We start from the raw sequence: 128,278 nt of genomic DNA on the forward strand, positions 1-128,278 counted from the left end.
GGACCTGGCAAAGAGGCAGGAGCTGGCTGGGATGAATTGACTGCAGCAGGTTGAGCTGAGTCAGTAGAACCAGGCTGGGCACGGTAAGCCACAGCAGGCCGATGTGAGGCCAGAGACTGTGGCCTCCGAGGAGCGGGTCGAGCTTGAGGCTTGTCCCAGGCAGAAAAAGGCAGAGGTATCAACTTGACCTTCCCAGGAGGAGGCCGCTCACACTGGGATGGAGATGGACACTCTGTTTCAGCACTGCTGTCTGGTTTCTGGGCTTGGACTTGCGTTTTCTCAGGCCTCTTACCCTCACGTGGGGTATGCCGCCGTGGCTGGATCGCTGGGGGTGGCTGGGGGTCTTTGGGGTTGCTTGAATTTCCCAAGAGCCGACAGGAAGAGAGCCCAGTTTTCGTCTCATTCTTCTTCCCCAGCGCATGAAGAACCTTCACAGACTCCAGCATGCGCACGCCAAGGGAGGTTCGAGGCTTTTGAAAGCTCTCTTGGCGAAGCTCAGTTTGGTGTTCCTTTCGCTTCGTGTTGGGGATTGCTGGCTTGTCTTCTGCCTTGACTTTGTTCCCTGACTGCTTGTTCTCTTCAGCCTTGTTTCTTCCTCTGGTCCTTTTGGTCTTTTCCTGCCCATGGCTCTCAGTTTTGCTGATCTTTCCGGATGCAGCTTTCTGAGGTTTGCCTTGAGAGTGCTTGGCCGTGTTCGCAGGAGCCCTGTCACTGACTGCAGCAGTGCATATAACCGCTTCTCCCCCTAACAGGCACTCTGGATCCTTTGGCTGGATTTTGGCCTTGGGAGCACCACCGATAGGCTCAGAGGCTTTCTGTTTGTTCTTCCTGGGTTGATCAGAGGGAACCTTTACGACACTTGGCTTTTCCTGCACCTGATTCACCTTAATGGCTCTGGTGTCTTCAGCTTTGATCACGTTGGGACCTTGGGATCGATCAAGATCTTTCCAAGAATTAAAGAGCTGGGGAAGGTGAATATCCTCCGCCAGTGTAGTAATGTCTGCAAGACCACTGCTAGGTTCAGTCCCATTTTCAAGTGTCCCTAGGTCCTGACGACTCAGGCTGTTCTCTCCCAGATCAGCATTTTCAGAACCAGGCTGCTCCTCTTGGCTGAGGGGATCGGTGCAGGCCAGCGGCTGGGGAATATCAGGGATTCCTAAAGGGAGTAGTGGAGGATCTTGGTTTTCTATTGGGATCTGGTAGGCCTCCAGAGGCTTTGACAGCTTGGTTTTGATATCCTCCACGTTCTTACTCTCTGTTTGTCCCTGGCTTGGAGCTGGAGGCAGGGCCAGGAGACGCCTGGCACTCTGGACTGGAGCTGTCACTGAAATGTCCCCAAGTTCAGATGGTGGGTTACTCTCAAGTATGTGACTGTTTCTGCTACTGCAGGACTTGGGGAGTTCTTGAGTTTGTGTCACACAAAACGTCTGGCTTGGAGGTTGCAATCCCAGGGAATTTTTCATCACCAGGGAAGTCTCCATCACTACAAAGGGATCAAGGGAGAAGTCAGTCCCTGGTAAATGAGATGCTCCCCCTAAACACCAACACAGCAGTCATGTACCTTTCAAGGGGTTCAGGGGCAAGATGGGCAAGGCATTTCTACTAACTCTTCTTAAGGATCATGGACAGTGCCCTATGCTACGAGGTAAGCGGTGACTGTTGTAATGCTTAACTGGTGATCATTTCATGTCACTGATCCTTGGCTCTCTTTGTATCTCATAGGACTGTTGTAAGTCCAATACAAAATGAGTCTTCTTTTTAAACAACTGAAATGTTTTACAAAGCCTAGCATTCTCATATAGAGTCCTTTCAATTCTCCCCACTTTCCCGAGAGGCTAAGAACACTTCACACCATGAACTAGGAGAGGGGGTAGAGCCCTTTCTGATGAAATACAGAAACAAAGACAGAGTCTTAGCCTGCTTGCTCTCTGGACAGGATCTCGGACCACAAGGTCTTAAATCCTGGTATAAATGACGGAAGTGAGGACACTTCAACTGGCACTCTCATAACAAGAGTTCTGAGACACCTTCCAAAGAGACTGTAGCAGTAGACGAGGGAAGGGAGTGCTACAGTGTGGTAGTACAGGGGGAATGCTCGGCTACAGCAGTGAAAAATGTGGTACCTATTGGTGTGCTCTCGGGGTTCTTGTACATGTAGCATAGATGACCTTTACAGTGTCCCTGCCACCTTCCCACCTGCATTAGGTGTTCTTTTTGTTTTTTTGTTTTTTTTAATTTACGTTTATTTATTGATTGATTGTTTGAACTTATTTATTCTACGTATTTATTTTTTTGGCTGCACAGGGTCTTCATTGCTGTGCACGGGCTTTCTCTAGTTGCGGCTAGCGGGGTCTACTCTTGGTTGCGCTGTGCGGGCTTCTCTTGTTGCGGAGCATGCGCTCTAGGCGCGTGGGCTTCGGTAGTTGCGGCTCACGGGCTCTAGAATGCAGGCTCAGTCGTTGTGGCACATGGGCTTAGTTGCTCCACGGCATGTGGGATCTTCCCAGACCAGGGCTCGAACCCGTGTCCCCCGCATTGCATTGGCAGGCGGATTCTTAACCACGGCGCCACCAGGGAAGCCCTAGGTGTTCTTATATAGAGTCTAAAAACAGAGGGCACTGAGCGAAGGTAGTGGTTACTGAAGGCTCAGGATCTAAATTCTACCTGTCTCTACACCCCTTCCCAGCTGTCGATTTGACCCCATTTGTGAATGCCGACCTCATTCTTCAACTTTCTCTGCCGTTTGTATACTCACCTTGAAAACTTGTTTCTGTGATGCGTTGAGCAGACACAGGGTGGCAGATTGCAGAGGTGGAAGCTGGTGGTCGGATATTTGTGGGCTGAATCTCCTTCAGTCCCATTCCCATTTCTGGTTGCGCAGAGGCCCTACTTCCTGTGTATGACGCGGAGCCATAGGATTGCGGGCAGGAGCCAAGTTCTCCATACAGTGAAGACCCCAGTGTGCCTTGGTTATAGTAATATACCTGGCTTCCTTCCTGGTAGGGAAGTGACAGGCGGCTATGCCCCTGATTTGGAATCTGAGATGGTGCTCCCTGAGCAAGCCTGGCAGAAAGTGATGGATATAGAGGGACCATGTTATTGGCGTCTGAAGTTTTATCATACTGGGCTGCCATAAACATGGAGGAAGCAGCTGGGTGCCGGTCAGTGAGTGCCAGAGTAAAGTCTCCGAGTGAAGAGGAATTCTTTTCAGTGCTTCCTGTGATGTCCCACTCAAGAACACCTGGATAGGAAGGAGCTGAAGTGGAGATCTGGCTGTGGTCAGTAACTCCAGATAACATAGTCGTGCTGGAATGTTGGTAAAGGTAGGCACTACCCATGAGTGTCTGGAAAGAGGTACCGGTAGCCGATGCCGAACTGACGGCAGGGGCAGAGACTCTGGAGAAGTTGCAGACACTTCGTGTTAGGGAAGTTGCATTGCTCACCACAGGAAGAGAATGCTGCAGAGAATTTAGAGTTCCAAGTAGAGATGGATTTTGGAAATTTTCTGTAAGAACAAGAGGGTCATGAAAAACTCAGGGAGGTTGAGAAATTCTCACTACGTTTGAGGAACAGCATTATCTTAAGGTTCTTGCTCTCAGGACACCTCTACTATCGACCCTTCCTGAGAAACCCAAAATCAGACAGTTAATGATGGCTGTAAGGACTGAGCAGTTTTCCACTCTTCTGTATTAACTGCCTGTGCTCCCATCTTGGGCACAGATGGGCAGAAGAGCCAAGTGGTATGGTTCAGACATTGTTCTCTAGGCTGGAAGCAACCTTCTCCCTGCCCTGTCTTTCCCTTCAGCCTGCACTCGTATTGACTTCTATGCTATTTCCTAGACTGGAAGCATTTTAGAACTAGGAGGCCCTTAGAGAACTTTCTCTTTTTTCAGTCTCATTTCACGAGTAAGGAAACTGAGGCTCAGAGAGGTCGGGTTGACTTGTTCAAGTTCTCTCATTATGTTAGTGTCATTACCAGGTTTCAGAACCTAAGTATCCTGACTTCCTTGCCAGGACTCCACTCTGAGCATGATAGTGCCAGAAAGCAGGAGAAATAGAACTTATAATATAAGCATTTTTTTTGTCCATTAGAAAACAGTACGGCCATTACCATTGTCATCTTCAGTGTCTCCCTTTGCTTGTGCAGTTCCCACGCTATTACCTAGAGTTGACGTATAGCTCAGTCCAACTGGTGAACTGAAAGAGTCATTTTTGCCCTCTTCAAGCCTGGTTTCTCATCCTACCTCAAAATGATTACCCGAAAGTGGATTTCTTAAGTGCTTTTGGAAAGAGAAAAGTTATCTGATTACTTCAGATTACTCATCTATAAAGTGGTTATAACACCACCACCAATAATAATAGCAGTAATAATTAATAGATGAATAAGCTGATCTATTGCGTATGATTTATATGGAGGAAGATACAATAAGTTCTAGAAAGACAAAGAAAAATCATGAAAAACATGTTACGTAACGAAAAAGAAATCCATAGATATTAATGAAAACTGGGGTATGTGGGCAAGTATCAAAGCCTAATGAATTTACTAACAAATGACATTCTGTACCATACATGCAATATTATGAAAGTGAATTTTGCCCACTCTATTTTAGTGAATACTATTAACCAAAAAACACGATGGAGGTGATAGAGGTGAATGAATTCCTAGCCAATGCATACAGACAGAGACGATAAATCAGTAAAAAATGCACAACAAGCAACAGAATGCAACAAATGTGAATGTATAGGTAGCCACAACATATATAGACAAGTATTTCAATGAAAACCGGTACAAAGCAGACAGCAAAATAGTAAGTGTAAAAGAGTTTCATTATTGTGCTCATTCATATTTTTACCCAGCAAGTAACAGGTATTAAGCCTAGGAGAAATATATCTTTCCATGAATATAACTCATATAATAAGCAGAAAGGAAGCTTAAAAAGTATCAAGAAGGTTTTTGTATTTATCCTAGAACTTAGAATCATCTTCCACATCCAAGAAGATGACATCCCAAGACCTCAAAAAACCATCATCCCTAGAATCCAATTAAAAAAGATTTTCAAATGTAAGAAAATCCAAAGGACTCCACAACATTGTTTTAGATAAATGTGGATGTTTGTGTTTTCTTTTTTTCTTTTGCCGCGCCGCGTGGCCCTGGCCGTGAAAGCACCGAGTCCTAAGCGCTGGACCGCCAGGGAATTCCCTAAATGGGGAATTAGAGATGTGGGGCTTGACTTTTTCTTTTTCTTCTCCGGTAGCTAAGATCTACAAGCGAACGATGGCTGTTGATCAATGTGCTGTCTGTGTTAGGAAGGAAATAACTGTAAAAATTGAAAAGCAACCTTGCCTTAGAAGCTACATATCACACAAAGGAAATAGTCCTTCTGATTCAATGTAGAAGATATCATTTAAAATGTTTAATTGGTCAAATGTCTACCTAGTTTAAAAATTAGAAAGAATAGAACACTGAAAAGCAGCCCCCTAGATAACCACTTTGGTTTCTGGTTTCTAGGAAGCATCATTTCTAAAACATACTTCTAAAATGTTTCTATTCCAAACTGTCAAGTGCCAGCTGTATTCAGAGAGGCAATAAAAGAAAGAAAACGGAGTATGACTTTTCTGATAGGCTGCCCTTCCTGGTGATCCCCTGTTCTGGCCTTACTTTCCTTCTTAGTCTGTTAATGTAAGGATTTGCTACCATCAGCTTTGTTTTGCCCTGCTCTGAGCAGATTTCCCTCTGTGCTGTTTCTGCTTTAATTTAAAATCTTTGGCTCCCATCAACATTCCATGGCAAACTGCCTCTTTCTTGAGAGCTCCTCTATGCTTTCCCTCTTCATTCTTATATTTTTTTCCCATCTCTTGGTTCCTGTTGGCCTGTGCTAATGAAAACAATCCTAAACTTGCTTACGTTTGACTCTGTGCCTCCCTATATAGCCCAGTACTCTCCATCCTCTCTCCCTATTCTCTCTTTTCAACTAGTCGAAATACTAGTGGAGGGAGACCATTGGAGATGAAACATCTTGGTATATATCGCTAGTTTTCTGTGTCACCTGGCTTTTCTATGTTTCTGTTGAAACACTCTTTTGAGAAGTCTCTGATTTCATTTTCTACATGGGTACCCTTTAAGGCTCAATATTGGAAAAGAAGGGGATCAGAGTGATCAACCCAATGTGGTATCCTAACGTAACAGATAAGGAAAGCAGCAGGCTTTGTGAGGCAGTCAGTGATTTGTCCAAAGTCACACAGACAGTAAACGTCAAAGTCAAAACTGAAATTAGGTCTCCAGACTTGTAGTTCAATACTTTCCCTCATTATTCCACGCTATTTTGAATCTCCTCCTCAATTTAGGGGCAAAAGAAATCGAACGCAAAACTTTCCAAAGTTTCTTTTCTTACCTGACATGGTCAGAGAAGAGGAGACATCAACTGCAGGTACAAGGGATGAGGAGACAACACTAGAGGATGTCTGAGTGGCTGCAGCTGAACGGCGCACGTGTCCAGTACAAAGGTCACTGGTTACTGGTCCAAACGGCTCCACGGAAACCCCAAGACCTCTACCAAGTGGTAGTAGGTTTGGTAGGAGAGTGATGTCACAAAGCAGGCAGTTGAAAGGTATGAGCTAGCCAATAGGGAGGTCCGATCCCCAACAGGAGGGCGGGCTTGGGTGAAGAGAGCGTAGGAGAGCTAAAACAACCCCTCAATTTCTGAGCTCTGGGGAGGAAATCCTAGAAGACAGATTTACCTCCCCCAGGCTCTTCCATTAGGGAAATCATTGCAACATTTCTTACAGACGTTCATTAATATAATTAACTAACAGTTACTTATATTCTACAGAGTATTCTATTTTATGTATCATATACTTAGAGCTATATAGATCTTATTTAACTAGTATCCTTAGGAAGGAAAGAGCCATGTAGTTTGAACTATTACAGTTGTAACTTGGTTAAAGAGCAGGGTGAAGTTTGTTGAGTGTACCCTGTGGAGAATGTTGTGGTCCAAGGCTCTTCTCTTTTAGTTTCTTCTCCTTGACTCCTACCTTCCTTGGGCTGGGCTAGGCTGGGGGCCAGGTTGGACTTGCGACTTAACATTTCTCTTCCGCTTTCTTTTTTTTTTTTTTTTTTCTTCCATTATGGGCATTGCTTCTAGGACAAGCCTTGATCTTGCATTGGATGTTCCTTCCTGTCAACTTCCAGCAGCAGGAGTCTTCTTTTCAGTGCTTGATGCTTCACGAAATAGACTCTGCCCATTGGCAGCAAATACCAGAGAGCTAGGAGACAGAGCTGGTTGCAGACCTTTCCTCTTCCAGCCTTTGGTTGCAATTGTTTTGCCCATGATTTGCTAGCTCTAGTTCCTTGGGCCACACAGGTATCCTGCCATCCAGCTCTTTTTATATGTGAGAGACATTCTGAACACTGTCCCTCTTTCTTTGCACAGAAGTATATACAGTGTGGCAGTTACCGTAATCTCCTCCCCCTTGCAAACAGCCCCTCTAGAATCTCGGACCTCTAGGACTCTCTGTCTTGCATGCTTGGGTGCAAGGCCAAGCACAATGAAGAGGAGAATAATTAGAGAAAGAGGAGGACATTGGTGGAGAACTGGGAGCAGGTAAGGTGAAAGGGCACAGGAGAAAAGAGATGCATGTAGGTTTTTTGGTTTCTGTGGGAAACAAGTTGACACACTTGGGCCTCATTTTGTATTAACAGAACAGAGAGTTGTAGATATAAGTAGCTAGATCGTGCAGCAACTGCCATGAAGTCTGTACACTGAAGAGAACAGTCTCACATCTAGTTTTCATTTTGTTTTATGTCATATTACCTTATTTATAGCATTCACTGGTATGTTTGTAGAACGCAGATGTTTTCAAATGCTCTGGTTTTGTCTACATGGTTATTTCCTTGTCCTATTTGTAAGGAATCCAACATTGTAAGACATATTGCATGTTTTTCTCTTGACGATTGTTTACCTTGAAGCGTCATGAGCTAACTTGAGCTGTTGGATTTTGTGGAGAAACTTTAAAAAGGGTCTGTGAAAAAGGCATTGTGGTGAGTCGCATTATGCACCCGAGCGTAAGGAGCAGATATCTGCCACCAGCCCAGCTTGGCCTGGATTGCCTCTGTGTTAGTTCCCCTGGTTAGTGCTTTTCTCCCTAACCACTCTTGTGACTGTGATAATGTGAGTTAAGGGCTGAGTTGCTAGTGATTTATGTGTGAGGTAGGCTGGTTTGAGGGAGGAAATCTATGGACCTAGTCATTTTCCTTGGTGGTAAGCTTTCAGGGGTGCAAAGATCGATCTTCCTGGGGACTTTTCTGGTACCAGGAAGATATCGCATAGATGGGACCTCCAAAGACACACATTTAATTTTTAGGCCTGTTGTTCCTATTATGGGATGTGAGTTTCTTCACTGATGGGGATGCTGCTTATCTGAGAAGAAACTGTGAAAGGTGGTGTAGTATAGAGGTGTGGCTTAAGCTTTTAAGTTTTCTTCAAGGTTTTTCCCCTAAGCTTCATACTTCAGACGGCCTACTTACATGAGACTAGTATGTGATGTCAGGCTAACAACTTCCTAAATACCTGCAAGCCAGATCAGTGTCTCTTTTCTCTATATTCCCATGGAAATCAAGGGTCCCGCCGAATTTTCCATCGAAACAGTTGATTTGTGCTGTCTCTAGGAATTCTACAGGGCGTACCGTTGCTTCCTAACCGGTGTCATTTGGGAGATCCACCTCTGTACGTTCAAATGATTAATTTTGAGACTCTGCTCATGTGTGCAGTAAACCCTTTAATTCCCTAAGACCTTCCTTTCCTCCATCTCATACCCCATGAAGCCCGCTTCAGTTTATCTCCTGAATTTCTTTGGAATCTGTCAGCTCTCCCTCAACATCCTAATACTGAACTTGCCTGTCTGTTGCGATTAGGTCCTAACTAGTGTCCATATATCTTGTTTCCCTCCAATCCATTCTTCACACAAGAAAGCTTCAAAGCAAGTTGGAACATTGCTCATAAACATCGCTCACAAACATTGTTTTGAGAATAGAAAACACACTGGTGGCCTTTAAGACTCTGCGTGCTCTAGAATCCTCTCTGCTTCTCTAGCCCCATCTTGTGCCACGTTTGCCCTCACTTTCTATGCTTCAGATACACTGAATTAACCTTAGTTCTCACTCATCTGACAGAAGTCAGTTGAGAAATTATTTTTCACTGTGATTCCTAGCATTAAGGAATTTGATGATCAGGTTTTGTATGAGGACTAAAACTAAACTGGGAAGTGGAAGAATTGCGTTTCAACTGTTTCAGTCAACACGCATGTATTAATGATACCTAAGTATTGAACACCGGGCTAGGTTTCATGAGGGATACAGAAGTTCTGGCCATCTCTGGTTTTGGGTATCCCTTATTTGTTGAGACCTTTGCGTTGTTTGGTTGCCTTTTGTCTGTTTTCCAGATGGGAAAACAGGAACAAGGGAAGTATAGGTTATTACTAGGTGGGGCTGAACAAGTGGAGCAGCAAACTGCAAAGCAGAAAGAAGAGGGACGTACTATAGAGGGATGTGATTTCCATTTTCAAGGCGCCTGCGTCCTGTGCAGGGAGACAGCCTAACATAAAATGTGCCTAACAAAAGATCTATTGACTTCTTACTAAAAATCTCCAGTTCATATAACCCAGGGGTTTATACCTTCTCCTTTAAAAGTTCTATTCCTGGGACTTCCCTGGTGGTCCAGTGGTGAAGACTCTGCGCTTCCAATGCAGCAGGCGTGGGTTCAATCCCTGGTTGGGGAGCTAAGATCCCACATGCTGCGCAGCCAAAGAAATTTTTTTCAAAAGTTATACTCCTGTGTTGTTGAATTTAGTGGTTTAGATTTTGTTTGAATGTTAAGAAGATTTCAGTTTATTTACCAGGAACAAACAAAACATAATGTAAAAATAGTTTCCCAGAAACGATTTCCATCGTTCTCTTCTTCCCTTTCTCCCGCAGACTGACTGGTGTTTCATCTTGACAAGTTCTCTGAAGTTCTCTGTCATTCCATAGGAAAGCGGTCTGGCTTGGAGGTTGCAATCCCAGGGAATTTTTCATCAGCGGGGAAGTCTCCATCACTACAGAGGAATCAAGGTTGAAGTCAGTCCCGGGTAAGTGAGATGCTCCCCCTAAACACCAACACAGCAGTCGTGTACCTTTCAAGGGGTTCAGGGGCAAGATGGGCAAGGCATTTCTACTAACTCTTCTTAAGGATCATGGACAGTGTGCCCTATGCTACGAGGTAAGCGGTGACTGTTGTAATTCTTACTGGTGATCATTTCATGTCACTGATCCTTGGCTCTCTTTGTATCTCATAGGACTGTTGTTAAGTCCAATACAAAATGAGTCTTCTTTTTAAAAAACTGAAATGTTTTACAAAGCCTAGCATTCTCATAGAGAGTCCTTTGAATTCTCCCCACTTTCCCGAGAGGCTAAGAACACTTCACACCATGAACTAGGAGAGGGGGTAGAGCCCTTTCTGATGAAATATAGAAACAAAGACAGAGTCTTAGCCTGCTTGCTCTCTGGACAGGATCTCGGACCACAAGGTCTTAAATCCTGGTATAAATGACGGAAGTGAGGACACTTCAACTGGCACTCTCATAACAAGAGTGCTGAAACACCTTCCAAAGAGACTGTAGCAGTAGACGAGGGAAGGGAGTGCTACAGTGTGGTAGTACAGGGGGAATGCTCGGCTACAGCAGTGAAAAATGTGGTACCTATTGGTGTGCTCTCGGGGTTCTTGTACATGTAGCATAGATGACCTTTACAGTGTCCCTCCCACCTTCCCACCTGCATTAGGTGTTCTGTTTTTTTGTTTGTTTGTTTGTTTTTAATTTACGTTTATTGATTGATTGATTGATTGAACTTATTTATTCTACGTATTTATTTTTTTGGCTGCACTGGGTCCTCATTGCTGTGCACGGGCTTTCTCTAGTTGCGGCTAGCGGGGTCTACTCTTGGTTGCGGTGTGCGGGCTTCTCATCGCGGTGGCCTCTCTTGTTGCGGAGCATGGGCTGTAGGCGCGTGGGCTTCGGTAGTTGCGGCTCACGGGCTCTGGAATGCAGGCTCAGTCGTTGTGGCACATGCGCTTAGTTGCAGCACGGCATGTGGGATCTTCGCAGACCGGGGCTCGAAGCCGTGTCCCCTGCATTGGCAGGCGCCACCAGGGAAGCCCTAGCTGTTCTTACATAGAGTCTAAAAACAGAGAGCACTGAGAGAAGGTAGTGGTTATTAAAGGCTCAGGATCTAAATTCTACCTGTCTCTACACCCCTTCCCAGCTGTCGATTTGACCCCGTTTGTGAATGCCGACCTCATTCTTCAACTTGCTCTGCCGTTTGTATACTCACCTTGAAAACTTGTTTCTGTGATGCGTTGAGCAGACACAGGGTGGCAGATTGCAGAGGTGGAAGCTGGTGGTCGGATATTTGCGGGCTGAATCTCCTTCAGTCCCATTCCCATTTCTGGTTGCGCAGAGGCCCTACTTCCTGTGTATGACGCGGAGCCATAGGATTGCGGGCAGGAGCCAAGTTCTCCATACAGTGAAGACCCCAGTGTGCCTTGGTTATAGTAATATACCTGGCTTCCTTCCTGGTAGGGAAGTGACAGGCGGCTATGCCCCTGATTTGTTCGTGGGCCTCCTGATGCAGCAGTTCCCTTGGCTCTGCCCCTGTCGTCAGCTGCCCCTAGGAGGACTCTGAGCCCTAGCCACTTCTCTGGTAGATTTGCCTATTCCCCCACTATAATCACACCTGAATAAGGCAACTCAAACCTTTCAGAGATGTGTCGTGAACCTCTTGTTTTCTGAAATACCTATCTGGTGGTTGTGAGACTTAAGGCCAACCTCCCCGAGAGACTTTGTTTCTATTTCTCCTAGTAAACCTAGACTCATCTCCTGTCACCTTCAACTCTACTCCAATTGTGTTCTTTCAACCCAGACCCCTGACCCTGCTTTTTACTTCTGCCATTTCATCCTCACTCCTGCTTCCTTTCCTAAATCCATACGTCTCTTTTGGCCTTCCTAGCCCTGGGCCAAGTTCCTTCCTCTTTCCTCAGTTTTTACCCCTTTCCTTCATTCTCCCATCCAACTTTCAGGCCTTCCTTTCTCACGCCCCAGTTAGCAGCATCTCAAAATTCGAAAGGTTTATTACTCATCTATTAATTCTATTCCATTTACTTATTCGGTTCTATACCTATCTTACCTATGTATGGAAGAACCGCTGGTAGCCAAGGTGGCAGCAAGAATCCTAGCAGCTGTCACCTGACGTATCCGTAGTAGTCAGCAATTTCCATTTCTTTGTCCCTCTGGGTGAAAAATTGCAGCTTCCCCGAAGAGGTGTATCTGGCAGCATTCTCCCGTTGTTGTTGAGCCCGCCTCTTCATGGCCTCTCGCTCTGGCCTCTGCTCTTGTTCGATGGGCTTTGACATGACTGGCTCAGGCACGTTGGGTTCCCTCCATGGAACTCGTTGCTTGCTGAAGTCTTGGAGTAGAAGTTGGGTTTGGAGCTTGGGTGGGGACTGGCGCTTAGTCACAGCAGGGGGAACAGGCTCGCGCTGGAGAGAAGCGCCAGATGAAGTTTTGTAGGGTGCAGGCCTAGGAGCAGCAGGCTGAGGGACACGAGGCTGGGTATGGTTGGTCCAAGCCGGTTGGGTTGGGTTGGCCACAGTTGGCTGAGCTGGTTTGGCGGGACCTGGCAAAGAGGCAGGAGCTGGCTGGGATGAATTGACTGCAGCAGGTTGAGCTGAGTCAGTAGAACCAGGCTGGGCACGGTAAGCCACAGCAGGCCGATGTGAGGCCAGAGACTGTGGCCTCCGAGGAGCGGGTCGAGCTTGAGGCTTGTCCCAGGCAGAAAAAGGCAGAGGTATCAACTTGACCTTCCCAGGAGGAGGCCGCTCACACTGGGATGGAGATGGACACTCTGTTTCAGCACTGCTGTCTGGTTTCTGGGCTTGGACTTGCGTTTTCTCAGGCCTCTTACCCTCACGTGGGGTATGCCGCCGTGGCTGGATCGCTGGGGGTGGCTGGGGGTCTTTGGGGTTGCTTGAATTTCCCAAGAGCCGACAGGAAGAGAGCCCAGTTTTCGTCTCATTCTTCTTCCCCAGCGCATGAAGAACCTTCACAGACTCCAGCATGCGCACGCCAAGGGAGGTTCGAGGCTTTTGAAAGCTCTCTTGGCGAAGCTCAGTTTGGTGTTCCTTTCGCTTCGTGTTGGGGATTGCTGGCTTGTCTTCTGCCTTGACTTTGTTCCCTGACTGCTTGTTCTCTTCAGCCTTGTTTCTTCCTCTGGTCCTTTTGGTCTTTTCCTGCCCATGGCTCTCAGTTTTGCTGATCTTTCCGGATGCAGCTTTCTGAGGTTTGCCTTGAGAGTGCTTGGCCGTGTTCGCAGGAGCCCTGTCACTGACTGCAGCAGTGCATATAACCGCTTCTCCCCCTAACAGGCACTCTGGATCCTTTGGCTGGATTTTGGCCTTGGGAGCACCACCGATAGGCTCAGAGGCTTTCTGTTTGTTCTTCCTGGGTTGATCAGAGGGAACCTTTACGACACTTGGCTTTTCCTGCACCTGATTCACCTTAATGGCTCTGGTGTCTTCAGCTTTGATCACGTTGGGACCTTGGGATCGATCAAGATCTTTCCAAGAATTAAAGAGCTGGGGAAGGTGAATATCCTCCGCCAGTGTAGTAATGTCTGCAAGACCACTGCTAGGTTCAGTCCCATTTTCAAGTGTCCCTAGGTCCTGACGACTCAGGCTGTTCTCTCCCAGATCAGCATTTTCAGAACCAGGCTGCTCCTCTTGGCTGAGGGGATCGGTGCAGGCCAGCGGCTGGGGAATATCAGGGATTCCTAAAGGGAGTAGTGGAGGATCTTGGTTTTCTATTGGGATCTGGTAGGCCTCCAGAGGCTTTGACAGCTTGGTTTTGATATCCTCCACGTTCTTACTCTCTGTTTGTCCCTGGCTTGGAGCTGGAGGCAGGGCCAGGAGACGCCTGGCACTCTGGACTGGAGCTGTCACTGAAATGTCCCCAAGTTCAGATGGTGGGTTACTCTCAAGTATGTGACTGTTTCTGCTACTGCAGGACTTGGGGAGTTCTTGAGTTTGTGTCACACAAAACGTCTGGCTTGGAGGTTGCAATCCCAGGGAATTTTTCATCACCAGGGAAGTCTCCATCACTACAAAGGGATCAAGGGAGAAGTCAGTCCCTGGTAAATGAGATGCTCCCCCTAAACACCAACACAGCAGTCATGTACCTTTCAAGGGGTTCAGGGGCAAGATGGGCAAGGCATTTCTACTAACTCTTCTTAAGGATCATGGACAGTGCCCTATGCTACGAGGTAAGCGGTGACTGTTGTAATGCTTAACTGGTGATCATTTCATGTCACTGATCCTTGGCTCTCTTTGTATCTCATAGGACTGTTGTAAGTCCAATACAAAATGAGTCTTCTTTTTAAACAACTGAAATGTTTTACAAAGCCTAGCATTCTCATATAGAGTCCTTTCAATTCTCCCCACTTTCCCGAGAGGCTAAGAACACTTCACACCATGAACTAGGAGAGGGGGTAGAGCCCTTTCTGATGAAATACAGAAACAAAGACAGAGTCTTAGCCTGCTTGCTCTCTGGACAGGATCTCGGACCACAAGGTCTTAAATCCTGGTATAAATGACGGAAGTGAGGACACTTCAACTGGCACTCTCATAACAAGAGTTCTGAGACACCTTCCAAAGAGACTGTAGCAGTAGACGAGGGAAGGGAGTGCTACAGTGTGGTAGTACAGGGGGAATGCTCGGCTACAGCAGTGAAAAATGTGGTACCTATTGGTGTGCTCTCGGGGTTCTTGTACATGTAGCATAGATGACCTTTACAGTGTCCCTGCCACCTTCCCACCTGCATTAGGTGTTCTTTTTGTTTTTTTGTTTTTTTTAATTTACGTTTATTTATTGATTGATTGTTTGAACTTATTTATTCTACGTATTTATTTTTTTGGCTGCACAGGGTCTTCATTGCTGTGCACGGGCTTTCTCTAGTTGCGGCTAGCGGGGTCTACTCTTGGTTGCGCTGTGCGGGCTTCTCTTGTTGCGGAGCATGCGCTCTAGGCGCGTGGGCTTCGGTAGTTGCGGCTCACGGGCTCTAGAATGCAGGCTCAGTCGTTGTGGCACATGGGCTTAGTTGCTCCACGGCATGTGGGATCTTCCCAGACCAGGGCTCGAACCCGTGTCCCCCGCATTGCATTGGCAGGCGGATTCTTAACCACGGCGCCACCAGGGAAGCCCTAGGTGTTCTTATATAGAGTCTAAAAACAGAGGGCACTGAGCGAAGGTAGTGGTTACTGAAGGCTCAGGATCTAAATTCTACCTGTCTCTACACCCCTTCCCAGCTGTCGATTTGACCCCATTTGTGAATGCCGACCTCATTCTTCAACTTTCTCTGCCGTTTGTATACTCACCTTGAAAACTTGTTTCTGTGATGCGTTGAGCAGACACAGGGTGGCAGATTGCAGAGGTGGAAGCTGGTGGTCGGATATTTGTGGGCTGAATCTCCTTCAGTCCCATTCCCATTTCTGGTTGCGCAGAGGCCCTACTTCCTGTGTATGACGCGGAGCCATAGGATTGCGGGCAGGAGCCAAGTTCTCCATACAGTGAAGACCCCAGTGTGCCTTGGTTATAGTAATATACCTGGCTTCCTTCCTGGTAGGGAAGTGACAGGCGGCTATGCCCCTGATTTGGAATCTGAGATGGTGCTCCCTGAGCAAGCCTGGCAGAAAGTGATGGATATAGAGGGACCATGTTATTGGCGTCTGAAGTTTTATCATACTGGGCTGCCATAAACATGGAGGAAGCAGCTGGGTGCCGGTCAGTGAGTGCCAGAGTAAAGTCTCCGAGTGAAGAGGAATTCTTTTCAGTGCTTCCTGTGATGTCCCACTCAAGAACACCTGGATAGGAAGGAGCTGAAGTGGAGATCTGGCTGTGGTCAGTAACTCCAGATAACATAGTCGTGCTGGAATGTTGGTAAAGGTAGGCACTACCCATGAGTGTCTGGAAAGAGGTACCGGTAGCCGATGCCGAACTGACGGCAGGGGCAGAGACTCTGGAGAAGTTGCAGACACTTCGTGTTAGGGAAGTTGCATTGCTCACCACAGGAAGACAATGCTGCAGAGAATTTAGAGTTCCAAGTAGAGATGGATTTTGGAAATTTTCTGTAAGAACAAGAGGGTCATGAAAAACTCAGGGAGGTTGAGAAATTCTCACTACGTTTGAGGAACAGCATTATCTTAAGGTTCTTGCTCTCAGGACACCTCTACTATCGACCCTTCCTGAGAAACCCAAAATCAGACAGTTAATGATGGCTGTAAGGACTGAGCAGTTTTCCACTCTTCTGTATTAACTGCCTGTGCTCCCATCTTGGGCACAGATGGGCAGAAGAGCCAAGTGGTATGGTTCAGACATTGTTCTCTAGGCTGGAAGCAACCTTCTCCCTGCCCTGTCTTTCCCTTCAGCCTGCACTCGTATTGACTTCTATGCTGTTTCCTAGACTGGAAGCATTTTAGAACTAGGAGGCCCTTAGAGAACTTTCTCTTTTTTCAGTCTCATTTCACGAGTAAGGAAACTGAGGCTCAGAGAGGTCGGGTTGACTTGTTCAGGTTCTCTCATTATGTTAGTGTCATTACCAGGTTTCAGAACCTAAGTATCCTGACTTCCTTGCCAGGACTCCACTCTGAGCATGATAGTGCCAGAAAGCAGGAGAAATAGAACTTATAATATAAGCATTTTTTTTGTCCATTAGAAAACAGTACGGCCATTACCATTGTCATCTTCAGTGTCTCCCTTTGCTTGTGCAGTTCCCACGCTATTACCTAGAGTTGACGTATAGCTCAGTCCAACTGGTGAACTGAAAGAGTCATGTTTGCCCTCTTCAAGCCTGGTTTCTCATCCTACCTCAAAATGATTACCCGAAAGTGGATTTCTTAAGTGCTTTTGGAAAGAGAAAAGTTATCTGATTACTTCAGATTACTCATCTATAAAGTGGTTATAACACCACCACCAATAATAATAGCAGTAATAATTAATAGATGAATAAGCTGATCTATTGCGTATGATTTATATGGAGGAAGATACAATAAGTTCTAGAAAGACAAAGAAAAATCATGAAAAACATGTTACGTAACGAAAAAGAAATCCATAGATATTAATGAAAACTGGGGTATGTGGGCAAGTATCAAAGCCTAATGAATTTACTAACAAATGACATTCTGTACCATACATGCAATATTATGAAAGTGAATTTTGCCCACTCTATTTTAGTGAATACTATTAACCAAAAAACACGATGGAGGTGATAGAGGTGAATGAATTCCTAGCCAATGCATACAGACTGAGACGATAAATCAGTAAAAAATGCATAACAAGCAACAGAATGCAACAAATGTGAATGTATAGGTAGCCACAACATATATAGACAAGTATTTCAATGAAAACCGGTACAAAGCAGACAGCAAAATAGTAAGTGTAAAAGAGTTTCATTATTGTGCTCATTCATATTTTTACCCAGCAAGTAACAGGTATTAAGCCTAGGAGAAATATATCTGTCCATGAATATAACTCATATAATAAGCAGAAAGGAAGCTTAAAAAGTATCAAGAAGGTTTTTGTATTTATCCTAGAACTTAGAATCATCTTCCACATCCAAGAAGATGACATCCCAAGACCTCAAAAAACCATCATCCCTAGAATCCAATTAAAAAAGATTTTCAAATGTAAGAAAATCCAAAGGACTCCACAACATTGTTTTAGATAAACGTGGATGTTTGTGTTTTCTTTTTTTCTTTTGCCGCGCCGCGTGGCCCTGGCCGTGAAAGCACCGAGTCCTAAGCGCTGGACCGCCAGGGAATTCCCTAAATGGGGAATTAGAGATGTGGGGCTTGACTTTTTCTTTTTCTTCTCCGGTAGCTAAGATCTACAAGCGAACGATGGCTGTTGATCAATGTGCTCTCTGTGTTAGGAAGGAAATAACTGTAAAAATTGAAAAGCAACCTTGCCTTAGAAGCTACATATCACACAAAGGAAATAGTCCTTCTGATTCAATGTAGAAGATATCATTTAAAATGTTTAATTGGTCAAATGTCTACCTAGTTTAAAAATTAGAAAGAATAGAACACTGAAAAGCAGCCCCCTAGATAACCACTTTGGTTTCTGGTTTCTAGGAAGCATCATTTCTAAAACATACTTCTAAAATGTTTCTATTCCAAACTGTCAAGTGCCAGCTGTATTCAGAGAGGCAATAAAAGAAAGAAAACGGAGTATGACTTTTCTGATAGGCTGCCCTTCCTGGTGATCCCCTGTTCTGGCCTTACTTTCCTTCTTAGTCTGTTAATGTAAGGATTTGCTACCATCAGCTTTGTTTTGCCCTGCTCTGAGCAGATTTCCCTCTGTGCTGTTTCTGCTTTAATTTAAAATCTTTGGCTCCCATCAACATTCCATGGCAAACTGCCTCTTTCTTGAGAGCTCCTCTATGCTTTCCCTCTTCATTCTTATATTTTTTTCCCATCTCTTGGTTCCTGTTGGCCTGTGCTAATGAAAACAATCCTAAACTTGCTTACGTTTGACTCTGTGCCTCCCTATATAGCCCAGTACTCTCCATCCTCTCTCCCTATTCTCTCTTTTCAACTAGTCGAAATACTAGTGGAGGGAGACCATTGGAGATGAAACATCTTGGTATATATCGCTAGTTTTCTGTGTCACCTGGCTTTTCTATGTTTCTGTTGAAACACTCTTTTGAGAAGTCTCTGATTTCATTTTCTACATGGGTACCCTTTAAGGCTCAATATTGGAAAAGAAGGGGATCAGAGTGATCAACCCAATGTGGTATCCTAACGTAACAGATAAGGAAAGCAGCAGGCTTTGTGAGGCAGTCAGTGATTTGTCCAAAGTCACACAGACAGTAAACGTCAAAGTCAAAACTGAAATTAGGTCTCCAGACTTGTAGTTCAATACTTTCCCTCATTATTCCACGCTATTTTGAATCTCCTCCTCAATTTAGGGGCAAAAGAAATCGAACGCAAAACTTTCCAAAGTTTCTTTTCTTACCTGACATGGTCAGAGAAGAGGAGACATCAACTGCAGGTACAAGGGATGAGGAGACAACACTAGAGGATGTCTGAGTGGCTGCAGCTGAACGGCGCACGTGTCCAGTACAAAGGTCACTGGTTACTGGTCCAAACGGCTCCACGGAAACCCCAAGACCTCTACCAAGTGGTAGTAGGTTTGGTAGGAGAGTGATGTCACAAAGCAGGCAGTTGAAAGGTATGAGCTAGCCAATAGGGAGGTCCGATCCCCAACAGGAGGGCGGGCTTGGGTGAAGAGAGCGTAGGAGAGCTAAAACAACCCCTCAATTTCTGAGCTCTGGGGAGGAAATCCTAGAAGACAGATTTACCTCCCCCAGGCTCTTCCATTAGGGAAATCATTGCAACATTTCTTACAGACGTTCATTAATATAATTAACTAACAGTTACTTATATTCTACAGAGTATTCTATTTTATGTATCATATACTTAGAGCTATATAGATCTTATTTAACTAGTATCCTTAGGAAGGAAAGAGCCATGTAGTTTGAACTATTACAGTTGTAACTTGGTTAAAGAGCAGGGTGAAGTTTGTTGAGTGTACCCTGTGGAGAATGTTGTGGTCCAAGGCTCTTCTCTTTTAGTTTCTTCTCCTTGACTCCTACCTTCCTTGGGCTGGGCTAGGCTGGGGGCCAGGTTGGACTTGCGACTTAACATTTCTCTTCCGCTTTCTTTTTTTTTTTTTTTTTTCTTCCATTATGGGCATTGCTTCTAGGACAAGCCTTGATCTTGCATTGGATGTTCCTTCCTGTCAACTTCCAGCAGCAGGAGTCTTCTTTTCAGTGCTTGATGCTTCACGAAATAGACTCTGCCCATTGGCAGCAAATACCAGAGAGCCAGGAGACAGAGCTGGTTGCAGACCTTTCCTCTTCCAGCCTTTGGTTGCAATTGTTTTGCCCATGATTTGCTAGCTCTAGTTCCTTGGGCCACACAGGTATCCTGCCATCCAGCTCTTTTTATATGTGAGAGACATTCTGAACACTGTCCCTCTTTCTTTGCACAGAAGTATATACAGTGTGGCAGTTACCGTAATCTCCTCCCCCTTGCAAACAGCCCCTCTAGAATCTCGGACCTCTAGGACTCTCTGTCTTGCATGCTTGGGTGCAAGGCCAAGCACAATGAAGAGGAGAATAATTAGAGAAAGAGGAGGACATTGGTGGAGAACTGGGAGCAGGTAAGGTGAAAGGGCACCGGAGAAAAGAGATGCATGTAGGTTTTTTGGTTTCTGTGGGAAACAAGTTGACACACTTGGGCCTCATTTTGTATTAACAGAACAGAGAGTTGTAGATATAAGTAGCTAGATCGTGCAGCAACTGCCATGAAGTCTGTACACTGAAGAGAACAGTCTCACATCTAGTTTTCATTTTGTTTTATGTCATATTACCTTATTTATAGCATTCACTGGTATGTTTGTAGAACACAGATGTTTTCAAATGCTCTGGTTTTGTCTACATGGTTATTTCCTTGTCCTATTTGTAAGGAATCCAACATTGTAAGACATATTGCATGTTTTTCTCTTGACGATTGTTTACCTTGAAGCGTCATGAGCTAACTTGAGCTGTTGGATTTTGTGGAGAAACTTTAAAAAGGGTCTGTGAAAAAGGCATTGTGGTGAGTCGCATTATGCACCCGAGCGTAAGGAGCAGATATCTGCCACCAGCCCAGCTTGGCCTGGATTGCCTCTGTGTTAGTTCCCCTGGTTAGTGCTTTTCTCCCTAACCACTCTTGTGACTGTGATAATGTGAGTTAAGGGCTGAGTTGCTAGTGATTTATGTGTGAGGTAGGCTGGTTTGAGGGAGGAAATCTATGGACCTAGTCATTTTCCTTGGTGGTAAGCTTTCAGGGGTGCAAAGATCGATCTTCCTGGGGACTTTTCTGGTACCAGGAAGATATCGCATAGATGGGACCTCCAAAGACACACATTTAATTTTTAGGCCTGTTGTTCCTATTATGGGATGTGAGTTTCTTCACTGATGGGGATGCTGCTTATCTGAGAAGAAACTGTGAAAGGTGGTGTAGTATAGAGGTGTGGCTTAAGCTTTTAAGTTTTCTTCAAGGTTTTTCCCCTAAGCTTCATACTTCAGACGGCCTACTTACATGAGACTAGTATGTGATGTCAGGCTAACAACTTCCTAAATACCTGCAAGCCAGATCAGTGTCTCTTTTCTCTATATTCCCATGGAAATCAAGGGTCCCGCCGAATTTTCCATCGAAACAGTTGATTTGTGCTGTCTCTAGGAATTCTACAGGGCGTACCGTTGCTTCCTAACCGGTGTCATTTGGGAGATCCACCTCTGTACGTTCAAATGATTAATTTTGAGACTCTGCTCATGTGTGCAGTAAACCCTTTAATTCCCTAAGACCTTCCTTTCCTCCATCTCATACCCCATGAAGCCCGCTTCAGTTTATCTCCTGAATTTCTTTGGAATCTGTCAGCTCTCCCTCAACATCCTAATACTGAACTTGCCTGTCTGTTGCGATTAGGTCCTAACTAGTGTCCATATATCTTGTTTCCCTCCAATCCATTCTTCACACAAGAAAGCTTCAAAGCAAGTTGGAACATTGCTCATAAACATCGCTCACAAACATTGTTTTGAGAATAGAAAACACACTGGTGGCCTTTAAGACTCTGCGTGCTCTAGAATCCTCTCTGCTTCTCTAGCCCCATCTTGTGCCACGTTTGCCCTCACTTTCTATGCTTCAGATACACTGAATTAACCTTAGTTCTCACTCATCTGACAGAAGTCAGTTGAGAAATTATTTTTCACTGTGATTCCTAGCATTAAGGAATTTGATGATCAGGTTTTGTATGAGGACTAAAACTAAACTGGGAAGTGGAAGAATTGCGTTTCAACTGTTTCAGTCAACACGCATGTATTAATGATACCTAAGTATTGAACACCGGGCTAGGTTTCATGAGGGATACAGAAGTTCTGGCCATCTCTGGTTTTGGGTATCCCTTATTTGTTGAGACCTTTGCGTTGTTTGGTTGCCTTTTGTCTGTTTTCCAGATGGGAAAACAGGAACAAGGGAAGTATAGGTTATTACTAGGTGGGGCTGAACAAGTGGAGCAGCAAACTGCAAAGCAGAAAGAAGAGGGACGTACTATAGAGGGATGTGATTTCCATTTTCAAGGCGCCTGCGTCCTGTGCAGGGAGACAGCCTAACATAAAATGTGCCTAACAAAAGATCTATTGACTTCTTACTAAAAATCTCCAGTTCATATAACCCAGGGGTTTATACCTTCTCCTTTAAAAGTTCTATTCCTGGGACTTCCCTGGTGGTCCAGTGGTGAAGACTCTGCGCTTCCAATGCAGCAGGCGTGGGTTCAATCCCTGGTTGGGGAGCTAAGATCCCACATGCTGCGCAGCCAAAGAAATTTTTTTCAAAAGTTATACTCCTGTGTTGTTGAATTTAGTGGTTTAGATTTTGTTTGAATGTTAAGAAGATTTCAGTTTATTTACCAGGAACAAACAAAACATAATGTAAAAATAGTTTCCCAGAAACGATTTCCATCGTTCTCTTCTTCCCTTTCTCCCGCAGACTGACTGGTGTTTCATCTTGACAAGTTCTCTGAAGTTCTCTGTCATTCCATAGGAAAGCGGTCTGGCTTGGAGGTTGCAATCCCAGGGAATTTTTCATCAGCGGGGAAGTCTCCATCACTACAGAGGAATCAAGGTTGAAGTCAGTCCCGGGTAAGTGAGATGCTCCCCCTAAACACCAACACAGCAGTCGTGTACCTTTCAAGGGGTTCAGGGGCAAGATGGGCAAGGCATTTCTACTAACTCTTCTTAAGGATCATGGACAGTGTGCCCTATGCTACGAGGTAAGCGGTGACTGTTGTAATTCTTACTGGTGATCATTTCATGTCACTGATCCTTGGCTCTCTTTGTATCTCATAGGACTGTTGTTAAGTCCAATACAAAATGAGTCTTCTTTTTAAAAAACTGAAATGTTTTACAAAGCCTAGCATTCTCATAGAGAGTCCTTTGAATTCTCCCCACTTTCCCGAGAGGCTAAGAACACTTCACACCATGAACTAGGAGAGGGGGTAGAGCCCTTTCTGATGAAATATAGAAACAAAGACAGAGTCTTAGCCTGCTTGCTCTCTGGACAGGATCTCGGACCACAAGGTCTTAAATCCTGGTATAAATGACGGAAGTGAGGACACTTCAACTGGCACTCTCATAACAAGAGTGCTGAAACACCTTCCAAAGAGACTGTAGCGGTAGACGAGGGAAGGGAGTGCTACAGTGTGGTAGTACAGGGGGAATGCTCGGCTACAGCAGTGAAAAATGTGGTACCTATTGGTGTGCTCTCGGGGTTCTTGTACATGTAGCATAGATGACCTTTACAGTGTCCCTCCCACCTTCCCACCTGCATTAGGTGTTCTGTTTTTTTGTTTGTTTGTTTGTTTTTAATTTACGTTTATTGATTGATTGATTGATTGAACTTATTTATTCTACGTATTTATTTTTTTGGCTGCACTGGGTCCTCATTGCTGTGCACGGGCTTTCTCTAGTTGCGGCTAGCGGGGTCTACTCTTGGTTGCGGTGTGCGGGCTTCTCATCGCGGTGGCCTCTCTTGTTGCGGAGCATGGGCTGTAGGCGCGTGGGCTTCGGTAGTTGCGGCTCACGGGCTCTGGAATGCAGGCTCAGTCGTTGTGGCACATGCGCTTAGTTGCAGCACGGCATGTGGGATCTTCGCAGACCGGGGCTCGAAGCCGTGTCCCCTGCATTGGCAGGCGCCACCAGGGAAGCCCTAGCTGTTCTTACATAGAGTCTAAAAACAGAGAGCACTGAGAGAAGGTAGTGGTTATTAAAGGCTCAGGATCTAAATTCTACCTGTCTCTACACCCCTTCCCAGCTGTCGATTTGACCCCGTTTGTGAATGCCGACCTCATTCTTCAACTTGCTCTGCCGTTTGTATACTCACCTTGAAAACTTGTTTCTGTGATGCGTTGAGCAGACACAGGGTGGCAGATTGCAGAGGTGGAAGCTGGTGGTCGGATATTTGCGGGCTGAATCTCCTTCAGTCCCATTCCCATTTCTGGTTGCGCAGAGGCCCTACTTCCTGTGTATGACGCGGAGCCATAGGATTGCGGGCAGGAGCCAAGTTCTCCATACAGTGAAGACCCCAGTGTGCCTTGGTTATAGTAATATACCTGGCTTCCTTCCTGGTAGGGAAGTGACAGGCGGCTATGCCCCTGATTTGTTCGTGGGCCTCCTGATGCAGCAGTTCCCTTGGCTCTGGCCCTGTCGTCAGCTGCCCCTAGGAGGACTCTGAGCCCTAGCCACTTCTCTGGTAGATTTGCCTATTCCCCCACTATAATCACACCTGAATAAGGCAACTCAAACCTTTCAGAGATGTGTCGTGAACCTCTTGTTTTCTGAAATACCTATCTGGTGGTTGTGAGACTTAAGGCCAACCTCCCCGAGAGACTTTGTTTCTATTTCTCCTAGTAAACCTAGACTCATCTCCTGTCACCTTCAACTCTACTCCAATTGTGTTCTTTCAACCCAGACCCCTGACCCTGCTTTTTACTTCTGCCATTTCATCCTCACTCCTGCTTCCTTTCCTAAATCCATACGTCTCTTTTGGCCTTCCTAGCCCTGGGCCAAGTTCCTTCCTCTTTCCTCAGTTTTTACCCCTTTCCTTCATTCTCCCATCCAACTTTCAGGCCTTCCTTTCTCACGCCCCAGTTAGCAGCATCTCAAAATTCGAAAGGTTTATTACTCATCTATTAATTCTATTCCATTTACTTATTCGGTTCTATACCTATCTTACCTATGTATGGAAGAACCGCTGGTAGCCAAGGTGGCAGCAAGAATCCTAGCAGCTGTCACCTGACGTATCCGTAGTAGTCAGCAATTTCCATTTCTTTGTCCCTCTGGGTGAAAAATTGCAGCTTCCCCGAAGAGGTGTATCTGGCAGCATTCTCCCGTTGTTGTTGAGCCCGCCTCTTCATGGCCTCTCGCTCTGGCCTCTGCTCTTGTTCGATGGGCTTTGACATGACTGGCTCAGGCACGTTGGGTTCCCTCCATGGAACTCGTTGCTTGCTGAAGTCTTGGAGTAGAAGTTGGGTTTGGAGCTTGGGTGGGGACTGGCGCTTAGTCACAGCAGGGGGAACAGGCTCGCGCTGGAGAGAAGCGCCAGATGAAGTTTTGTAGGGTGCAGGCCTAGGAGCAGCAGGCTGAGGGACACGAGGCTGGGTATGGTTGGTCCAAGCCGGTTGGGTTGGGTTGGCCACAGTTGGCTGAGCTGGTTTGGCGGGACCTGGCAAAGAGGCAGGAGCTGGCTGGGATGAATTGACTGCAGCAGGTTGAGCTGAGTCAGTAGAACCAGGCTGGGCACGGTAAGCCACAGCAGGCCGATGTGAGGCCAGAGACTGTGGCCTCCGAGGAGCGGGTCGAGCTTGAGGCTTGTCCCAGGCAGAAAAAGGCAGAGGTATCAACTTGACCTTCCCAGGAGGAGGCCGCTCACACTGGGATGGAGATGGACACTCTGTTTCAGCACTGCTGTCTGGTTTCTGGGCTTGGACTTGCGTTTTCTCAGGCCTCTTACCCTCACGTGGGGTATGCCGCCGTGGCTGGATCGCTGGGGGTGGCTGGGGGTCTTTGGGGTTGCTTGAATTTCCCAAGAGCCGACAGGAAGAGAGCCCAGTTTTCGTCTCATTCTTCTTCCCCAGCGCATGAAGAACCTTCACAGACTCCAGCATGCGCACGCCAAGGGAGGTTCGAGGCTTTTGAAAGCTCTCTTGGCGAAGCTCAGTTTGGTGTTCCTTTCGCTTCGTGTTGGGGATTGCTGGCTTGTCTTCTGCCTTGACTTTGTTCCCTGACTGCTTGTTCTCTTCAGCCTTGTTTCTTCCTCTGGTCCTTTTGGTCTTTTCCTGCCCATGGCTCTCAGTTTTGCTGATCTTTCCGGATGCAGCTTTCTGAGGTTTGCCTTGAGAGTGCTTGGCCGTGTTCGCAGGAGCCCTGTCACTGACTGCAGCAGTGCATATAACCGCTTCTCCCCCTAACAGGCACTCTGGATCCTTTGGCTGGATTTTGGCCTTGGGAGCACCACCGATAGGCTCAGAGGCTTTCTGTTTGTTCTTCCTGGGTTGATCAGAGGGAACCTTTACGACACTTGGCTTTTCCTGCACCTGATTCACCTTAATGGCTCTGGTGTCTTCAGCTTTGATCACGTTGGGACCTTGGGATCGATCAAGATCTTTCCAAGAATTAAAGAGCTGGGGAAGGTGAATATCCTCCGCCAGTGTAGTAATGTCTGCAAGACCACTGCTAGGTTCAGTCCCATTTTCAAGTGTCCCTAGGTCCTGACGACTCAGGCTGTTCTCTCCCAGATCAGCATTTTCAGAACCAGGCTGCTCCTCTTGGCTGAGGGGATCGGTGCAGGCCAGCGGCTGGGGAATATCAGGGATTCCTAAAGGGAGTAGTGGAGGATCTTGGTTTTCTATTGGGATCTGGTAGGCCTCCAGAGGCTTTGACAGCTTGGTTTTGATATCCTCCACGTTCTTACTCTCTGTTTGTCCCTGGCTTGGAGCTGGAGGCAGGGCCAGGAGACGCCTGGCACTCTGGACTGGAGCTGTCACTGAAATGTCCCCAAGTTCAGATGGTGGGTTACTCTCAAGTATGTGACTGTTTCTGCTACTGCAGGACTTGGGGAGTTCTTGAGTTTGTGTCACACAAAACGTCTGGCTTGGAGGTTGCAATCCCAGGGAATTTTTCATCACCAGGGAAGTCTCCATCACTACAAAGGGATCAAGGGAGAAGTCAGTCCCTGGTAAATGAGATGCTCCCCCTAAACACCAACACAGCAGTCATGTACCTTTCAAGGGGTTCAGGGGCAAGATGGGCAAGGCATTTCTACTAACTCTTCTTAAGGATCATGGACAGTGCCCTATGCTACGAGGTAAGCGGTGACTGTTGTAATGCTTAACTGGTGATCATTTCATGTCACTGATCCTTGGCTCTCTTTGTATCTCATAGGACTGTTGTAAGTCCAATACAAAATGAGTCTTCTTTTTAAACAACTGAAATGTTTTACAAAGCCTAGCATTCTCATATAGAGTCCTTTCAATTCTCCCCACTTTCCCGAGAGGCTAAGAACACTTCACACCATGAACTAGGAGAGGGGGTAGAGCCCTTTCTGATGAAATACAGAAACAAAGACAGAGTCTTAGCCTGCTTGCTCTCTGGACAGGATCTCGGACCACAAGGTCTTAAATCCTGGTATAAATGACGGAAGTGAGGACACTTCAACTGGCACTCTCATAACAAGAGTTCTGAGACACCTTCCAAAGAGACTGTAGCAGTAGACGAGGGAAGGGAGTGCTACAGTGTGGTAGTACAGGGGGAATGCTCGGCTACAGCAGTGAAAAATGTGGTACCTATTGGTGTGCTCTCGGGGTTCTTGTACATGTAGCATAGATGACCTTTACAGTGTCCCTGCCACCTTCCCACCTGCATTAGGTGTTCTTTTTGTTTTTTTGTTTTTTTTAATTTACGTTTATTTATTGATTGATTGTTTGAACTTATTTATTCTACGTATTTATTTTTTTGGCTGCACAGGGTCTTCATTGCTGTGCACGGGCTTTCTCTAGTTGCGGCTAGCGGGGTCTACTCTTGGTTGCGCTGTGCGGGCTTCTCTTGTTGCGGAGCATGCGCTCTAGGCGCGTGGGCTTCGGTAGTTGCGGCTCACGGGCTCTAGAATGCAGGCTCAGTCGTTGTGGCACATGGGCTTAGTTGCTCCACGGCATGTGGGATCTTCCCAGACCAGGGCTCGAACCCGTGTCCCCCGCATTGCATTGGCAGGCGGATTCTTAACCACGGCGCCACCAGGGAAGCCCTAGGTGTTCTTATATAGAGTCTAAAAACAGAGGGCACTGAGCGAAGGTAGTGGTTACTGAAGGCTCAGGATCTAAATTCTACCTGTCTCTACACCCCTTCCCAGCTGTCGATTTGACCCCATTTGTGAATGCCGACCTCATTCTTCAACTTTCTCTGCCGTTTGTATACTCACCTTGAAAACTTGTTTCTGTGATGCGTTGAGCAGACACAGGGTGGCAGATTGCAGAGGTGGAAGCTGGTGGTCGGATATTTGTGGGCTGAATCTCCTTCAGTCCCATTCCCATTTCTGGTTGCGCAGAGGCCCTACTTCCTGTGTATGACGCGGAGCCATAGGATTGCGGGCAGGAGCCAAGTTCTCCATACAGTGAAGACCCCAGTGTGCCTTGGTTATAGTAATATACCTGGCTTCCTTCCTGGTAGGGAAGTGACAGGCGGCTATGCCCCTGATTTGGAATCTGAGATGGTGCTCCCTGAGCAAGCCTGGCAGAAAGTGATGGATATAGAGGGACCATGTTATTGGCGTCTGAAGTTTTATCATACTGGGCTGCCATAAACATGGAGGAAGCAGCTGGGTGCCGGTCAGTGAGTGCCAGAGTAAAGTCTCCGAGTGAAGAGGAATTCTTTTCAGTGCTTCCTGTGATGTCCCACTCAAGAACACCTGGATAGGAAGGAGCTGAAGTGGAGATCTGGCTGTGGTCAGTAACTCCAGATAACATAGTCGTGCTGGAATGTTGGTAAAGGTAGGCACTACCCATGAGTGTCTGGAAAGAGGTACCGGTAGCCGATGCCGAACTGACGGCAGGGGCAGAGACTCTGGAGAAGTTGCAGACACTTCGTGTTAGGGAAGTTGCATTGCTCACCACAGGAAGAGAATGCTGCAGAGAATTTAGAGTTCCAAGTAGAGATGGATTTTGGAAATTTTCTGTAAGAACAAGAGGGTCATGAAAAACTCAGGGAGGTTGAGAAATTCTCACTACGTTTGAGGAACAGCATTATCTTAAGGTTCTTGCTCTCAGGACACCTCTACTATCGACCCTTCCTGAGAAACCCAAAATCAGACAGTTAATGATGGCTGTAAGGACTGAGCAGTTTTCCACTCTTCTGTATTAACTGCCTGTGCTCCCATCTTGGGCACAGATGGGCAGAAGAGCCAAGTGGTATGGTTCAGACATTGTTCTCTAGGCTGGAAGCAACCTTCTCCCTGCCCTGTCTTTCCCTTCAGCCTGCACTCGTATTGACTTCTATGCTATTTCCTAGACTGGAAGCATTTTAGAACTAGGAGGCCCTTAGAGAACTTTCTCTTTTTTCAGTCTCATTTCACGAGTAAGGAAACTGAGGCTCAGAGAGGTCGGGTTGACTTGTTCAAGTTCTCTCATTATGTTAGTGTCATTACCAGGTTTCAGAACCTAAGTATCCTGACTTCCTTGCCAGGACTCCACTCTGAGCATGATAGTGCCAGAAAGCAGGAGAAATAGAACTTATAATATAAGCATTTTTTTTGTCCATTAGAAAACAGTACGGCCATTACCATTGTCATCTTCAGTGTCTCCCTTTGCTTGTGCAGTTCCCACGCTATTACCTAGAGTTGACGTATAGCTCAGTCCAACTGGTGAACTGAAAGAGTCATTTTTGCCCTCTTCAAGCCTGGTTTCTCATCCTACCTCAAAATGATTACCCGAAAGTGGATTTCTTAAGTGCTTTTGGAAAGAGAAAAGTTATCTGATTACTTCAGATTACTCATCTATAAAGTGGTTATAACACCACCACCAATAATAATAGCAGTAATAATTAATAGATGAATAAGCTGATCTATTGCGTATGATTTATATGGAGGAAGATACAATAAGTTCTAGAAAGACAAAGAAAAATCATGAAAAACATGTTACGTAACGAAAAAGAAATCCATAGATATTAATGAAAACTGGGGTATGTGGGCAAGTATCAAAGCCTAATGAATTTACTAACAAATGACATTCTGTACCATACATGCAATATTATGAAAGTGAATTTTGCCCACTCTATTTTAGTGAATACTATTAACCAAAAAACACGATGGAGGTGATAGAGGTGAATGAATTCCTAGCCAATGCATACAGACAGAGACGATAAATCAGTAAAAAATGCACAACAAGCAACAGAATGCAACAAATGTGAATGTATAGGTAGCCACAACATATATAGACAAGTATTTCAATGAAAACCGGTACAAAGCAGACAGCAAAATAGTAAGTGTAAAAGAGTTTCATTATTGTGCTCATTCATATTTTTACCCAGCAAGTAACAGGTATTAAGCCTAGGAGAAATATATCTTTCCATGAATATAACTCATATAATAAGCAGAAAGGAAGCTTAAAAAGTATCAAGAAGGTTTTTGTATTTATCCTAGAACTTAGAATCATCTTCCACATCCAAGAAGATGACATCCCAAGACCTCAAAAAACCATCATCCCTAGAATCCAATTAAAAAAGATTTTCAAATGTAAGAAAATCCAAAGGACTCCACAACATTGTTTTAGATAAATGTGGATGTTTGTGTTTTCTTTTTTTCTTTTGCCGCGCCGCGTGGCCCTGGCCGTGAAAGCACCGAGTCCTAAGCGCTGGACCGCCAGGGAATTCCCTAAATGGGGAATTAGAGATGTGGGGCTTGACTTTTTCTTTTTCTTCTCCGGTAGCTAAGATCTACAAGCGAACGATGGCTGTTGATCAATGTGCTGTCTGTGTTAGGAAGGAAATAACTGTAAAAATTGAAAAGCAACCTTGCCTTAGAAGCTACATATCACACAAAGGAAATAGTCCTTCTGATTCAATGTAGAAGATATCATTTAAAATGTTTAATTGGTCAAATGTCTACCTAGTTTAAAAATTAGAAAGAATAGAACACTGAAAAGCAGCCCCCTAGATAACCACTTTGGTTTCTGGTTTCTAGGAAGCATCATTTCTAAAACATACTTCTAAAATGTTTCTATTCCAAACTGTCAAGTGCCAGCTGTATTCAGAGAGGCAATAAAAGAAAGAAAACGGAGTATGACTTTTCTGATAGGCTGCCCTTCCTGGTGATCCCCTGTTCTGGCCTTACTTTCCTTCTTAGTCTGTTAATGTAAGGATTTGCTACCATCAGCTTTGTTTTGCCCTGCTCTGAGCAGATTTCCCTCTGTGCTGTTTCTGCTTTAATTTAAAATCTTTGGCTCCCATCAACATTCCATGGCAAACTGCCTCTTTCTTGAGAGCTCCTCTATGCTTTCCCTCTTCATTCTTATATTTTTTTCCCATCTCTTGGTTCCTGTTGGCCTGTGCTAATGAAAACAATCCTAAACTTGCTTACGTTTGACTCTGTGCCTCCCTATATAGCCCAGTACTCTCCATCCTCTCTCCCTATTCTCTCTTTTCAACTAGTCGAAATACTAGTGGAGGGAGACCATTGGAGATGAAACATCTTGGTATATATCGCTAGTTTTCTGTGTCACCTGGCTTTTCTATGTTTCTGTTGAAACACTCTTTTGAGAAGTCTCTGATTTCATTTTCTACATGGGTACCCTTTAAGGCTCAATATTGGAAAAGAAGGGGATCAGAGTGATCAACCCAATGTGGTATCCTAACGTAACAGATAAGGAAAGCAGCAGGCTTTGTGAGGCAGTCAGTGATTTGTCCAAAGTCACACAGACAGTAAACGTCAAAGTCAAAACTGAAATTAGGTCTCCAGACTTGTAGTTCAATACTTTCCCTCATTATTCCACGCTATTTTGAATCTCCTCCTCAATTTAGGGGCAAAAGAAATCGAACGCAAAACTTTCCAAAGTTTCTTTTCTTACCTGACATGGTCAGAGAAGAGGAGACATCAACTGCAGGTACAAGGGATGAGGAGACAACACTAGAGGATGTCTGAGTGGCTGCAGCTGAACGGCGCACGTGTCCAGTACAAAGGTCACTGGTTACTGGTCCAAACGGCTCCACGGAAACCCCAAGACCTCTACCAAGTGGTAGTAGGTTTGGTAGGAGAGTGATGTCACAAAGCAGGCAGTTGAAAGGTATGAGCTAGCCAATAGGGAGGTCCGATCCCCAACAGGAGGGCGGGCTTGGGTGAAGAGAGCGTAGGAGAGCTAAAACAACCCCTCAATTTCTGAGCTCTGGGGAGGAAATCCTAGAAGACAGATTTACCTCCCCCAGGCTCTTCCATTAGGGAAATCATTGCAACATTTCTTACAGACGTTCATTAATATAATTAACTAACAGTTACTTATATTCTACAGAGTATTCTATTTTATGTATCATATACTTAGAGCTATATAGATCTTATTTAACTAGTATCCTTAGGAAGGAAAGAGCCATGTAGTTTGAACTATTACAGTTGTAACTTGGTTAAAGAGCAGGGTGAAGTTTGTTGAGTGTACCCTGTGGAGAATGTTGTGGTCCAAGGCTCTTCTCTTTTAGTTTCTTCTCCTTGACTCCTACCTTCCTTGGGCTGGGCTAGGCTGGGGGCCAGGTTGGACTTGCGACTTAACATTTCTCTTCCGCTTTCTTTTTTTTTTTTTTTTTTCTTCCATTATGGGCATTGCTTCTAGGACAAGCCTTGATCTTGCATTGGATGTTCCTTCCTGTCAACTTCCAGCAGCAGGAGTCTTCTTTTCAGTGCTTGATGCTTCACGAAATAGACTCTGCCCATTGGCAGCAAATACCAGAGAGCTAGGAGACAGAGCTGGTTGCAGACCTTTCCTCTTCCAGCCTTTGGTTGCAATTGTTTTGCCCATGATTTGCTAGCTCTAGTTCCTTGGGCCACACAGGTATCCTGCCATCCAGCTCTTTTTATATGTGAGAGACATTCTGAACACTGTCCCTCTTTCTTTGCACAGAAGTATATACAGTGTGGCAGTTACCGTAATCTCCTCCCCCTTGCAAACAGCCCCTCTAGAATCTCGGACCTCTAGGACTCTCTGTCTTGCATGCTTGGGTGCAAGGCCAAGCACAATGAAGAGGAGAATAATTAGAGAAAGAGGAGGACATTGGTGGAGAACTGGGAGCAGGTAAGGTGAAAGGGCACAGGAGAAAAGAGATGCATGTAGGTTTTTTGGTTTCTGTGGGAAACAAGTTGACACACTTGGGCCTCATTTTGTATTAACAGAACAGAGAGTTGTAGATATAAGTAGCTAGATCGTGCAGCAACTGCCATGAAGTCTGTACACTGAAGAGAACAGTCTCACATCTAGTTTTCATTTTGTTTTATGTCATATTACCTTATTTATAGCATTCACTGGTATGTTTGTAGAACGCAGATGTTTTCAAATGCTCTGGTTTTGTCTACATGGTTATTTCCTTGTCCTATTTGTAAGGAATCCAACATTGTAAGACATATTGCATGTTTTTCTCTTGACGATTGTTTACCTTGAAGCGTCATGAGCTAACTTGAGCTGTTGGATTTTGTGGAGAAACTTTAAAAAGGGTCTGTGAAAAAGGCATTGTGGTGAGTCGCATTATGCACCCGAGCGTAAGGAGCAGATATCTGCCACCAGCCCAGCTTGGCCTGGATTGCCTCTGTGTTAGTTCCCCTGGTTAGTGCTTTTCTCCCTAACCACTCTTGTGACTGTGATAATGTGAGTTAAGGGCTGAGTTGCTAGTGATTTATGTGTGAGGTAGGCTGGTTTGAGGGAGGAAATCTATGGACCTAGTCATTTTCCTTGGTGGTAAGCTTTCAGGGGTGCAAAGATCGATCTTCCTGGGGACTTTTCTGGTACCAGGAAGATATCGCATAGATGGGACCTCCAAAGACACACATTTAATTTTTAGGCCTGTTGTTCCTATTATGGGATGTGAGTTTCTTCACTGATGGGGATGCTGCTTATCTGAGAAGAAACTGTGAAAGGTGGTGTAGTATAGAGGTGTGGCTTAAGCTTTTAAGTTTTCTTCAAGGTTTTTCCCCTAAGCTTCATACTTCAGACGGCCTACTTACATGAGACTAGTATGTGATGTCAGGCTAACAACTTCCTAAATACCTGCAAGCCAGATCAGTGTCTCTTTTCTCTATATTCCCATGGAAATCAAGGGTCCCGCCGAATTTTCCATCGAAACAGTTGATTTGTGCTGTCTCTAGGAATTCTACAGGGCGTACCGTTGCTTCCTAACCGGTGTCATTTGGGAGATCCACCTCTGTACGTTCAAATGATTAATTTTGAGACTCTGCTCATGTGTGCAGTAAACCCTTTAATTCCCTAAGACCTTCCTTTCCTCCATCTCATACCCCATGAAGCCCGCTTCAGTTTATCTCCTGAATTTCTTTGGAATCTGTCAGCTCTCCCTCAACATCCTAATACTGAACTTGCCTGTCTGTTGCGATTAGGTCCTAACTAGTGTCCATATATCTTGTTTCCCTCCAATCCATTCTTCACACAAGAAAGCTTCAAAGCAAGTTGGAACATTGCTCATAAACATCGCTCACAAACATTGTTTTGAGAATAGAAAACACACTGGTGGCCTTTAAGACTCTGCGTGCTCTAGAATCCTCTCTGCTTCTCTAGCCCCATCTTGTGCCACGTTTGCCCTCACTTTCTATGCTTCAGATACACTGAATTAACCTTAGTTCTCACTCATCTGACAGAAGTCAGTTGAGAAATTATTTTTCACTGTGATTCCTAGCATTAAGGAATTTGATGATCAGGTTTTGTATGAGGACTAAAACTAAACTGGGAAGTGGAAGAATTGCGTTTCAACTGTTTCAGTCAACACGCATGTATTAATGATACCTAAGTATTGAACACCGGGCTAGGTTTCATGAGGGATACAGAAGTTCTGGCCATCTCTGGTTTTGGGTATCCCTTATTTGTTGAGACCTTTGCGTTGTTTGGTTGCCTTTTGTCTGTTTTCCAGATGGGAAAACAGGAACAAGGGAAGTATAGGTTATTACTAGGTGGGGCTGAACAAGTGGAGCAGCAAACTGCAAAGCAGAAAGAAGAGGGACGTACTATAGAGGGATGTGATTTCCATTTTCAAGGCGCCTGCGTCCTGTGCAGGGAGACAGCCTAACATAAAATGTGCCTAACAAAAGATCTATTGACTTCTTACTAAAAATCTCCAGTTCATATAACCCAGGGGTTTATACCTTCTCCTTTAAAAGTTCTATTCCTGGGACTTCCCTGGTGGTCCAGTGGTGAAGACTCTGCGCTTCCAATGCAGCAGGCGTGGGTTCAATCCCTGGTTGGGGAGCTAAGATCCCACATGCTGCGCAGCCAAAGAAATTTTTTTCAAAAGTTATACTCCTGTGTTGTTGAATTTAGTGGTTTAGATTTTGTTTGAATGTTAAGAAGATTTCAGTTTATTTACCAGGAACAAACAAAACATAATGTAAAAATAGTTTCCCAGAAACGATTTCCATCGTTCTCTTCTTCCCTTTCTCCCGCAGACTGACTGGTGTTTCATCTTGACAAGTTCTCTGAAGTTCTCTGTCATTCCATAGGAAAGCGGTCTGGCTTGGAGGTTGCAATCCCAGGGAATTTTTCATCAGCGGGGAAGTCTCCATCACTACAGAGGAATCAAGGTTGAAGTCAGTCCCGGGTAAGTGAGATGCTCCCCCTAAACACCAACACAGCAGTCGTGTACCTTTCAAGGGGTTCAGGGGCAAGATGGGCAAGGCATTTCTACTAACTCTTCTTAAGGATCATGGACAGTGTGCCCTATGCTACGAGGTAAGCGGTGACTGTTGTAATTCTTACTGGTGATCATTTCATGTCACTGATCCTTGGCTCTCTTTGTATCTCATAGGACTGTTGTTAAGTCCAATACAAAATGAGTCTTCTTTTTAAAAAACTGAAATGTTTTACAAAGCCTAGCATTCTCATAGAGAGTCCTTTGAATTCTCCCCACTTTCCCGAGAGGCTAAGAACACTTCACACCATGAACTAGGAGAGGGGGTAGAGCCCTTTCTGATGAAATATAGAAACAAAGACAGAGTCTTAGCCTGCTTGCTCTCTGGACAGGATCTCGGACCACAAGGTCTTAAATCCTGGTATAAATGACGGAAGTGAGGACACTTCAACTGGCACTCTCATAACAAGAGTGCTGAAACACCTTCCAAAGAGACTGTAGCAGTAGACGAGGGAAGGGAGTGCTACAGTGTGGTAGTACAGGGGGAATGCTCGGCTACAGCAGTGAAAAATGTGGTACCTATTGGTGTGCTCTCGGGGTTCTTGTACATGTAGCATAGATGACCTTTACAGTGTCCCTCCCACCTTCCCACCTGCATTAGGTGTTCTGTTTTTTTGTTTGTTTGTTTGTTTTTAATTTACGTTTATTGATTGATTGATTGATTGAACTTATTTATTCTACGTATTTATTTTTTTGGCTGCACTGGGTCCTCATTGCTGTGCACGGGCTTTCTCTAGTTGCGGCTAGCGGGGTCTACTCTTGGTTGCGGTGTGCGGGCTTCTCATCGCGGTGGCCTCTCTTGTTGCGGAGCATGGGCTGTAGGCGCGTGGGCTTCGGTAGTTGCGGCTCACGGGCTCTGGAATGCAGGCTCAGTCGTTGTGGCACATGCGCTTAGTTGCAGCACGGCATGTGGGATCTTCGCAGACCGGGGCTCGAAGCCGTGTCCCCTGCATTGGCAGGCGCCACCAGGGAAGCCCTAGCTGTTCTTACATAGAGTCTAAAAACAGAGAGCACTGAGAGAAGGTAGTGGTTATTAAAGGCTCAGGATCTAAATTCTACCTGTCTCTACACCCCTTCCCAGCTGTCGATTTGACCCCGTTTGTGAATGCCGACCTCATTCTTCAACTTGCTCTGCCGTTTGTATACTCACCTTGAAAACTTGTTTCTGTGATGCGTTGAGCAGACACAGGGTGGCAGATTGCAGAGGTGGAAGCTGGTGGTCGGATATTTGCGGGCTGAATCTCCTTCAGTCCCATTCCCATTTCTGGTTGCGCAGAGGCCCTACTTCCTGTGTATGACGCGGAGCCATAGGATTGCGGGCAGGAGCCAAGTTCTCCATACAGTGAAGACCCCAGTGTGCCTTGGTTATAGTAATATACCTGGCTTCCTTCCTGGTAGGGAAGTGACAGGCGGCTATGCCCCTGATTTGTTCGTGGGCCTCCTGATGCAGCAGTTCCCTTGGCTCTGCCCCTGTCGTCAGCTGCCCCTAGGAGGACTCTGAGCCCTAGCCACTTCTCTGGTAGATTTGCCTATTCCCCCACTATAATCACACCTGAATAAGGCAACTCAAACCTTTCAGAGATGTGTCGTGAACCTCTTGTTTTCTGAAATACCTATCTGGTGGTTGTGAGACTTAAGGCCAACCTCCCCGAGAGACTTTGTTTCTATTTCTCCTAGTAAACCTAGACTCATCTCCTGTCACCTTCAACTCTACTCCAATTGTGTTCTTTCAACCCAGACCCCTGACCCTGCTTTTTACTTCTGCCATTTCATCCTCACTCCTGCTTCCTTTCCTAAATCCATACGTCTCTTTTGGCCTTCCTAGCCCTGGGCCAAGTTCCTTCCTCTTTCCTCAGTTTTTACCCCTTTCCTTCATTCTCCCATCCAACTTTCAGGCCTTCCTTTCTCACGCCCCAGTTAGCAGCATCTCAAAATTCGAAAGGTTTATTACTCATCTATTAATTCTATTCCATTTACTTATTCGGTTCTATACCTATCTTACCTATGTATGGAAGAACCGCTGGTAGCCAAGGTGGCAGCAAGAATCCTAGCAGCTGTCACCTGACGTATCCGTAGTAGTCAGCAATTTCCATTTCTTTGTCCCTCTGGGTGAAAAATTGCAGCTTCCCCGAAGAGGTGTATCTGGCAGCATTCTCCCGTTGTTGTTGAGCCCGCCTCTTCATGGCCTCTCGCTCTGGCCTCTGCTCTTGTTCGATGGGCTTTGACATGACTGGCTCAGGCACGTTGGGTTCCCTCCATGGAACTCGTTGCTTGCTGAAGTCTTGGAGTAGAAGTTGGGTTTGGAGCTTGGGTGGGGACTGGCGCTTAGTCACAGCAGGGGGAACAGGCTCGCGCTGGAGAGAAGCGCCAGATGAAGTTTTGTAGGGTGCAGGCCTAGGAGCAGCAGGCTGAGGGACACGAGGCTGGGTATGGTTGGTCCAAGCCGGTTGGGTTGGGTTGGCCACAGTTGGCTGAGCTGGTTTGGCGGGACCTGGCAAAGAGGCAGGAGCTGGCTGGGATGAATTGACTGCAGCAGGTTGAGCTGAGTCAGTAGAACCAGGCTGGGCACGGTAAGCCACAGCAGGCCGATGTGAGGCCAGAGACTGTGGCCTCCGAGGAGCGGGTCGAGCTTGAGGCTTGTCCCAGGCAGAAAAAGGCAGAGGTATCAACTTGACCTTCCCAGGAGGAGGCCGCTCACACTGGGATGGAGATGGACACTCTGTTTCAGCACTGCTGTCTGGTTTCTGGGCTTGGACTTGCGTTTTCTCAGGCCTCTTACCCTCACGTGGGGTATGCCGCCGTGGCTGGATCGCTGGGGGTGGCTGGGGGTCTTTGGGGTTGCTTGAATTTCCCAAGAGCCGACAGGAAGAGAGCCCAGTTTTCGTCTCATTCTTCTTCCCCAGCGCATGAAGAACCTTCACAGACTCCAGCATGCGCACGCCAAGGGAGGTTCGAGGCTTTTGAAAGCTCTCTTGGCGAAGCTCAGTTTGGTGTTCCTTTCGCTTCGTGTTGGGGATTGCTGGCTTGTCTTCTGCCTTGACTTTGTTCCCTGACTGCTTGTTCTCTTCAGCCTTGTTTCTTCCTCTGGTCCTTTTGGTCTTTTCCTGCCCATGGCTCTCAGTTTTGCTGATCTTTCCGGATGCAGCTTTCTGAGGTTTGCCTTGAGAGTGCTTGGCCGTGTTCGCAGGAGCCCTGTCACTGACTGCAGCAGTGCATATAACCGCTTCTCCCCCTAACAGGCACTCTGGATCCTTTGGCTGGATTTTGGCCTTGGGAGCACCACCGATAGGCTCAGAGGCTTTCTGTTTGTTCTTCCTGGGTTGATCAGAGGGAACCTTTACGACACTTGGCTTTTCCTGCACCTGATTCACCTTAATGGCTCTGGTGTCTTCAGCTTTGATCACGTTGGGACCTTGGGATCGATCAAGATCTTTCCAAGAATTAAAGAGCTGGGGAAGGTGAATATCCTCCGCCAGTGTAGTAATGTCTGCAAGACCACTGCTAGGTTCAGTCCCATTTTCAAGTGTCCCTAGGTCCTGACGACTCAGGCTGTTCTCTCCCAGATCAGCATTTTCAGAACCAGGCTGCTCCTCTTGGCTGAGGGGATCGGTGCAGGCCAGCGGCTGGGGAATATCAGGGATTCCTAAAGGGAGTAGTGGAGGATCTTGGTTTTCTATTGGGATCTGGTAGGCCTCCAGAGGCTTTGACAGCTTGGTTTTGATATCCTCCACGTTCTTACTCTCTGTTTGTCCCTGGCTTGGAGCTGGAGGCAGGGCCAGGAGACGCCTGGCACTCTGGACTGGAGCTGTCACTGAAATGTCCCCAAGTTCAGATGGTGGGTTACTCTCAAGTATGTGACTGTTTCTGCTACTGCAGGACTTGGGGAGTTCTTGAGTTTGTGTCACACAAAACGTCTGGCTTGGAGGTTGCAATCCCAGGGAATTTTTCATCACCAGGGAAGTCTCCATCACTACAAAGGGATCAAGGGAGAAGTCAGTCCCTGGTAAATGAGATGCTCCCCCTAAACACCAACACAGCAGTCATGTACCTTTCAAGGGGTTCAGGGGCAAGATGGGCAAGGCATTTCTACTAACTCTTCTTAAGGATCATGGACAGTGCCCTATGCTACGAGGTAAGCGGTGACTGTTGTAATGCTTAACTGGTGATCATTTCATGTCACTGATCCTTGGCTCTCTTTGTATCTCATAGGACTGTTGTAAGTCCAATACAAAATGAGTCTTCTTTTTAAACAACTGAAATGTTTTACAAAGCCTAGCATTCTCATATAGAGTCCTTTCAATTCTCCCCACTTTCCCGAGAGGCTAAGAACACTTCACACCATGAACTAGGAGAGGGGGTAGAGCCCTTTCTGATGAAATACAGAAACAAAGACAGAGTCTTAGCCTGCTTGCTCTCTGGACAGGATCTCGGACCACAAGGTCTTAAATCCTGGTATAAATGACGGAAGTGAGGACACTTCAACTGGCACTCTCATAACAAGAGTTCTGAGACACCTTCCAAAGAGACTGTAGCAGTAGACGAGGGAAGGGAGTGCTACAGTGTGGTAGTACAGGGGGAATGCTCGGCTACAGCAGTGAAAAATGTGGTACCTATTGGTGTGCTCTCGGGGTTCTTGTACATGTAGCATAGATGACCTTTACAGTGTCCCTGCCACCTTCCCACCTGCATTAGGTGTTCTTTTTGTTTTTTTGTTTTTTTTAATTTACGTTTATTTATTGATTGATTGTTTGAACTTATTTATTCTACGTATTTATTTTTTTGGCTGCACAGGGTCTTCATTGCTGTGCACGGGCTTTCTCTAGTTGCGGCTAGCGGGGTCTACTCTTGGTTGCGCTGTGCGGGCTTCTCTTGTTGCGGAGCATGCGCTCTAGGCGCGTGGGCTTCGGTAGTTGCGGCTCACGGGCTCTAGAATGCAGGCTCAGTCGTTGTGGCACATGGGCTTAGTTGCTCCACGGCATGTGGGATCTTCCCAGACCAGGGCTCGAACCCGTGTCCCCCGCATTGCATTGGCAGGCGGATTCTTAACCACGGCGCCACCAGGGAAGCCCTAGGTGTTCTTATATAGAGTCTAAAAACAGAGGGCACTGAGCGAAGGTAGTGGTTACTGAAGGCTCAGGATCTAAATTCTACCTGTCTCTACACCCCTTCCCAGCTGTCGATTTGACCCCATTTGTGAATGCCGACCTCATTCTTCAACTTTCTCTGCCGTTTGTATACTCACCTTGAAAACTTGTTTCTGTGATGCGTTGAGCAGACACAGGGTGGCAGATTGCAGAGGTGGAAGCTGGTGGTCGGATATTTGTGGGCTGAATCTCCTTCAGTCCCATTCCCATTTCTGGTTGCGCAGAGGCCCTACTTCCTGTGTATGACGCGGAGCCATAGGATTGCGGGCAGGAGCCAAGTTCTCCATACAGTGAAGACCCCAGTGTGCCTTGGTTATAGTAATATACCTGGCTTCCTTCCTGGTAGGGAAGTGACAGGCGGCTATGCCCCTGATTTGGAATCTGAGATGGTGCTCCCTGAGCAAGCCTGGCAGAAAGTGATGGATATAGAGGGACCATGTTATTGGCGTCTGAAGTTTTATCATACTGGGCTGCCATAAACATGGAGGAAGCAGCTGGGTGCCGGTCAGTGAGTGCCAGAGTAAAGTCTCCGAGTGAAGAGGAATTCTTTTCAGTGCTTCCTGTGATGTCCCACTCAAGAACACCTGGATAGGAAGGAGCTGAAGTGGAGATCTGGCTGTGGTCAGTAACTCCAGATAACATAGTCGTGCTGGAATGTTGGTAAAGGTAGGCACTACCCATGAGTGTCTGGAAAGAGGTACCGGTAGCCGATGCCGAACTGACGGCAGGGGCAGAGACTCTGGAGAAGTTGCAGACACTTCGTGTTAGGGAAGTTGCATTGCTCACCACAGGAAGACAATGCTGCAGAGAATTTAGAGTTCCAAGTAGAGATGGATTTTGGAAATTTTCTGTAAGAACAAGAGGGTCATGAAAAACTCAGGGAGGTTGAGAAATTCTCACTACGTTTGAGGAACAGCATTATCTTAAGGTTCTTGCTCTCAGGACACCTCTACTATCGACCCTTCCTGAGAAACCCAAAATCAGACAGTTAATGATGGCTGTAAGGACTGAGCAGTTTTCCACTCTTCTGTATTAACTGCCTGTGCTCCCATCTTGGGCACAGATGGGCAGAAGAGCCAAGTGGTATGGTTCAGACATTGTTCTCTAGGCTGGAAGCAACCTTCTCCCTGCCCTGTCTTTCCCTTCAGCCTGCACTCGTATTGACTTCTATGCTGTTTCCTAGACTGGAAGCATTTTAGAACTAGGAGGCCCTTAGAGAACTTTCTCTTTTTTCAGTCTCATTTCACGAGTAAGGAAACTGAGGCTCAGAGAGGTCGGGTTGACTTGTTCAGGTTCTCTCATTATGTTAGTGTCATTACCAGGTTTCAGAACCTAAGTATCCTGACTTCCTTGCCAGGACTCCACTCTGAGCATGATAGTGCCAGAAAGCAGGAGAAATAGAACTTATAATATAAGCATTTTTTTTGTCCATTAGAAAACAGTACGGCCATTACCATTGTCATCTTCAGTGTCTCCCTTTGCTTGTGCAGTTCCCACGCTATTACCTAGAGTTGACGTATAGCTCAGTCCAACTGGTGAACTGAAAGAGTCATGTTTGCCCTCTTCAAGCCTGGTTTCTCATCCTACCTCAAAATGATTACCCGAAAGTGGATTTCTTAAGTGCTTTTGGAAAGAGAAAAGTTATCTGATTACTTCAGATTACTCATCTATAAAGTGGTTATAACACCACCACCAATAATAATAGCAGTAATAATTAATAGATGAATAAGCTGATCTATTGCGTATGATTTATATGGAGGAAGATACAATAAGTTCTAGAAAGACAAAGAAAAATCATGAAAAACATGTTACGTAACGAAAAAGAAATCCATAGATATTAATGAAAACTGGGGTATGTGGGCAAGTATCAAAGCCTAATGAATTTACTAACAAATGACATTCTGTACCATACATGCAATATTATGAAAGTGAATTTTGCCCACTCTATTTTAGTGAATACTATTAACCAAAAAACACGATGGAGGTGATAGAGGTGAATGAATTCCTAGCCAATGCATACAGACTGAGACGATAAATCAGTAAAAAATGCATAACAAGCAACAGAATGCAACAAATGTGAATGTATAGGTAGCCACAACATATATAGACAAGTATTTCAATGAAAACCGGTACAAAGCAGACAGCAAAATAGTAAGTGTAAAAGAGTTTCATTATTGTGCTCATTCATATTTTTACCCAGCAAGTAACAGGTATTAAGCCTAGGAGAAATATATCTGTCCATGAATATAACTCATATAATAAGCAGAAAGGAAGCTTAAAAAGTATCAAGAAGGTTTTTGTATTTATCCTAGAACTTAGAATCATCTTCCACATCCAAGAAGATGACATCCCAAGACCTCAAAAAACCATCATCCCTAGAATCCAATTAAAAAAGATTTTCAAATGTAAGAAAATCCAAAGGACTCCACAACATTGTTTTAGATAAACGTGGATGTTTGTGTTTTCTTTTTTTCTTTTGCCGCGCCGCGTGGCCCTGGCCGTGAAAGCACCGAGTCCTAAGCGCTGGACCGCCAGGGAATTCCCTAAATGGGGAATTAGAGATGTGGGGCTTGACTTTTTCTTTTTCTTCTCCGGTAGCTAAGATCTACAAGCGAACGATGGCTGTTGATCAATGTGCTCTCTGTGTTAGGAAGGAAATAACTGTAAAAATTGAAAAGCAACCTTGCCTTAGAAGCTACATATCACACAAAGGAAATAGTCCTTCTGATTCAATGTAGAAGATATCATTTAAAATGTTTAATTGGTCAAATGTCTACCTAGTTTAAAAATTAGAAAGAATAGAACACTGAAAAGCAGCCCCCTAGATAACCACTTTGGTTTCTGGTTTCTAGGAAGCATCATTTCTAAAACATACTTCTAAAATGTTTCTATTCCAAACTGTCAAGTGCCAGCTGTATTCAGAGAGGCAATAAAAGAAAGAAAACGGAGTATGACTTTTCTGATAGGCTGCCCTTCCTGGTGATCCCCTGTTCTGGCCTTACTTTCCTTCTTAGTCTGTTAATGTAAGGATTTGCTACCATCAGCTTTGTTTTGCCCTGCTCTGAGCAGATTTCCCTCTGTGCTGTTTCTGCTTTAATTTAAAATCTTTGGCTCCCATCAACATTCCATGGCAAACTGCCTCTTTCTTGAGAGCTCCTCTATGCTTTCCCTCTTCATTCTTATATTTTTTTCCCATCTCTTGGTTCCTGTTGGCCTGTGCTAATGAAAACAATCCTAAACTTGCTTACGTTTGACTCTGTGCCTCCCTATATAGCCCAGTACTCTCCATCCTCTCTCCCTATTCTCTCTTTTCAACTAGTCGAAATACTAGTGGAGGGAGACCATTGGAGATGAAACATCTTGGTATATATCGCTAGTTTTCTGTGTCACCTGGCTTTTCTATGTTTCTGTTGAAACACTCTTTTGAGAAGTCTCTGATTTCATTTTCTACATGGGTACCCTTTAAGGCTCAATATTGGAAAAGAAGGGGATCAGAGTGATCAACCCAATGTGGTATCCTAACGTAACAGATAAGGAAAGCAGCAGGCTTTGTGAGGCAGTCAGTGATTTGTCCAAAGTCACACAGACAGTAAACGTCAAAGTCAAAACTGAAATTAGGTCTCCAGACTTGTAGTTCAATACTTTCCCTCATTATTCCACGCTATTTTGAATCTCCTCCTCAATTTAGGGGCAAAAGAAATCGAACGCAAAACTTTCCAAAGTTTCTTTTCTTACCTGACATGGTCAGAGAAGAGGAGACATCAACTGCAGGTACAAGGGATGAGGAGACAACACTAGAGGATGTCTGAGTGGCTGCAGCTGAACGGCGCACGTGTCCAGTACAAAGGTCACTGGTTACTGGTCCAAACGGCTCCACGGAAACCCCAAGACCTCTACCAAGTGGTAGTAGGTTTGGTAGGAGAGTGATGTCACAAAGCAGGCAGTTGAAAGGTATGAGCTAGCCAATAGGGAGGTCCGATCCCCAACAGGAGGGCGGGCTTGGGTGAAGAGAGCGTAGGAGAGCTAAAACAACCCCTCAATTTCTGAGCTCTGGGGAGGAAATCCTAGAAGACAGATTTACCTCCCCCAGGCTCTTCCATTAGGGAAATCATTGCAACATTTCTTACAGACGTTCATTAATATAATTAACTAACAGTTACTTATATTCTACAGAGTATTCTATTTTATGTATCATATACTTAGAGCTATATAGATCTTATTTAACTAGTATCCTTAGGAAGGAAAGAGCCATGTAGTTTGAACTATTACAGTTGTAACTTGGTTAAAGAGCAGGGTGAAGTTTGTTGAGTGTACCCTGTGGAGAATGTTGTGGTCCAAGGCTCTTCTCTTTTAGTTTCTTCTCCTTGACTCCTACCTTCCTTGGGCTGGGCTAGGCTGGGGGCCAGGTTGGACTTGCGACTTAACATTTCTCTTCCGCTTTCTTTTTTTTTTTTTTTTTTCTTCCATTATGGGCATTGCTTCTAGGACAAGCCTTGATCTTGCATTGGATGTTCCTTCCTGTCAACTTCCAGCAGCAGGAGTCTTCTTTTCAGTGCTTGATGCTTCACGAAATAGACTCTGCCCATTGGCAGCAAATACCAGAGAGCCAGGAGACAGAGCTGGTTGCAGACCTTTCCTCTTCCAGCCTTTGGTTGCAATTGTTTTGCCCATGATTTGCTAGCTCTAGTTCCTTGGGCCACACAGGTATCCTGCCATCCAGCTCTTTTTATATGTGAGAGACATTCTGAACACTGTCCCTCTTTCTTTGCACAGAAGTATATACAGTGTGGCAGTTACCGTAATCTCCTCCCCCTTGCAAACAGCCCCTCTAGAATCTCGGACCTCTAGGACTCTCTGTCTTGCATGCTTGGGTGCAAGGCCAAGCACAATGAAGAGGAGAATAATTAGAGAAAGAGGAGGACATTGGTGGAGAACTGGGAGCAGGTAAGGTGAAAGGGCACCGGAGAAAAGAGATGCATGTAGGTTTTTTGGTTTCTGTGGGAAACAAGTTGACACACTTGGGCCTCATTTTGTATTAACAGAACAGAGAGTTGTAGATATAAGTAGCTAGATCGTGCAGCAACTGCCATGAAGTCTGTACACTGAAGAGAACAGTCTCACATCTAGTTTTCATTTTGTTTTATGTCATATTACCTTATTTATAGCATTCACTGGTATGTTTGTAGAACACAGATGTTTTCAAATGCTCTGGTTTTGTCTACATGGTTATTTCCTTGTCCTATTTGTAAGGAATCCAACATTGTAAGACATATTGCATGTTTTTCTCTTGACGATTGTTTACCTTGAAGCGTCATGAGCTAACTTGAGCTGTTGGATTTTGTGGAGAAACTTTAAAAAGGGTCTGTGAAAAAGGCATTGTGGTGAGTCGCATTATGCACCCGAGCGTAAGGAGCAGATATCTGCCACCAGCCCAGCTTGGCCTGGATTGCCTCTGTGTTAGTTCCCCTGGTTAGTGCTTTTCTCCCTAACCACTCTTGTGACTGTGATAATGTGAGTTAAGGGCTGAGTTGCTAGTGATTTATGTGTGAGGTAGGCTGGTTTGAGGGAGGAAATCTATGGACCTAGTCATTTTCCTTGGTGGTAAGCTTTCAGGGGTGCAAAGATCGATCTTCCTGGGGACTTTTCTGGTACCAGGAAGATATCGCATAGATGGGACCTCCAAAGACACACATTTAATTTTTAGGCCTGTTGTTCCTATTATGGGATGTGAGTTTCTTCACTGATGGGGATGCTGCTTATCTGAGAAGAAACTGTGAAAGGTGGTGTAGTATAGAGGTGTGGCTTAAGCTTTTAAGTTTTCTTCAAGGTTTTTCCCCTAAGCTTCATACTTCAGACGGCCTACTTACATGAGACTAGTATGTGATGTCAGGCTAACAACTTCCTAAATACCTGCAAGCCAGATCAGTGTCTCTTTTCTCTATATTCCCATGGAAATCAAGGGTCCCGCCGAATTTTCCATCGAAACAGTTGATTTGTGCTGTCTCTAGGAATTCTACAGGGCGTACCGTTGCTTCCTAACCGGTGTCATTTGGGAGATCCACCTCTGTACGTTCAAATGATTAATTTTGAGACTCTGCTCATGTGTGCAGTAAACCCTTTAATTCCCTAAGACCTTCCTTTCCTCCATCTCATACCCCATGAAGCCCGCTTCAGTTTATCTCCTGAATTTCTTTGGAATCTGTCAGCTCTCCCTCAACATCCTAATACTGAACTTGCCTGTCTGTTGCGATTAGGTCCTAACTAGTGTCCATATATCTTGTTTCCCTCCAATCCATTCTTCACACAAGAAAGCTTCAAAGCAAGTTGGAACATTGCTCATAAACATCGCTCACAAACATTGTTTTGAGAATAGAAAACACACTGGTGGCCTTTAAGACTCTGCGTGCTCTAGAATCCTCTCTGCTTCTCTAGCCCCATCTTGTGCCACGTTTGCCCTCACTTTCTATGCTTCAGATACACTGAATTAACCTTAGTTCTCACTCATCTGACAGAAGTCAGTTGAGAAATTATTTTTCACTGTGATTCCTAGCATTAAGGAATTTGATGATCAGGTTTTGTATGAGGACTAAAACTAAACTGGGAAGTGGAAGAATTGCGTTTCAACTGTTTCAGTCAACACGCATGTATTAATGATACCTAAGTATTGAACACCGGGCTAGGTTTCATGAGGGATACAGAAGTTCTGGCCATCTCTGGTTTTGGGTATCCCTTATTTGTTGAGACCTTTGCGTTGTTTGGTTGCCTTTTGTCTGTTTTCCAGATGGGAAAACAGGAACAAGGGAAGTATAGGTTATTACTAGGTGGGGTTGAACAAGTGGAGCAGCAAACTGCAAAGCAGAAAGAAGAGGGACGTACTATAGAGGGATGTGATTTCCATTTTCAAGGCGCCTGCGTCCTGTGCAGGGAGACAGCCTAACATAAAATGTGCCTAACAAAAGATCTATTGACTTCTTACTAAAAATCTCCAGTTCATATAACCCAGGGGTTTATACCTTCTCCTTTAAAAGTTCTATTCCTGGGACTTCCCTGGTGGTCCAGTGGTGAAGACTCTGCGCTTCCAATGCAGCAGGCGTGGGTTCAATCCCTGGTTGGGGAGCTAAGATCCCACATGCTGCGCAGCCAAAGAAATTTTTTTCAAAAGTTATACTCCTGTGTTGTTGAATTTAGTGGTTTAGATTTTGTTTGAATGTTAAGAAGATTTCAGTTTATTTACCAGGAACAAACAAAACATAATGTAAAAATAGTTTCCCAGAAACGATTTCCATCGTTCTCTTCTTCCCTTTCTCCCGCAGACTGACTGGTGTTTCATCTTGACAAGTTCTCTGAAGTTCTCTGTCATTCCATAGGAAAGCGGTCTGGCTTGGAGGTTGCAATCCCAGGGAATTTTTCATCAGCGGGGAAGTCTCCATCACTACAGAGGAATCAAGGTTGAAGTCAGTCCCGGGTAAGTGAGATGCTCCCCCTAAACACCAACACAGCAGTCGTGTACCTTTCAAGGGGTTCAGGGGCAAGATGGGCAAGGCATTTCTACTAACTCTTCTTAAGGATCATGGACAGTGTGCCCTATGCTACGAGGTAAGCGGTGACTGTTGTAATTCTTACTGGTGATCATTTCATGTCACTGATCCTTGGCTCTCTTTGTATCTCATAGGACTGTTGTTAAGTCCAATACAAAATGAGTCTTCTTTTTAAAAAACTGAAATGTTTTACAAAGCCTAGCATTCTCATAGAGAGTCCTTTGAATTCTCCCCACTTTCCCGAGAGGCTAAGAACACTTCACACCATGAACTAGGAGAGGGGGTAGAGCCCTTTCTGATGAAATATAGAAACAAAGACAGAGTCTTAGCCTGCTTGCTCTCTGGACAGGATCTCGGACCACAAGGTCTTAAATCCTGGTATAAATGACGGAAGTGAGGACAGTTCAACTGGCACTCTCATAACAAGAGTTCTGAAACACCTTCCAAAGAGACTGTAGCGGTAGACGAGGGAAGGGAGTGCTACAGTGTGGTAGTACAGGGGGAATGCTCGGCTACAGCAGTGAAAAATGTGGTACCTATTGGTGTGCTCTCGGGGTTCTTGTACATGTAGCATAGATGACCTTTACAGTGTCCCTCCCACCTTCCCACCTGCATTAGGTGTTCTGTTTTTTTGTTTGTTTGTTTGTTTTTAATTTACGTTTATTGATTGATTGATTGATTGAACTTATTTATTCTACGTATTTATTTTTTTGGCTGCACTGGGTCCTCATTGCTGTGCACGGGCTTTCTCTAGTTGCGGCTAGCGGGGTCTACTCTTGGTTGCGGTGTGCGGGCTTCTCATCGCGGTGGCCTCTCTTGTTGCGGAGCATGGGCTGTAGGCGCGTGGGCTTCGGTAGTTGCGGCTCACGGGCTCTGGAATGCAGGCTCAGTCGTTGTGGCACATGCGCTTAGTTGCAGCACGGCATGTGGGATCTTCGCAGACCGGGGCTCGAAGCCGTGTCCCCTGCATTGGCAGGCGCCACCAGGGAAGCCCTAGCTGTTCTTACATAGAGTCTAAAAACAGAGAGCACTGAGAGAAGGTAGTGGTTATTAAAGGCTCAGGATCTAAATTCTACCTGTCTCTACACCCCTTCCCAGCTGTCGATTTGACCCCGTTTGTGAATGCCGACCTCATTCTTCAACTTGCTCTGCCGTTTGTATACTCACCTTGAAAACTTGTTTCTGTGATGCGTTGAGCAGACACAGGGTGGCAGATTGCAGAGGTGGAAGCTGGTGGTCGGATATTTGCGGGCTGAATCTCCTTCACTCCCATTCCCATTTCTGGTTGCGCAGAGGCCCTACTTCCTGTGTATGACGCGGAGCCATAGGATTGCGGGCAGGAGCCAAGTTCTCCATACAGTGAAGACCCCAGTGTGCCTTGGTTATAGTAATATACCTGGCTTCCTTCCTGGTAGGGAAGTGACAGGCGGCTATGCCCCTGATTTGTTCGTGGGCCTCCTGATGCAGCAGTTCCCTTGGCTCTGGCCCTGTCGTCAGCTGCCCCTAGGAGGACTCTGAGCCCTAGCTACTTCTCTGGTAGATTTGCCTATTCCCCCACTATAATCACACCTGAATAAGGCAACTCAAACCTTTCAGAGATGTGTCGTGAACCTCTTGTTTTCTGAAATACCTATCTGGTGGTTGTGAGACTTAAGGCCAACCTCCCCGAGAGACTTTGTTTCTATTTCTCCTAGTAAACCTAGACTCATCTCCTGTCACCTTCAACTCTACTCCAATTGTGTTCTTTCAACCCAGACCCCTGACCCTGCTTTTTGCTTCTGCCATTTCATCCTCACTCCTGCTTCCTTTCCTAAATCCATACGTCTCTTTTGGCCTTCCTAGCCCTGGGCCAAGTTCCTTCCTCTTTCCTCAGTTTTTACCCCTTTCCTTCATTCTCCCATCCAACTTTCAGGCCTTCCTTTCTCACGCCCCAGTTAGCAGCATCTCAAAATTCGAAAGGTTTATTACTCATCTATTAATTCTATTCCATTTACTTATTCGGTTCTATACCTATCTTACCTATGTATGGAAGAACCGCTGGTAGCCAAGGTGGCAGCAAGAATCCTAGCAGCTGTCACCTGACGTATCCGTAGTAGTCAGCAATTTCCATTTCTTTGTCCCTCTGGGTGAAAAATTGCAGCTTCCCCGAAGAGGTGTATCTGGCAGCATTCTCCCGTTGTTGTTGAGCCCGCCTCTTCATGGCCTCTCGCTCTGGCCTCTGCTCTTGTTCGATGGGCTTTGACATGACTGGCTCAGGCACGTTGGGTTCCCTCCATGGAACTCGTTGCTTGCTGAAGTCTTGGAGTAGAAGTTGGGTTTGGAGCTTGGGTGGGGACTGGCGCTTAGTCACAGCAGGGGGAACAGGCTCGCGCTGGAGAGAAGCGCCAGATGAAGTTTTGTAGGGTGCAGGCCTAGGAGCAGCAGGCTGAGGGACACGAGGCTGGGTATGGTTGGTCCAAGCCGGTTGGGTTGGGTTGGCCACAGTTGGCTGAGCTGGTTTGGCGGGACCTGGCAAAGAGGCAGGAGCTGGCTGGGATGAATTGACTGCAGCAGGTTGAGCTGAGTCAGTAGAACCAGGCTGGGCACGGTAAGCCACAGCAGGCCGATGTGAGGCCAGAGACTGTGGCCTCCGAGGAGCGGGTCGAGCTTGAGGCTTGTCCCAGGCAGAAAAAGGCAGAGGTATCAACTTGACCTTCCCAGGAGGAGGCCGCTCACACTGGGATGGAGATGGACACTCTGTTTCAGCACTGCTGTCTGGTTTCTGGGCTTGGACTTGCGTTTTCTCAGGCCTCTTACCCTCACGTGGGGTATGCCGCCGTGGCTGGATCGCTGGGGGTGGCTGGGGGTCTTTGGGGTTGCTTGAATTTCCCAAGAGCCGACAGGAAGAGAGCCCAGTTTTCGTCTCATTCTTCTTCCCCAGCGCATGAAGAACCTTCACAGACTCCAGCATGCGCACGCCAAGGGAGGTTCGAGGCTTTTGAAAGCTCTCTTGGCGAAGCTCAGTTTGGTGTTCCTTTCGCTTCGTGTTGGGGATTGCTGGCTTGTCTTCTGCCTTGACTTTGTTCCCTGACTGCTTGTTCTCTTCAGCCTTGTTTCTTCCTCTGGTCCTTTTGGTCTTTTCCTGCCCATGGCTCTCAGTTTTGCTGATCTTTCCGGATGCAGCTTTCTGAGGTTTGCCTTGAGAGTGCTTGGCCGTGTTCGCAGGAGCCCTGTCACTGACTGCAGCAGTGCATATAACCGCTTCTCCCCCTAACAGGCACTCTGGATCTTTTGGCTGGATTTTGGCCTTGGGAGCACCACCGATAGGCTCAGAGGCTTTCTGTTTGTTCTTCCTGGGTTGATCAGAGGGAACCTTTACGACACTTGGCTTTTCCTGCACCTGATTCACCTTAATGGCTCTGGTGTCTTCAGCTTTGATCACGTTGGGACCTTGGGATCGATCAAGATCTTTCCAAGAATTAAAGAGCTGGGGAAGGTGAATATCCTCCGCCAGTGTAGTAATGTCTGCAAGACCACTGCTAGGTTCAGTCCCATTTTCAAGTGTCCCTAGGTCCTGACGACTCAGGCTGTTCTCTCCCAGATCAGCATTTTCAGAACCAGGCTGCTCCTCTTGGCTGAGGGGATCGGTGCAGGCCAGCGGCTGGGGAATATCAGGGATTCCTAAAGGGAGTAGTGGAGGATCTTGGTTTTCTATTGGGATCTGGTAGGCCTCCAGAGGCTTTGACAGCTTGGTTTTGATATCCTCCACGTTCTTACTCTCTGTTTGTCCCTGGCTTGGAGCTGGAGGCAGGGCCAGGAGACGCCTGGCACTCTGGACTGGAGCTGTCACTGAAATGTCCCCAAGTTCAGATGGTGGGTTACTCTCAAGTATGTGACTGTTTCTGCTACTGCAGGACTTGGGGAGTTCTTGAGTTTGTGTCACACAAAACGTCTGGCTTGGAGGTTGCAATCCCAGGGAATTTTTCATCACCAGGGAAGTCTCCATCACTACAAAGGGATCAAGGGAGAAGTCAGTCCCTGGTAAATGAGATGCTCCCCCTAAACACCAACACAGCAGTCATGTACCTTTCAAGGGGTTCAGGGGCAAGATGGGCAAGGCATTTCTACTAACTCTTCTTAAGGATCATGGACAGTGCCCTATGCTACGAGGTAAGCGGTGACTGTTGTAATGCTTAACTGGTGATCATTTCATGTCACTGATCCTTGGCTCTCTTTGTATCTCATAGGACTGTTGTAAGTCCAATACAAAATGAGTCTTCTTTTTAAACAACTGAAATGTTTTACAAAGCCTAGCATTCTCATATAGAGTCCTTTCAATTCTCCCCACTTTCCCGAGAGGCTAAGAACACTTCACACCATGAACTAGGAGAGGGGGTAGAGCCCTTTCTGATGAAATACAGAAACAAAGACAGAGTCTTAGCCTGCTTGCTCTCTGGACAGGATCTCGGACCACAAGGTCTTAAATCCTGGTATAAATGACGGAAGTGAGGACACTTCAACTGGCACTCTCATAACAAGAGTTCTGAGACACCTTCCAAAGAGACTGTAGCAGTAGACGAGGGAAGGGAGTGCTACAGTGTGGTAGTACAGGGGGAATGCTCGGCTACAGCAGTGAAAAATGTGGTACCTATTGGTGTGCTCTCGGGGTTCTTGTACATGTAGCATAGATGACCTTTACAGTGTCCCTGCCACCTTCCCACCTGCATTAGGTGTTCTTTTTGTTTTTTTGTTTTTTTTAATTTACGTTTATTTATTGATTGATTGTTTGAACTTATTTATTCTACGTATTTATTTTTTTGGCTGCACAGGGTCTTCATTGCTGTGCACGGGCTTTCTCTAGTTGCGGCTAGCGGGGTCTACTCTTGGTTGCGCTGTGCGGGCTTCTCTTGTTGCGGAGCATGCGCTCTAGGCGCGTGGGCTTCGGTAGTTGCGGCTCACGGGCTCTAGAATGCAGGCTCAGTCGTTGTGGCACATGGGCTTAGTTGCTCCACGGCATGTGGGATCTTCCCAGACCAGGGCTCGAACCCGTGTCCCCCGCATTGCATTGGCAGGCGGATTCTTAACCACGGCGCCACCAGGGAAGCCCTAGGTGTTCTTATATAGAGTCTAAAAACAGAGGGCACTGAGCGAAGGTAGTGGTTACTGAAGGCTCAGGATCTAAATTCTACCTGTCTCTACACCCCTTCCCAGCTGTCGATTTGACCCCATTTGTGAATGCCGACCTCATTCTTCAACTTTCTCTGCCGTTTGTATACTCACCTTGAAAACTTGTTTCTGTGATGCGTTGAGCAGACACAGGGTGGCAGATTGCAGAGGTGGAAGCTGGTGGTCGGATATTTGTGGGCTGAATCTCCTTCAGTCCCATTCCCATTTCTGGTTGCGCAGAGGCCCTACTTCCTGTGTATGACGCGGAGCCATAGGATTGCGGGCAGGAGCCAAGTTCTCCATACAGTGAAGACCCCAGTGTGCCTTGGTTATAGTAATATACCTGGCTTCCTTCCTGGTAGGGAAGTGACAGGCGGCTATGCCCCTGATTTGGAATCTGAGATGGTGCTCCCTGAGCAAGCCTGGCAGAAAGTGATGGATATAGAGGGACCATGTTATTGGCGTCTGAAGTTTTATCATACTGGGCTGCCATAAACATGGAGGAAGCAGCTGGGTGCCGGTCAGTGAGTGCCAGAGTAAAGTCTCCGAGTGAAGAGGAATTCTTTTCAGTGCTTCCTGTGATGTCCCACTCAAGAACACCTGGATAGGAAGGAGCTGAAGTGGAGATCTGGCTGTGGTCAGTAACTCCAGATAACATAGTCGTGCTGGAATGTTGGTAAAGGTAGGCACTACCCATGAGTGTCTGGAAAGAGGTACCGGTAGCCGATGCCGAACTGACGGCAGGGGCAGAGACTCTGGAGAAGTTGCAGACACTTCGTGTTAGGGAAGTTGCATTGCTCACCACAGGAAGACAATGCTGCAGAGAATTTAGAGTTCCAAGTAGAGATGGATTTTGGAAATTTTCTGTAAGAACAAGAGGGTCATGAAAAACTCAGGGAGGTTGAGAAATTCTCACTACGTTTGAGGAACAGCATTATCTTAAGGTTCTTGCTCTCAGGACACCTCTACTATCGACCCTTCCTGAGAAACCCAAAATCAGACAGTTAATGATGGCTGTAAGGACTGAGCAGTTTTCCACTCTTCTGTATTAACTGCCTGTGCTCCCATCTTGGGCACAGATGGGCAGAAGAGCCAAGTGGTATGGTTCAGACATTGTTCTCTAGGCTGGAAGCAACCTTCTCCCTGCCCTGTCTTTCCCTTCAGCCTGCACTCGTATTGACTTCTATGCTGTTTCCTAGACTGGAAGCATTTTAGAACTAGGAGGCCCTTAGAGAACTTTCTCTTTTTTCAGTCTCATTTCACGAGTAAGGAAACTGAGGCTCAGAGAGGTCGGGTTGACTTGTTCAGGTTCTCTCATTATGTTAGTGTCATTACCAGGTTTCAGAACCTAAGTATCCTGACTTCCTTGCCAGGACTCCACTCTGAGCATGATAGTGCCAGAAAGCAGGAGAAATAGAACTTATAATATAAGCATTTTTTTTGTCCATTAGAAAACAGTACGGCCATTACCATTGTCATCTTCAGTGTCTCCCTTTGCTTGTGCAGTTCCCACGCTATTACCTAGAGTTGACGTATAGCTCAGTCCAACTGGTGAACTGAAAGAGTCATGTTTGCCCTCTTCAAGCCTGGTTTCTCATCCTACCTCAAAATGATTACCCGAAAGTGGATTTCTTAAGTGCTTTTGGAAAGAGAAAAGTTATCTGATTACTTCAGATTACTCATCTATAAAGTGGTTATAACACCACCACCAATAATAATAGCAGTAATAATTAATAGATGAATAAGCTGATCTATTGCGTATGATTTATATGGAGGAAGATACAATAAGTTCTAGAAAGACAAAGAAAAATCATGAAAAACATGTTACGTAACGAAAAAGAAATCCATAGATATTAATGAAAACTGGGGTATGTGGGCAAGTATCAAAGCCTAATGAATTTACTAACAAATGACATTCTGTACCATACATGCAATATTATGAAAGTGAATTTTGCCCACTCTATTTTAGTGAATACTATTAACCAAAAAACACGATGGAGGTGATAGAGGTGAATGAATTCCTAGCCAATGCATACAGACTGAGACGATAAATCAGTAAAAAATGCATAACAAGCAACAGAATGCAACAAATGTGAATGTATAGGTAGCCACAACATATATAGACAAGTATTTCAATGAAAACCGGTACAAAGCAGACAGCAAAATAGTAAGTGTAAAAGAGTTTCATTATTGTGCTCATTCATATTTTTACCCAGCAAGTAACAGGTATTAAGCCTAGGAGAAATATATCTGTCCATGAATATAACTCATATAATAAGCAGAAAGGAAGCTTAAAAAGTATCAAGAAGGTTTTTGTATTTATCCTAGAACTTAGAATCATCTTCCACATCCAAGAAGATGACATCCCAAGACCTCAAAAAACCATCATCCCTAGAATCCAATTAAAAAAGATTTTCAAATGTAAGAAAATCCAAAGGACTCCACAACATTGTTTTAGATAAACGTGGATGTTTGTGTTTTCTTTTTTTCTTTTGCCGCGCCGCGTGGCCCTGGCCGTGAAAGCACCGAGTCCTAAGCGCTGGACCGCCAGGGAATTCCCTAAATGGGGAATTAGAGATGTGGGGCTTGACTTTTTCTTTTTCTTCTCCGGTAGCTAAGATCTACAAGCGAACGATGGCTGTTGATCAATGTGCTCTCTGTGTTAGGAAGGAAATAACTGTAAAAATTGAAAAGCAACCTTGCCTTAGAAGCTACATATCACACAAAGGAAATAGTCCTTCTGATTCAATGTAGAAGATATCATTTAAAATGTTTAATTGGTCAAATGTCTACCTAGTTTAAAAATTAGAAAGAATAGAACACTGAAAAGCAGCCCCCTAGATAACCACTTTGGTTTCTGGTTTCTAGGAAGCATCATTTCTAAAACATACTTCTAAAATGTTTCTATTCCAAACTGTCAAGTGCCAGCTGTATTCAGAGAGGCAATAAAAGAAAGAAAACGGAGTATGACTTTTCTGATAGGCTGCCCTTCCTGGTGATCCCCTGTTCTGGCCTTACTTTCCTTCTTAGTCTGTTAATGTAAGGATTTGCTACCATCAGCTTTGTTTTGCCCTGCTCTGAGCAGATTTCCCTCTGTGCTGTTTCTGCTTTAATTTAAAATCTTTGGCTCCCATCAACATTCCATGGCAAACTGCCTCTTTCTTGAGAGCTCCTCTATGCTTTCCCTCTTCATTCTTATATTTTTTTCCCATCTCTTGGTTCCTGTTGGCCTGTGCTAATGAAAACAATCCTAAACTTGCTTACGTTTGACTCTGTGCCTCCCTATATAGCCCAGTACTCTCCATCCTCTCTCCCTATTCTCTCTTTTCAACTAGTCGAAATACTAGTGGAGGGAGACCATTGGAGATGAAACATCTTGGTATATATCGCTAGTTTTCTGTGTCACCTGGCTTTTCTATGTTTCTGTTGAAACACTCTTTTGAGAAGTCTCTGATTTCATTTTCTACATGGGTACCCTTTAAGGCTCAATATTGGAAAAGAAGGGGATCAGAGTGATCAACCCAATGTGGTATCCTAACGTAACAGATAAGGAAAGCAGCAGGCTTTGTGAGGCAGTCAGTGATTTGTCCAAAGTCACACAGACAGTAAACGTCAAAGTCAAAACTGAAATTAGGTCTCCAGACTTGTAGTTCAATACTTTCCCTCATTATTCCACGCTATTTTGAATCTCCTCCTCAATTTAGGGGCACAAGAAATCGAACGCAAAACTTTCCAAAGTTTCTTTTCTTACCTGACATGGTCAGAGAAGAGGAGACATCAACTGCAGGTACAAGGGATGAGGAGACAACACTAGAGGATGTCTGAGTGGCTGCAGCTGAACGGCGCACGTGTCCAGTACAAAGGTCACTGGTTACTGGTCCAAACGGCTCCACGGAAACCCCAAGACCTCTACCAAGTGGTAGTAGGTTTGGTAGGAGAGTGATGTCACAAAGCAGGCAGTTGAAAGGTATGAGCTAGCCAATAGGGAGGTCCGATCCCCAACAGGAGGGCGGGCTTGGGTGAAGAGAGCGTAGGAGAGCTAAAACAACCCCTCAATTTCTGAGCTCTGGGGAGGAAATCCTAGAAGACAGATTTACCTCCCCCAGGCTCTTCCATTAGGGAAATCATTGCAACATTTCTTACAGACGTTCATTAATATAATTAACTAACAGTTACTTATATTCTACAGAGTATTCTATTTTATGTATCATATACTTAGAGCTATATAGATCTTATTTAACTAGTATCCTTAGGAAGGAAAGAGCCATGTAGTTTGAACTATTACAGTTGTAACTTGGTTAAAGAGCAGGGTGAAGTTTGTTGAGTGTACCCTGTGGAGAATGTTGTGGTCCAAGGCTCTTCTCTTTTAGTTTCTTCTCCTTGACTCCTACCTTCCTTGGGCTGGGCTAGGCTGGGGGCCAGGTTGGACTTGCGACTTAACATTTCTCTTCCGCTTTCTTTTTTTTTTTTTTTTTTCTTCCATTATGGGCATTGCTTCTAGGACAAGCCTTGATCTTGCATTGGATGTTCCTTCCTGTCAACTTCCAGCAGCAGGAGTCTTCTTTTCAGTGCTTGATGCTTCACGAAATAGACTCTGCCCATTGGCAGCAAATACCAGAGAGCCAGGAGACAGAGCTGGTTGCAGACCTTTCCTCTTCCAGCCTTTGGTTGCAATTGTTTTGCCCATGATTTGCTAGCTCTAGTTCCTTGGGCCACACAGGTATCCTGCCATCCAGCTCTTTTTATATGTGAGAGACATTCTGAACACTGTCCCTCTTTCTTTGCACAGAAGTATATACAGTGTGGCAGTTACCGTAATCTCCTCCCCCTTGCAAACAGCCCCTCTAGAATCTCGGACCTCTAGGACTCTCTGTCTTGCATGCTTGGGTGCAAGGCCAAGCACAATGAAGAGGAGAATAATTAGAGAAAGAGGAGGACATTGGTGGAGAACTGGGAGCAGGTAAGGTGAAAGGGCACCGGAGAAAAGAGATGCATGTAGGTTTTTTGGTTTCTGTGGGAAACAAGTTGACACACTTGGGCCTCATTTTGTATTAACAGAACAGAGAGTTGTAGATATAAGTAGCTAGATCGTGCAGCAACTGCCATGAAGTCTGTACACTGAAGAGAACAGTCTCACATCTAGTTTTCATTTTGTTTTATGTCATATTACCTTATTTATAGCATTCACTGGTATGTTTGTAGAACACAGATGTTTTCAAATGCTCTGGTTTTGTCTACATGGTTATTTCCTTGTCCTATTTGTAAGGAATCCAACATTGTAAGACATATTGCATGTTTTTCTCTTGACGATTGTTTACCTTGAAGCGTCATGAGCTAACTTGAGCTGTTGGATTTTGTGGAGAAACTTTAAAAAGGGTCTGTGAAAAAGGCATTGTGGTGAGTCGCATTATGCACCCGAGCGTAAGGAGCAGATATCTGCCACCAGCCCAGCTTGGCCTGGATTGCCTCTGTGTTAGTTCCCCTGGTTAGTGCTTTTCTCCCTAACCACTCTTGTGACTGTGATAATGTGAGTTAAGGGCTGAGTTGCTAGTGATTTATGTGTGAGGTAGGCTGGTTTGAGGGAGGAAATCTATGGACCTAGTCATTTTCCTTGGTGGTAAGCTTTCAGGGGTGCAAAGATCGATCTTCCTGGGGACTTTTCTGGTACCAGGAAGATATCGCATAGATGGGACCTCCAAAGACACACATTTAATTTTTAGGCCTGTTGTTCCTATTATGGGATGTGAGTTTCTTCACTGATGGGGATGCTGCTTATCTGAGAAGAAACTGTGAAAGGTGGTGTAGTATAGAGGTGTGGCTTAAGCTTTTAAGTTTTCTTCAAGGTTTTTCCCCTAAGCTTCATACTTCAGACGGCCTACTTACATGAGACTAGTATGTGATGTCAGGCTAACAACTTCCTAAATACCTGCAAGCCAGATCAGTGTCTCTTTTCTCTATATTCCCATGGAAATCAAGGGTCCCGCCGAATTTTCCATCGAAACAGTTGATTTGTGCTGTCTCTAGGAATTCTACAGGGCGTACCGTTGCTTCCTAACCGGTGTCATTTGGGAGATCCACCTCTGTACGTTCAAATGATTAATTTTGAGACTCTGCTCATGTGTGCAGTAAACCCTTTAATTCCCTAAGACCTTCCTTTCCTCCATCTCATACCCCATGAAGCCCGCTTCAGTTTATCTCCTGAATTTCTTTGGAATCTGTCAGCTCTCCCTCAACATCCTAATACTGAACTTGCCTGTCTGTTGCGATTAGGTCCTAACTAGTGTCCATATATCTTGTTTCCCTCCAATCCATTCTTCACACAAGAAAGCTTCAAAGCAAGTTGGAACATTGCTCATAAACATCGCTCACAAACATTGTTTTGAGAATAGAAAACACACTGGTGGCCTTTAAGACTCTGCGTGCTCTAGAATCCTCTCTGCTTCTCTAGCCCCATCTTGTGCCACGTTTGCCCTCACTTTCTATGCTTCAGATACACTGAATTAACCTTAGTTCTCACTCATCTGACAGAAGTCAGTTGAGAAATTATTTTTCACTGTGATTCCTAGCATTAAGGAATTTGATGATCAGGTTTTGTATGAGGACTAAAACTAAACTGGGAAGTGGAAGAATTGCGTTTCAACTGTTTCAGTCAACACGCATGTATTAATGATACCTAAGTATTGAACACCGGGCTAGGTTTCATGAGGGATACAGAAGTTCTGGCCATCTCTGGTTTTGGGTATCCCTTATTTGTTGAGACCTTTGCGTTGTTTGGTTGCCTTTTGTCTGTTTTCCAGATGGGAAAACAGGAACAAGGGAAGTATAGGTTATTACTAGGTGGGGTTGAACAAGTGGAGCAGCAAACTGCAAAGCAGAAAGAAGAGGGACGTACTATAGAGGGATGTGATTTCCATTTTCAAGGCGCCTGCGTCCTGTGCAGGGAGACAGCCTAACATAAAATGTGCCTAACAAAAGATCTATTGACTTCTTACTAAAAATCTCCAGTTCATATAACCCAGGGGTTTATACCTTCTCCTTTAAAAGTTCTATTCCTGGGACTTCCCTGGTGGTCCAGTGGTGAAGACTCTGCGCTTCCAATGCAGCAGGCGTGGGTTCAATCCCTGGTTGGGGAGCTAAGATCCCACATGCTGCGCAGCCAAAGAAATTTTTTTCAAAAGTTATACTCCTGTGTTGTTGAATTTAGTGGTTTAGATTTTGTTTGAATGTTAAGAAGATTTCAGTTTATTTACCAGGAACAAACAAAACATAATGTAAAAATAGTTTCCCAGAAACGATTTCCATCGTTCTCTTCTTCCCTTTCTCCCGCAGACTGACTGGTGTTTCATCTTGACAAGTTCTCTGAAGTTCTCTGTCATTCCATAGGAAAGCGGTCTGGCTTGGAGGTTGCAATCCCAGGGAATTTTTCATCAGCGGGGAAGTCTCCATCACTACAGAGGAATCAAGGTTGAAGTCAGTCCCGGGTAAGTGAGATGCTCCCCCTAAACACCAACACAGCAGTCGTGTACCTTTCAAGGGGTTCAGGGGCAAGATGGGCAAGGCATTTCTACTAACTCTTCTTAAGGATCATGGACAGTGTGCCCTATGCTACGAGGTAAGCGGTGACTGTTGTAATTCTTACTGGTGATCATTTCATGTCACTGATCCTTGGCTCTCTTTGTATCTCATAGGACTGTTGTTAAGTCCAATACAAAATGAGTCTTCTTTTTAAAAAACTGAAATGTTTTACAAAGCCTAGCATTCTCATAGAGAGTCCTTTGAATTCTCCCCACTTTCCCGAGAGGCTAAGAACACTTCACACCATGAACTAGGAGAGGGGGTAGAGCCCTTTCTGATGAAATATAGAAACAAAGACAGAGTCTTAGCCTGCTTGCTCTCTGGACAGGATCTCGGACCACAAGGTCTTAAATCCTGGTATAAATGACGGAAGTGAGGACAGTTCAACTGGCACTCTCATAACAAGAGTTCTGAAACACCTTCCAAAGAGACTGTAGCGGTAGACGAGGGAAGGGAGTGCTACAGTGTGGTAGTACAGGGGGAATGCTCGGCTACAGCAGTGAAAAATGTGGTACCTATTGGTGTGCTCTCGGGGTTCTTGTACATGTAGCATAGATGACCTTTACAGTGTCCCTCCCACCTTCCCACCTGCATTAGGTGTTCTGTTTTTTTGTTTGTTTGTTTGTTTTTAATTTACGTTTATTGATTGATTGATTGATTGAACTTATTTATTCTACGTATTTATTTTTTTGGCTGCACTGGGTCCTCATTGCTGTGCACGGGCTTTCTCTAGTTGCGGCTAGCGGGGTCTACTCTTGGTTGCGGTGTGCGGGCTTCTCATCGCGGTGGCCTCTCTTGTTGCGGAGCATGGGCTGTAGGCGCGTGGGCTTCGGTAGTTGCGGCTCACGGGCTCTGGAATGCAGGCTCAGTCGTTGTGGCACATGCGCTTAGTTGCAGCACGGCATGTGGGATCTTCGCAGACCGGGGCTCGAAGCCGTGTCCCCTGCATTGGCAGGCGCCACCAGGGAAGCCCTAGCTGTTCTTACATAGAGTCTAAAAACAGAGAGCACTGAGAGAAGGTAGTGGTTATTAAAGGCTCAGGATCTAAATTCTACCTGTCTCTACACCCCTTCCCAGCTGTCGATTTGACCCCGTTTGTGAATGCCGACCTCATTCTTCAACTTGCTCTGCCGTTTGTATACTCACCTTGAAAACTTGTTTCTGTGATGCGTTGAGCAGACACAGGGTGGCAGATTGCAGAGGTGGAAGCTGGTGGTCGGATATTTGCGGGCTGAATCTCCTTCAGTCCCATTCCCATTTCTGGTTGCGCAGAGGCCCTACTTCCTGTGTATGACGCGGAGCCATAGGATTGCGGGCAGGAGCCAAGTTCTCCATACAGTGAAGACCCCAGTGTGCCTTGGTTATAGTAATATACCTGGCTTCCTTCCTGGTAGGGAAGTGACAGGCGGCTATGCCCCTGATTTGTTCGTGGGCCTCCTGATGCAGCAGTTCCCTTGGCTCTGGCCCTGTCGTCAGCTGCCCCTAGGAGGACTCTGAGCCCTAGCTACTTCTCTGGTAGATTTGCCTATTCCCCCACTATAATCACACCTGAATAAGGCAACTCAAACCTTTCAGAGATGTGTCGTGAACCTCTTGTTTTCTGAAATACCTATCTGGTGGTTGTGAGACTTAAGGCCAACCTCCCCGAGAGACTTTGTTTCTATTTCTCCTAGTAAACCTAGACTCATCTCCTGTCACCTTCAACTCTACTCCAATTGTGTTCTTTCAACCCAGACCCCTGACCCTGCTTTTTGCTTCTGCCATTTCATCCTCACTCCTGCTTCCTTTCCTAAATCCATACGTCTCTTTTGGCCTTCCTAGCCCTGGGCCAAGTTCCTTCCTCTTTCCTCAGTTTTTACCCCTTTCCTTCATTCTCCCATCCAACTTTCAGGCCTTCCTTTCTCACGCCCCAGTTAGCAGCATCTCAAAATTCGAAAGGTTTATTACTCATCTATTAATTCTATTCCATTTACTTATTCGGTTCTATACCTATCTTACCTATGTATGGAAGAACCGCTGGTAGCCAAGGTGGCAGCAAGAATCCTAGCAGCTGTCACCTGACGTATCCGTAGTAGTCAGCAATTTCCATTTCTTTGTCCCTCTGGGTGAAAAATTGCAGCTTCCCCGAAGAGGTGTATCTGGCAGCATTCTCCCGTTGTTGTTGAGCCCGCCTCTTCATGGCCTCTCGCTCTGGCCTCTGCTCTTGTTCGATGGGCTTTGACATGACTGGCTCAGGCACGTTGGGTTCCCTCCATGGAACTCGTTGCTTGCTGAAGTCTTGGAGTAGAAGTTGGGTTTGGAGCTTGGGTGGGGACTGGCGCTTAGTCACAGCAGGGGGAACAGGCTCGCGCTGGAGAGAAGCGCCAGATGAAGTTTTGTAGGGTGCAGGCCTAGGAGCAGCAGGCTGAGGGACACGAGGCTGGGTATGGTTGGTCCAAGCCGGTTGGGTTGGGTTGGCCACAGTTGGCTGAGCTGGTTTGGCGGGACCTGGCAAAGAGGCAGGAGCTGGCTGGGATGAATTGACTGCAGCAGGTTGAGCTGAGTCAGTAGAACCAGGCTGGGCACGGTAAGCCACAGCAGGCCGATGTGAGGCCAGAGACTGTGGCCTCCGAGGAGCGGGTCGAGCTTGAGGCTTGTCCCAGGCAGAAAAAGGCAGAGGTATCAACTTGACCTTCCCAGGAGGAGGCCGCTCACACTGGGATGGAGATGGACACTCTGTTTCAGCACTGCTGTCTGGTTTCTGGGCTTGGACTTGCGTTTTCCCAGGCCTCTTACCCTCACGTGGGGTATGCCGCCGTGGCTGGATCGCTGGGGGTGGCTGGGGGTCTTTGGGGTTGCTTGAATTTCCCAAGAGCCGACAGGAAGAGAGCCCAGTTTTCGTCTCATTCTTCTTCCCCAGCGCATGAAGAACCTTCACAGACTCCAGCATGCGCACGCCAAGGGAGGTTCGAGGCTTTTGAAAGCTCTCTTGGCGAAGCTCAGTTTGGTGTTCCTTTCGCTTCGTGTTGGGGATTGCTGGCTTGTCTTCTGCCTTGACTTTGTTCCCTGACTGCTTGTTCTCTTCAGCCTTGTTTCTTCCTCTGGTCCTTTTGGTCTTTTCCTGCCCATGGCTCTCAGTTTTGCTGATCTTTCCGGATGCAGCTTTCTGAGGTTTGCCTTGAGAGTGCTTGGCCGTGTTCGCAGGAGCCCTGTCACTGACTGCAGCAGTGCATATAACCGCTTCTCCCCCTAACAGGCACTCTGGATCTTTTGGCTGGATTTTGGCCTTGGGAGCACCACCGATAGGCTCAGAGGCTTTCTGTTTGTTCTTCCTGGGTTGATCAGAGGGAACCTTTACGACACTTGGCTTTTCCTGCACCTGATTCACCTTAATGGCTCTGGTGTCTTCAGCTTTGATCACGTTGGGACCTTGGGATCGATCAAGATCTTTCCAAGAATTAAAGAGCTGGGGAAGGTGAATATCCTCCGCCAGTGTAGTAATGTCTGCAAGACCACTGCTAGGTTCAGTCCCATTTTCAAGTGTCCCTAGGTCCTGACGACTCAGGCTGTTCTCTCCCAGATCAGCATTTTCAGAACCAGGCTGCTCCTCTTGGCTGAGGGGATCGGTGCAGGCCAGCGGCTGGGGAATATCAGGGATTCCTAAAGGGAGTAGTGGAGGATCTTGGTTTTCTATTGGGATCTGGTAGGCCTCCAGAGGCTTTGACAGCTTGGTTTTGATATCCTCCACGTTCTTACTCTCTGTTTGTCCCTGGCTTGGAGCTGGAGGCAGGGCCAGGAGACGCCTGGCACTCTGGACTGGAGCTGTCACTGAAATGTCCCCAAGTTCAGATGGTGGGTTACTCTCAAGTATGTGACTGTTTCTGCTACTGCAGGACTTGGGGAGTTCTTGAGTTTGTGTCACACAAAACGTCTGGCTTGGAGGTTGCAATCCCAGGGAATTTTTCATCACCAGGGAAGGCTCCATCACTACAAAGGGATCAAGGGAGAAGTCAGTCCCTGGTAAATGAGATGCTCCCCCTAAACACCAACACAGCAGTCGTGTACCTTTCAAGGGGTTCAGGGGCAAGATGGGCAAGGCATTTCTACTAACTCTTCTTAAGGATCATGGACAGTGCCCTATGCTACGAGGTAAGCGGTGACTGTTGTAATGCTTAACTGGTGATCATTTCATGTCACTGATCCTTGGCTCTCTTTGTATCTCATAGGACTGTTGTAAGTCCAATACAAAATGAGTCTTCTTTTTAAACAACTGAAATGTTTTACAAAGCCTAGCATTCTCATATAGAGTCCTTTCAATTCTCCCCACTTTCCCGAGAGGCTAAGAACACTTCACACCATGAACTAGGAGAGGGGGTAGAGCCCTTTCTGATGAAATACAGAAACAAAGACAGAGTCTTAGCCTGCTTGCTCTCTGGACAGGATCTCGGACCACAAGGTCTTAAATCCTGGTATAAATGACGGAAGTGAGGACACTTCAACTGGCACTCTCATAACAAGAGTTCTGAGACACCTTCCAAAGAGACTGTAGCAGTAGACGAGGGAAGGGAGTGCTACAGTGTGGTAGTACAGGGGGAATGCTCGGCTACAGCAGTGAAAAATGTTGTACCTATTGGTGTGCTCTCGGGGTTCTTGTACATGTAGCATAGATGACCTTTACAGTGTCCCTGCCACCTTCCCACCTGCATTAGGTGTTCTTTTTGTTTTTTTGTTTTTTTTAATTTACGTTTATTTATTGATTGATTGTTTGAACTTATTTATTCTACGTATTTATTTTTTTAGCTGCACAGGGTCTTCATTGCTGTGCACGGGCTTTCTCTAGTTGCGGCTAGCGGTGTCTACTCTTGGTTGCGGTGTGCGGGCTTCTCTTGTTGCGGAGCATGCGCTCTAGGCGCGTGCGCTTCGGTAGTTGCGGCTCACGGGCTCTAGAATGCAGGCTCAGTCGTTGTGGCACATGGGCTTAGTTGCTCCACGGCATGTGGGATCTTCCCAGACCAGGGCTCGAACCAGTGTCCGCCGCATTGCATTGGCAGGCGGATTCTTAACCACGGCGCCACCAGGGAAGCCCTAGGTGTTCTTATATAGAGTCTAAAAACAGAGGGCACTGAGCGAAGGTAGTGGTTACTAAAGGCTCAGGATCTAAATTCTACCTGTCTCTACACCCCTTCCCAGCTGTCGATTTGACCCCATTTGTGAATGCCGACCTCATTCTTCAACTTTCTCTGCCGTTTGTATACTCACCTTGAAAACTTGTTTCTGTGATGCGTTGAGCAGACACAGGGTGGCAGATTGCAGAGGTGGAAGCTGGTGGTCGGATATTTGTGGGCTGAATCTCCTTCAGTCCCATTCCCATTTCTGGTTGCGCAGAGGCCCTACTTCCTGTGTATGACGCGGAGCCATAGGATTGCGGGCAGGAGCCAAGTTCTCCATACAGTGAAGACCCCAGTGTGCCTTGGTTATAGTAATATACCTGGCTTCCTTCCTGGTAGGGAAGTGACAGGCGGCTATGCCCCTGATTTGGAATCTGAGATGGTGCTCCCTGAGCAAGCCTGGCAGAAAGTGATGGATATAGAGGGACCATGTTATTGGCGTCTGAAGTTTTATCATACTGGGCTGCCATAAACATGGAGGAAGCAGCTGGGTGCCGGTCAGTGAGTGCCAGAGTAAAGTCTCCGAGTGAAGAGGAATTCTTTTCAGTGCTTCCTGTGATGTCCCACTCAAGAACACCTGGATAGGAAGGAGCTGAAGTGGAGATCTGGCTGTGGTCAGTAACTCCAGATAACATAGTCGTGCTGGAATGTTGGTAAAGGTAGGCACTACCCATGAGTGTCTGGAAAGAGGTACCGGTAGCCGATGCCGAACTGACGGCAGGGGCAGAGACTCTGGAGAAGTTGCAGACACTTCGTGTTAGGGAAGTTGCATTGCTCACCACAGGAAGACAATGCTGCAGAGAATTTAGAGTTCCAAGTAGAGATGGATTTTGGAAATTTTCTGTAAGAACAAGAGGGTCATGAAAAACTCAGGGAGGTTGAGAAATTCTCACTACGTTTGAGGAACAGCATTATCTTAAGGTTCTTGCTCTCAGGACACCTCTACTATCGACCCTTCCTGAGAAACCCAAAATCAGACAGTTAATGATGGCTGTAAGGACTGAGCAGTTTTCCACTCTTCTGTATTAACTGCCTGTGCTCCCATCTTGGGCACAGATGGGCAGAAGAGCCAAGTGGTATGGTTCAGACATTGTTCTCTAGGCTGGAAGCAACCTTCTCCCTGCCCTGTCTTTCCCTTCAGCCTGCACTCGTATTGACTTCTATGCTATTTCCTAGACTGGAAGCATTTTAGAACTAGGAGGCCCTTAGAGAACTTTCTCTTTTTTCAGTCTCATTTCACGAGTAAGGAAACTGAGGCTCAGAGAGGTCGGGTTGACTTGTTCAGGTTCTCTCATTATGTTAGTGTCATTACCAGGTTTCAGAACCTAAGTATCCTGACTTCCTTGCCAGGACTCCACTCTGAGCATGATAGTGCCAGAAAGCAGGAGAAATAGAACTTATAATATAAGCATTTTTTTTGTCCATTAGAAAACATTACGGCCATTACCATTGTCATCTTCAGTGTCTCCCTTTGCTTGTGCAGTTCCCACGCTATTACCTAGAGTTGACGTATAGCTCAGTCCAACTGGTGAACTGAAAGAGTCATTTTTGCCCTCCTCAAGCCTGGTTTCTCATCCTACCTCAGAATGATTACCCGAAAGTGGATTTCTTAAGTGCTTTTGGAAAGAGAAAAGTTATCTGATTACTTCAGATTACTCATCTATAAAGTGGTTATAACACCACCACCAATAATAATAGCAGTAATAATTAATAGATGAATAAGCTGATCTATTGCGTATGATTTATATGGAGGAAGATACAATAAGTTCTAGAAAGACAAAGAAAAATCATGAAAAACATGTTACGTAACGAAAAAGAAATCCATAGATATTAATGAAAACTGGGGTATGTGGGCAAGTATCAAAGCCTAATGAATTTACTAACAAATGACATTCTGTACCATACATGCAATATTATGAAAGTGAATTTTGCCCACTCTATTTTAGTGAATACTATTAACCAAAAAACACGATGGAGGTGATAGAGGTGAATGAATTCCTAGCCAATGCATACAGACAGAGACGATAAATCAGTAAAAAATGCACAACAAGCAACAGAATGCAACAAATGTGAATGTATAGGTAGCCACAACATATATAGACAAGTATTTCAATGAAAACCGGTACAAAGCAGACAGCAAAATAGTAAGTGTAAAAGAGTTTCATTATTGTGCTCATTCATATTTTTACCCAGCAAGTAACAGGTATTAAGCCTAGGAGAAATATATCTTTCCATGAATATAACTCATATAATAAGCAGAAAGGAAGCTTAAAAAGTATCAAGAAGGTTTTTGTATTTATCCTAGAACTTAGAATCATCTTCCACATCCAAGAAGATGACATCCCAAGACCTCAAAAAACCATCATCCCTAGAATCCAATTAAAAAAGATTTTCAAATGTAAGAAAATCCAAAGGACTCCACAACATTGTTTTAGATAAATGTGGATGTTTGTGTTTTCTTTTTTTCTTTTGCCGCGCCGCGTGGCCCTGGCCGTGAAAGCACCGAGTCCTAAAGCGCTGGACCGCCAGGGAATTCCCTAAATGGGGAATTAGAGATGTGGGGCTTGACTTTTTCTTTTTCTTCTCCGGTAGCTAAGATCTACAAGCGAACGATGGCTGTTGATCAATGTGCTCTCTGTGTTAGGAAGGAAATAACTGTAAAAATGAAAAGCAACCTTGCCTTAGAAGCTACATATCACACAAAGGAAATAGTCCTTCTGATTCAATGTAGAAGATATCATTTAAAATGTTTAATTGGTCAAATGTCTACCTAGTTTAAAAATTAGAAAGAATAGAACACTGAAAAGCAGCCCCCTAGATAACCACTTTGGTTTCTGGTTTCTAGGAAGCATCATTTCTAAAACATACTTCTAAAATGTTTCTATTCCAAACTGTCAAGTGCCAGCTGTATTCAGAGAGGCAATAAAAGAAAGAAAACGGAGTATGACTTTTCTGATAGGCTGCCCTTCCTGGTGATCCCCTGTTCTGGCCTTACTTTCCTTCTTAGTCTGTTAATGTAAGGATTTGCTACCATCAGCTTTGTTTTGCCCTGCTCTGAGCAGATTTCCCTCTGTGCTGTTTCTGCTTTAATTTAAAATCTTTGGCTCCCATCAACATTCCATGGCAAACTGCCTCTTTCTTGAGAGCTCCTCTATGCTTTCCCTCTTCATTCTTATATTTTTTTCCCATCTCTTGGTTCCTGTTGGCCTGTGCTAATGAAAACAATCCTAAACTTGCTTACGTTTGACTCTGTGCCTCCCTATATAGCCCAGTACTCTCCATCCTCTCTCCCTATTCTCTCTTTTCAACTAGTCGAAATACTAGTGGAGGGAGACCATTGGAGATGAAACATCTTGGTATATATCGCTAGTTTTCTGTGTCACCTGGCTTTTCTATGTTTCTGTTGAAACACTCTTTTGAGAAGTCTCTGATTTCATTTTCTACATGGGTACCCTTTAAGGCTCAATATTGGAAAAGAAGGGGATCAGAGTGATCAACCCAATGTGGTATCCTAACGTAACAGATAAGGAAAGCAGCAGGCTTTGTGAGGCAGTCAGTGATTTGTCCAAAGTCACACAGACAGTAAACGTCAAAGTCAAAACTGAAATTAGGTCTCCAGACTTGTAGTTCAATACTTTCCCTCATTATTCCACGCTATTTTGAATCTCCTCCTCAATTTAGGGGCAAAAGAAATCGAACGCAAAACTTTCCAAAGTTTCTTTTCTTACCTGACATGGTCAGAGAAGAGGAGACATCAACTGCAGGTACAAGGGATGAGGAGACAACACTAGAGGATGTCTGAGTGGCTGCAGCTGAACGGCGCACGTGTCCAGTACAAAGGTCACTGGTTACTGGTCCAAACGGCTCCACGGAAACCCCAAGACCTCTACCAAGTGGTAGTAGGTTTGGTAGGAGAGTGATGTCACAAAGCAGGCAGTTGAAAGGTATGAGCTAGCCAATAGGGAGGTCCGATCCCCAACAGGAGGGCGGGCTTGGGTGAAGAGAGCGTAGGAGAGCTAAAACAACCCCTCAATTTCTGAGCTCTGGGGAGGAAATCCTAGAAGACAGATTTACCTCCCCCAGGCTCTTCCATTAGGGAAATCATTGCAACATTTCTTACAGACGTTCATTAATATAATTAACTAACAGTTACTTATATTCTACAGAGTATTCTATTTTATGTATCATATACTTAGAGCTATATAGATCTTATTTAACTAGTATCCTTAGGAAGGAAAGAGCCATGTAGTTTGAACTATTACAGTTGTAACTTGGTTAAAGAGCAGGGTGAAGTTTGTTGAGTGTACCCTGTGGAGAATGTTGTGGTCCAAGGCTCTTCTCTTTTAGTTTCTTCTCCTTGACTCCTACCTTCCTTGGGCTGGGCTAGGCTGGGGGCCAGGTTGGACTTGCGACTTAACATTTCTCTTCCGCTTTCTTTTTTTTTTTTTTTTTTCTTCCATTATGGGCATTGCTTCTAGGACAAGCCTTGATCTTGCATTGGATGTTCCTTCCTGTCAACTTCCAGCAGCAGGAGTCTTCTTTTCAGTGCTTGATGCTTCACGAAATAGACTCTGCCCATTGGCAGCAAATACCAGAGAGCCAGGAGACAGAGCTGGTTGCAGACCTTTCCTCTTCCAGCCTTTGGTTGCAATTGTTTTGCCCATGATTTGCTAGCTCTAGTTCCTTGGGCCACACAGGTATCCTGCCATCCAGCTCTTTTTATATGTGAGAGACATTCTGAACACTGTCCCTCTTTCTTTGCACAGAAGTATATACAGTGTGGCAGTTACCGTAATCTCCTCCCCCTTGCAAACAGCCCCTCTAGAATCTCGGACCTCTAGGACTCTCTGTCTTGCATGCTTGGGTGCAAGGCCAAGCACAATGAAGAGGAGAATAATTAGAGAAAGAGGAGGACATTGGTGGAGAACTGGGAGCAGGTAAGGTGAAAGGGCACCGGAGAAAAGAGATGCATGTAGGTTTTTTGGTTTCTGTGGGAAACAAGTTGACACACTTGGGCCTCATTTTGTATTAACAGAACAGAGAGTTGTAGATATAAGTAGCTAGATCGTGCAGCAACTGCCATGAAGTCTGTACACTGAAGAGAACAGTCTCACATCTAGTTTTCATTTTGTTTTATGTCATATTACCTTATTTATAGCATTCACTGGTATGTTTGTAGAACGCAGATGTTTTCAAATGCTCTGGTTTTGTCTACATGGTTATTTCCTTGTCCTATTTGTAAGGAATCCAACATTGTAAGACATATTGCATGTTTTTCTCTTGACGATTGTTTACCTTGAAGCGTCATGAGCTAACTTGAGCTGTTGGATTTTGTGGAGAAACTTTAAAAAGGGTCTGTGAAAAAGGCATTGTGGTGAGTCGCATTATGCACCCGAGCGTAAGGAGCAGATATCTGCCACCAGCCCAGCTTGGCCTGGATTGCCTCTGTGTTAGTTCCCCTGGTTAGTGCTTTTCTCCCTAACCACTCTTGTGACTGTGATAATGTGAGTTAAGGGCTGAGTTGCTAGTGATTTATGTGTGAGGTAGGCTGGTTTGAGGGAGGAAATCTATGGACCTAGTCATTTTCCTTGGTGGTAAGCTTTCAGGGGTGCAAAGATCGATCTTCCTGGGGACTTTTCTGGTACCAGGAAGATATCGCATAGATGGGACCTCCAAAGACACACATTTAATTTTTAGGCCTGTTGTTCCTATTATGGGATGTGAGTTTCTTCACTGATGGGGATGCTGCTTATCTGAGAAGAAACTGTGAAAGGTGGTGTAGTATAGAGGTGTGGCTTAAGCTTTTAAGTTTTCTTCAAGGTTTTTCCCCTAAGCTTCATACTTCAGACGGCCTACTTACATGAGACTAGTATGTGATGTCAGGCTAACAACTTCCTAAATACCTGCAAGCCAGATCAGTGTCTCTTTTCTCTATATTCCCATGGAAATCAAGGGTCCCGCCGAATTTTCCATCGAAACAGTTGATTTGTGCTGTCTCTAGGAATTCTACAGGGCGTACCGTTGCTTCCTAACCGGTGTCATTTGGGAGATCCACCTCTGTACGTTCAAATGATTAATTTTGAGACTCTGCTCATGTGTGCAGTAAACCCTTTAATTCCCTAAGACCTTCCTTTCCTCCATCTCATACCCCATGAAGCCCGCTTCAGTTTATCTCCTGAATTTCTTTGGAATCTGTCAGCTCTCCCTCAACATCCTAATACTGAACTTGCCTGTCTGTTGCGATTAGGTCCTAACTAGTGTCCATATATCTTGTTTCCCTCCAATCCATTCTTCACACAAGAAAGCTTCAAAGCAAGTTGGAACATTGCTCATAAACATCGCTCACAAACATTGTTTTGAGAATAGAAAACACACTGGTGGCCTTTAAGACTCTGCGTGCTCTAGAATCCTCTCTGCTTCTCTAGCCCCATCTTGTGCCACGTTTGCCCTCACTTTCTATGCTTCAGATACACTGAATTAACCTTAGTTCTCACTCATCTGACAGAAGTCAGTTGAGAAATTATTTTTCACTGTGATTCCTAGCATTAAGGAATTTGATGATCAGGTTTTGTATGAGGACTAAAACTAAACTGGGAAGTGGAAGAATTGCGTTTCAACTGTTTCAGTCAACACGCATGTATTAATGATACCTAAGTATTGAACACCGGGCTAGGTTTCATGAGGGATACAGAAGTTCTGGCCATCTCTGGTTTTGGGTATCCCTTATTTGTTGAGACCTTTGCGTTGTTTGGTTGCCTTTTGTCTGTTTTCCAGATGGGAAAACAGGAACAAGGGAAGTATAGGTTATTACTAGGTGGGGTTGAACAAGTGGAGCAGCAAACTGCAAAGCAGAAAGAAGAGGGACGTACTATAGAGGGATGTGATTTCCATTTTCAAGGCGCCTGCGTCCTGTGCAGGGAGACAGCCTAACATAAAATGTGCCTAACAAAAGATCTATTGACTTCTTACTAAAAATCTCCAGTTCATATAACCCAGGGGTTTATACCTTCTCCTTTAAAAGTTCTATTCCTGGGACTTCCCTGGTGGTCCAGTGGTGAAGACTCTGCGCTTCCAATGCAGCAGGCGTGGGTTCAATCCCTGGTTGGGGAGCTAAGATCCCACATGCTGCGCAGCCAAAGAAATTTTTTTCAAAAGTTATACTCCTGTGTTGTTGAATTTAGTGGTTTAGATTTTGTTTGAATGTTAAGAAGATTTCAGTTTATTTACCAGGAACAAACAAAACATAATGTAAAAATAGTTTCCCAGAAACGATTTCCATCGTTCTCTTCTTCCCTTTCTCCCGCAGACTGACTGGTGTTTCATCTTGACAAGTTCTCTGAAGTTCTCTGTCATTCCATAGGAAAGCGGTCTGGCTTGGAGGTTGCAATCCCAGGGAATTTTTCATCAGCGGGGAAGTCTCCATCACTACAGAGGAATCAAGGTTGAAGTCAGTCCCGGGTAAGTGAGATGCTCCCCCTAAACACCAACACAGCAGTCGTGTACCTTTCAAGGGGTTCAGGGGCAAGATGGGCAAGGCATTTCTACTAACTCTTCTTAAGGATCATGGACAGTGTGCCCTATGCTACGAGGTAAGCGGTGACTGTTGTAATTCTTACTGGTGATCATTTCATGTCACTGATCCTTGGCTCTCTTTGTATCTCATAGGACTGTTGTTAAGTCCAATACAAAATGAGTCTTCTTTTTAAAAAACTGAAATGTTTTACAAAGCCTAGCATTCTCATAGAGAGTCCTTTGAATTCTCCCCACTTTCCCGAGAGGCTAAGAACACTTCACACCATGAACTAGGAGAGGGGGTAGAGCCCTTTCTGATGAAATATAGAAACAAAGACAGAGTCTTAGCCTGCTTGCTCTCTGGACAGGATCTCGGACCACAAGGTCTTAAATCCTGGTATAAATGACGGAAGTGAGGACAGTTCAACTGGCACTCTCATAACAAGAGTTCTGAAACACCTTCCAAAGAGACTGTAGCGGTAGACGAGGGAAGGGAGTGCTACAGTGTGGTAGTACAGGGGGAATGCTCGGCTACAGCAGTGAAAAATGTGGTACCTATTGGTGTGCTCTCGGGGTTCTTGTACATGTAGCATAGATGACCTTTACAGTGTCCCTCCCACCTTCCCACCTGCATTAGGTGTTCTGTTTTTTTGTTTGTTTGTTTGTTTTTAATTTACGTTTATTGATTGATTGATTGATTGAACTTATTTATTCTACGTATTTATTTTTTTGGCTGCACTGGGTCCTCATTGCTGTGCACGGGCTTTCTCTAGTTGCGGCTAGCGGGGTCTACTCTTGGTTGCGGTGTGCGGGCTTCTCATCGCGGTGGCCTCTCTTGTTGCGGAGCATGGGCTGTAGGCGCGTGGGCTTCGGTAGTTGCGGCTCACGGGCTCTGGAATGCAGGCTCAGTCGTTGTGGCACATGCGCTTAGTTGCAGCACGGCATGTGGGATCTTCGCAGACCGGGGCTCGAAGCCGTGTCCCCTGCATTGGCAGGCGCCACCAGGGAAGCCCTAGCTGTTCTTACATAGAGTCTAAAAACAGAGAGCACTGAGAGAAGGTAGTGGTTATTAAAGGCTCAGGATCTAAATTCTACCTGTCTCTACACCCCTTCCCAGCTGTCGATTTGACCCCGTTTGTGAATGCCGACCTCATTCTTCAACTTGCTCTGCCGTTTGTATACTCACCTTGAAAACTTGTTTCTGTGATGCGTTGAGCAGACACAGGGTGGCAGATTGCAGAGGTGGAAGCTGGTGGTCGGATATTTGCGGGCTGAATCTCCTTCAGTCCCATTCCCATTTCTGGTTGCGCAGAGGCCCTACTTCCTGTGTATGACGCGGAGCCATAGGATTGCGGGCAGGAGCCAAGTTCTCCATACAGTGAAGACCCCAGTGTGCCTTGGTTATAGTAATATACCTGGCTTCCTTCCTGGTAGGGAAGTGACAGGCGGCTATGCCCCTGATTTGTTCGTGGGCCTCCTGATGCAGCAGTTCCCTTGGCTCTGGCCCTGTCGTCAGCTGCCCCTAGGAGGACTCTGAGCCCTAGCTACTTCTCTGGTAGATTTGCCTATTCCCCCACTATAATCACACCTGAATAAGGCAACTCAAACCTTTCAGAGATGTGTCGTGAACCTCTTGTTTTCTGAAATACCTATCTGGTGGTTGTGAGACTTAAGGCCAACCTCCCCGAGAGACTTTGTTTCTATTTCTCCTAGTAAACCTAGACTCATCTCCTGTCACCTTCAACTCTACTCCAATTGTGTTCTTTCAACCCAGACCCCTGACCCTGCTTTTTACTTCTGCCATTTCATCCTCACTCCTGCTTCCTTTCCTAAATCCATACGTCTCTTTTGGCCTTCCTAGCCCTGGGCCAAGTTCCTTCCTCTTTCCTCAGTTTTTACCCCTTTCCTTCATTCTCCCATCCAACTTTCAGGCCTTCCTTTCTCACGCCCCAGTTAGCAGCATCTCAAAATTCGAAAGGTTTATTACTCATCTATTAATTCTATTCCATTTACTTATTCGGTTCTATACCTATCTTACCTATGTATGGAAGAACCGCTGGTAGCCAAGGTGGCAGCAAGAATCCTAGCAGCTGTCACCTGACGTATCCGTAGTAGTCAGCAATTTCCATTTCTTTGTCCCTCTGGGTGAAAAATTGCAGCTTCCCCGAAGAGGTGTATCTGGCAGCATTCTCCCGTTGTTGTTGAGCCCGCCTCTTCATGGCCTCTCGCTCTGGCCTCTGCTCTTGTTCGATGGGCTTTGACATGACTGGCTCAGGCACGTTGGGTTCCCTCCATGGAACTCGTTGCTTGCTGAAGTCTTGGAGTAGAAGTTGGGTTTGGAGCTTGGGTGGGGACTGGCGCTTAGTCACAGCAGGGGGAACAGGCTCGCGCTGGAGAGAAGCGCCAGATGAAGTTTTGTAGGGTGCAGGCCTAGGAGCAGCAGGCTGAGGGACACGAGGCTGGGTATGGTTGGTCCAAGCCGGTTGGGTTGGGTTGGCCACAGTTGGCTGAGCTGGTTTGGCGGGACCTGGCAAAGAGGCAGGAGCTGGCTGGGATGAATTGACTGCAGCAGGTTGAGCTGAGTCAGTAGAACCAGGCTGGGCACGGTAAGCCACAGCAGGCCGATGTGAGGCCAGAGACTGTGGCCTCCGAGGAGCGGGTCGAGCTTGAGGCTTGTCCCAGGCAGAAAAAGGCAGAGGTATCAACTTGACCTTCCCAGGAGGAGGCCGCTCACACTGGGATGGAGATGGACACTCTGTTTCAGCACTGCTGTCTGGTTTCTGGGCTTGGACTTGCGTTTTCTCAGGCCTCTTACCCTCACGTGGGGTATGCCGCCGTGGCTGGATCGCTGGGGGTGGCTGGGGGTCTTTGGGGTTGCTTGAATTTCCCAAGAGCCGACAGGAAGAGAGCCCAGTTTTCGTCTCATTCTTCTTCCCCAGCGCATGAAGAACCTTCACAGACTCCAGCATGCGCACGCCAAGGGAGGTTCGAGGCTTTTGAAAGCTCTCTTGGCGAAGCTCAGTTTGGTGTTCCTTTCGCTTCGTGTTGGGGATTGCTGGCTTGTCTTCTGCCTTGACTTTGTTCCCTGACTGCTTGTTCTCTTCAGCCTTGTTTCTTCCTCTGGTCCTTTTGGTCTTTTCCTGCCCATGGCTCTCAGTTTTGCTGATCTTTCCGGATGCAGCTTTCTGAGGTTTGCCTTGAGAGTGCTTGGCCGTGTTCGCAGGAGCCCTGTCACTGACTGCAGCAGTGCATATAACCGCTTCTCCCCCTAACAGGCACTCTGGATCTTTTGGCTGGATTTTGGCCTTGGGAGCACCACCGATAGGCTCAGAGGCTTTCTGTTTGTTCTTCCTGGGTTGATCAGAGGGAACCTTTACGACACTTGGCTTTTCCTGCACCTGATTCACCTTAATGGCTCTGGTGTCTTCAGCTTTGATCACGTTGGGACCTTGGGATCGATCAAGATCTTTCCAAGAATTAAAGAGCTGGGGAAGGTGAATATCCTCCGCCAGTGTAGTAATGTCTGCAAGACCACTGCTAGGTTCAGTCCCATTTTCAAGTGTCCCTAGGTCCTGACGACTCAGGCTGTTCTCTCCCAGATCAGCATTTTCAGAACCAGGCTGCTCCTCTTGGCTGAGGGGATCGGTGCAGGCCAGCGGCTGGGGAATATCAGGGATTCCTAAAGGGAGTAGTGGAGGATCTTGGTTTTCTATTGGGATCTGGTAGGCCTCCAGAGGCTTTGACAGCTTGGTTTTGATATCCTCCACGTTCTTACTCTCTGTTTGTCCCTGGCTTGGAGCTGGAGGCAGGGCCAGGAGACGCCTGGCACTCTGGACTGGAGCTGTCACTGAAATGTCCCCAAGTTCAGATGGTGGGTTACTCTCAAGTATGTGACTGTTTCTGCTACTGCAGGACTTGGGGAGTTCTTGAGTTTGTGTCACACAAAACGTCTGGCTTGGAGGTTGCAATCCCAGGGAATTTTTCATCACCAGGGAAGGCTCCATCACTACAAAGGGATCAAGGGAGAAGTCAGTCCCTGGTAAATGAGATGCTCCCCCTAAACACCAACACAGCAGTCGTGTACCTTTCAAGGGGTTCAGGGGCAAGATGGGCAAGGCATTTCTACTAACTCTTCTTAAGGATCATGGACAGTGCCCTATGCTACGAGGTAAGCGGTGACTGTTGTAATGCTTAACTGGTGATCATTTCATGTCACTGATCCTTGGCTCTCTTTGTATCTCATAGGACTGTTGTAAGTCCAATACAAAATGAGTCTTCTTTTTAAACAACTGAAATGTTTTACAAAGCCTAGCATTCTCATATAGAGTCCTTTCAATTCTCCCCACTTTCCCGAGAGGCTAAGAACACTTCACACCATGAACTAGGAGAGGGGGTAGAGCCCTTTCTGATGAAATACAGAAACAAAGACAGAGTCTTAGCCTGCTTGCTCTCTGGACAGGATCTCGGACCACAAGGTCTTAAATCCTGGTATAAATGACGGAAGTGAGGACACTTCAACTGGCACTCTCATAACAAGAGTTCTGAGACACCTTCCAAAGAGACTGTAGCAGTAGACGAGGGAAGGGAGTGCTACAGTGTGGTAGTACAGGGGGAATGCTCGGCTACAGCAGTGAAAAATGTTGTACCTATTGGTGTGCTCTCGGGGTTCTTGTACATGTAGCATAGATGACCTTTACAGTGTCCCTGCCACCTTCCCACCTGCATTAGGTGTTCTTTTTGTTTTTTTGTTTTTTTTAATTTACGTTTATTTATTGATTGATTGTTTGAACTTATTTATTCTACGTATTTATTTTTTTAGCTGCACAGGGTCTTCATTGCTGTGCACGGGCTTTCTCTAGTTGCGGCTAGCGGTGTCTACTCTTGGTTGCGGTGTGCGGGCTTCTCTTGTTGCGGAGCATGCGCTCTAGGCGCGTGGGCTTCGGTAGTTGCGGCTCACGGGCTCTAGAATGCAGGCTCAGTCGTTGTGGCACATGGGCTTAGTTGCTCCACGGCATGTGGGATCTTCCCAGACCAGGGCTCGAACCAGTGTCCGCCGCATTGCATTGGCAGGCGGATTCTTAACCACGGCGCCACCAGGGAAGCCCTAGGTGTTCTTATATAGAGTCTAAAAACAGAGGGCACTGAGCGAAGGTAGTGGTTACTAAAGGCTCAGGATCTAAATTCTACCTGTCTCTACACCCCTTCCCAGCTGTCGATTTGACCCCATTTGTGAATGCCGACCTCATTCTTCAACTTTCTCTGCCGTTTGTATACTCACCTTGAAAACTTGTTTCTGTGATGCGTTGAGCAGACACAGGGTGGCAGATTGCAGAGGTGGAAGCTGGTGGTCGGATATTTGTGGGCTGAATCTCCTTCAGTCCCATTCCCATTTCTGGTTGCGCAGAGGCCCTACTTCCTGTGTATGACGCGGAGCCATAGGATTGCGGGCAGGAGCCAAGTTCTCCATACAGTGAAGACCCCAGTGTGCCTTGGTTATAGTAATATACCTGGCTTCCTTCCTGGTAGGGAAGTGACAGGCGGCTATGCCCCTGATTTGGAATCTGAGATGGTGCTCCCTGAGCAAGCCTGGCAGAAAGTGATGGATATAGAGGGACCATGTTATTGGCGTCTGAAGTTTTATCATACTGGGCTGCCATAAACATGGAGGAAGCAGCTGGGTGCCGGTCAGTGAGTGCCAGAGTAAAGTCTCCGAGTGAAGAGGAATTCTTTTCAGTGCTTCCTGTGATGTCCCACTCAAGAACACCTGGATAGGAAGGAGCTGAAGTGGAGATCTGGCTGTGGTCAGTAACTCCAGATAACATAGTCGTGCTGGAATGTTGGTAAAGGTAGGCACTACCCATGAGTGTCTGGAAAGAGGTACCGGTAGCCGATGCCGAACTGACGGCAGGGGCAGAGACTCTGGAGAAGTTGCAGACACTTCGTGTTAGGGAAGTTGCATTGCTCACCACAGGAAGAGAATGCTGCAGAGAATTTAGAGTTCCAAGTAGAGATGGATTTTGGAAATTTTCTGTAAGAACAAGAGGGTCATGAAAAACTCAGGGAGGTTGAGAAATTCTCACTACGTTTGAGGAACAGCATTATCTTAAGGTTCTTGCTCTCAGGACACCTCTACTATCGACCCTTCCTGAGAAACCCAAAATCAGACAGTTAATGATGGCTGTAAGGACTGAGCAGTTTTCCACTCTTCTGTATTAACTGCCTGTGCTCCCATCTTGGGCACAGATGGGCAGAAGAGCCAAGTGGTATGGTTCAGACATTGTTCTCTAGGCTGGAAGCAACCTTCTCCCTGCCCTGTCTTTCCCTTCAGCCTGCACTCGTATTGACTTCTATGCTATTTCCTAGACTGGAAGCATTTTTGAACTAGGAGGCCCTTAGAGAACTTTCTCTTTTTTCAGTCTCATTTCACGAGTAAGGAAACTGAGGCTCAGAGAGGTCGGGTTGACTTGTTCAGGTTCTCTCATTATGTTAGTGTCATTACCAGGTTTCAGAACCTAAGTATCCTGACTTCCTTGCCAGGACTCCACTCTGAGCATGATAGTGCCAGAAAGCAGGAGAAATAGAACTTATAATATAAGCATTTTTTTTGTCCATTAGAAAACATTACGGCCATTACCATTGTCATCTTCAGTGTCTCCCTTTGCTTGTGCAGTTCCCACGCTATTACCTAGAGTTGACGTATAGCTCAGTCCAACTGGTGAACTGAAAGAGTCATTTTTGCCCTCCTCAAGCCTGGTTTCTCATCCTACCTCAGAATGATTACCCGAAAGTGGATTTCTTAAGTGCTTTTGGAAAGAGAAAAGTTATCTGATTACTTCAGATTACTCATCTATAAAGTGGTTATAACACCACCACCAATAATAATAGCAGTAATAATTAATAGATGAATAAGCTGATCTATTGCGTATGATTTATATGGAGGAAGATACAATAAGTTCTAGAAAGACAAAGAAAAATCATGAAAAACATGTTACGTAACGAAAAAGAAATCCATAGATATTAATGAAAACTGGGGTATGTGGGCAAGTATCAAAGCCTAATGAATTTACTAACAAATGACATTCTGTACCATACATGCAATATTATGTAAGTGAATTTTGCCCACTCTATTTTAGTGAATACTATTAACCAAAAAACACGATGGAGGTGATAGAGGTGAATGAATTCCTAGCCAATGCATACAGACAGAGACGATAAATCAGTAAAAAATGCACAACAAGCAACAGAATGCAACAAATGTGAATGTATAGGTAGCCACAACATATATAGACAAGTATTTCAATGAAAACCGGTACAAAGCAGACAGCAAAATAGTAAGTGTAAAAGAGTTTCATTATTGTGCTCATTCATATTTTTACCCAGCAAGTAACAGGTATTAAGCCTAGGAGAAATATATCTTTCCATGAATATAACTCATATAATAAGCAGAAAGGAAGCTTAAAAAGTATCAAGAAGGTTTTTGTATTTATCCTAGAACTTAGAATCATCTTCCACATCCAAGAAGATGACATCCCAAGACCTCAAAAAACCATCATCCCTAGAATCCAATTAAAAAAGATTTTCAAATGTAAGAAAATCCAAAGGACTCCACAACATTGTTTTAGATAAACGTGGATGTTTGTGTTTTCTTTTTTTCTTTTGCCGCGCCGCGTGGCCCTGGCCGTGAAAGCACCGAGTCCTAAGCGCTGGACCGCCAGGGAATTCCCTAAATGGGGAATTAGAGATGTGGGGGCTTGACTTTTTCTTTTTCTTCTCCGGTAGCTAAGATCTACAAGCGAACGATGGCTGTTGATCAATGTGCTGTCTGTGTTAGGAAGGAAATAACTGTAAAAATTGAAAAGCAACCTTGCCTTAGAAGCTACATATCACACAAAGGAAATAGTCCTTCTGATTCAATGTAGAAGATATCATTTAAAATGTTTAATTGGTCAAATGTCTACCTAGTTTAAAAATTAGAAAGAATAGAACACTGAAAAGCAGCCCCCTAGATAACCACTTTGGTTTCTGGTTTCTAGGAAGCATCATTTCTAAAACATACTTCTAAAATGTTTCTATTCCAAACTGTCAAGTGCCAGCTGTATTCAGAGAGGCAATAAAAGAAAGAAAACGGAGTATGACTTTTCTGATAGGCTGCCCTTCCTGGTGATCCCCTGTTCTGGCCTTACTTTCCTTCTTAGTCTGTTAATGTAAGGATTTGCTACCATCAGCTTTGTTTTGCCCTGCTCTGAGCAGATTTCCCTCTGTGCTGTTTCTGCTTTAATTTAAAATCTTTGGCTCCCATCAACATTCCATGGCAAACTGCCTCTTTCTTGAGAGCTCCTCTATGCTTTCCCTCTTCATTCTTATATTTTTTTCCCATCTCTTGGTTCCTGTTGGCCTGTGCTAATGAAAACAATCCTAAACTTGCTTACGTTTGACTCTGTGCCTCCCTATATAGCCCAGTACTCTCCATCCTCTCTCCCTATTCTCTCTTTTCAACTAGTCGAAATACTAGTGGAGGGAGACCATTGGAGATGAAACATCTTGGTATATATCGCTAGTTTTCTGTGTCACCTGGCTTTTCTATGTTTCTGTTGAAACACTCTTTTGAGAAGTCTCTGATTTCATTTTCTACATGGGTACCCTTTAAGGCTCAATATTGGAAAAGAAGGGGATCAGAGTGATCAACCCAATGTGGTATCCTAACGTAACAGATAAGGAAAGCAGCAGGCTTTGTGAGGCAGTCAGTGATTTGTCCAAAGTCACACAGACAGTAAACGTCAAAGTCAAAACTGAAATTAGGTCTCCAGACTTGTAGTTCAATACTTTCCCTCATTATTCCACGCTATTTTGAATCTCCTCCTCAATTTAGGGGCACAAGAAATCGAACGCAAAACTTTCCAAAGTTTCTTTTCTTACCTGACATGGTCAGAGAAGAGGAGACATCAACTGCAGGTACAAGGGATGAGGAGACAACACTAGAGGATGTCTGAGTGGCTGCAGCTGAACGGCGCACGTGTCCAGTACAAAGGTCACTGGTTACTGGTCCAAACGGCTCCACGGAAACCCCAAGACCTCTACCAAGTGGTAGTAGGTTTGGTAGGAGAGTGATGTCACAAAGCAGGCAGTTGAAAGGTATGAGCTAGCCAATAGGGAGGTCCGATCCCCAACAGGAGGGCGGGCTTGGGTGAAGAGAGCGTAGGAGAGCTAAAACAACCCCTCAATTTCTGAGCTCTGGGGAGGAAATCCTAGAAGACAGATTTACCTCCCCCAGGCTCTTCCATTAGGGAAATCATTGCAACATTTCTTACAGACGTTCATTAATATAATTAACTAACAGTTACTTATATTCTACAGAGTATTCTATTTTATGTATCATATACTTAGAGCTATATAGATCTTATTTAACTAGTATCCTTAGGAAGGAAAGAGCCATGTAGTTTGAACTATTACAGTTGTAACTTGGTTAAAGAGCAGGGTGAAGTTTGTTGAGTGTACCCTGTGGAGAATGTTGTGGTCCAAGGCTCTTCTCTTTTAGTTTCTTCTCCTTGACTCCTACCTTCCTTGGGCTGGGCTAGGCTGGGGGCCAGGTTGGACTTGCGACTTAACATTTCTCTTCCGCTTTCTTTTTTTTTTTTTTTTTTCTTCCATTATGGGCATTGCTTCTAGGACAAGCCTTGATCTTGCATTGGATGTTCCTTCCTGTCAACTTCCAGCAGCAGGAGTCTTCTTTTCAGTGCTTGATGCTTCACGAAATAGACTCTGCCCATTGGCAGCAAATACCAGAGAGCTAGGAGACAGAGCTGGTTGCAGACCTTTCCTCTTCCAGCCTTTGGTTGCAATTGTTTTGCCCATGATTTGCTAGCTCTAGTTCCTTGGGCCACACAGGTATCCTGCCATCCAGCTCTTTTTATATGTGAGAGACATTCTGAACACTGTCCCTCTTTCTTTGCACAGAAGTATATACAGTGTGGCAGTTACCGTAATCTCCTCCCCCTTGCAAACAGCCCCTCTAGAATCTCGGACCTCTAGGACTCTCTGTCTTGCATGCTTGGGTGCAAGGCCAAGCACAATGAAGAGGAGAATAATTAGAGAAAGAGGAGGACATTGGTGGAGAACTGGGAGCAGGTAAGGTGAAAGGGCACCGGAGAAAAGAGATGCATGTAGGTTTTTTGGTTTCTGTGGGAAACAAGTTGACACACTTGGGCCTCATTTTGTATTAACAGAACAGAGAGTTGTAGATATAAGTAGCTAGATCGTGCAGCAACTGCCATGAAGTCTGTACACTGAAGAGAACAGTCTCACATCTAGTTTTCATTTTGTTTTATGTCATATTACCTTATTTATAGCATTCACTGGTATGTTTGTAGAACGCAGATGTTTTCAAATGCTCTGGTTTTGTCTACATGGTTATTTCCTTGTCCTATTTGTAAGGAATCCAACATTGTAAGACATATTGCATGTTTTTCTCTTGACGATTGTTTACCTTGAAGCGTCATGAGCTAACTTGAGCTGTTGGATTTTGTGGAGAAACTTTAAAAAGGGTCTGTGAAAAAGGCATTGTGGTGAGTCGCATTATGCACCCGAGCGTAAGGAGCAGATATCTGCCACCAGCCCAGCTTGGCCTGGATTGCCTCTGTGTTAGTTCCCCTGGTTAGTGCTTTTCTCCCTAACCACTCTTGTGACTGTGATAATGTGAGTTAAGGGCTGAGTTGCTAGTGATTTATGTGTGAGGTAGGCTGGTTTGAGGGAGGAAATCTATGGACCTAGTCATTTTCCTTGGTGGTAAGCTTTCAGGGGTGCAAAGATCGATCTTCCTGGGGACTTTTCTGGTACCAGGAAGATATCGCATAGATGGGACCTCCAAAGACACACATTTAATTTTTAGGCCTGTTGTTCCTATTATGGGATGTGAGTTTCTTCACTGATGGGGATGCTGCTTATCTGAGAAGAAACTGTGAAAGGTGGTGTAGTATAGAGGTGTGGCTTAAGCTTTTAAGTTTTCTTCAAGGTTTTTCCCCTAAGCTTCATACTTCAGACGGCCTACTTACATGAGACTAGTATGTGATGTCAGGCTAACAACTTCCTAAATACCTGCAAGCCAGATCAGTGTCTCTTTTCTCTATATTCCCATGGAAATCAAGGGTCCCGCCGAATTTTCCATCGAAACAGTTGATTTGTGCTGTCTCTAGGAATTCTACAGGGCGTACCGTTGCTTCCTAACCGGTGTCATTTGGGAGATCCACCTCTGTACGTTCAAATGATTAATTTTGAGACTCTGCTCATGTGTGCAGTAAACCCTTTAATTCCCTAAGACCTTCCTTTCCTCCATCTCATACCCCATGAAGCCCGCTTCAGTTTATCTCCTGAATTTCTTTGGAATCTGTCAGCTCTCCCTCAACATCCTAATACTGAACTTGCCTGTCTGTTGCGATTAGGTCCTAACTAGTGTCCATATATCTTGTTTCCCTCCAATCCATTCTTCACACAAGAAAGCTTCAAAGCAAGTTGGAACATTGCTCATAAACATCGCTCACAAACATTGTTTTGAGAATAGAAAACACACTGGTGGCCTTTAAGACTCTGCGTGCTCTAGAATCCTCTCTGCTTCTCTAGCCCCATCTTGTGCCACGTTTGCCCTCACTTTCTATGCTTCAGATACACTGAATTAACCTTAGTTCTCACTCATCTGACAGAAGTCAGTTGAGAAATTATTTTTCACTGTGATTCCTAGCATTAAGGAATTTGATGATCAGGTTTTGTATGAGGACTAAAACTAAACTGGGAAGTGGAAGAATTGCGTTTCAACTGTTTCAGTCAACACGCATGTATTAATGATACCTAAGTATTGAACACCGGGCTAGGTTTCATGAGGGATACAGAAGTTCTGGCCATCTCTGGTTTTGGGTATCCCTTATTTGTTGAGACCTTTGCGTTGTTTGGTTGCCTTTTGTCTGTTTTCCAGATGGGAAAACAGGAACAAGGGAAGTATAGGTTATTACTAGGTGGGGTTGAACAAGTGGAGCAGCAAACTGCAAAGCAGAAAGAAGAGGGACGTACTATAGAGGGATGTGATTTCCATTTTCAAGGCGCCTGCGTCCTGTGCAGGGAGACAGCCTAACATAAAATGTGCCTAACAAAAGATCTATTGACTTCTTACTAAAAATCTCCAGTTCATATAACCCAGGGGTTTATACCTTCTCCTTTAAAAGTTCTATTCCTGGGACTTCCCTGGTGGTCCAGTGGTGAAGACTCTGCGCTTCCAATGCAGCAGGCGTGGGTTCAATCCCTGGTTGGGGAGCTAAGATCCCACATGCTGCGCAGCCAAAGAAATTTTTTTCAAAAGTTATACTCCTGTGTTGTTGAATTTAGTGGTTTAGATTTTGTTTGAATGTTAAGAAGATTTCAGTTTATTTACCAGGAACAAACAAAACATAATGTAAAAATAGTTTCCCAGAAACGATTTCCATCGTTCTCTTCTTCCCTTTCTCCCGCAGACTGACTGGTGTTTCATCTTGACAAGTTCTCTGAAGTTCTCTGTCATTCCATAGGAAAGCGGTCTGGCTTGGAGGTTGCAATCCCAGGGAATTTTTCATCAGCGGGGAAGTCTCCATCACTACAGAGGAATCAAGGTTGAAGTCAGTCCCGGGTAAGTGAGATGCTCCCCCTAAACACCAACACAGCAGTCGTGTACCTTTCAAGGGGTTCAGGGGCAAGATGGGCAAGGCATTTCTACTAACTCTTCTTAAGGATCATGGACAGTGTGCCCTATGCTACGAGGTAAGCGGTGACTGTTGTAATTCTTACTGGTGATCATTTCATGTCACTGATCCTTGGCTCTCTTTGTATCTCATAGGACTGTTGTTAAGTCCAATACAAAATGAGTCTTCTTTTTAAAAAACTGAAATGTTTTACAAAGCCTAGCATTCTCATAGAGAGTCCTTTGAATTCTCCCCACTTTCCCGAGAGGCTAAGAACACTTCACACCATGAACTAGGAGAGGGGGTAGAGCCCTTTCTGATGAAATATAGAAACAAAGACAGAGTCTTAGCCTGCTTGCTCTCTGGACAGGATCTCGGACCACAAGGTCTTAAATCCTGGTATAAATGACGGAAGTGAGGACAGTTCAACTGGCACTCTCATAACAAGAGTTCTGAAACACCTTCCAAAGAGACTGTAGCGGTAGACGAGGGAAGGGAGTGCTACAGTGTGGTAGTACAGGGGGAATGCTCGGCTACAGCAGTGAAAAATGTGGTACCTATTGGTGTGCTCTCGGGGTTCTTGTACATGTAGCATAGATGACCTTTACAGTGTCCCTCCCACCTTCCCACCTGCATTAGGTGTTCTGTTTTTTTGTTTGTTTGTTTGTTTTTAATTTACGTTTATTGATTGATTGATTGATTGAACTTATTTATTCTACGTATTTATTTTTTTGGCTGCACTGGGTCCTCATTGCTGTGCACGGGCTTTCTCTAGTTGCGGCTAGCGGGGTCTACTCTTGGTTGCGGTGTGCGGGCTTCTCATCGCGGTGGCCTCTCTTGTTGCGGAGCATGGGCTGTAGGCGCGTGGGCTTCGGTAGTTGCGGCTCACGGGCTCTGGAATGCAGGCTCAGTCGTTGTGGCACATGCGCTTAGTTGCAGCACGGCATGTGGGATCTTCGCAGACCGGGGCTCGAAGCCGTGTCCCCTGCATTGGCAGGCGCCACCAGGGAAGCCCTAGCTGTTCTTACATAGAGTCTAAAAACAGAGAGCACTGAGAGAAGGTAGTGGTTATTAAAGGCTCAGGATCTAAATTCTACCTGTCTCTACACCCCTTCCCAGCTGTCGATTTGACCCCGTTTGTGAATGCCGACCTCATTCTTCAACTTGCTCTGCCGTTTGTATACTCACCTTGAAAACTTGTTTCTGTGATGCGTTGAGCAGACACAGGGTGGCAGATTGCAGAGGTGGAAGCTGGTGGTCGGATATTTGCGGGCTGAATCTCCTTCAGTCCCATTCCCATTTCTGGTTGCGCAGAGGCCCTACTTCCTGTGTATGACGCGGAGCCATAGGATTGCGGGCAGGAGCCAAGTTCTCCATACAGTGAAGACCCCAGTGTGCCTTGGTTATAGTAATATACCTGGCTTCCTTCCTGGTAGGGAAGTGACAGGCGGCTATGCCCCTGATTTGTTCGTGGGCCTCCTGATGCAGCAGTTCCCTTGGCTCTGCCCCTGTCGTCAGCTGCCCCTAGGAGGACTCTGAGCCCTAGCCACTTCTCTGGTAGATTTGCCTATTCCCCCACTATAATCACACCTGAATAAGGCAACTCAAACCTTTCAGAGATGTGTCGTGAACCTCTTGTTTTCTGAAATACCTATCTGGTGGTTGTGAGACTTAAGGCCAACCTCCCCGAGAGACTTTGTTTCTATTTCTCCTAGTAAACCTAGACTCATCTCCTGTCACCTTCAACTCTACTCCAATTGTGTTCTTTCAACCCAGACCCCTGACCCTGCTTTTTACTTCTGCCATTTCATCCTCACTCCTGCTTCCTTTCCTAAATCCATACGTCTCTTTTGGCCTTCCTAGCCCTGGGCCAAGTTCCTTCCTCTTTCCTCAGTTTTTACCCCTTTCCTTCATTCTCCCATCCAACTTTCAGGCCTTCCTTTCTCACGCCCCAGTTAGCAGCATCTCAAAATTCGAAAGGTTTATTACTCATCTATTAATTCTATTCCATTTACTTATTCGGTTCTATACCTATCTTACCTATGTATGGAAGAACCGCTGGTAGCCAAGGTGGCAGCAAGAATCCTAGCAGCTGTCACCTGACGTATCCGTAGTAGTCAGCAATTTCCATTTCTTTGTCCCTCTGGGTGAAAAATTGCAGCTTCCCCGAAGAGGTGTATCTGGCAGCATTCTCCCGTTGTTGTTGAGCCCGCCTCTTCATGGCCTCTCGCTCTGGCCTCTGCTCTTGTTCGATGGGCTTTGACATGACTGGCTCAGGCACGTTGGGTTCCCTCCATGGAACTCGTTGCTTGCTGAAGTCTTGGAGTAGAAGTTGGGTTTGGAGCTTGGGTGGGGACTGGCGCTTAGTCACAGCAGGGGGAACAGGCTCGCGCTGGAGAGAAGCGCCAGATGAAGTTTTGTAGGGTGCAGGCCTAGGAGCAGCAGGCTGAGGGACACGAGGCTGGGTATGGTTGGTCCAAGCCGGTTGGGTTGGGTTGGCCACAGTTGGCTGAGCTGGTTTGGCGGGACCTGGCAAAGAGGCAGGAGCTGGCTGGGATGAATTGACTGCAGCAGGTTGAGCTGAGTCAGTAGAACCAGGCTGGGCACGGTAAGCCACAGCAGGCCGATGTGAGGCCAGAGACTGTGGCCTCCGAGGAGCGGGTCGAGCTTGAGGCTTGTCCCAGGCAGAAAAAGGCAGAGGTATCAACTTGACCTTCCCAGGAGGAGGCCGCTCACACTGGGATGGAGATGGACACTCTGTTTCAGCACTGCTGTCTGGTTTCTGGGCTTGGACTTGCGTTTTCTCAGGCCTCTTACCCTCACGTGGGGTATGCCGCCGTGGCTGGATCGCTGGGGGTGGCTGGGGGTCTTTGGGGTTGCTTGAATTTCCCAAGAGCCGACAGGAAGAGAGCCCAGTTTTCGTCTCATTCTTCTTCCCCAGCGCATGAAGAACCTTCACAGACTCCAGCATGCGCACGCCAAGGGAGGTTCGAGGCTTTTGAAAGCTCTCTTGGCGAAGCTCAGTTTGGTGTTCCTTTCGCTTCGTGTTGGGGATTGCTGGCTTGTCTTCTGCCTTGACTTTGTTCCCTGACTGCTTGTTCTCTTCAGCCTTGTTTCTTCCTCTGGTCCTTTTGGTCTTTTCCTGCCCATGGCTCTCAGTTTTGCTGATCTTTCCGGATGCAGCTTTCTGAGGTTTGCCTTGAGAGTGCTTGGCCGTGTTCGCAGGAGCCCTGTCACTGACTGCAGCAGTGCATATAACCGCTTCTCCCCCTAACAGGCACTCTGGATCTTTTGGCTGGATTTTGGCCTTGGGAGCACCACCGATAGGCTCAGAGGCTTTCTGTTTGTTCTTCCTGGGTTGATCAGAGGGAACCTTTACGACACTTGGCTTTTCCTGCACCTGATTCACCTTAATGGCTCTGGTGTCTTCAGCTTTGATCACGTTGGGACCTTGGGATCGATCAAGATCTTTCCAAGAATTAAAGAGCTGGGGAAGGTGAATATCCTCCGCCAGTGTAGTAATGTCTGCAAGACCACTGCTAGGTTCAGTCCCATTTTCAAGTGTCCCTAGGTCCTGACGACTCAGGCTGTTCTCTCCCAGATCAGCATTTTCAGAACCAGGCTGCTCCTCTTGGCTGAGGGGATCGGTGCAGGCCAGCGGCTGGGGAATATCAGGGATTCCTAAAGGGAGTAGTGGAGGATCTTGGTTTTCTATTGGGATCTGGTAGGCCTCCAGAGGCTTTGACAGCTTGGTTTTGATATCCTCCACGTTCTTACTCTCTGTTTGTCCCTGGCTTGGAGCTGGAGGCAGGGCCAGGAGACGCCTGGCACTCTGGACTGGAGCTGTCACTGAAATGTCCCCAAGTTCAGATGGTGGGTTACTCTCAAGTATGTGACTGTTTCTGCTACTGCAGGACTTGGGGAGTTCTTGAGTTTGTGTCACACAAAACGTCTGGCTTGGAGGTTGCAATCCCAGGGAATTTTTCATCACCAGGGAAGGCTCCATCACTACAAAGGGATCAAGGGAGAAGTCAGTCCCTGGTAAATGAGATGCTCCCCCTAAACACCAACACAGCAGTCATGTACCTTTCAAGGGGTTCAGGGGCAAGATGGGCAAGGCATTTCTACTAACTCTTCTTAAGGATCATGGACAGTGCCCTATGCTACGAGGTAAGCGGTGACTGTTGTAATGCTTAACTGGTGATCATTTCATGTCACTGATCCTTGGCTCTCTTTGTATCTCATAGGACTGTTGTAAGTCCAATACAAAATGAGTCTTCTTTTTAAACAACTGAAATGTTTTACAAAGCCTAGCATTCTCATATAGAGTCCTTTCAATTCTCCCCACTTTCCCGAGAGGCTAAGAACACTTCACACCATGAACTAGGAGAGGGGGTAGAGCCCTTTCTGATGAAATACAGAAACAAAGACAGAGTCTTAGCCTGCTTGCTCTCTGGACAGGATCTCGGACCACAAGGTCTTAAATCCTGGTATAAATGACGGAAGTGAGGACACTTCAACTGGCACTCTCATAACAAGAGTTCTGAGACACCTTCCAAAGAGACTGTAGCAGTAGACGAGGGAAGGGAGTGCTACAGTGTGGTAGTACAGGGGGAATGCTCGGCTACAGCAGTGAAAAATGTTGTACCTATTGGTGTGCTCTCGGGGTTCTTGTACATGTAGCATAGATGACCTTTACAGTGTCCCTGCCACCTTCCCACCTGCATTAGGTGTTCTTTTTGTTTTTTTGTTTTTTTTAATTTACGTTTATTTATTGATTGATTGTTTGAACTTATTTATTCTACGTATTTATTTTTTTAGCTGCACAGGGTCTTCATTGCTGTGCACGGGCTTTCTCTAGTTGCGGCTAGCGGTGTCTACTCTTGGTTGCGGTGTGCGGGCTTCTCTTGTTGCGGAGCATGCGCTCTAGGCGCGTGGGCTTCGGTAGTTGCAGCTCACGGGCTCTAGAATGCAGGCTCAGTCGTTGTGGCACATGGGCTTAGTTGCTCCACGGCATGTGGGATCTTCCCAGACCAGGGCTCGAACCAGTGTCCGCCGCATTGCATTGGCAGGCGGATTCTTAACCACGGCGCCACCAGGGAAGCCCTAGGTGTTCTTATATAGAGTCTAAAAACAGAGGGCACTGAGCGAAGGTAGTGGTTACTAAAGGCTCAGGATCTAAATTCTACCTGTCTCTACACCCCTTCCCAGCTGTCGATTTGACCCCATTTGTGAATGCCGACCTCATTCTTCAACTTTCTCTGCCGTTTGTATACTCACCTTGAAAACTTGTTTCTGTGATGCGTTGAGCAGACACAGGGTGGCAGATTGCAGAGGTGGAAGCTGGTGGTCGGATATTTGTGGGCTGAATCTCCTTCAGTCCCATTCCCATTTCTGGTTGCGCAGAGGCCCTACTTCCTGTGTATGACGCGGAGCCATAGGATTGCGGGCAGGAGCCAAGTTCTCCATACAGTGAAGACCCCAGTGTGCCTTGGTTATAGTAATATACCTGGCTTCCTTCCTGGTAGGGAAGTGACAGGCGGCTATGCCCCTGATTTGGAATCTGAGATGGTGCTCCCTGAGCAAGCCTGGCAGAAAGTGATGGATATAGAGGGACCATGTTATTGGCGTCTGAAGTTTTATCATACTGGGCTGCCATAAACATGGAGGAAGCAGCTGGGTGCCGGTCAGTGAGTGCCAGAGTAAAGTCTCCGAGTGAAGAGGAATTCTTTTCAGTGCTTCCTGTGATGTCCCACTCAAGAACACCTGGATAGGAAGGAGCTGAAGTGGAGATCTGGCTGTGGTCAGTAACTCCAGATAACATAGTCGTGCTGGAATGTTGGTAAAGGTAGGCACTACCCATGAGTGTCTGGAAAGAGGTACCGGTAGCCGATGCCGAACTGACGGCAGGGGCAGAGACTCTGGAGAAGTTGCAGACACTTCGTGTTAGGGAAGTTGCATTGCTCACCACAGGAAGACAATGCTGCAGAGAATTTAGAGTTCCAAGTAGAGATGGATTTTGGAAATTTTCTGTAAGAACAAGAGGGTCATGAAAAACTCAGGGAGGTTGAGAAATTCTCACTACGTTTGAGGAACAGCATTATCTTAAGGTTCTTGCTCTCAGGACACCTCTACTATCGACCCTTCCTGAGAAACCCAAAATCAGACAGTTAATGATGGCTGTAAGGACTGAGCAGTTTTCCACTCTTCTGTATTAACTGCCTGTGCTCCCATCTTGGGCACAGATGGGCAGAAGAGCCAAGTGGTATGGTTCAGACATTGTTCTCTAGGCTGGAAGCAACCTTCTCCCTGCCCTGTCTTTCCCTTCAGCCTGCACTCGTATTGACTTCTATGCTATTTCCTAGACTGGAAGCATTTTAGAACTAGGAGGCCCTTAGAGAACTTTCTCTTTTTTCAGTCTCATTTCACGAGTAAGGAAACTGAGGCTCAGAGAGGTCGGGTTGACTTGTTCAGGTTCTCTCATTATGTTAGTGTCATTACCAGGTTTCAGAACCTAAGTATCCTGACTTCCTTGCCAGGACTCCACTCTGAGCATGATAGTGCCAGAAAGCAGGAGAAATAGAACTTATAATATAAGCATTTTTTTTGTCCATTAGAAAACAGTACGGCCATTACCATTGTCATCTTCAGTGTCTCCCTTTGCTTGTGCAGTTCCCACGCTATTACCTAGAGTTGACGTATAGCTCAGTCCAACTGGTGAACTGAAAGAGTCATTTTTGCCCTCTTCAAGCCTGGTTTCTCATCCTACCTCAAAATGATTACCCGAAAGTGGATTTCTTAAGTGCTTTTGGAAAGAGAAAAGTTATCTGATTACTTCAGATTACTCATCTATAAAGTGGTTATAACACCACCACCAATAATAATAGCAGTAATAATTAATAGATGAATAAGCTGATCTATTGCGTATGATTTATATGGAGGAAGATACAATAAGTTCTAGAAAGACAAAGAAAAATCATGAAAAACATGTTACGTAACGAAAAAGAAATCCATAGATATTAATGAAAACTGGGGTATGTGGGCAAGTATCAAAGCCTAATGAATTTACTAACAAATGACATTCTGTACCATACATGCAATATTATGAAAGTGAATTTTGCCCACTCTATTTTAGTGAATACTATTAACCAAAAAACACGATGGAGGTGATAGAGGTGAATGAATTCCTAGCCAATGCATACAGACAGAGACGATAAATCAGTAAAAAATGCACAACAAGCAACAGAATGCAACAAATGTGAATGTATAGGTAGCCACAACATATATAGACAAGTATTTCAATGAAAACCGGTACAAAGCAGACAGCAAAATAGTAAGTGTAAAAGAGTTTCATTATTGTGCTCATTCATATTTTTACCCAGCAAGTAACAGGTATTAAGCCTAGGAGAAATATATCTTTCCATGAATATAACTCATATAATAAGCAGAAAGGAAGCTTAAAAAGTATCAAGAAGGTTTTTGTATTTATCCTAGAACTTAGAATCATCTTCCACATCCAAGAAGATGACATCCCAAGACCTCAAAAAACCATCATCCCTAGAATCCAATTAAAAAAGATTTTCAAATGTAAGAAAATCCAAAGGACTCCACAACATTGTTTTAGATAAATGTGGATGTTTGTGTTTTCTTTTTTTCTTTTGCCGCGCCGCGTGGCCCTGGCCGTGAAAGCACCGAGTCCTAAAGCGCTGGACCGCCAGGGAATTCCCTAAATGGGGAATTAGAGATGTGGGGCTTGACTTTTTCTTTTTCTTCTCCGGTAGCTAAGATCTACAAGCGAACGATGGCTGTTGATCAATGTGCTCTCTGTGTTAGGAAGGAAATAACTGTAAAAATGAAAAGCAACCTTGCCTTAGAAGCTACATATCACACAAAGGAAATAGTCCTTCTGATTCAATGTAGAAGATATCATTTAAAATGTTTAATTGGTCAAATGTCTACCTAGTTTAAAAATTAGAAAGAATAGAACACTGAAAAGCAGCCCCCTAGATAACCACTTTGGTTTCTGGTTTCTAGGAAGCATCATTTCTAAAACATACTTCTAAAATGTTTCTATTCCAAACTGTCAAGTGCCAGCTGTATTCAGAGAGGCAATAAAAGAAAGAAAACGGAGTATGACTTTTCTGATAGGCTGCCCTTCCTGGTGATCCCCTGTTCTGGCCTTACTTTCCTTCTTAGTCTGTTAATGTAAGGATTTGCTACCATCAGCTTTGTTTTGCCCTGCTCTGAGCAGATTTCCCTCTGTGCTGTTTCTGCTTTAATTTAAAATCTTTGGCTCCCATCAACATTCCATGGCAAACTGCCTCTTTCTTGAGAGCTCCTCTATGCTTTCCCTCTTCATTCTTATATTTTTTTCCCATCTCTTGGTTCCTGTTGGCCTGTGCTAATGAAAACAATCCTAAACTTGCTTACGTTTGACTCTGTGCCTCCCTATATAGCCCAGTACTCTCCATCCTCTCTCCCTATTCTCTCTTTTCAACTAGTCGAAATACTAGTGGAGGGAGACCATTGGAGATGAAACATCTTGGTATATATCGCTAGTTTTCTGTGTCACCTGGCTTTTCTATGTTTCTGTTGAAACACTCTTTTGAGAAGTCTCTGATTTCATTTTCTACATGGGTACCCTTTAAGGCTCAATATTGGAAAAGAAGGGGATCAGAGTGATCAACCCAATGTGGTATCCTAACGTAACAGATAAGGAAAGCAGCAGGCTTTGTGAGGCAGTCAGTGATTTGTCCAAAGTCACACAGACAGTAAACGTCAAAGTCAAAACTGAAATTAGGTCTCCAGACTTGTAGTTCAATACTTTCCCTCATTATTCCACGCTATTTTGAATCTCCTCCTCAATTTAGGGGCACAAGAAATCGAACGCAAAACTTTCCAAAGTTTCTTTTCTTACCTGACATGGTCAGAGAAGAGGAGACATCAACTGCAGGTACAAGGGATGAGGAGACAACACTAGAGGATGTCTGAGTGGCTGCAGCTGAACGGCGCACGTGTCCAGTACAAAGGTCACTGGTTACTGGTCCAAACGGCTCCACGGAAACCCCAAGACCTCTACCAAGTGGTAGTAGGTTTGGTAGGAGAGTGATGTCACAAAGCAGGCAGTTGAAAGGTATGAGCTAGCCAATAGGGAGGTCCGATCCCCAACAGGAGGGCGGGCTTGGGTGAAGAGAGCGTAGGAGAGCTAAAACAACCCCTCAATTTCTGAGCTCTGGGGAGGAAATCCTAGAAGACAGATTTACCTCCCCCAGGCTCTTCCATTAGGGAAATCATTGCAACATTTCTTACAGACGTTCATTAATATAATTAACTAACAGTTACTTATATTCTACAGAGTATTCTATTTTATGTATCATATACTTAGAGCTATATAGATCTTATTTAACTAGTATCCTTAGGAAGGAAAGAGCCATGTAGTTTGAACTATTACAGTTGTAACTTGGTTAAAGAGCAGGGTGAAGTTTGTTGAGTGTACCCTGTGGAGAATGTTGTGGTCCAAGGCTCTTCTCTTTTAGTTTCTTCTCCTTGACTCCTACCTTCCTTGGGCTGGGCTAGGCTGGGGGCCAGGTTGGACTTGCGACTTAACATTTCTCTTCCGCTTTCTTTTTTTTTTTTTTTCTTCCATTATGGGCATTGCTTCTAGGACAAGCCTTGGTCTTGCATTGGATGTTCCTTCCTGTCAACTTCCAGCAGCAGGAGTCTTCTTTTCAGTGCTTGATGCTTCACGAAATAGACTCTGCCCATTGGCAGCAAATACCAGAGAGCCAGGAGACAGAGCTGGTTGCAGACCTTTCCTCTTCCAGCCTTTGGTTGCAATTGTTTTGCCCATGATTTGCTAGCTCTAGTTCCTTGGGCCACACAGGTATCCTGCCATCCAGCTCTTTTTATATGTGAGAGACATTCTGAACACTGTCCCTCTTTCTTTGCACAGAAGTATATACAGTGTGGCAGTTACCGTAATCTCCTCCCCCTTGCAAACAGCCCCTCTAGAATCTCGGACCTCTAGGACTCTCTGTCTTGCATGCTTGGGTGCAAGGCCAAGCACAATGAAGAGGAGAATAATTAGAGAAAGAGGAGGACATTGGTGGAGAACTGGGAGCAGGTAAGGTGAAAGGGCACCGGAGAAAAGAGATGCATGTAGGTTTTTTGGTTTCTGTGGGAAACAAGTTGACACACTTGGGCCTCATTTTGTATTAACAGAACAGAGAGTTGTAGATATAAGTAGCTAGATCGTGCAGCAACTGCCATGAAGTCTGTACACTGAAGAGAACAGTCTCACATCTAGTTTTCATTTTGTTTTATGTCATATTACCTTATTTATAGCATTCACTGGTATGTTTGTAGAACGCAGATGTTTTCAAATGCTCTGGTTTTGTCTACATGGTTATTTCCTTGTCCTATTTGTAAGGAATCCAACATTGTAAGACATATTGCATGTTTTTCTCTTGACGATTGTTTACCTTGAAGCGTCATGAGCTAACTTGAGCTGTTGGATTTTGTGGAGAAACTTTAAAAAGGGTCTGTGAAAAAGGCATTGTGGTGAGTCGCATTATGCACCCGAGCGTAAGGAGCAGATATCTGCCACCAGCCCAGCTTGGCCTGGATTGCCTCTGTGTTAGTTCCCCTGGTTAGTGCTTTTCTCCCTAACCACTCTTGTGACTGTGATAATGTGAGTTAAGGGCTGAGTTGCTAGTGATTTATGTGTGAGGTAGGCTGGTTTGAGGGAGGAAATCTATGGACCTAGTCATTTTCCTTGGTGGTAAGCTTTCAGGGGTGCAAAGATCGATCTTCCTGGGGACTTTTCTGGTACCAGGAAGATATCGCATAGATGGGACCTCCAAAGACACACATTTAATTTTTAGGCCTGTTGTTCCTATTATGGGATGTGAGTTTCTTCACTGATGGGGATGCTGCTTATCTGAGAAGAAACTGTGAAAGGTGGTGTAGTATAGAGGTGTGGCTTAAGCTTTTAAGTTTTCTTCAAGGTTTTTCCCCTAAGCTTCATACTTCAGACGGCCTACTTACATGAGACTAGTATGTGATGTCAGGCTAACAACTTCCTAAATACCTGCAAGCCAGATCAGTGTCTCTTTTCTCTATATTCCCATGGAAATCAAGGGTCCCGCCGAATTTTCCATCGAAACAGTTGATTTGTGCTGTCTCTAGGAATTCTACAGGGCGTACCGTTGCTTCCTAACCGGTGTCATTTGGGAGATCGATCCCCCTCTGTACGTTCAAATGATTAATTTTGAGACTCTGCTCATGTGTGCAGTAAACCCTTTAATTCCCTAAGACCTTCCTTTCCTCCATCTCATACCCCATGAAGCCCGCTTCAGTTTATCTCCTGAATTTCTTTGGAATCTGTCAGCTCTCCCTCAACATCCTAATACTGAACTTGCCTGTCTGTTGCGATTAGGTCCTAACTAGTGTCCATATATCTTGTTTCCCTCCAATCCATTCTTCACACAAGAAAGCTTCAAAGCAAGTTGGAACATTGCTCATAAACATCGCTCACAAACATTGTTTTGAGAATAGAAAACACACTGGTGGCCTTTAAGACTCTGCGTGCTCTAGAATCCTCTCTGCTTCTCTAGCCCCATCTTGTGCCACGTTTGCCCTCACTTTCTATGCTTCAGATACACTGAATTAACCTTAGTTCTCACTCATCTGACAGAAGTCAGTTGAGAAATTATTTTTCACTGTGATTCCTAGCATTAAGGAATTTGATGATCAGGTTTTGTATGAGGACTAAAACTAAACTGGGAAGTGGAAGAATTGCGTTTCAACTGTTTCAGTCAACACGCATGTATTAATGATACCTAAGTATTGAACACCGGGCTAGGTTTCATGAGGGATACAGAAGTTCTGGCCATCTCTGGTTTTGGGTATCCCTTATTTGTTGAGACCTTTGCGTTGTTTGGTTGCCTTTTGTCTGTTTTCCAGATGGGAAAACAGGAACAAGGGAAGTATAGGTTATTACTAGGTGGGGTTGAACAAGTGGAGCAGCAAACTGCAAAGCAGAAAGAAGAGGGACGTACTATAGAGGGATGTGATTTCCATTTTCAAGGCGCCTGCGTCCTGTGCAGGGAGACAGCCTAACATAAAATGTGCCTAACAAAAGATCTATTGACTTCTTACTAAAAATCTCCAGTTCATATAACCCAGGGGTTTATACCTTCTCCTTTAAAAGTTCTATTCCTGGGACTTCCCTGGTGGTCCAGTGGTGAAGACTCTGCGCTTCCAATGCAGCAGGCGTGGGTTCAATCCCTGGTTGGGGAGCTAAGATCCCACATGCTGCGCAGCCAAAGAAATTTTTTTCAAAAGTTATACTCCTGTGTTGTTGAATTTAGTGGTTTAGATTTTGTTTGAATGTTAAGAAGATTTCAGTTTATTTACCAGGAACAAACAAAACATAATGTAAAAATAGTTTCCCAGAAACGATTTCCATCGTTCTCTTCTTCCCTTTCTCCCGCAGACTGACTGGTGTTTCATCTTGACAAGTTCTCTGAAGTTCTCTGTCATTCCATAGGAAAGCGGTCTGGCTTGGAGGTTGCAATCCCAGGGAATTTTTCATCAGCGGGGAAGTCTCCATCACTACAGAGGAATCAAGGTTGAAGTCAGTCCCGGGTAAGTGAGATGCTCCCCCTAAACACCAACACAGCAGTCGTGTACCTTTCAAGGGGTTCAGGGGCAAGATGGGCAAGGCATTTCTACTAACTCTTCTTAAGGATCATGGACAGTGTGCCCTATGCTACGAGGTAAGCGGTGACTGTTGTAATTCTTACTGGTGATCATTTCATGTCACTGATCCTTGGCTCTCTTTGTATCTCATAGGACTGTTGTTAAGTCCAATACAAAATGAGTCTTCTTTTTAAAAAACTGAAATGTTTTACAAAGCCTAGCATTCTCATAGAGAGTCCTTTGAATTCTCCCCACTTTCCCGAGAGGCTAAGAACACTTCACACCATGAACTAGGAGAGGGGGTAGAGCCCTTTCTGATGAAATATAGAAACAAAGACAGAGTCTTAGCCTGCTTGCTCTCTGGACAGGATCTCGGACCACAAGGTCTTAAATCCTGGTATAAATGACGGAAGTGAGGACAGTTCAACTGGCACTCTCATAACAAGAGTTCTGAAACACCTTCCAAAGAGACTGTAGCGGTAGACGAGGGAAGGGAGTGCTACAGTGTGGTAGTACAGGGGGAATGCTCGGCTACAGCAGTGAAAAATGTGGTACCTATTGGTGTGCTCTCGGGGTTCTTGTACATGTAGCATAGATGACCTTTACAGTGTCCCTCCCACCTTCCCACCTGCATTAGGTGTTCTGTTTTTTTGTTTGTTTGTTTGTTTTTAATTTACGTTTATTGATTGATTGATTGATTGAACTTATTTATTCTACGTATTTATTTTTTTGGCTGCACTGGGTCCTCATTGCTGTGCACGGGCTTTCTCTAGTTGCGGCTAGCGGGGTCTACTCTTGGTTGCGGTGTGCGGGCTTCTCATCGCGGTGGCCTCTCTTGTTGCGGAGCATGGGCTGTAGGCGCGTGGGCTTCGGTAGTTGCGGCTCACGGGCTCTGGAATGCAGGCTCAGTCGTTGTGGCACATGCGCTTAGTTGCAGCACGGCATGTGGGATCTTCGCAGACCGGGGCTCGAAGCCGTGTCCCCTGCATTGGCAGGCGCCACCAGGGAAGCCCTAGCTGTTCTTACATAGAGTCTAAAAACAGAGAGCACTGAGAGAAGGTAGTGGTTATTAAAGGCTCAGGATCTAAATTCTACCTGTCTCTACACCCCTTCCCAGCTGTCGATTTGACCCCGTTTGTGAATGCCGACCTCATTCTTCAACTTGCTCTGCCGTTTGTATACTCACCTTGAAAACTTGTTTCTGTGATGCGTTGAGCAGACACAGGGTGGCAGATTGCAGAGGTGGAAGCTGGTGGTCGGATATTTGCGGGCTGAATCTCCTTCAGTCCCATTCCCATTTCTGGTTGCGCAGAGGCCCTACTTCCTGTGTATGACGCGGAGCCATAGGATTGCGGGCAGGAGCCAAGTTCTCCATACAGTGAAGACCCCAGTGTGCCTTGGTTATAGTAATATACCTGGCTTCCTTCCTGGTAGGGAAGTGACAGGCGGCTATGCCCCTGATTTGTTCGTGGGCCTCCTGATGCAGCAGTTCCCTTGGCTCTGGCCCTGTCGTCAGCTGCCCCTAGGAGGACTCTGAGCCCTAGCTACTTCTCTGGTAGATTTGCCTATTCCCCCACTATAATCACACCTGAATAAGGCAACTCAAACCTTTCAGAGATGTGTCGTGAACCTCTTGTTTTCTGAAATACCTATCTGGTGGTTGTGAGACTTAAGGCCAACCTCCCCGAGAGACTTTGTTTCTATTTCTCCTAGTAAACCTAGACTCATCTCCTGTCACCTTCAACTCTACTCCAATTGTGTTCTTTCAACCCAGACCCCTGACCCTGCTTTTTACTTCTGCCATTTCATCCTCACTCCTGCTTCCTTTCCTAAATCCATACGTCTCTTTTGGCCTTCCTAGCCCTGGGCCAAGTTCCTTCCTCTTTCCTCAGTTTTTACCCCTTTCCTTCATTCTCCCATCCAACTTTCAGGCCTTCCTTTCTCACGCCCCAGTTAGCAGCATCTCAAAATTCGAAAGGTTTATTACTCATCTATTAATTCTATTCCATTTACTTATTCGGTTCTATACCTATCTTACCTATGTATGGAAGAACCGCTGGTAGCCAAGGTGGCAGCAAGAATCCTAGCAGCTGTCACCTGACGTATCCGTAGTAGTCAGCAATTTCCATTTCTTTGTCCCTCTGGGTGAAAAATTGCAGCTTCCCCGAAGAGGTGTATCTGGCAGCATTCTCCCGTTGTTGTTGAGCCCGCCTCTTCATGGCCTCTCGCTCTGGCCTCTGCTCTTGTTCGATGGGCTTTGACATGACTGGCTCAGGCACGTTGGGTTCCCTCCATGGAACTCGTTGCTTGCTGAAGTCTTGGAGTAGAAGTTGGGTTTGGAGCTTGGGTGGGGACTGGCGCTTAGTCACAGCAGGGGGAACAGGCTCGCGCTGGAGAGAAGCGCCAGATGAAGTTTTGTAGGGTGCAGGCCTAGGAGCAGCAGGCTGAGGGACACGAGGCTGGGTATGGTTGGTCCAAGCCGGTTGGGTTGGGTTGGCCACAGTTGGCTGAGCTGGTTTGGCGGGACCTGGCAAAGAGGCAGGAGCTGGCTGGGATGAATTGACTGCAGCAGGTTGAGCTGAGTCAGTAGAACCAGGCTGGGCACGGTAAGCCACAGCAGGCCGATGTGAGGCCAGAGACTGTGGCCTCCGAGGAGCGGGTCGAGCTTGAGGCTTGTCCCAGGCAGAAAAAGGCAGAGGTATCAACTTGACCTTCCCAGGAGGAGGCCGCTCACACTGGGATGGAGATGGACACTCTGTTTCAGCACTGCTGTCTGGTTTCTGGGCTTGGACTTGCGTTTTCTCAGGCCTCTTACCCTCACGTGGGGTATGCCGCCGTGGCTGGATCGCTGGGGGTGGCTGGGGGTCTTTGGGGTTGCTTGAATTTCCCAAGAGCCGACAGGAAGAGAGCCCAGTTTTCGTCTCATTCTTCTTCCCCAGCGCATGAAGAACCTTCACAGACTCCAGCATGCGCACGCCAAGGGAGGTTCGAGGCTTTTGAAAGCTCTCTTGGCGAAGCTCAGTTTGGTGTTCCTTTCGCTTCGTGTTGGGGATTGCTGGCTTGTCTTCTGCCTTGACTTTGTTCCCTGACTGCTTGTTCTCTTCAGCCTTGTTTCTTCCTCTGGTCCTTTTGGTCTTTTCCTGCCCATGGCTCTCAGTTTTGCTGATCTTTCCGGATGCAGCTTTCTGAGGTTTGCCTTGAGAGTGCTTGGCCGTGTTCGCAGGAGCCCTGTCACTGACTGCAGCAGTGCATATAACCGCTTCTCCCCCTAACAGGCACTCTGGATCTTTTGGCTGGATTTTGGCCTTGGGAGCACCACCGATAGGCTCAGAGGCTTTCTGTTTGTTCTTCCTGGGTTGATCAGAGGGAACCTTTACGACACTTGGCTTTTCCTGCACCTGATTCACCTTAATGGCTCTGGTGTCTTCAGCTTTGATCACGTTGGGACCTTGGGATCGATCAAGATCTTTCCAAGAATTAAAGAGCTGGGGAAGGTGAATATCCTCCGCCAGTGTAGTAATGTCTGCAAGACCACTGCTAGGTTCAGTCCCATTTTCAAGTGTCCCTAGGTCCTGACGACTCAGGCTGTTCTCTCCCAGATCAGCATTTTCAGAACCAGGCTGCTCCTCTTGGCTGAGGGGATCGGTGCAGGCCAGCGGCTGGGGAATATCAGGGATTCCTAAAGGGAGTAGTGGAGGATCTTGGTTTTCTATTGGGATCTGGTAGGCCTCCAGAGGCTTTGACAGCTTGGTTTTGATATCCTCCACGTTCTTACTCTCTGTTTGTCCCTGGCTTGGAGCTGGAGGCAGGGCCAGGAGACGCCTGGCACTCTGGACTGGAGCTGTCACTGAAATGTCCCCAAGTTCAGATGGTGGGTTACTCTCAAGTATGTGACTGTTTCTGCTACTGCAGGACTTGGGGAGTTCTTGAGTTTGTGTCACACAAAACGTCTGGCTTGGAGGTTGCAATCCCAGGGAATTTTTCATCACCAGGGAAGGCTCCATCACTACAAAGGGATCAAGGGAGAAGTCAGTCCCTGGTAAATGAGATGCTCCCCCTAAACACCAACACAGCAGTCATGTACCTTTCAAGGGGTTCAGGGGCAAGATGGGCAAGGCATTTCTACTAACTCTTCTTAAGGATCATGGACAGTGCCCTATGCTACGAGGTAAGCGGTGACTGTTGTAATGCTTAACTGGTGATCATTTCATGTCACTGATCCTTGGCTCTCTTTGTATCTCATAGGACTGTTGTAAGTCCAATACAAAATGAGTCTTCTTTTTAAACAACTGAAATGTTTTACAAAGCCTAGCATTCTCATATAGAGTCCTTTCAATTCTCCCCACTTTCCCGAGAGGCTAAGAACACTTCACACCATGAACTAGGAGAGGGGGTAGAGCCCTTTCTGATGAAATACAGAAACAAAGACAGAGTCTTAGCCTGCTTGCTCTCTGGACAGGATCTCGGACCACAAGGTCTTAAATCCTGGTATAAATGACGGAAGTGAGGACACTTCAACTGGCACTCTCATAACAAGAGTTCTGAGACACCTTCCAAAGAGACTGTAGCAGTAGACGAGGGAAGGGAGTGCTACAGTGTGGTAGTACAGGGGGAATGCTCGGCTACAGCAGTGAAAAATGTTGTACCTATTGGTGTGCTCTCGGGGTTCTTGTACATGTAGCATAGATGACCTTTACAGTGTCCCTGCCACCTTCCCACCTGCATTAGGTGTTCTTTTTGTTTTTTTGTTTTTTTTAATTTACGTTTATTTATTGATTGATTGTTTGAACTTATTTATTCTACGTATTTATTTTTTTAGCTGCACAGGGTCTTCATTGCTGTGCACGGGCTTTCTCTAGTTGCGGCTAGCGGTGTCTACTCTTGGTTGCGGTGTGCGGGCTTCTCTTGTTGCGGAGCATGCGCTCTAGGCGCGTGGGCTTCGGTAGTTGCGGCTCACGGGCTGTAGAATGCAGGCTCAGTCGTTGTGGCACATGGGCTTAGTTGCTCCACGGCATGTGGGATCTTCCCAGACCAGGGCTCGAACCAGTGTCCGCCGCATTGCATTGGCAGGCGGATTCTTAACCACGGCGCCACCAGGGAAGCCCTAGGTGTTCTTATATAGAGTCTAAAAACAGAGGGCACTGAGCGAAGGTAGTGGTTACTAAAGGCTCAGGATCTAAATTCTACCTGTCTCTACACCCCTTCCCAGCTGTCGATTTGACCCCATTTGTGAATGCCGACCTCATTCTTCAACTTTCTCTGCCGTTTGTATACTCACCTTGAAAACTTGTTTCTGTGATGCGTTGAGCAGACACAGGGTGGCAGATTGCAGAGGTGGAAGCTGGTGGTCGGATATTTGTGGGCTGAATCTCCTTCAGTCCCATTCCCATTTCTGGTTGCGCAGAGGCCCTACTTCCTGTGTATGACGCGGAGCCATAGGATTGCGGGCAGGAGCCAAGTTCTCCATACAGTGAAGACCCCAGTGTGCCTTGGTTATAGTAATATACCTGGCTTCCTTCCTGGTAGGGAAGTGACAGGCGGCTATGCCCCTGATTTGGAATCTGAGATGGTGCTCCCTGAGCAAGCCTGGCAGAAAGTGATGGATATAGAGGGACCATGTTATTGGCGTCTGAAGTTTTATCATACTGGGCTGCCATAAACATGGAGGAAGCAGCTGGGTGCCGGTCAGTGAGTGCCAGAGTAAAGTCTCCGAGTGAAGAGGAATTCTTTTCAGTGCTTCCTGTGATGTCCCACTCAAGAACACCTGGATAGGAAGGAGCTGAAGTGGAGATCTGGCTGTGGTCAGTAACTCCAGATAACATAGTCGTGCTGGAATGTTGGTAAAGGTAGGCACTACCCATGAGTGTCTGGAAAGAGGTACCGGTAGCCGATGCCGAACTGACGGCAGGGGCAGAGACTCTGGAGAAGTTGCAGACACTTCGTGTTAGGGAAGTTGCATTGCTCACCACAGGAAGACAATGCTGCAGAGAATTTAGAGTTCCAAGTAGAGATGGATTTTGGAAATTTTCTGTAAGAACAAGAGGGTCATGAAAAACTCAGGGAGGTTGAGAAATTCTCACTACGTTTGAGGAACAGCATTATCTTAAGGTTCTTGCTCTCAGGACACCTCTACTATCGACCCTTCCTGAGAAACCCAAAATCAGACAGTTAATGATGGCTGTAAGGACTGAGCAGTTTTCCACTCTTCTGTATTAACTGCCTGTGCTCCCATCTTGGGCACAGATGGGCAGAAGAGCCAAGTGGTATGGTTCAGACATTGTTCTCTAGGCTGGAAGCAACCTTCTCCCTGCCCTGTCTTTCCCTTCAGCCTGCACTCGTATTGACTTCTATGCTATTTCCTAGACTGGAAGCATTTTAGAACTAGGAGGCCCTTAGAGAACTTTCTCTTTTTTCAGTCTCATTTCACGAGTAAGGAAACTGAGGCTCAGAGAGGTCGGGTTGACTTGTTCAGGTTCTCTCATTATGTTAGTGTCATTACCAGGTTTCAGAACCTAAGTATCCTGACTTCCTTGCCAGGACTCCACTCTGAGCATGATAGTGCCAGAAAGCAGGAGAAATAGAACTTATAATATAAGCATTTTTTTTGTCCATTAGAAAACAGTACGGCCATTACCATTGTCATCTTCAGTGTCTCCCTTTGCTTGTGCAGTTCCCACGCTATTACCTAGAGTTGACGTATAGCTCAGTCCAACTGGTGAACTGAAAGAGTCATTTTTGCCCTCTTCAAGCCTGGTTTCTCATCCTACCTCAAAATGATTACCCGAAAGTGGATTTCTTAAGTGCTTTTGGAAAGAGAAAAGTTATCTGATTACTTCAGATTACTCATCTATAAAGTGGTTATAACACCACCACCAATAATAATAGCAGTAATAATTAATAGATGAATAAGCTGATCTATTGCGTATGATTTATATGGAGGAAGATACAATAAGTTCTAGAAAGACAAAGAAAAATCATGAAAAACATGTTACGTAACGAAAAAGAAATCCATAGATATTAATGAAAACTGGGGTATGTGGGCAAGTATCAAAGCCTAATGAATTTACTAACAAATGACATTCTGTACCATACATGCAATATTATGAAAGTGAATTTTGCCCACTCTATTTTAGTGAATACTATTAACCAAAAAACACGATGGAGGTGATAGAGGTGAATGAATTCCTAGCCAATGCATACAGACAGAGACGATAAATCAGTAAAAAATGCACAACAAGCAACAGAATGCAACAAATGTGAATGTATAGGTAGCCACAACATATATAGACAAGTATTTCAATGAAAACCGGTACAAAGCAGACAGCAAAATAGTAAGTGTAAAAGAGTTTCATTATTGTGCTCATTCATATTTTTACCCAGCAAGTAACAGGTATTAAGCCTAGGAGAAATATATCTTTCCATGAATATAACTCATATAATAAGCAGAAAGGAAGCTTAAAAAGTATCAAGAAGGTTTTTGTATTTATCCTAGAACTTAGAATCATCTTCCACATCCAAGAAGATGACATCCCAAGACCTCAAAAAACCATCATCCCTAGAATCCAATTAAAAAAGATTTTCAAATGTAAGAAAATCCAAAGGACTCCACAACATTGTTTTAGATAAATGTGGATGTTTGTGTTTTCTTTTTTTCTTTTGCCGCGCCGCGTGGCCCTGGCCGTGAAAGCACCGAGTCCTAAAGCGCTGGACCGCCAGGGAATTCCCTAAATGGGGAATTAGAGATGTGGGGCTTGACTTTTTCTTTTTCTTCTCCGGTAGCTAAGATCTACAAGCGAACGATGGCTGTTGATCAATGTGCTCTCTGTGTTAGGAAGGAAATAACTGTAAAAATGAAAAGCAACCTTGCCTTAGAAGCTACATATCACACAAAGGAAATAGTCCTTCTGATTCAATGTAGAAGATATCATTTAAAATGTTTAATTGGTCAAATGTCTACCTAGTTTAAAAATTAGAAAGAATAGAACACTGAAAAGCAGCCCCCTAGATAACCACTTTGGTTTCTGGTTTCTAGGAAGCATCATTTCTAAAACATACTTCTAAAATGTTTCTATTCCAAACTGTCAAGTGCCAGCTGTATTCAGAGAGGCAATAAAAGAAAGAAAACGGAGTATGACTTTTCTGATAGGCTGCCCTTCCTGGTGATCCCCTGTTCTGGCCTTACTTTCCTTCTTAGTCTGTTAATGTAAGGATTTGCTACCATCAGCTTTGTTTTGCCCTGCTCTGAGCAGATTTCCCTCTGTGCTGTTTCTGCTTTAATTTAAAATCTTTGGCTCCCATCAACATTCCATGGCAAACTGCCTCTTTCTTGAGAGCTCCTCTATGCTTTCCCTCTTCATTCTTATATTTTTTTCCCATCTCTTGGTTCCTGTTGGCCTGTGCTAATGAAAACAATCCTAAACTTGCTTACGTTTGACTCTGTGCCTCCCTATATAGCCCAGTACTCTCCATCCTCTCTCCCTATTCTCTCTTTTCAACTAGTCGAAATACTAGTGGAGGGAGACCATTGGAGATGAAACATCTTGGTATATATCGCTAGTTTTCTGTGTCACCTGGCTTTTCTATGTTTCTGTTGAAACACTCTTTTGAGAAGTCTCTGATTTCATTTTCTACATGGGTACCCTTTAAGGCTCAATATTGGAAAAGAAGGGGATCAGAGTGATCAACCCAATGTGGTATCCTAACGTAACAGATAAGGAAAGCAGCAGGCTTTGTGAGGCAGTCAGTGATTTGTCCAAAGTCACACAGACAGTAAACGTCAAAGTCAAAACTGAAATTAGGTCTCCAGACTTGTAGTTCAATACTTTCCCTCATTATTCCACGCTATTTTGAATCTCCTCCTCAATTTAGGGGCAAAAGAAATCGAACGCAAAACTTTCCAAAGTTTCTTTTCTTACCTGACATGGTCAGAGAAGAGGAGACATCAACTGCAGGTACAAGGGATGAGGAGACAACACTAGAGGATGTCTGAGTGGCTGCAGCTGAACGGCGCACGTGTCCAGTACAAAGGTCACTGGTTACTGGTCCAAACGGCTCCACGGAAACCCCAAGACCTCTACCAAGTGGTAGTAGGTTTGGTAGGAGAGTGATGTCACAAAGCAGGCAGTTGAAAGGTATGAGCTAGCCAATAGGGAGGTCCGATCCCCAACAGGAGGGCGGGCTTGGGTGAAGAGAGCGTAGGAGAGCTAAAACAACCCCTCAATTTCTGAGCTCTGGGGAGGAAATCCTAGAAGACAGATTTACCTCCCCCAGGCTCTTCCATTAGGGAAATCATTGCAACATTTCTTACAGACGTTCATTAATATAATTAACTAACAGTTACTTATATTCTACAGAGTATTCTATTTTATGTATCATATACTTAGAGCTATATAGATCTTATTTAACTAGTATCCTTAGGAAGGAAAGAGCCATGTAGTTTGAACTATTACAGTTGTAACTTGGTTAAAGAGCAGGGTGAAGTTTGTTGAGTGTACCCTGTGGAGAATGTTGTGGTCCAAGGCTCTTCTCTTTTAGTTTCTTCTCCTTGACTCCTACCTTCCTTGGGCTGGGCTAGGCTGGGGGCCAGGTTGGACTTGCGACTTAACATTTCTCTTCCGCTTTCTTTTTTTTTTTTTTTTTTCTTCCATTATGGGCATTGCTTCTAGGACAAGCCTTGATCTTGCATTGGATGTTCCTTCCTGTCAACTTCCAGCAGCAGGAGTCTTCTTTTCAGTGCTTGATGCTTCACGAAATAGACTCTGCCCATTGGCAGCAAATACCAGAGAGCCAGGAGACAGAGCTGGTTGCAGACCTTTCCTCTTCCAGCCTTTGGTTGCAATTGTTTTGCCCATGATTTGCTAGCTCTAGTTCCTTGGGCCACACAGGTATCCTGCCATCCAGCTCTTTTTATATGTGAGAGACATTCTGAACACTGTCCCTCTTTCTTTGCACAGAAGTATATACAGTGTGGCAGTTACCGTAATCTCCTCCCCCTTGCAAACAGCCCCTCTAGAATCTCGGACCTCTAGGACTCTCTGTCTTGCATGCTTGGGTGCAAGGCCAAGCACAATGAAGAGGAGAATAATTAGAGAAAGAGGAGGACATTGGTGGAGAACTGGGAGCAGGTAAGGTGAAAGGGCACCGGAGAAAAGAGATGCATGTAGGTTTTTTGGTTTCTGTGGGAAACAAGTTGACACACTTGGGCCTCATTTTGTATTAACAGAACAGAGAGTTGTAGATATAAGTAGCTAGATCGTGCAGCAACTGCCATGAAGTCTGTACACTGAAGAGAACAGTCTCACATCTAGTTTTCATTTTGTTTTATGTCATATTACCTTATTTATAGCATTCACTGGTATGTTTGTAGAACGCAGATGTTTTCAAATGCTCTGGTTTTGTCTACATGGTTATTTCCTTGTCCTATTTGTAAGGAATCCAACATTGTAAGACATATTGCATGTTTTTCTCTTGACGATTGTTTACCTTGAAGCGTCATGAGCTAACTTGAGCTGTTGGATTTTGTGGAGAAACTTTAAAAAGGGTCTGTGAAAAAGGCATTGTGGTGAGTCGCATTATGCACCCGAGCGTAAGGAGCAGATATCTGCCACCAGCCCAGCTTGGCCTGGATTGCCTCTGTGTTAGTTCCCCTGGTTAGTGCTTTTCTCCCTAACCACTCTTGTGACTGTGATAATGTGAGTTAAGGGCTGAGTTGCTAGTGATTTATGTGTGAGGTAGGCTGGTTTGAGGGAGGAAATCTATGGACCTAGTCATTTTCCTTGGTGGTAAGCTTTCAGGGGTGCAAAGATCGATCTTCCTGGGGACTTTTCTGGTACCAGGAAGATATCGCATAGATGGGACCTCCAAAGACACACATTTAATTTTTAGGCCTGTTGTTCCTATTATGGGATGTGAGTTTCTTCACTGATGGGGATGCTGCTTATCTGAGAAGAAACTGTGAAAGGTGGTGTAGTATAGAGGTGTGGCTTAAGCTTTTAAGTTTTCTTCAAGGTTTTTCCCCTAAGCTTCATACTTCAGACGGCCTACTTACATGAGACTAGTATGTGATGTCAGGCTAACAACTTCCTAAATACCTGCAAGCCAGATCAGTGTCTCTTTTCTCTATATTCCCATGGAAATCAAGGGTCCCGCCGAATTTTCCATCGAAACAGTTGATTTGTGCTGTCTCTAGGAATTCTACAGGGCGTACCGTTGCTTCCTAACCGGTGTCATTTGGGAGATCGATCCCCCTCTGTACGTTCAAATGATTAATTTTGAGACTCTGCTCATGTGTGCAGTAAACCCTTTAATTCCCTAAGACCTTCCTTTCCTCCATCTCATACCCCATGAAGCCCGCTTCAGTTTATCTCCTGAATTTCTTTGGAATCTGTCAGCTCTCCCTCAACATCCTAATACTGAACTTGCCTGTCTGTTGCGATTAGGTCCTAACTAGTGTCCATATATCTTGTTTCCCTCCAATCCATTCTTCACACAAGAAAGCTTCAAAGCAAGTTGGAACATTGCTCATAAACATCGCTCACAAACATTGTTTTGAGAATAGAAAACACACTGGTGGCCTTTAAGACTCTGCGTGCTCTAGAATCCTCTCTGCTTCTCTAGCCCCATCTTGTGCCACGTTTGCCCTCACTTTCTATGCTTCAGATACACTGAATTAACCTTAGTTCTCACTCATCTGACAGAAGTCAGTTGAGAAATTATTTTTCACTGTGATTCCTAGCATTAAGGAATTTGATGATCAGGTTTTGTATGAGGACTAAAACTAAACTGGGAAGTGGAAGAATTGCGTTTCAACTGTTTCAGTCAACACGCATGTATTAATGATACCTAAGTATTGAACACCGGGCTAGGTTTCATGAGGGATACAGAAGTTCTGGCCATCTCTGGTTTTGGGTATCCCTTATTTGTTGAGACCTTTGCGTTGTTTGGTTGCCTTTTGTCTGTTTTCCAGATGGGAAAACAGGAACAAGGGAAGTATAGGTTATTACTAGGTGGGGTTGAACAAGTGGAGCAGCAAACTGCAAAGCAGAAAGAAGAGGGACGTACTATAGAGGGATGTGATTTCCATTTTCAAGGCGCCTGCGTCCTGTGCAGGGAGACAGCCTAACATAAAATGTGCCTAACAAAAGATCTATTGACTTCTTACTAAAAATCTCCAGTTCATATAACCCAGGGGTTTATACCTTCTCCTTTAAAAGTTCTATTCCTGGGACTTCCCTGGTGGTCCAGTGGTGAAGACTCTGCGCTTCCAATGCAGCAGGCGTGGGTTCAATCCCTGGTTGGGGAGCTAAGATCCCACATGCTGCGCAGCCAAAGAAATTTTTTTCAAAAGTTATACTCCTGTGTTGTTGAATTTAGTGGTTTAGATTTTGTTTGAATGTTAAGAAGATTTCAGTTTATTTACCAGGAACAAACAAAACATAATGTAAAAATAGTTTCCCAGAAACGATTTCCATCGTTCTCTTCTTCCCTTTCTCCCGCAGACTGACTGGTGTTTCATCTTGACAAGTTCTCTGAAGTTCTCTGTCATTCCATAGGAAAGCGGTCTGGCTTGGAGGTTGCAATCCCAGGGAATTTTTCATCAGCGGGGAAGTCTCCATCACTACAGAGGAATCAAGGTTGAAGTCAGTCCCGGGTAAGTGAGATGCTCCCCCTAAACACCAACACAGCAGTCGTGTACCTTTCAAGGGGTTCAGGGGCAAGATGGGCAAGGCATTTCTACTAACTCTTCTTAAGGATCATGGACAGTGTGCCCTATGCTACGAGGTAAGCGGTGACTGTTGTAATTCTTACTGGTGATCATTTCATGTCACTGATCCTTGGCTCTCTTTGTATCTCATAGGACTGTTGTTAAGTCCAATACAAAATGAGTCTTCTTTTTAAAAAACTGAAATGTTTTACAAAGCCTAGCATTCTCATAGAGAGTCCTTTGAATTCTCCCCACTTTCCCGAGAGGCTAAGAACACTTCACACCATGAACTAGGAGAGGGGGTAGAGCCCTTTCTGATGAAATATAGAAACAAAGACAGAGTCTTAGCCTGCTTGCTCTCTGGACAGGATCTCGGACCACAAGGTCTTAAATCCTGGTATAAATGACGGAAGTGAGGACAGTTCAACTGGCACTCTCATAACAAGAGTTCTGAAACACCTTCCAAAGAGACTGTAGCGGTAGACGAGGGAAGGGAGTGCTACAGTGTGGTAGTACAGGGGGAATGCTCGGCTACAGCAGTGAAAAATGTGGTACCTATTGGTGTGCTCTCGGGGTTCTTGTACATGTAGCATAGATGACCTTTACAGTGTCCCTCCCACCTTCCCACCTGCATTAGGTGTTCTGTTTTTTTGTTTGTTTGTTTGTTTTTAATTTACGTTTATTGATTGATTGATTGATTGAACTTATTTATTCTACGTATTTATTTTTTTGGCTGCACTGGGTCCTCATTGCTGTGCACGGGCTTTCTCTAGTTGCGGCTAGCGGGGTCTACTCTTGGTTGCGGTGTGCGGGCTTCTCATCGCGGTGGCCTCTCTTGTTGCGGAGCATGGGCTGTAGGCGCGTGGGCTTCGGTAGTTGCGGCTCACGGGCTCTGGAATGCAGGCTCAGTCGTTGTGGCACATGCGCTTAGTTGCAGCACGGCATGTGGGATCTTCGCAGACCGGGGCTCGAAGCCGTGTCCCCTGCATTGGCAGGCGCCACCAGGGAAGCCCTAGCTGTTCTTACATAGAGTCTAAAAACAGAGAGCACTGAGAGAAGGTAGTGGTTATTAAAGGCTCAGGATCTAAATTCTACCTGTCTCTACACCCCTTCCCAGCTGTCGATTTGACCCCGTTTGTGAATGCCGACCTCATTCTTCAACTTGCTCTGCCGTTTGTATACTCACCTTGAAAACTTGTTTCTGTGATGCGTTGAGCAGACACAGGGTGGCAGATTGCAGAGGTGGAAGCTGGTGGTCGGATATTTGCGGGCTGAATCTCCTTCAGTCCCATTCCCATTTCTGGTTGCGCAGAGGCCCTACTTCCTGTGTATGACGCGGAGCCATAGGATTGCGGGCAGGAGCCAAGTTCTCCATACAGTGAAGACCCCAGTGTGCCTTGGTTATAGTAATATACCTGGCTTCCTTCCTGGTAGGGAAGTGACAGGCGGCTATGCCCCTGATTTGTTCGTGGGCCTCCTGATGCAGCAGTTCCCTTGGCTCTGCCCCTGTCGTCAGCTGCCCCTAGGAGGACTCTGAGCCCTAGCCACTTCTCTGGTAGATTTGCCTATTCCCCCACTATAATCACACCTGAATAAGGCAACTCAAACCTTTCAGAGATGTGTCGTGAACCTCTTGTTTTCTGAAATACCTATCTGGTGGTTGTGAGACTTAAGGCCAACCTCCCCGAGAGACTTTGTTTCTATTTCTCCTAGTAAACCTAGACTCATCTCCTGTCACCTTCAACTCTACTCCAATTGTGTTCTTTCAACCCAGACCCCTGACCCTGCTTTTTACTTCTGCCATTTCATCCTCACTCCTGCTTCCTTTCCTAAATCCATACGTCTCTTTTGGCCTTCCTAGCCCTGGGCCAAGTTCCTTCCTCTTTCCTCAGTTTTTACCCCTTTCCTTCATTCTCCCATCCAACTTTCAGGCCTTCCTTTCTCACGCCCCAGTTAGCAGCATCTCAAAATTCGAAAGGTTTATTACTCATCTATTAATTCTATTCCATTTACTTATTCGGTTCTATACCTATCTTACCTATGTATGGAAGAACCGCTGGTAGCCAAGGTGGCAGCAAGAATCCTAGCAGCTGTCACCTGACGTATCCGTAGTAGTCAGCAATTTCCATTTCTTTGTCCCTCTGGGTGAAAAATTGCAGCTTCCCCGAAGAGGTGTATCTGGCAGCATTCTCCCGTTGTTGTTGAGCCCGCCTCTTCATGGCCTCTCGCTCTGGCCTCTGCTCTTGTTCGATGGGCTTTGACATGACTGGCTCAGGCACGTTGGGTTCCCTCCATGGAACTCGTTGCTTGCTGAAGTCTTGGAGTAGAAGTTGGGTTTGGAGCTTGGGTGGGGACTGGCGCTTAGTCACAGCAGGGGGAACAGGCTCGCGCTGGAGAGAAGCGCCAGATGAAGTTTTGTAGGGTGCAGGCCTAGGAGCAGCAGGCTGAGGGACACGAGGCTGGGTATGGTTGGTCCAAGCCGGTTGGGTTGGGTTGGCCACAGTTGGCTGAGCTGGTTTGGCGGGACCTGGCAAAGAGGCAGGAGCTGGCTGGGATGAATTGACTGCAGCAGGTTGAGCTGAGTCAGTAGAACCAGGCTGGGCACGGTAAGCCACAGCAGGCCGATGTGAGGCCAGAGACTGTGGCCTCCGAGGAGCGGGTCGAGCTTGAGGCTTGTCCCAGGCAGAAAAAGGCAGAGGTATCAACTTGACCTTCCCAGGAGGAGGCCGCTCACACTGGGATGGAGATGGACACTCTGTTTCAGCACTGCTGTCTGGTTTCTGGGCTTGGACTTGCGTTTTCTCAGGCCTCTTACCCTCACGTGGGGTATGCCGCCGTGGCTGGATCGCTGGGGGTGGCTGGGGGTCTTTGGGGTTGCTTGAATTTCCCAAGAGCCGACAGGAAGAGAGCCCAGTTTTCGTCTCATTCTTCTTCCCCAGCGCATGAAGAACCTTCACAGACTCCAGCATGCGCACGCCAAGGGAGGTTCGAGGCTTTTGAAAGCTCTCTTGGCGAAGCTCAGTTTGGTGTTCCTTTCGCTTCGTGTTGGGGATTGCTGGCTTGTCTTCTGCCTTGACTTTGTTCCCTGACTGCTTGTTCTCTTCAGCCTTGTTTCTTCCTCTGGTCCTTTTGGTCTTTTCCTGCCCATGGCTCTCAGTTTTGCTGATCTTTCCGGATGCAGCTTTCTGAGGTTTGCCTTGAGAGTGCTTGGCCGTGTTCGCAGGAGCCCTGTCACTGACTGCAGCAGTGCATATAACCGCTTCTCCCCCTAACAGGCACTCTGGATCCTTTGGCTGGATTTTGGCCTTGGGAGCACCACCGATAGGCTCAGAGGCTTTCTGTTTGTTCTTCCTGGGTTGATCAGAGGGAACCTTTACGACACTTGGCTTTTCCTGCACCTGATTCACCTTAATGGCTCTGGTGTCTTCAGCTTTGATCACGTTGGGACCTTGGGATCGATCAAGATCTTTCCAAGAATTAAAGAGCTGGGGAAGGTGAATATCCTCCGCCAGTGTAGTAATGTCTGCAAGACCACTGCTAGGTTCAGTCCCATTTTCAAGTGTCCCTAGGTCCTGACGACTCAGGCTGTTCTCTCCCAGATCAGCATTTTCAGAACCAGGCTGCTCCTCTTGGCTGAGGGGATCGGTGCAGGCCAGCGGCTGGGGAATATCAGGGATTCCTAAAGGGAGTAGTGGAGGATCTTGGTTTTCTATTGGGATCTGGTAGGCCTCCAGAGGCTTTGACAGCTTGGTTTTGATATCCTCCACGTTCTTACTCTCTGTTTGTCCCTGGCTTGGAGCTGGAGGCAGGGCCAGGAGACGCCTGGCACTCTGGACTGGAGCTGTCACTGAAATGTCCCCAAGTTCAGATGGTGGGTTACTCTCAAGTATGTGACTGTTTCTGCTACTGCAGGACTTGGGGAGTTCTTGAGTTTGTGTCACACAAAACGTCTGGCTTGGAGGTTGCAATCCCAGGGAATTTTTCATCACCAGGGAAGTCTCCATCACTACAAAGGGATCAAGGGAGAAGTCAGTCCCTGGTAAATGAGATGCTCCCCCTAAACACCAACACAGCAGTCATGTACCTTTCAAGGGGTTCAGGGGCAAGATGGGCAAGGAGGCATTTCTACTAACTCTTCTTAAGGATCATGGACAGTGCCCTGTGCTACGAGGTAAGCGGTGACTGTTGTAATGCTTAACTGGTGATCATTTCATGTCACTGATCCTTGGCTCTCTTTGTATCTCATAGGACTGTTGTAAGTCCAATACAAAATGAGTCTTCTTTTTAAACAACTGAAATGTTTTACAAAGCCTAGCATTCTCATATAGAGTCCTTTCAATTCTCCCCACTTTCCCGAGAGGCTAAGAACACTTCACACCATGAACTAGGAGAGGGGGTAGAGCCCTTTCTGATGAAATACAGAAACAAAGACAGAGTCTTAGCCTGCTTGCTCTCTGGACAGGATCTCGGACCACAAGGTCTTAAATCCTGGTATAAATGACGGAAGTGAGGACACTTCAACTGGCACTCTCATAACAAGAGTTCTGAGACACCTTCCAAAGAGACTGTAGCAGTAGACGAGGGAAGGGAGTGCTACAGTGTGGTAGTACAGGGGGAATGCTCGGCTACAGCAGTGAAAAATGTGGTACCTATTGGTGTGCTCTCGGGGTTCTTGTACATGTAGCATAGATGACCTTTACAGTGTCCCTGCCACCTTCCCACCTGCATTAGGTGTTCTTTTTGTTTTTTTGTTTTTTTTAATTTACGTTTATTTATTGATTGATTGTTTGAACTTATTTATTCTACGTATTTATTTTTTTGGCTGCACAGGGTCTTCATTGCTGTGCACGGGCTTTCTCTAGTTGCGGCTAGCGGGGTCTACTCTTGGTTGCGGTGTGCGGGCTTCTCTTGTTGCGGAGCATGCGCTCTAGGCGCGTGGGCTTCGGTAGTTGCGGCTCACGGGCTCTAGAATGCAGGCTCAGTCGTTGTGGCACATGGGCTTAGTTGCTCCACGGCATGTGGGATCTTCCCAGACCAGGGCTCGAACCCGTGTCCCCCGCATTGCATTGGCAGGCGGATTCTTAACCACGGCGCCACCAGGGAAGCCCTAGGTGTTCTTATATAGAGTCTAAAAACAGAGGGCACTGAGCGAAGGTAGTGGTTACTGAAGGCTCAGGATCTAAATTCTACCTGTCTCTACACCCCTTCCCAGCTGTCGATTTGACCCCATTTGTGAATGCCGACCTCATTCTTCAACTTTCTCTGCCGTTTGTATACTCACCTTGAAAACTTGTTTCTGTGATGCGTTGAGCAGACACAGGGTGGCAGATTGCAGAGGTGGAAGCTGGTGGTCGGATATTTGTGGGCTGAATCTCCTTCAGTCCCATTCCCATTTCTGGTTGCGCAGAGGCCCTACTTCCTGTGTATGACGCGGAGCCATAGGATTGCGGGCAGGAGCCAAGTTCTCCATACAGTGAAGACCCCAGTGTGCCTTGGTTATAGTAATATACCTGGCTTCCTTCCTGGTAGGGAAGTGACAGGCGGCTATGCCCCTGATTTGGAATCTGAGATGGTGCTCCCTGAGCAAGCCTGGCAGAAAGTGATGGATATAGAGGGACCATGTTATTGGCGTCTGAAGTTTTATCATACTGGGCTGCCATAAACATGGAGGAAGCAGCTGGGTGCCGGTCAGTGAGTGCCAGAGTAAAGTCTCCGAGTGAAGAGGAATTCTTTTCAGTGCTTCCTGTGATGTCCCACTCAAGAACACCTGGATAGGAAGGAGCTGAAGTGGAGATCTGGCTGTGGTCAGTAACTCCAGATAACATAGTCGTGCTGGAATGTTGGTAAAGGTAGGCACTACCCATGAGTGTCTGGAAAGAGGTACCGGTAGCCGATGCCGAACTGACGGCAGGGGCAGAGACTCTGGAGAAGTTGCAGACACTTCGTGTTAGGGAAGTTGCATTGCTCACCACAGGAAGACAATGCTGCAGAGAATTTAGAGTTCCAAGTAGAGATGGATTTTGGAAATTTTCTGTAAGAACAAGAGGGTCATGAAAAACTCAGGGAGGTTGAGAAATTCTCACTACGTTTGAGGAACAGCATTATCTTAAGGTTCTTGCTCTCAGGACACCTCTACTATCGACCCTTCCTGAGAAACCCAAAATCAGACAGTTAATGATGGCTGTAAGGACTGAGCAGTTTTCCACTCTTCTGTATTAACTGCCTGTGCTCCCATCTTGGGCACAGATGGGCAGAAGAGCCAAGTGGTATGGTTCAGACATTGTTCTCTAGGCTGGAAGCAACCTTCTCCCTGCCCTGTCTTTCCCTTCAGCCTGCACTCGTATTGACTTCTATGCTGTTTCCTAGACTGGAAGCATTTTAGAACTAGGAGGCCCTTAGAGAACTTTCTCTTTTTTCAGTCTCATTTCACGAGTAAGGAAACTGAGGCTCAGAGAGGTCGGGTTGACTTGTTCAGGTTCTCTCATTATGTTAGTGTCATTACCAGGTTTCAGAACCTAAGTATCCTGACTTCCTTGCCAGGACTCCACTCTGAGCATGATAGTGCCAGAAAGCAGGAGAAATAGAACTTATAATATAAGCATTTTTTTTGTCCATTAGAAAACAGTACGGCCATTACCATTGTCATCTTCAGTGTCTCCCTTTGCTTGTGCAGTTCCCACGCTATTACCTAGAGTTGACGTATAGCTCAGTCCAACTGGTGAACTGAAAGAGTCATGTTTGCCCTCTTCAAGCCTGGTTTCTCATCCTACCTCAAAATGATTACCCGAAAGTGGATTTCTTAAGTGCTTTTGGAAAGAGAAAAGTTATCTGATTACTTCAGATTACTCATCTATAAAGTGGTTATAACACCACCACCAATAATAATAGCAGTAATAATTAATAGATGAATAAGCTGATCTATTGCGTATGATTTATATGGAGGAAGATACAATAAGTTCTAGAAAGACAAAGAAAAATCATGAAAAACATGTTACGTAACGAAAAAGAAATCCATAGATATTAATGAAAACTGGGGTATGTGGGCAAGTATCAAAGCCTAATGAATTTACTAACAAATGACATTCTGTACCATACATGCAATATTATGAAAGTGAATTTTGCCCACTCTATTTTAGTGAATACTATTAACCAAAAAACACGATGGAGGTGATAGAGGTGAATGAATTCCTAGCCAATGCATACAGACTGAGACGATAAATCAGTAAAAAATGCATAACAAGCAACAGAATGCAACAAATGTGAATGTATAGGTAGCCACAACATATATAGACAAGTATTTCAATGAAAACCGGTACAAAGCAGACAGCAAAATAGTAAGTGTAAAAGAGTTTCATTATTGTGCTCATTCATATTTTTACCCAGCAAGTAACAGGTATTAAGCCTAGGAGAAATATATCTGTCCATGAATATAACTCATATAATAAGCAGAAAGGAAGCTTAAAAAGTATCAAGAAGGTTTTTGTATTTATCCTAGAACTTAGAATCATCTTCCACATCCAAGAAGATGACATCCCAAGACCTCAAAAAACCATCATCCCTAGAATCCAATTAAAAAAGATTTTCAAATGTAAGAAAATCCAAAGGACTCCACAACATTGTTTTAGATAAACGTGGATGTTTGTGTTTTCTTTTTTTCTTTTGCCGCGCCGCGTGGCCCTGGCCGTGAAAGCACCGAGTCCTAAGCGCTGGACCGCCAGGGAATTCCCTAAATGGGGAATTAGAGATGTGGGGCTTGACTTTTTCTTTTTCTTCTCCGGTAGCTAAGATCTACAAGCGAACGATGGCTGTTGATCAATGTGCTCTCTGTGTTAGGAAGGAAATAACTGTAAAAATTGAAAAGCAACCTTGCCTTAGAAGCTACATATCACACAAAGGAAATAGTCCTTCTGATTCAATGTAGAAGATATCATTTAAAATGTTTAATTGGTCAAATGTCTACCTAGTTTAAAAATTAGAAAGAATAGAACACTGAAAAGCAGCCCCCTAGATAACCACTTTGGTTTCTGGTTTCTAGGAAGCATCATTTCTAAAACATACTTCTAAAATGTTTCTATTCCAAACTGTCAAGTGCCAGCTGTATTCAGAGAGGCAATAAAAGAAAGAAAACGGAGTATGACTTTTCTGATAGGCTGCCCTTCCTGGTGATCCCCTGTTCTGGCCTTACTTTCCTTCTTAGTCTGTTAATGTAAGGATTTGCTACCATCAGCTTTGTTTTGCCCTGCTCTGAGCAGATTTCCCTCTGTGCTGTTTCTGCTTTAATTTAAAATCTTTGGCTCCCATCAACATTCCATGGCAAACTGCCTCTTTCTTGAGAGCTCCTCTATGCTTTCCCTCTTCATTCTTATATTTTTTTCCCATCTCTTGGTTCCTGTTGGCCTGTGCTAATGAAAACAATCCTAAACTTGCTTACGTTTGACTCTGTGCCTCCCTATATAGCCCAGTACTCTCCATCCTCTCTCCCTATTCTCTCTTTTCAACTAGTCGAAATACTAGTGGAGGGAGACCATTGGAGATGAAACATCTTGGTATATATCGCTAGTTTTCTGTGTCACCTGGCTTTTCTATGTTTCTGTTGAAACACTCTTTTGAGAAGTCTCTGATTTCATTTTCTACATGGGTACCCTTTAAGGCTCAATATTGGAAAAGAAGGGGATCAGAGTGATCAACCCAATGTGGTATCCTAACGTAACAGATAAGGAAAGCAGCAGGCTTTGTGAGGCAGTCAGTGATTTGTCCAAAGTCACACAGACAGTAAACGTCAAAGTCAAAACTGAAATTAGGTCTCCAGACTTGTAGTTCAATACTTTCCCTCATTATTCCACGCTATTTTGAATCTCCTCCTCAATTTAGGGGCAAAAGAAATCGAACGCAAAACTTTCCAAAGTTTCTTTTCTTACCTGACATGGTCAGAGAAGAGGAGACATCAACTGCAGGTACAAGGGATGAGGAGACAACACTAGAGGATGTCTGAGTGGCTGCAGCTGAACGGCGCACGTGTCCAGTACAAAGGTCACTGGTTACTGGTCCAAACGGCTCCACGGAAACCCCAAGACCTCTACCAAGTGGTAGTAGGTTTGGTAGGAGAGTGATGTCACAAAGCAGGCAGTTGAAAGGTATGAGCTAGCCAATAGGGAGGTCCGATCCCCAACAGGAGGGCGGGCTTGGGTGAAGAGAGCGTAGGAGAGCTAAAACAACCCCTCAATTTCTGAGCTCTGGGGAGGAAATCCTAGAAGACAGATTTACCTCCCCCAGGCTCTTCCATTAGGGAAATCATTGCAACATTTCTTACAGACGTTCATTAATATAATTAACTAACAGTTACTTATATTCTACAGAGTATTCTATTTTATGTATCATATACTTAGAGCTATATAGATCTTATTTAACTAGTATCCTTAGGAAGGAAAGAGCCATGTAGTTTGAACTATTACAGTTGTAACTTGGTTAAAGAGCAGGGTGAAGTTTGTTGAGTGTACCCTGTGGAGAATGTTGTGGTCCAAGGCTCTTCTCTTTTAGTTTCTTCTCCTTGACTCCTACCTTCCTTGGGCTGGGCTAGGCTGGGGGCCAGGTTGGACTTGCGACTTAACATTTCTCTTCCGCTTTCTTTTTTTTTTTTTTTTTTCTTCCATTATGGGCATTGCTTCTAGGACAAGCCTTGATCTTGCATTGGATGTTCCTTCCTGTCAACTTCCAGCAGCAGGAGTCTTCTTTTCAGTGCTTGATGCTTCACGAAATAGACTCTGCCCATTGGCAGCAAATACCAGAGAGCCAGGAGACAGAGCTGGTTGCAGACCTTTCCTCTTCCAGCCTTTGGTTGCAATTGTTTTGCCCATGATTTGCTAGCTCTAGTTCCTTGGGCCACACAGGTATCCTGCCATCCAGCTCTTTTTATATGTGAGAGACATTCTGAACACTGTCCCTCTTTCTTTGCACAGAAGTATATACAGTGTGGCAGTTACCGTAATCTCCTCCCCCTTGCAAACAGCCCCTCTAGAATCTCGGACCTCTAGGACTCTCTGTCTTGCATGCTTGGGTGCAAGGCCAAGCACAATGAAGAGGAGAATAATTAGAGAAAGAGGAGGACATTGGTGGAGAACTGGGAGCAGGTAAGGTGAAAGGGCACCGGAGAAAAGAGATGCATGTAGGTTTTTTGGTTTCTGTGGGAAACAAGTTGACACACTTGGGCCTCATTTTGTATTAACAGAACAGAGAGTTGTAGATATAAGTAGCTAGATCGTGCAGCAACTGCCATGAAGTCTGTACACTGAAGAGAACAGTCTCACATCTAGTTTTCATTTTGTTTTATGTCATATTACCTTATTTATAGCATTCACTGGTATGTTTGTAGAACGCAGATGTTTTCAAATGCTCTGGTTTTGTCTACATGGTTATTTCCTTGTCCTATTTGTAAGGAATCCAACATTGTAAGACATATTGCATGTTTTTCTCTTGACGATTGTTTACCTTGAAGCGTCATGAGCTAACTTGAGCTGTTGGATTTTGTGGAGAAACTTTAAAAAGGGTCTGTGAAAAAGGCATTGTGGTGAGTCGCATTATGCACCCGAGCGTAAGGAGCAGATATCTGCCACCAGCCCAGCTTGGCCTGGATTGCCTCTGTGTTAGTTCCCCTGGTTAGTGCTTTTCTCCCTAACCACTCTTGTGACTGTGATAATGTGAGTTAAGGGCTGAGTTGCTAGTGATTTATGTGTGAGGTAGGCTGGTTTGAGGGAGGAAATCTATGGACCTAGTCATTTTCCTTGGTGGTAAGCTTTCAGGGGTGCAAAGATCGATCTTCCTGGGGACTTTTCTGGTACCAGGAAGATATCGCATAGATGGGACCTCCAAAGACACACATTTAATTTTTAGGCCTGTTGTTCCTATTATGGGATGTGAGTTTCTTCACTGATGGGGATGCTGCTTATCTGAGAAGAAACTGTGAAAGGTGGTGTAGTATAGAGGTGTGGCTTAAGCTTTTAAGTTTTCTTCAAGGTTTTTCCCCTAAGCTTCATACTTCAGACGGCCTACTTACATGAGACTAGTATGTGATGTCAGGCTAACAACTTCCTAAATACCTGCAAGCCAGATCAGTGTCTCTTTTCTCTATATTCCCATGGAAATCAAGGGTCCCGCCGAATTTTCCATCGAAACAGTTGATTTGTGCTGTCTCTAGGAATTCTACAGGGCGTACCGTTGCTTCCTAACCGGTGTCATTTGGGAGATCGATCCCCCTCTGTACGTTCAAATGATTAATTTTGAGACTCTGCTCATGTGTGCAGTAAACCCTTTAATTCCCTAAGACCTTCCTTTCCTCCATCTCATACCCCATGAAGCCCGCTTCAGTTTATCTCCTGAATTTCTTTGGAATCTGTCAGCTCTCCCTCAACATCCTAATACTGAACTTGCCTGTCTGTTGCGATTAGGTCCTAACTAGTGTCCATATATCTTGTTTCCCTCCAATCCATTCTTCACACAAGAAAGCTTCAAAGCAAGTTGGAACATTGCTCATAAACATCGCTCACAAACATTGTTTTGAGAATAGAAAACACACTGGTGGCCTTTAAGACTCTGCGTGCTCTAGAATCCTCTCTGCTTCTCTAGCCCCATCTTGTGCCACGTTTGCCCTCACTTTCTATGCTTCAGATACACTGAATTAACCTTAGTTCTCACTCATCTGACAGAAGTCAGTTGAGAAATTATTTTTCACTGTGATTCCTAGCATTAAGGAATTTGATGATCAGGTTTTGTATGAGGACTAAAACTAAACTGGGAAGTGGAAGAATTGCGTTTCAACTGTTTCAGTCAACACGCATGTATTAATGATACCTAAGTATTGAACACCGGGCTAGGTTTCATGAGGGATACAGAAGTTCTGGCCATCTCTGGTTTTGGGTATCCCTTATTTGTTGAGACCTTTGCGTTGTTTGGTTGCCTTTTGTCTGTTTTCCAGATGGGAAAACAGGAACAAGGGAAGTATAGGTTATTACTAGGTGGGGTTGAACAAGTGGAGCAGCAAACTGCAAAGCAGAAAGAAGAGGGACGTACTATAGAGGGATGTGATTTCCATTTTCAAGGCGCCTGCGTCCTGTGCAGGGAGACAGCCTAACATAAAATGTGCCTAACAAAAGATCTATTGACTTCTTACTAAAAATCTCCAGTTCATATAACCCAGGGGTTTATACCTTCTCCTTTAAAAGTTCTATTCCTGGGACTTCCCTGGTGGTCCAGTGGTGAAGACTCTGCGCTTCCAATGCAGCAGGCGTGGGTTCAATCCCTGGTTGGGGAGCTAAGATCCCACATGCTGCGCAGCCAAAGAAATTTTTTTCAAAAGTTATACTCCTGTGTTGTTGAATTTAGTGGTTTAGATTTTGTTTGAATGTTAAGAAGATTTCAGTTTATTTACCAGGAACAAACAAAACATAATGTAAAAATAGTTTCCCAGAAACGATTTCCATCGTTCTCTTCTTCCCTTTCTCCCGCAGACTGACTGGTGTTTCATCTTGACAAGTTCTCTGAAGTTCTCTGTCATTCCATAGGAAAGCGGTCTGGCTTGGAGGTTGCAATCCCAGGGAATTTTTCATCAGCGGGGAAGTCTCCATCACTACAGAGGAATCAAGGTTGAAGTCAGTCCCGGGTAAGTGAGATGCTCCCCCTAAACACCAACACAGCAGTCGTGTACCTTTCAAGGGGTTCAGGGGCAAGATGGGCAAGGCATTTCTACTAACTCTTCTTAAGGATCATGGACAGTGTGCCCTATGCTACGAGGTAAGCGGTGACTGTTGTAATTCTTACTGGTGATCATTTCATGTCACTGATCCTTGGCTCTCTTTGTATCTCATAGGACTGTTGTAAGTCCAATACAAAATGAGTCTTCTTTTTAAAAAACTGAAATGTTTTACAAAGCCTAGCATTCTCATAGAGAGTCCTTTGAATTCTCCCCACTTTCCCGAGAGGCTAAGAACACTTCACACCATGAACTAGGAGAGGGGGTAGAGCCCTTTCTGATGAAATATAGAAACAAAGACAGAGTCTTAGCCTGCTTGCTCTCTGGACAGGATCTCGGACCACAAGGTCTTAAATCCTGGTATAAATGACGGAAGTGAGGACAGTTCAACTGGCACTCTCATAACAAGAGTTCTGAAACACCTTCCAAAGAGACTGTAGCGGTAGACGAGGGAAGGGAGTGCTACAGTGTGGTAGTACAGGGGGAATGCTCGGCTACAGCAGTGAAAAATGTGGTACCTATTGGTGTGCTCTCGGGGTTCTTGTACATGTAGCATAGATGACCTTTACAGTGTCCCTCCCACCTTCCCACCTGCATTAGGTGTTCTGTTTTTTTGTTTGTTTTTTTTTTTTAATTTACGTTTATTGATTGATTGATTGATTGAACTTATTTATTCTACGTATTTATTTTTTTGGCTGCACTGGGTCCTCATTGCTGTGCACGGGCTTTCTCTAGTTGCGGCTAGCGGGGTCTACTCTTGGTTGCGGTGTGCGGGCTTCTCATCGCGGTGGCCTCTCTTGTTGCGGAGCATGGGCTGTAGGCGCGTGGGCTTCGGTAGTTGCGGCTCACGGGCTCTGGAATGCAGGCTCAGTCGTTGTGGCACATGCGCTTAGTTGCAGCACGGCATGTGGGATCTTCGCAGACCGGGGCTCGAAGCCGTGTCCCCTGCATTGGCAGGCGCCACCAGGGAAGCCCTAGCTGTTCTTACATAGAGTCTAAAAACAGAGAGCACTGAGAGAAGGTAGTGATTATTAAAGGCTCAGGATCTAAATTCTACCTGTCTCTACACCCCTTCCCAGCTGTCGATTTGACCCCGTTTGTGAATGCCGACCTCATTCTTCAACTTGCTCTGCCGTTTGTATACTCACCTTGAAAACTTGTTTCTGTGATGCGTTGAGCAGACACAGGGTGGCAGATTGCAGAGGTGGAAGCTGGTGGTCGGATATTTGCGGGCTGAATCTCCTTCAGTCCCATTCCCATTTCTGGTTGCGCAGAGGCCCTACTTCCTGTGTATGACGCGGAGCCATAGGATTGCGGGCAGGAGCCAAGTTCTCCATACAGTGAAGACCCCAGTGTGCCTTGGTTATAGTAATATACCTGGCTTCCTTCCTGGTAGGGAAGTGACAGGCGGCTATGCCCCTGATTTGTTCGTGGGCCTCCTGATGCAGCAGTTCCCTTGGCTCTGGCCCTGTCGTCAGCTGCCCCTAGGAGGACTCTGAGCCCTAGCTACTTCTCTGGTAGATTTGCCTATTCCCCCACTATAATCACACCTGAATAAGGCAACTCAAACCTTTCAGAGATGTGTCGTGAACCTCTTGTTTTCTGAAATACCTATCTGGTGGTTGTGAGACTTAAGGCCAACCTCCCCGAGAGACTTTGTTTCTATTTCTCCTAGTAAACCTAGACTCATCTCCTGTCACCTTCAACTCTACTCCAATTGTGTTCTTTCAACCCAGACCCCTGACCCTGCTTTTTACTTCTGCCATTTCATCCTCACTCCTGCTTCCTTTCCTAAATCCATACGTCTCTTTTGGCCTTCCTAGCCCTGGGCCAAGTTCCTTCCTCTTTCCTCAGTTTTTACCCCTTTCCTTCATTCTCCCATCCAACTTTCAGGCCTTCCTTTCTCACGCTCCAGTTAGCAGCATCTCAAAATTCGAAAGGTTTATTACTCATCTATTAATTCTATTCCATTTACTTATTCGGTTCTATACCTATCTTACCTATGTATGGAAGAACCGCTGGTAGCCAAGGTGGCAGCAAGAATCCTAGCAGCTGTCACCTGACGTATCCGTAGTAGTCAGCAATTTCCATTTCTTTGTCCCTCTGGGTGAAAAATTGCAGCTTCCCCGAAGAGGTGTATCTGGCAGCATTCTCCCGTTGTTGTTGAGCCCGCCTCTTCATGGCCTCTCGCTCTGGCCTCTGCTCTTGTTCGATGGGCTTTGACATGACTGGCTCAGGCACGTTGGGTTCCCTCCATGGAACTCGTTGCTTGCTGAAGTCTTGGAGTAGAAGTTGGGTTTGGAGCTTGGGTGGGGACTGGCGCTTAGTCACAGCAGGGGGAACAGGCTCGCGCTGGAGAGAAGCGCCAGATGAAGTTTTGTAGGGTGCAGGCCTAGGAGCAGCAGGCTGAGGGACACGAGGCTGGGTATGGTTGGTCCAAGCCGGTTGGGTTGGGTTGGCCACAGTTGGCTGAGCTGGTTTGGCGGGACCTGGCAAAGAGGCAGGAGCTGGCTGGGATGAATTGACTGCAGCAGGTTGAGCTGAGTCAGTAGAACCAGGCTGGGCACGGTAAGCCACAGCAGGCCGATGTGAGGCCAGAGACTGTGGCCTCCGAGGAGCGGGTCGAGCTTGAGGCTTGTCCCAGGCAGAAAAAGGCAGAGGTATCAACTTGACCTTCCCAGGAGGAGGCCGCTCACACTGGGATGGAGATGGACACTCTGTTTCAGCACTGCTGTCTGGTTTCTGGGCTTGGACTTGCGTTTTCTCAGGCCTCTTACCCTCACGTGGGGTATGCCGCCGTGGCTGGATCGCTGGGGGTGGCTGGGGGTCTTTGGGGTTGCTTGAATTTCCCAAGAGCCGACAGGAAGAGAGCCCAGTTTTCGTCTCATTCTTCTTCCCCAGCGCATGAAGAACCTTCACAGACTCCAGCATGCGCACGCCAAGGGAGGTTCGAGGCTTTTGAAAGCTCTCTTGGCGAAGCTCAGTTTGGTGTTCCTTTCGCTTCGTGTTGGGGATTGCTGGCTTGTCTTCTGCCTTGACTTTGTTCCCTGACTGCTTGTTCTCTTCAGCCTTGTTTCTTCCTCTGGTCCTTTTGGTCTTTTCCTGCCCATGGCTCTCAGTTTTGCTGATCTTTCCGGATGCAGCTTTCTGAGGTTTGCCTTGAGAGTGCTTGGCCGTGTTCGCAGGAGCCCTGTCACTGACTGCAGCAGTGCATATAACCGCTTCTCCCCCTAACAGGCACTCTGGATCCTTTGGCTGGATTTTGGCCTTGGGAGCACCACCGATAGGCTCAGAGGCTTTCTGTTTGTTCTTCCTGGGTTGATCAGAGGGAACCTTTACGACACTTGGCTTTTCCTGCACCTGATTCACCTTAATGGCTCTGGTGTCTTCAGCTTTGATCACGTTGGGACCTTGGGATCGATCAAGATCTTTCCAAGAATTAAAGAGCTGGGGAAGGTGAATATCCTCCGCCAGTGTAGTAATGTCTGCAAGACCACTGCTAGGTTCAGTCCCATTTTCAAGTGTCCCTAGGTCCTGACGACTCAGGCTGTTCTCTCCCAGATCAGCATTTTCAGAACCAGGCTGCTCCTCTTGGCTGAGGGGATCGGTGCAGGCCAGCGGCTGGGGAATATCAGGGATTCCCAAAGGGAGTAGTGGAGGATCTTGGTTTTCTATTGGGATCTGGTAGGCCTCCAGAGGCTTTGACAGCTTGGTTTTGATATCCTCCACGTTCTTACTCTCTGTTTGTCCCTGGCTTGGAGC

The 128,278-nt window shown here is 45.6% G+C and overlaps 1 protein-coding gene and 1 pseudogene across 2 annotated transcripts; both read right to left on the reverse strand.

The window, feature by feature from the left end:
- Window positions 1-50,366: 50,366 nt before the first annotated feature.
- Window positions 50,367-115,778, reverse strand: LOC309653947 (uncharacterized protein; the record flags this gene model as incomplete). Its single annotated transcript, XM_082478673.1, has 7 exons — window positions 50,367-52,279; window positions 53,552-54,301; window positions 57,189-57,247; window positions 75,769-77,677; window positions 78,950-79,699; window positions 82,588-82,646; window positions 113,872-115,778. The coding sequence occupies 7 exons, from the start codon at window positions 115,776-115,778 to the stop codon at window positions 50,367-50,369; spliced, it is 7,347 nt and encodes a 2,448-aa protein (XP_082334799.1).
- Window positions 115,779-116,984: 1,206 nt separating this feature from the next.
- Window positions 116,985-120,776, reverse strand: LOC309653948 (uncharacterized protein C2orf78 pseudogene; annotated as a pseudogene). Its single transcript has 2 exons — window positions 120,693-120,776; window positions 116,985-117,805 (listed from the first exon to the last, which is right to left on the reverse strand). The product of its transcript is annotated as an uncharacterized protein C2orf78 pseudogene (transcript).
- Window positions 120,777-128,278: the final 7,502 nt, after the last annotated feature.

Source organism: Balaenoptera physalus (genome assembly GCF_965194825.1).
Source record: "Balaenoptera physalus genome assembly, contig: HAP1_SCAFFOLD_1538, whole genome shotgun sequence".
Taxonomy (NCBI): Eukaryota; Metazoa; Chordata; class Mammalia; order Artiodactyla; family Balaenopteridae; genus Balaenoptera; species Balaenoptera physalus.